We start from the raw sequence: 134872 nt of genomic DNA, 5'->3' as shown, positions 1-134872 counted from the left end.
CCAGCTGTTGACAAGGAACCCACGAGCAGGACATGTGTGCGACAGCACCCACCCATGGGAGGATTACCCTAGCAATTGAGGTAAATAGGCTCACTGCCTCTAGTACTAGAGGTAGCACATAGCCATCAGGACTAGTAGCCATTGATAGCCCTTTTCTTCGGGAATTTGTCCTACCCTTTTAAAGCCATCCAAATTGGCCATCACTATATCTTCTGTCAGCGAATTCCATAGTTTAACTATGCACTGTGTGAAGTACTTTTATCTGTCCTGAATCTCCCACCAATCAGCTTCGTAGGATGACCCCCAGGTTCCAGTATTTTGAAGGAGAAAAATGTCTCCCTATCCACATTCTCCACACCATGCATAGTTTTATAGACCTCTGTCATGTCTCCCCTTGCCCTCCCTTTCCCCCAAACTAAACAATCCCCACCGTTGTAACCTCTCATGGGGAGATGCTCCAGATCATTTTAGTTGCCCCTTTCTGCACTTTTTCCAGCTCTGCAGTATCTTTTTTTAGGTGTGATGACCAGAACTGTACACAGTATTCCAAGTGTGGTCATACCATAGATTTGTATAGGTGCAGTATGATATTGGCAGTTTTATTCTCAATTCCTTTTCTAATTATGCCTAACATGGAGTCTACCTTTTTTACAGCGGCCATACACTGGGTTGACACCTTCATTGAGCTGTCCATCACAACCCCAAGTTCTCTTTCTTGGTTGGTCACTGCTACCTATACATGAAGTTGGGATTTTTTTCCTCAACATGCATCACTTTCCACTTGCTTATATTGAACCACATTTGCCATTTAGATGCCCATTCTCCCAGTTCTGAGAGATCCTTTTGGAGTTCTTCACAATCCCTTTTTCTTTTAACCACCCTAAATAATTTGGTGTCATCCACAAACTTGGCCACTTCACTACTCACTCCTAATTCCAGATTATTTATGAACAGATTGAAAAGCATTGGTTCTAATACAGATTCCTGTGGGACCCCACTATATTCTCCAAACCATGCATGATTCCAAACCATCCATGCATGGATGATTCACAAAGGTGGTGGGAGACTGTTCTTATCAGTGGCATATAGTCCTCCTGTAGAACATTGGTGAGGAAGGAAGATTAGATCGCCATACCACATAACAGAAAGCTGTGGCCCCCTAGGATTGAGTATAGTGCTTGTGAAAAGAAACAAGGTATTCTGATTAGGGTATTTTGCTCCATCTGATTTTTGCACAACTTATTCCTGAAAGTAGCATGCAGAAAACTGGTTTCAGCCCATTTTCTGATGATTACTGTTCCATTTCCTGGGCAGGACTGGTGTTGCCATGAAACTGAAGATTCTAGATGATGTGTTCCCCAGCCACCTCTCCAACAATAACATTTAAATTCCATGGTAGATGGTGTTGCTTGGATTTTTCTTTTTTGTTGGCTTCAGGTATGAAAATGCCAAAGGCTGATGTTAATATCTCACAAAAGAGGGACTGAATTAGTTTGGACACATGTCTGTCATTACTAGCCATTGCCCCACCCACCTCATAGCCTTTTACTTAGCTGCATTTCTGCTCTGTATACCTCTATAATTGATTATGCTAATATGTTTATTAGCATGAACCTTTTTGCACACTATATCATAGTTATTACTAGGGTACATGTGGGTGTAGCTGCACCTACCCAGCAATAGTGTGTGTGTGGGAAGTGCGCAGAGATCAGCATTTGAACACAGACAAATTGAAAGAAATTCAGCAAAGAATGCTGGGGCAGACATATCCTCTACAATCTATTTCACCTGTTACTTAAGACTAATAAGGTACAATGTCCCAATACAAAACTGTTCCAATGTGTTCAGTAAATGAAGAATTGTTGCAATGATTCTTCTTAACCAGTAATCAAAAGCTAGACTGCTACCATATGTCATGCAGGAACTGCAATGTATGAAATTCTTAATATCAGCAAACCATCTTCAAACCCTTTGAGTATGTAGGACCTATTTTTGTTAAACTTGACCAAAGACATAAAACAGATCTCAGAACTGTTGCAACCCTCAGAACCAAGGTACAGTGAACATGGGCATATGTACAACTATTCCGTCTGATGTAGCTGCTCGCATAAGGTTTCAACTCTCTTGATGCGTAGTTCACCATTCCTCTTCCATGGCATTTTAAAGGTTATGATATAAATAAATGCCAAAGGAGTTGCATTAGTTTTCTTGTGCCTATTTTTTTTGCCAACCACCACTGTGAAATCAATATATTGATCAGTTATTTTAATGTGTGGCCTGCACTAGCCCTTTTTGATACCACAGTTAATGGTTCTTACTCTTACAAGTGAGCCAAATATGTTGAAATCTTTATTGGTAAAGACTTGAGGTACTTGAAAGGTAAGATTCTATGACAAACTGTTCTCAAAACAGGTTTGACAATTGGATGGATTATTTAGGATCACTTTAAAATGCTAATCTTCAAAGATTACACATTTATTATTTGAAACATGCTCTTACCCTGCTGTTGAGGCAAAAAAGTGCTCTATAACAATTTACAAATAGCAGACAGCTCGTGCCCTCACTCTTCCCATCTGAAAGACATGACACACAAGGGGAAAGGGTTGTGGGGAGTGAGGAAAAAGAAGCTCAAGCACCAGTTCTTAGTTATAGTACTTCTTGTGACCAGCTGGGATGGAAACCATTCCAGTAGCCTGATGGAATGGCTGCCAGCTTGGTGACAGTTGGGGAAAGAACCTAAGGCAGCTCGTTCCTCAGCAGAGTTGATGGAATAACTGCTTCTCCCTTGATCAGTGGAGGACATTCTAAACTTGAGAGGTGGCAAGCCTGCTGATCATCCCCCCCCACACACACCTTGGCCTCCCAAATCGGCTCTGCCCAGTTGCAGCAGCACAGAGAACAGGAATACATGGTAAGTAATTTCCATTAACTCCTCTCCCATCTTCTCTGCAGCCTGATGGAAGGGCTGCTGACTAGGTGACCAATTCTGTGCTGCTATATTGGCTGCTGTGCCAATGCTATGCTGTGGAGGCACACAAGAAGCTCTAGCAATTGCCTTTCAGTGGCTTTATTCTCCGCCACGGTGGCAGGGAATGATGGGAGTTGTAGACCAACATATCCGGGTTGGGGAAGGCTAGTCTAGGGTGCATATGGGAAAACATGAACAGGAAACACATGAGCAAGCTAAGGGCTTGTCAGATAATGAATGGTTGCTTCATTATCTCTATTCTCCGAATTTGTAAACTGTTTCTTCTACCTTATCTCCAATCTCTTCCACCCAGCCCACAGTGGTGAGCATCTAAAAATATGTTTGTGCAAATGCATCGATACGCATATATTTCCAAATTGGCCAATGTGGTTGGTGTGTATCAGACTAGGAGTGGGAAGTCTTGGATTCAAATGCCCATCCAGCCAGGAAGCTTACCGAGTAACATTTGAGTCAGTCTTCAGCCTACTGCATAGGCTTGTTGTGAGAATAAAATGGAAGGGAGGAGATGCCATTGATAATGGGAGATTTGGGATCTTGCTGGAGCATACCTTGTTTTCAACTGCTGGACTCTTAACACTCAGAACATTAAAATTACAGTGTCGCAGCCTGTGAAAAGTAGCTGCACTATGGTGCAATAATAATTTCGTGGAAGGTTGCTAGCTATAGCTGTAGTGATTTAGCAATAGTATCCTGTTTTGACAAGCTACATTAGGCAATGGTGGGAAAGCTGTACAATATCATCTGAGGGTCAAGGCTAAAACAGAAAATGAACTTCTGTTTTTCTTTTGTCAGGATACGGTGAGAAAGGAATTCTCTAAGATAGAGCAAAAGGCAAATGCTATTTTGGGCTGCATTAATAGAAGCATGGCTTCCAAATCCTGGGAACTACTAGTTCCCCTCTACTCAGCACTGCTTAGGCCTTATCTGGAGTAATGTGTCCAGTTCTGGGCACCACATTTTAAGAAGGATGAAAACAAACTGGAGAGGGTTCAGAGGAGGGCAACAAAGATGATCAGGGGACTGGAAACAAAGCCCTATGAAGAGAGACTGAAAGAACTGGGCATGTTTAGTCTTGAGAAGACTGAGGGGAAATATGATAGCGCTCTTCAAGTACTTGAAGGTTGTCACAGAGAGGAAGGCCAGGATCTCTTCTTGATCATCCCAGAGTGCCGGACATGGAATAATGGGCTCAAGTTACAGGAAGCCAGATTCCGGCTGAACATCAGGAAAAACTTCCTGACTGTTAGAGCAATATGGCAATGGAACCAATTACCTAGGGAGGTAGTGGGCTCTCCCACACTGGAGGCCTTCAAGACGAGGCTGGACAACCATCTGTCAGAGATGCTCTGCCTTGGATTCCTGCACTGAGCAGGGGGTTGGACTCGATGGCCTTGTAGGCCCCTTCCAACCCTACTGTTCTATGATTCTATGATAGTGACTTCTGACTGTGCCAGGACGCACCAGTATACTGTAAGAAAAATTAAGTTGCAATATTGACATTGTCCACTACTCATAGCAGGGATGCTCCGTTTAGAATGGGCCACCCACTCACTGGCTCATATCCAGGAAGTGACAGCCAAGCTTATGAACTGCTACAGACAGCTGATGAGCATGGGGGAACTGCCTGAAAAACATGATCCTATTCCTCAGCCTACCAATGGGGGGGGGCAGGGAAGGTGAGGGTGAGATGATGGGAGGCAATATTAACTGGGCTGTTCTGTAGTTGCAAGTAGGGGTGCATTGTTATTTATTTATTTTACTTACAACATTTGTATACTGCTCCATATCTAAAACAGATTATGAAGTGGTGAACATAAGTGGTAAAATGATGAAAAGATAAATAGAATTAAAACACCATATTAACACTGTTCTTTTAAAAACAATACGAATCAAAACTGTGGCTGGTCAGTTAAAGAATGCTTCTTGGAAAAGAGCTATATTCAAGAGGCACTGGAAGCAGCACAGCGTTGGTGCCTGCCTGACCTCCAGGGGCAGGGAGTTCCAAAGAAAGGGGGCTACCACACTGAAAGCTCTTCTCCTGGTGGACTCCAATTGGGCCAAAGGTCCATATGGAACCACCAGGTGAATTGGAGCAGCTTAGAAGATAATATGTATCAGCTTGAGCAGGGCTGGCCCTACAGTTAGGCAGAGTGAGTCAGCCACCTCAGGAAACAGATGCTGAAGGGATGGAATGTAGGGGTCTGTATGTGCCACAACTTGCTCTGTGCCCTCTAAGCTACACTGCTGCCCTTACGTACAGTGGAGGATGCTGTCCAGTCACTGGTATTAAAATAAGATTAAACTGGCAATCTGATCAGTTTTTATACATGGATGTAGAGATACCAAAGAATATTGACTGATAAATGCCCCCTTTCTGTCCACCTATTGAAGGTTAATAGGTCCTCTTCCGCTACAAGGCCGCTTCCTTCCTAGGCAGCATCCACCCCACAATAGAATACAGTTTCTGTAGCAAGACACTCCATTGTCTGTGGCGGATATAAATTATGTACATTATACAAATGTACATATTTAACATGATTTATTCTGATATTCATGGGATGACGCAAGAAGCTATGCAAGGCATTAGTCCTGCCCCCTGACAGCTTTTCTTCTGCCACCTCTGATTTCATTGTACACAAAAGATCAATATAGGTGCTGCCTTCAGAGATCGCTACAGGTGAAAATCATCTTGTTAAAGTACAGAGCTCAACTGAGTAAGCTTCCTATCCCTTGTTTATGTTACTGAAGGGTGTTTCCAGCCATACACCCCCACTCTTAAAGAAGTTTAACCAAGTAGCATAGAACAGGATGGGTTGTGTGAATCCTGCCACAGGACAGAGTTCAGGTATTCTTAAACAAGGAAAAGCCTTTAAGGAAGAATAGTGCACATACCAAATCAGCCATTTCCTAAAAATCCAGGACAGTAATTTTCCTCAGATAGTTTATAAAACCCCACTCACAAGGCTCTACTCTTCTATGGTTCCATGTGAAATATTTGCCATCTTAATGAGAAGATAAATTTACATGGTTGAAATCAGGGCTGTCTACTAGGATTGCCAAAGGATGACAAGCTTATGAACTATGAAGTATCTTGAGTGGGTGCAAAGAAACGCTTATTAAAAAAGACTTTCCTTTCGTGTTTGGTGATAGATCAACCCCCTCTATATTGTATGTAAAATAGCATTACGGCTGTGTATTTATGTCTATATATGCCCTCTGACAAAGTAGCACACCGTAAAACTATGGATAAGAATTTATACAAGATTCTGTAAGGGTGCAGTCCAATGCATGTTTAGACAGAAAAAATGTCCTCCAACTCCCAGCATTCCCCAGCCAGCATGGTTGGCTGGGTAATGCTGGAAGTTGGAGGACCTCTTTCTGCTTAAACATGCATAGGATTGTGCCCTTATATAAATTATGGGCTTATAAATTCCAGCATTTCAAGGTTATGATGGTGTTACAGAAGCATACTTGCATTTATTATATGCTTGCTTTGTGTTTTATAACCAAAAACTAATAAAATGTTAGGGCATCTTATTCATTAGGACAGTGAATTTGGGAGAATGTATTTGTATGTCCTTACATAGCTGAACATTCGCTTTATTGGAATTGCTGAGAAAGCTACTGACCTGGTTCACACTTAATGACTAACCATGGGTTAATTAGTGGTTAGCTGGGGCCATGTGTGGTAGCAAGCAAGCACATTGCCCCCCAACTGCTTGCTGCTTCTGCTGTTTCCACTTTAGCAAACAACCCAGGAACACACTCCCCCGTTCCTGGGTTGTTCCCTGCAGTGTCCGAACTCAGCACTCTGGGTTGTTGAGCAATAAACAAACCAGAGTTTTAACTCATGGTTTGTTGTTGGGCTAAAACTCTGGTTGTTTGCCCCTCAGCAACCCAGAATGCCTGGTTTGGAGGTTGAGGCAAACAACCCAAGAACAGAGCATTTCATAGAATCATAGAATAGTAGGGTTGGAAGGGGCCTATAAGGTCATCGAGTCCAACCCCTTGCTCAATGCATTTCTGGGTTTTTGTAATCGGCAAACAAAGCAGCAAGCAGACTGTAGAGAACCTAGGTCTTGGAGTGAGGGCTCTATACACTAGCACAAACCAACCAATCCACAAATGTAGAGGATCACCCCTCACCACTGTGTATTCCCTCCCTTCACTTCCGCTGTCACCATTAAACTACACCCCTTTTATTTAACATATGCCTTACGTATGAGACAAAACAGATCAGAGGTGCCAGAAAAGTAAACAAAGATATATAGCATTTTATTAAAAAGGAAATAAAACTTATTTTAAGAATATTGTCACTACTTTTAAAACAGGGTTTCTACACAGTTACTTTTACAACCAACCAGGTGTTAGAAGCCCCAGTTCCTAACCCTAACTAAATGTAAGCCAATTCCCCTATCAAACCCCACCCCAGTTAACAGGTGTGGCAGTCTTCTTTCTGGTCAGGTTTGACTTCCTCCTGGAACCTTAAATGCTGTTCCCCAGGCTTCTCCTGAAGTCTTCAGTCTGGTGCAGCTCCTGCTCAGTCTCCAGACCACAGCCACTAGCTGTCACTCAAGCTGCAGCTCTTTCCTCTGAAGAGCGCTCCAGGACTCTTCCTCTCCCCACTTGCAGATGACCTTCAGCTTTTGCCTCACATGCTCTCAGCTCAGTCTCCTGATCTCAGCTGCTCTTCCTCCTGGCTGATGTCTTCTCCAGGCTTCCCACCCCCTCACGAAGACACCTCCTCAGACAACTGTCCACTCAGACTCCTCCTGACACAGTCCTGTCAGACTCAGGGCATCTGTACACCAGCCTAAAATCCTGCATTTAAAATGGGGCTTTCTGCTTCCATTTTAAATGCAGGATCACAATGACTCCCTTTTTCACCCAATTCCTTTCCCTGCTCCCCTTTCCCCCATGCCTCCTCCTCGTATCTGAGTCTTCCATTATCTTTCATTGATCTCCCTCCTCTTCTGGATGCTTTTCCTCTTTTCACAGAGGAAACTCAAGCAGAATACAACAGGGTAATGTGATAGCTCATTATCTGTGATCTATTTAAAAACAGAACAAAGGGCATTTAGGGCAGGAGACGCCTTGGAGGTTCATGGCGTCATATAAAGAGCCCGCAAACTTCTGAGAGAGAGACATCTCAATCTCAGGATAAAAGCTCCATGTGAAGAAAGCCTCAGACTCCTTGTCAGATTCTCCGCAGCTCCTTATATTCGTTCTAGTCAGAACCCTCCAGACAATTAGCTTTGGGATGGCCAACATTCCATCACCCCATCTCTGTGTAAATGTCCAACCAATGGACCTCTTTAGAACATTCAGTTATTCCCCAGTCATATGATACCAATTTCAAGCCCATCTTTCCATACAAATAGAGAACATGGCTTCGTTTTCACCACCTAATGGTAACAGTAACTGCCAATTTGCCAGTTTGCCACACCATATGTACAATGCAACTTCCCTCAGGCACAAGCCTGGAGTAAAAAGCATATATTCTTTTATTGTTAACCTCTTCAGACCATCAGTGGTTGAAATAAACCATAACGGTTAAACTTTTACCTCAGGGTTTCTCTCAGTTTCTTCACACATGACAAGGTAGATTTCTGAGTGGTTTGCAGTAGAATGGCAAGGATTTCTGACCCCCAATTGTCTAACAATAGCAGTAACAAAATGACTCTCCTCCTGCCCTAATTTATACCGTTGAAATGAAGGAAGCTTGCAATAACCAGGAATGGATCTTTGTGTGGATGGTCTGCAAGCTCCATTCAGTTTTGGTGCCTGGCTCAGAACAAATTTCTGGCCTTGGAATTCATTAATTACTTTGTATGCCTTTTGCACCAGGCTCCAATTAGTGGGGCTCTAGTAAAAAGACAATGCTGATCCCATAAGCCAGAAGTCTGCCCACCCCTGAGTTATATCACTGATCAGTGCTTGGAGCCAGGGTGCACAAGGAAAGCAGCAGCAGATATTCTCTCTTAGCTCTCATCTTGGTGGCAAGTATATATGCACTGGGTTAGGAGAAGTGGACCGGAGTACAGAAGCCCTTAAGCCATAAGAAATTTGTTAGCCTTTATGGTGATACAAGACTCTTTGTTTTGGCTTTAACTAGTTTACATGTCTGATCTGCAATATTGCTAACTATAATAAAATTGTGTTCTATAATTGAGCCTATTAATTGTCTCGTGTACCAATTCTAAGGGTGGGGGGAGAGTCAATTTCTTTTCTGGTACTTGTCTCTGCTGAAGTCCCAGTTCTGCTTATGGGGAAGACTGGGGAAATGCCTTTTTGAAATTGTTAGTGTGCACAGAGATGTAATAAGAGTTCTTCAGGTTTCATTCCCTCACACAGGTCTCTAGAAGTCACATCTATGAAAATGAATGCATTTGGACACAAAATGAAAAAATGAATACAGCAAAGAGACAGGAGATGGAAAGGGGCCTCCAGCAATCTGTAAATGGAGAGGGGGGATCCAGGAAGTGATCTTTCATGAGAGAATGGGCATGTTACAAGTAAACAATGTCCCCTTATTTCCACCTGTGAAATATTGGTGGGTATCCATGGCTGCAGCCCTCACAGTTATGCTGCATCAAGTGCCACTCAACCCCCCCCCCCACCCCATATGTTCAGGAGTGGCTTTGTGGGAGACATTGGGAGCTGCAGTGGGAATGGGGTGGGGAAAAGAGAAAAATCCAGGTGTTCACATGGAACACTTTGGATCCCAGCCTTTATACTGAAGTTAAATATAAATTACAGTAGTGTGTGTTTTCAGACTGATTGTTCTTAATAGTTCTGCTGTATACCTGTGTACACCAGGTGCTAGGGGATATGGATGGGAAGGTGCTGTTGTACTCATGTCCTGTTTGTGGGTTTCCCATGGTCAGCTGATTGGCCACTGTGTAAACAGAATGCTGGACTAGATGGACTCTTGGTCCAATCCAGCATGGCTTTTCTTACGTGCCGACTACTGCTTCTTCTACTCAGTTTTATTTCATTTTCTTACAATATCAACCACCTCCCCTTTCCTCTACCCTTGTGATGGTGATCCTGTGTGTTTGGTCTTGGCTGGTCGGCACTTGTTCTGTTTGTGTATTTTATTCTATTGTATTCTGTTTATGTATATTATTTTATTGTGGGTGGATATTACTGTGGCCGCATGTTAAACAGTAAATTAATGTCTGTGGATTAGAGATACTTCTAATACCATAAGTGATGCCATATTCTTTTTGGGGTTAATGTTATTACAGCAAAAACACTTAGGCAACACATTAACCACTGAAGCATTTTTATGAGAACTAGAGAACCCAGGCCCAGCTTTTTTCCCCAATTCTATCTGCTCCAGCACACTTTATTGCTTACGCTTGCCCAGTTGCCTAATAAGAGCACCAGGAAGCAATTGTTAATTAATCTGATTGCAAATAGGCCAGGACAACAGTATTTGCTCTCTGTGCAAGGCACACAAAGGCAGCCCTCCATCAGGTTCCAGCTATTCTCATCTCAGCTGTTCAGCAGGCATCCAACTGACAACACAGCATATAAAAATAAATTTAAGTTGTATTGTGAATGGGTAATCTATATTCACTGAGCTCACTTCCATTTATTTAAGTTACTGAAGGATGGTTTTCATTATAACCCTCCCCCCTGAACACACACACCTGCTACTAAAGCCATTAAAGTCTTACTTTAATTATTTGGTGCCTTTAAATGTCAAGATTTATACCATGTGTTTTGTTGCTGTTTTTGCTTGAAAGACTGTAAGATTACGAGGAGTACAAGAAATAATTGGAGGGTTTTTTAAAGGAAATGTGATCACATATTCACAGAGTTGTGTGCTAAAGCAATCCCAAGACAGTCCCAGTTCCCAATGCACAGGATGTATGTAAAGGCAGGAGCTGCATACTGCAGTGTTCCCACATGAGGAAAAAACACTCCCTACATCTAGAAAACTAGCACCTCAGGGAGAAGACCAGGCTAAATCCTTCTCCATGATGTACTAGTTTGCTAAAGGCAGGCAGGTTGTTGGCTTCTTACCTGGGGGGCAGGGCAGCATGTACATATATACCCACTTGCTGCTGAAAGGAGTCAAATCAAGGAAAATTCTCTTGAATGTATAAATTGGCCATGAAGATATAGACAAAACAACTACATTACATCGTGGCAAGTAGAGATTTTTAAAAAATCAATATTGACTACAGAATGCTCTACTGAGATTGGGGGACTCTATTTACTGCAAAGTATAATGAAAGCAATGTGTATTATGGCACTAAAAGGAGCAACTAGAAAAGAGTGACTGAGAATATCCAGAGCTTGCTTTTTTGTGAGGAAGGAATACAAGATGACATGATTTTGAGCAGTGTGAGGAATTATTCCCTGGTTTGGAATCGGTTCTGATTAACTGTTTTTCTGCTTCATAATATGCTCTTATGTTGTTAAAGTAGCTTTTTTTTAACATGTCCTACTCTGTGTCTTTATCAGTTGATTGATATGCAGAAATGTAAGCAATGTCCCAAGTACTGATGATATTGACTGTGCATTCCTTTCTTTTCACTTCCATGTAGGTGAGCAAAATGTATGAAGTGGCCCTTTGTCTTTGCTGTGATGCTGCATACATTCTCTTAGCTCATTTCCAATATGAGGCAATTGACTCTTATAATTCCTTTCAGGGCAAGAGAAAAAGGCTTGGGGTAAAGAGTTTTTCAAATTAATGACTGCCGATTTTTTACCATCAGGACCAATTTCATGGCCATGGTTTTTGGCATGGTTTGTGCAGTGACAGTATGCTACTGCTGTTACTACATGCCAAGGCAATCATGTGAGAAGTGAAGGCATGCACAAAACTGTGCACATTGAGTTTCCGCATGCCCCTGCAAAAGACCCTGTCCACAGGGTTCTTAGCATGCTGTCACCCATCACATGACTGCCGCAACTTGTTGGTATATGAGTCATGCCTACTGTAACTGGGAACTGATCGTGACAATGGGAACTTAGTGGTGCTTTGAAAGGCTAAGACTTGATAACATGTTGCAACTGGTCATATAGTTTCTCTTTTTAAAATTCATACACATGGCCTAGTTGCATGAGCAGGGTAACTAACGTATGAGCAAAGAACTGGCCGAATGCTGTGTCAACCACTCCCATAAGAGGTGCTCACTTCCTGATAATGGATGTTGTAATATTTGCTGCTGCAATTTTTGTGAAATAAAGTGTGGAACAAACTTTACTTAACACTGTGCAGCTCCTACAAGTGATCTCAAAGCTAGTGTCTGTATCTAATTGGCATTCTTATCACTGTCACTCCAGATGTAATGAAAGAGAGTTGAAGGCCAATCTACGTATGATGCAGGAGATCTACACTCCCAACATTTCAGGGTTGTAGTCTTTTTCTTCTTTTTTACTTCAGGGACATCATCTCACCCCCCCACCCCACCCCACCCCACCCCACCCCCCATGCCCAGGGCTGCTTTTAATTAGACTGGAACAGTAACATGGGAGGGTTTATTTCTGTAATTTTATTTATTTATTTAAAATATTTCTTGGCCGCCTTTCAGAGCAGAAGCCCTCCCAAGGTGGCTTACAACAATAAAATAAATAAAATCAGTTAAAATATTAAAAGTGATAAAAACATAAAAACAATAAACTTTGTTTTACCCCTTTCAACCTGTGCTATTTTTTCCTGATCTAAATCAAACCCTTGTATCTGTTTGTCCTGCTAGGGGGGAAAATACAAGTAATTAAGTTTAAAAAGTTAGAGTGCTCTTATTCTTAATCAGCCTTTTCCAGACCTTCAACTGCATATCACATTTTTTTTTAAAGTGTGATTCACAGTCTAAACAAGAAAAATGGGTGGATTTACACAAATAATGACCTTATTATGTGAAGTCATATAGCAACTAGCAACCAAATTCACTATTTGGCAGCTAGCTGAAAATAAGCAACTAATCTTTATCAGTGTAGCCACTTGCGTGTTTCAAATGGAAGACTTTGGAAAGGATGATGTATGCAAAGATGATAGATGATATTCTGGGAAAGAATAACTCAGAACTGAAACCCCGAACAAACGTTAAAGCAAACACAAAATTACTTCTGAGCTGGGCTTAGTTATGAGATTAAATATAGTAGTTAACCATTAGTAATCATGAACAAGAACAATATATTTGTAGCTTCATGCGTTTTTTCAGGAATCTCCTATTTTCATAAGCAGATCAACTCACACAACATAGGACTATAAGGGGAAAGGCTTGCTATGAGAGGTGTGAATTCCCAGCATTTCTCAGCCCTAATGTCTCATTTTAGCACTCTGATGACTTGCTGGTTTAAGACCAATGTTAAGGCAATCTCACGTTGGCCGAAGAAGCTCCACAAACCCAGGAAACTGCAAGCTAAGGCTGGTGCCTTAACTGACGTGCTCTGTGATCAGCAATGATGTTTGTATTGCCACAATTCATGATTAAAGACTAATTATTCAGGCACGAAAGCTTTTGCCCAAATAAGTGTGTTAGTCTTTTAAGGTAACACTTGTACCTCTAACGTGTGGCAAACTGCGGCACCTTAAAGACAAATAACTTCATGGATACTGTTCGTGAAAGCTTATGCCAGAATAAATTTGCTAGTCTTTAAGGTGCCACAACGGCCCTTGTTGCCTTTAATTAATAAACGTGAGTAAGCCAACTGTCTGCGCTCAGCTATGCTCTCAGCTTCAATTTAAGCCAAGCGCAACAACACACCCCGAGGCAGAAGAGCCATCACGGGGAGGCGGGCGCGGGGGCCAAACCGGAGAAGCGGAGTTGTTGCAAGGACCTCTATCCTCATCCGCGCGATGGCGGAACGTAGAGTATGACATTACGCCGCGTCGCGGGCTAGGCAAGGTGAGCGCTTTGAGGGATGTCTGCCCAGGCGACCCCTCGAGTCGGCAAAAGAAGCTCGAGACAACGAACAGCTAGCTTAGAAGGCGGAGGACGACGGCGGCGCGGGTGAGCTAAAGGACGAGTCCCCCCGCCGCCCGGATAGCGGGAATGGCGGCCCGCGGGGAGGGACTGCTCACTCCGAGCCCACTGGGGGCGTGGAGAACGAGCGTGTCTTAACAGATCCTCGTGAGTCAGCCGGGCCCTTCCTGGACGGAGGCTTCCAGAGGCGCGAAGCGGCGCGGCAGGAGACAGCGCCATGAGCCCGGGGGGCGCCGGAGGGGCGCCGGCTCCCGCGCGGCAGCCCGGCCGCCGCCGGCCTCCCTCGCCATTTCCCTCGCCCCTGCTGCTTTTCCTGGGGCTGCTCGTCGTTTCCCGCTCTTCTTCAGCGGAAGAGAAGAAGCTGGGTAAGTACCGCCCTCGAGGGAGGCCGCCCGCGGGGTAGGGCTTGATTCGGCACGGCCGCGCTCCAGAAACGACTTTCCTCGCCAGAGGTTAGCCCTGGGGCAGGTGAGTACTAATAAAAGAAAGTGTCCCTGGCCATGTGGGGAATGCATGAGCACCCCCGGTCCGAGTAACCCCAGGTCAGAACACCCGCAGAACACGCTGTTACGTTGGAAGGGGAGCTTTTCTAGGTGGGGCGTAATCTCAACACGGAGCAGGGCCCCAGCGCCTTAAAAACGAATTCCTGTTTGGCCTCAGGATAACTAGCGTGTTTCCAGCTTATTCATTTTAACCTTGCGTGTACTACCTTTCAAGCAAGCATTTATGCTCAAGGATGGAAAAAACCCAACATTAAGGACATAAACATTTAAAACAGTTGAACGGTGCAGGTTTAACGATATGTTATCATTATCACCATTATTAATAGCTTGCTCCCTCTTGAGGAGGCTACCCTCTGTCATTTATTCTTCCTTATCCATTACATTTTTATCCTGCGCGTCCTCCAAGGGGCCCAGGGAAGCCTCCAGTTCATTTATCCTCACAACAAGCCTGCGTAGTAGGTTTCACAGAGTATGTGCGTGTGTGCGTGCACACGCCTGACCCCAAGTCAGCCAGGGAGCTTCACAGATGACGGGTTTGAACCCAGGTGTCCACTGCCCTAGTCTGACACACTATACACAACACAGTGCTGCACCACCACCTTCTTCTGCACAGTCATATAGTTCTTGTTAATTTAGCCAAAGTAATTCCCAATTCACACCAAAAATTGTTAACATGGGTTAGAACTAGAGTTGTGAGTGCCTGGGGAAGAACATTTTTAAAAAAGAGTAAATGCATTTCCCCCTAGCAATATTTTTTGAAAAATTTCAACGAAAAAAAACACCACACTTCCCCCCAAACATCCCCCCCCCGGGGGGGGGGTTTAGGCTCTTGGATCTCTAGCCAGAATCAGGGCTTCTCTACACAAGGCTAAAATCCTGCACCCTCACCAGGGCTTCCAGATACCTTGTGGGATTAAGATTGCCTGCTTTACATGTGCTTTTTTTGGGGGGGGGGAGTCTTTCTGGGCAAGTTCTATGTGTTTCATTATATTATATAGATGGCACTGTGACATAGCAGGATTCTGGCAATTTATCACACCTCAAAGCCAATACGATCTCTTATCACGTTTTCTGCATTGAGAATAATGCTGCTATAATGGCCAGAAAGCACAGGAAGAGCCCTGGAGGTTGACGACATTGTGTAACGGACTCACAAAAAACCACGAGTGAGTAATCACTACCGCGTACAATAAAAGCCTCATGTAGAAATGCCCTCAGCATTTGTAGCATATTTCTCACTGCTATTCTACAGACATTCTCAGTAAGTATCCAGGGATTCATACCTCAATATCCAGGCCCTCCTTGCTCATACTTCAGTTCACAGACATCCCTTTTCTATATCCCTTTGCTCTCTTCCCAGCTCCCTCACTGTCCTGTTTCCCTCACTGCTCAGGCAGGGCTGGTGAATCAGTGGCTGAAAATACAACACAGGGACAAGTAGAGCTAAAGCACACCAAGTCAGATCGTGTGTAACAATAGCAAGCTAGACAGTACAGATTATGCAAAAAGGCAATAGAGCAAGGTCTGCAGGCAAGATAACAGACTCATGCTAGAATCAAACATAAGTGTTTTTAGCAGCTTCTACTATCTTCTACTGGGCCTTTTATCATGGAGCTGACAGAGCCCCACCCAAGCCCCAGCTGTAGTTGTTCATGTGGATTGCAGAGAGTCCTCCTCATGAGGAGCCACTTTCCTCCCAAGTAGGCCTTTGCTGCAACCTGACACTTTATGGAAGTTCTCTGAGTTGGGCTTGCCTCCTCTGGCACTGGCACTCCCTGGGACTTGGGGGGCGCTCAGCTTTTTCTGCCCCTTCATGGATCACTGCCTTGTTGTGGCGAAGGGGCTTGCGTAACTCAATGAAGCCATAAGCTATGCCGTGAAGGGCCACCCAAGAGGGACAGGTCATGGCAGAGAGTTCTGACAAAATGTGGTCCACTGGAGAAGGAAATGGCAACCCACTCCAGTATTCTTGCCAAGAAAACCCCATGGAATGTATCACAAGGCTAAAAGAGATGACGCCGGAAGATGAGCCCCTCAGGTCGGAAGGTGTCCAATATGCTACTGGGGAAGAGCAGAGGGTATTTCCAAGTAGCGCCAGAAAGAGTGAATTGGCTGGGCCAAAGCCGAAAGGACACTCAGCTGTGGATGTGTCTGGTGGTGAAAAGAAAATCCGATGCTGTAAAGAACAATATTGTTTAGGAACCTGGAATGTCAGATCAATGAATCAAGCTAAGCTGGAGGTGGTCAAACATGAGATGGCAAGATTGAACATCGACATCTTGGGAATCAGCGAACTAAAATGGACAGGCATGGGCGAATTTAATTCAGGTGACCATCATATCTACTACTGTGGGCAAGAATCCCTTAGAAGAAATGGAGTAGCACTCATAGTCAACAAAAGGGTGGGAAAAGCAGTACTGGGGTACAATCTTAAAAATGATAGAATGATCTCAGTACGAATCCAAGGCAAACCATTCAACATCACAGTAATTCAAGTCTATGCCCCAACCACTGAGGCCGAAGAAGCTGAGGTTGATGGGTTCTATGAAGACCTACAACACCTTCTAGAACTAACACCAAAAAAAGATGTCCTCTTCATCATAGGGGATTGGAATGCTAAAGTAGGAAGTCAAGAAATCACCGGGATAACAGGCAGGCATGGCCTTGGTGTACAAAATGAAGCAGGACAAAAGCTAATAGAGTTTTGCCAAGAGAACACGCTGATCATAGCAAACACTCTTTTCCAACAGCACAAGAGGCGACTCTACACATGGACATCACCAGATGGTCAATATCGAAATCAGATTGATTATGTCCTTTGCAGCCAAAGATGGAGAAGCTCCATACAGTCAGTAAAAACAAGACCTGGAGCTGACTGTGGCTCAGATCATGAGCTGCTTCTTGCAAAATTTCGGCTTAAATTGAAGGACGTCGGGAAAACCACTAAACCGTTCAGGTATGACCTAAATCATATCCCTGATGAATATACAGTGGAGGTGAGGAATAGATTTCAGGGATTAGACCTGATAGACAGAGTGCCTGAGGAACTATGGACGGAGGTCCGTAACATTGTTCAGGAGGCAGCAATGAAATCCATCCCGAAGAAAAAGAAATGCAAGAAAGCCAAGTGGCTGTCTGATGAGGCTTTACAAGTAGCTGAGGAAAGAAGGGAAGCGAAAAGCAAGGGAGAAAGGGGAAGATATACCCAACTGAATGCAGAGTTCCAGAGAATAGCAAGGAGAGACAAGAAGGCCTTCTTCAATGAACAATGCAAAGAAATCGAGGAAAACAACAGAATGGGAAAGACTAGAGATCTCTTCAAGAAAATTGGAGATCTCAAGGGAACGTTTTATGCAAAGACGGGCATGATAAAGGACAAAGAAGGCAGGGACCTAACAGAAGCAGATGAGATTAAGAAGAGGTGGCAAGAATACACAGAAGAACTATACAGGAAAGATCTGAATGTCCCTGATAGCCATGATAGTGCGGTCACTGAACTTGAGCCGGACATCCTAGAGAGTGAAGTCAAGTGGGCCTTAGGAAGCATTAGTAACAACAAAGCTAGCGGAGATGACAGTATTCCAGCCGAGCTATTTAAAATCCTAAAAGATGATGCTGTTAAAGTGCTGCATTCAATATGCCAACAAATCTGGAACACTCAACAGTGGCCACAAGACTGGAAAAGGTCAGTTTACATTCCAATTCCAAAGAAGGGCAACGCCAAAGAGTGTTCAAACTACCGCACAATTGCGCTCATTTCACATGCCAGCGAGGTGATGCTCAAAATCCTACAAGCTAGGCTTCAGCAGTATGCGAACCGAGAACTACCGGAAGTACAAGCTGGGTTTAGAAGAGGCAGAGGAACTAGAGATCAAATCGCCAACATTCGCTGGATCATGGAGAAAGCAAGAGAATTCCAGAAAAACGTCTATTTCTGCTTCATTGACTAGGCTAAAGCCTTTGATTGTGTGGATCACAACAAACTGTGGCAAATTCTTAAAGTGATGGGAGTACCAGACCACCTTACCTGTCTCCTGAGAAACCTGTACGAGGGTCAAGAAGCAACAGTCAGAACCAGACATGGAACAAGCGATTGGTTCAAAATTGGGAAAGGAGTACGACAAGGCTGCATATTGTCACCCTGCTTATTTAACTTATATGCAGAGTACATCATGAGAAATGCCGGGTTGGATGAATCACAGGTCGGAATGAAGATTGCCGGGAGAATTATCAACAACCTCCGATATGCAGACGATACCACCCTAATGGCAGAAAGCGAAGAGGATCTCAAGAGCCTCTTGTTGAGGGTGAAAGAGGAGAGTGCAAAAGCTGGTTTGAAACTCAACATTAAAAAAACTAAGATCATGGCATCTGGCCCCATCACTTCCTGGCATATAGAAGGGGAAGAAATGGAAGCAGTGACAGATTTTACTTTCTTGGGTTCCAAGATCACCGCAGACGGTGACTGTCGCCATGAAATTAAAAGACGCCTGCTCCTTGGGAGGAAAGCTATGGCCAACCTAGACAGCATAGTAAGAAGCAGAGACATCACCTTGCCGACAAAGGTCCGTCTAATCAAAGCTATGGTTTTCCCAGTAGTAATGTATGGCTGTGAGAGCTGGACTATAAGGAAGGCTGAGCACCGAAGAATTGATGCTTTCGAACTGTGGTGCTGGAGAAGACTCTTACGAGTCCCCTGGACTGCAAGGAGGTCAAATCAGTCCACCCTAAAGGAAATCAACCCTGACTGCTCATTGGAAGGACAGATAATGAAGCTGAAGCTCCAATATTTTGGCCACCTAATGCGAAGAGAAAACTCCCTGGAAAAGACCCTGATGCTGGGAAAGACTGAAGGCAAAAGGAGAAGGGGACGGGAGAGGATGAGATGGCTAGATAGCATCACGGATGCAATGAATATGAACTTGAGCACGCTCCGGGAGAGAGCGCAGGACAGGAAGGCCTGGCGTGCTATGGTCCATGGGGTCATGAAGAGTCGGACACGACTGAACGACTGAACAACAACAACAGCTTTTTCTGAGGCAGACCCTCCCTCTTTCTGGGCAGCTGGGACCTCAGCAGGCTCTTCCCTGGGCTCAGGTCCCTGTCCCAGGGTCTGGGCATCATCCTCCATTGGGGCCCTAACTCTTCCTTCTTGGAGGAGTCTACTGATGGGGGCATGACACTGACAGGAAGCTTAATGGATTTCACTATGTATTGGTAGACCAGATCTGACACTCCTTAATGTACTGAAGCACTGTTCTTAAGCCAAGCACTCCATACTCCTATTTTATACTAAACTCACTGAACTCTTGGGACCTTGCTCAGTATTAATGCTCACTCTTCGTGCTGTTCTGTTAGGGTCAGCACATCTTAAAATATCTGACAGAAGTTGTGCACCATTAACAGCTTTGTAACAGGCAGAAATACAGTAGATTTTCTGGCACAGAAATGTGGTGATGGAAGCTGCACCTTTTGAATTTCTGCCTGTTTAAGGTCCAGGGCTCCTGGGAATGTAAAGTGGCACTGTTGTGTTCCTGGGTTTTGAAAATGTATCCCTTGGTGCTCTTTTGCTGTCTTACTGTACTATAATTGTGCATTACAGTAGGTATTTATTTCATGCAGGTATTTATTTATTTATTTAATATATGTTAATAGCAAATAAATAATGCATCTTTTCAATTTACCTTTTAAATTATGTAGTTATTTTAATGTTTTACTGTTTTAAATGTTCTTTTTTATTGTGTTAAGTTTTTATTGTCTTAAATTGGTGTATACCATCTTGATGGCTTTTTAGCAAATAAGGTGGTACACAAATGTTAATAATAAATAAGGGAGCAATCCTATGGCCCCTAGACAATGTATGGGGGGGCCTTAGGATGTTTGGAGTCCCCCCTCCGAGGCTGGAAAACTGTGCTGTGACCTCAGAAGGGGGAGGTCGGAGATTCGACCCACTGACCCCTTGCAGCTGGCATGGAAAGAACTGTGTTGACTGCTCTCAAGTTGGAAACTCAACTTCAGAGAGGGGAAAAGGGGGCATTTTGGTGGGTAGGGAGGGGAGGCGAGGGGAGGGGAGGAGACCAGAGAGGCCTGGATATGAGCTATCCAGCCTCCTCCTCCTCTCCCCCTCCAAAGCCCCACAGCTAGATGGGCAAAAAAGCTTGTCTAGCGAAAAATGCAGGGTGGGAGGACACGGAGGCCTCTGCTGCTCCTCCTGCCCTGCATAGGATGATCATAAGCCTCCGGGTTCGGGGGTGTACGATCATCAAGGGCACAGGCGATAGGATAGATAAAATTCACTTCAGATCAAAAAATTATATCCAGTGTTTTCTTTTAAAAGTATCTGAATATTATTCTCCTTCGAATTTGATTCTCTCTTTCCCATGCCACCTCTTCCTATCCTATGCTTCAAAATCCAGCCTGGTTCCCCCCCTCCCGCCCAGTTATTGCTGTTCATCATTATTACCAGCTAAAAGTTTATCAGGGTTGATGGTCAGGGCAGTGATGAAGAGTTCCAGTCCTTTCCCCATCCCACCATACACTCCTCAAGTACAACACTTTCCTATTTCCCATAGGGATGAATGATAGCAACTTATTTATATGGGAGAAAGTAAAGGACTGAATACGCTCAAAGACACCAGAGGCTAAACTTGTCAAATATTCCTCATAATCTCAGTATCTGGAGCGAGAAGGAAGTTCTTGACCCCTTCCTAATTGCGCCCCAAATTGCAGCATTTTTACTTTATCCCATAGAACTCAGTGGGAGTTATTAGGAACTAAGGGCACAATCCGATCGGAACAGCCGGCTGCCTTCGAACTCGGAGGCGACTGCCTATCCAATGCAGGGCAGGAGAAGTGTGGAGGAGATCGCCCCTCCGTGCTTCAGCTGCCCTGTATTCACGGCTAGATAGCGGATTTCGGCCATTTAGCTGTGGGAAGGCAGAGCGGGGGGAGGGACGCTGCTGGCCAACACATAGGAAGCGTCAGAACGGCACTTCTGCCACCCCCAGCACGCCCCCAGAAACGCCCCGTTTTCGCTGCTCCGTGCTCTTCTTCAGAGCACGGGGCCATTCTGTGCTGTCTATGAGGCAACGTGGGAGGGGGTGGAGGTCAGTTCTCAGGGAACCGCCCTATCCTCTGGCCATCTAGCCACTGACCAGTGGCCATAGGATTGTGCCCTAAGCCGTGTAACTCTGCAGGGTTGTGCTTATTGGGTCATGCCAGAATACAGTGTTGAGATAGTGGGATGGCATATTGGAAACTGGCATTTATAATATACTTTATTATTATTTATTATTAGTAATATATACTTTATTATTATTTATTCAGCTTATTAGTAATTGTTCTATAGAAATCCTATACTCCAAGCAACTTACAAAAATACAAAACAAACCAGGGCAGCAATAAGAATAAAAAAAAATCCTCTAAAACAGGGGTCCCCAACCCCCGGGCCGTGGACCGGTACCAGGCCGTGGCCTGTTAGGGACCAGGCTGCAGCAAGGGTGTGGGAACCCCCCTTTCCTTGGGTCCGTGGGGGGGAGGCAATCCCCCCCCCCTGAATCCTTGCCAGCCCTGGCCGGCTCCGCTGCAAGTCCACGGAGCAGCCAGCCGGCTCTGGTCGCTGGCAGACTTCTGGCCGCTGGGATGGAAATGGCATCCGCGCGGACGCCATTTGTGTCCCAGCGGCCGGAAGTCCGCCAGCGGCCGGAGCCGGCCAGCAGCTCTGCGGACTCGGAGCAGAGCCAGCCGGGTGTGTGTGGACCGCCTCCCCCCCCACAGACCCAAGGTATGGGCGTTCCCACACCCCTGCTGCAGCCCGGTCCCATCCCGCCCCAGTCCGTGGGAAAAATTTTTTCCACGGGACCGGTCCCTGGGCCCAAAAAGGTTGGGAACCGCTGCTCTAAAACCTTAAAACATGAGAACAGTTTTAAAAGAAGATGCTACTTGCTTTTCTGTGAGAAAACGTGGGTTGTGATAAAAATAGGAGGAACCAAAAGATTAATAATCTGATGTAGAAAATTCATATCTCATTTTTTTTATTGCGATGGTGAAAAACACTGGTAAACTGAATAAATATAGGGCACAATCCTAAGCATGTTTAGGCAGAAGAAAGTCCTACCATTCCTACCATGTTGTAGGATGTATTTATTTTTGTCTAAACATGCATAGGCTTGCGCCCTTAGATGTAAAAAGAGCCAGTTCTTGCGTTTTATGACTGCACACCCCAGAACAATCTACGTTGCTTGTTGGCAAACCTGGGGCAGGGCCTGTTGTGGGGTTTCTTCTCTGCAAGCCTTATAGCGACAAGTGGGACTGGTGCTCTTCTTGTCAGATGCCATTCAGGAGGGCTATCGCAGGTTTGTGTCCAGACAGTATCAACTATTGTCACTTACGACACTGTCAGGGCCAAACTAGATGTCTTTGCATTTGATATACATGTGTTTTTTTTTAAAAGACAAATAGCAGCCATGTGGGGGAGAAAATTATCAGGATTATCTCTTGATGGTGTGGAGGGGGAATTTAAGCCTTTCCTCCCCTGCTGTAGCTCTGAGGAAAATTGCTCCTCTGAAGCAGCTATTTTATTGGGCAGTAAACTCTAACTGGCACCAAGGCATTCTGAAAGTTAACGAAATAATTCTAGGATAACTCAGATGACTGAATTGGGTGCTTTTGTCTCTAGCTTACTCAGCCGGAAAGCTGGCAACAGCAGAGTGCCAGAGGAGCAGGTAGGAGTGTAGGACTGAGTGCAACAACCAAGCTGCAGGCCCTCCTGCTCCTGAACAGGTATGCCACAACCGCTCATTGATATTGGCACAGGCCGGCCGGCCATCCATGCTCTATTTCAGGCCTCCCTGTCTATTTCTGGCTTCCTGAGGGAATTCCTACGGCTATTGTTTGTACCCTTTCCCCAGTGCATTGTGGAAACGGGCCCATCTAGGCATGCCAGCTCGGGTTGGAGATGAGAGAATGCTTGTGTCAGTAAATCTGCCTTGGTCCTAAGCTCCCTGTATTCAGAACTCACAATAGCCCTATTCAGTTCTGTTTCAGACACTAAATGTCTGAGATGGAGCATGTTAACTCACCCCCTCCCATCACCCTGTATATGTGCCAGGGTGACTTTCTGAAAGGTGACTTTCCCTATCCCTGGAAAATCAGAGCTCCAAATCATGTGGAGAGCCCCCACCAGACAGAGGAAGCTCTTTCCTTCAGTAAGTCTCCTTCCATGTGTAGAGGGCGATGGAGGTGGGAAAGGCTAATGTGTTCCTCCTCATGTGTTTAGTGCTCCCAGAAACAAAATGCCTGAATAGGACTGCTGTGTCTACTAGTCCTTGCTATGCTCCATGGACTCTCTTGAGTGTGATTCATTGGGAGAGTGAAAACTTCCTGAATGCTAGCTGTCAGGTGCATTGCAACCCTAATTTATAGTGCTTTATTTTTATAGATGCCACAAGCAACTTACTTTCTGATGTGTGTGCCTCTTGCCATGCTAATGCCACTTGCCAGAAACGAGACGGCAAAGATACCTGTATCTGTAATTATGGATTTGTGGGTAATGGGAGGACTTTCTGTCAAGGTAAGTGAACTTTTACAAACCAATATGCGATTTGTGGTAACTTGACAAAAGTATGCCTTGAATAATACTGTAACGTGTAGTCTCTGCCCCAAATGCTATTAGTTGTTTATTATCATAATGCATAGGCCTAGCGGTCCAGATGTCATGTCTCCAGTTTTCTTAACCTTAAGTAAAATAAAACAGGAGTAGGCCACAGACTTGTGGGCTTGCACATTTCAGTCATCACCAGGCATGCTGTTGCTCACGAGGAACTACTCAGACATGCTTCAAACATTAGGGCTGAGTCCTTGCTTACTAGGGGCTGCTCTCTGTCCTCATCGCTTGAAGGGAGCAAAAGGATCTTCCCCCCTTGCATGGCCAGCTGTGTACTAATTGATTGCACCACAATCCAGGCCCCACTCTGAGAGCCAATTGGCTGCACTGGATGCTTTCTGTGGTGTAGCCTTGGATGAGACCCGAGAGGGAACCATTTCCTCTGGTCTGCTCCTAGGCTATAAATAAGAGGCCTGGCCCAGGGCTTCATCATTGCCATTGTAGACAGTTGCTCGTGAAAAACTGCTCAGGCATGCTTCAAATATAACTTTATTGAACAAACTGCAAAGTAATAAGTCCAAGCTTACAAAGTTCATTTCCTTTCCCTTGTAGTGCTAATGTCCTCTGCAAGGATTTATTTCTCTTAAAGCAGGGGTGTCAAACCTCTTTCAGCCTGGGGGTCAAATTCAATTCTGGAGAAGCGCTGGAATTCCAGTGGTGGGTGGGGCCAAAGGCAAAAGAGGGTGGGGCCAAAAATACCAGCATATTTTAGGTTAAAGCTCTTACTGCCAGTAACTAAGCCTTAGAAGAGACATTTCAACCTTTTAGAATAGAGAAAACACTGCAAAAGCTGGGAAACCACAAAACAATTGGTGGTTGGGGGAAAGGGGTGGGGCCAGGGGAAGGTGATGTGGCCCTCTAGGAACCCCTGAGGGCAGCATTGGGACCCCAGATGGGCTATATTTGGCCTGAGAGTCAGTGCTCTAGTCTTAAAGTAAAAGGCACACTTACTCAAACATACATCTATACCTAGGATATTATAATATGATGGGGCAGGTTTTGTGGTGTGCAAAAGCTTTCTCCACAGCCCTGACACTCTAGGTGGTCTCATCTTCACAGATAGGGACCCTATGATTTCTCTGTGAACTTAATGAATTTTCTATATAATATTTTAAAATGTTATTTATTACAGTTTTATTGCATCCTTCTTCCTGGGAACTCACAGTGGGGCTGCATGGTATCCCTCCCCAACGTATTTATCATAGCAACTGTGAGAAATAGATTAGGCCCAGGGGTCACCAACTTTTTTAGGTCACTGAGCACATTTGGAATTTTGAGAGCGTTTGTAGGTTGTTGCTACAAACCAGAAGTGGCTTGCGTACGCTGCACACAGCTGGAAATCATGGGTTAGTTAACCCATGGTTTTACAGTGTGATGTGTGAACTCTTGGATAGAGTTAAAAACAACAGCTTCTGGCAATTAAAATCTCCTTTTAATTATTTTTTTAAACGGTAGAAAATAATATTGGTGGAGAATAATATTGATACTTTTTATTGAGTTGTGTTTGTTTAACCATTGTCATATGTTTTGAATATATTTTTAGATAAAGACGAATGCATGTTTGGGACAAGCAAAATTTGTGGAGAGCATACTTCATGCCATAATACACATGGAAGCTTTTATTGCGTTTGCCTTGAAGGCTTCCAGGCTTCCAGTAGAAACAAGATATTTATTCCCAATGATGGCACAAATTGTAGAGGTAAGTACAGCAAATGTAAGGCATTAGCATTTTTTGGCTGGTTTCTTTAACATTCTTTTTAAAAAGCATATGATACAGTCACTTTTGGTTTTCAGCTATGGGCTGTTCCTCATTTTAATGCACATACTTTGTGCTATTTGAGCATGGTGCGTCCATGGCTAAATCATTGCTTTTCATAGCAAGAAACCAGGAAGCAGAAATTGAGAAGGAAAACTGCAAAAGCACTGCAATGTGGACACGTGCAGTGGTGAGTGATTATGATGTACCCATGGCCAAACAGCATGTGCATGGCAGATGTAGAAGTTTTGCCCAGTCCTTTCTGGTCTAAATCTGATGCTGTATATAATGCCCTTCCTCAAATCCCTTTGCTGGCTTACTTTAACTCTCCCCTATGAGTTTGCCCCATCCACATCTCTTGACATGTTTCTGCCCATGACTTTTCCTTCTTCAACTCTTCTACCTTCAGCCATCCAAAAGTCTCCTGCTCCCTTATATAGCCCCTCCTGTTCTCCCTTGCTGCCTCCTTTTGCTTGGAACATCCTCCTCAAACACTGTCGTGGTGCCACCTCTCGCTTTTTAAATTTCACTTCTTCCATTGTCTTAGTCCTCATTTCCAGCTGAAACGAAGTAGATACTCATCCTCACTTTCACTTGCCTCTCCCTTCCCTTCCTTGTTGTCTCCCCCACTATTGTAAGCTCCCTGAGGGAGAGGCCTTTCTTTTTCATGTACATTACTCTGCGAAGTGCTGTGTACATTGATGGTAGCAGGGGGGATTGATTTTAATCAAGGCAATTTAAATCAAGAAAAAAAGGTAATTTAAAATCACTGATTTAAATCAAGTTTCCCTTTGAAACTTTTTCTTATATTTCCTGAACAATAGTGAAAATCTGACCACTAAGCCATATTTATTTACGCTGTTTCATTCTTACAAGCAGGTTTTGCTTGTATATATTTGGCATGCTCTCCTTTTTTACCTGTAGAGGAAGTATCTTTAAAATATTCCCACATAGGGTCACTCTTATGACCAGCACCCATGACACTTTGAGGTTAATGGTACAATTCTATACATATCTCTTCAGAAATAAGTTCCATTTCTTTAAGTGGGGTAAATAGGTATAGGACTGCAGTCTTAGTGTTAGTATGAGAATATTAGAAAATGCACACTGGACAATTTGTCTTCTCTTTTTCTTTCCATTGTTCATCTGCTTCACTCTATCTTGGCCCAGCCTTGGCCTCCGTAAAACAAAGTAGTAAACAAAAATGAAATGCCCATGACTGATAGGTCAAAGCAAGGTTTGTTAGTTACTGGGCAGGAAAAAAAATCCAATTTAAATGTTAAAAAATCATTTTTTTAAAAAAAAGTGTCAATTTTTATCCCCCCTGCTATATTGTCTTTCTGTCTCAACTAACTCCTCTGCCTTGCTTGGCTCAACCCCACAACCACAGAACTAATCCTATGTCTATCCTGTGTCTTTGCACATGTGACTTTAGTCAGGGAAACTGAAAGCCCAAGTTTCAAAAAGAAATTGCTGGTAGTTTCATGAGATGAAAACCTGAAGTGAATGCCTTTGTTTGACTGGTAGGCAACTTCATTTTTATGAAACTCTCAGTGTAGGTTTAGCATGTTTATGATGTGACTTAATTGTAACTGTTATTTTTTAAGTGAGAGAAATTTCATACTTTATGATTTTAAAAAAAGATTTAAGTGAACAAAGTCCAATTTTAAATTTCCAAAATCTGTTTGGGGGTTTGGGGATTTAAAAAATCATCTATTTTTATCTACCCTGGGTGGCATTATATAAGTTATAGGTAATAATAACAACCACTGTGGCGTGCTTGCTCTATCCCACCATCATCTTCATAATATTTCTATGAGTCCTCATAAAATAATTTCATGAATGTATTGTGCTTTCTAGATATTAATGAGTGTGAAGTCTCAGACATCTGTGGCCTTGGAGGACGATGTGTGAATACTGCTGGAAGCTATGAATGCTACTGCGTCGAAGGATACCGACTAGAAAATGGAACTGAGCCATTTCATTCAGTTACAGAGAAGATTTCATGCAAAGGTGAGAGCTTGTAGTTTAAGGAGAAAAAAGAGTAAGAGAGCAATCCTCTGGCCCCTAGACAGGGTCTTTGGGGAGATAGGATTTTTCGGATTCCTGGATCAAAGGCCAAAAACAGTGCTCCGACCTCAGACCCAGGAGTCTGAGCTCCCCTCCCCCTTGCAGCTGGCGTGGAGAGAACCGTGCTGGCTGCCTCTACGAGTTCGCAACTATGAGCTCGGAGAGGAAGGAAAGGGGGAAGTTCTGTGGGTGGGGACAGGAAGCAAGTGGGGTGGCTGGCTTATGGAGAATTCTCCAGCCACCCCAGCTTCCTTCTCTCCCGCTCTGCAGAGCCCCAGCTAGATGAGCAAAATTGCCCATCTAGCAAAAATGTAGGACAAGAGGTGTGCAGAGGTGACAATTGCCTCTGTGCTCCTCCCGCCCTGCATAGGATGCCCATCAACCTCCAAGTTCAGAGGCTGATGGGCATCTGGATAGCACTGAGCCCTCAGTCTTCAGCACTTTAATGTATAAGGAATACCGTGCAGGGGTATTTTACTGAGTTGTTCATTAAGTAGTGAACTTGGGTTCCATTGTTCTAAAATGGCATTGGGATGATTGACAGGCATTTGGGCATTTGGCACCTATTTTAAACATTTTATTCCCAGGTTGAATCCCTGGTATCTGCACTTTAAAGGATGTCAGGCAGCAAGACTTGGGCATGAGACCCTGAAGAGCAGCTACCAGTGAAAGTAGATAACATTGGGCTAGATAGGTTATGTAATGGTGATAGCATGCTTTCATGTGGAGCAGGAGGTATACAGGTTTTGTTGTGGGAGGAAGGCAGGATGGGAGCACATGATTTGCATGCAGTATAACACTCCATATATCAGGAAGGCATACTTTGTCTTCCAATGATGTCTCTGATTTGAAGCTCCAATTTTGGGTTCTGTTCCGAGAAAATCAGTATCTTTTCTGTTCCTCATGGTGTGTTGGCAGGAACATTGGTGTCTAATGAGGAACATTGTCCTTGGAGTGTTGCCACTTGAGATGGCAAGTGGTTACAATTGCATGCATTTTCAAGCAGATCTGATCATAAGTAGCCCATCCTGCCAGTTTAAGCAGCAGGATGGAGACGTTCACAAGCTGATCCACTGGTGCAGAAAGAGATTGTTATGCTGCCTTTTGTTGCTTGCTGTGCCTCTTGTCATTTTATTCCTGTACTGATATTTGTGCATGCGTACGCTCAACATGCAAACAACACCACTGGACTACAGCAAGACTTATGAGGGACAGGGAAAAATAAAACCAAAATAAAATGAGATCGGGTGCAACTACAGCTTAGCTGTAGTATCATTATCCACCATGGCTTCGAATGCAGCAGGGGCTCAGATCTCTACTCAGAAATGAGACATTTCACAGTTTCACCCGCTTCACATGGCTGCTTCAGATTATTTTATTGTTTCTTCGTATTATATCCAGTTCTTTTTCCAAAGAGCCCAAAGTGGCTTACATATAGTCCCCAGGTAGTTTCTGATCCAGACATCTTACAGAACCAGACTTGTTTTATCTTCATCAGTAGAAATGTTTCTTGTATTTTCTGGCTATGTTACAGGAAGAGTAAAATAAATGCCTAAGAATAACACCTGACACTTTATATATAGTGCAGTTCAAGCACTTGATATACTTTTATCTTGATCCTTACAATAGTACTGTAATGTAGGCCTCCAGTATTAGTTTCCTTATAACCGTGAACATTTTAAACTGAAAAGTGCAATAGGAATTATTACCAATAACAACAACAACGCTCTGTGTGTTCAGAATGTTACCCATGTCTAGCTTAAAGGGTGTTCAAAATCTGAGATATTTTAAACATATATATTGGAAATCTATTTTTATTTGTAAATGTTAGTTATATTAGAACTTTCTGCTATTAGTCTCCTTGGAAAATCGAAGAGACTGTGAGCACAATCCTACACATGCTTATTCAGAAGTAAATCCCACCGTGTTCAGTGCAGCTTCCTCTCAGGTAGGCATGAATAAGATTTCAACTTACATGATTAGTGCCTTCCCTTGGGATGGAACTAAGCTGATGGTAAAACCTGATTACATGGTGTTATCAGTTTTGACCAGGTCATTAATATTTGTATTTAATACGCTACTGAAAATACTGCATTTTACTCTCTCAGGACACAATCCTATCTAGATAGGTGGCCGCCTTGGTCACAGCTCCCTCTTGAGTACTTGCAGGAAACCTGGGGTTTTCCTCTATATAACATGAGAAATTGGCCCTTAGGTTTTTTCCTCTAGGAATATTTCTTTGTCACTATAGTCACAGATTTTGCAGGGCTTTGCTTTTACATTTCCCCCACTCCCTCTTCTTTCCACTTTGCTGCAGTTGTGGATTGTGGGCCTCCACCTTCTCTTCCAAATGCATATTCAGCTCCTGGCAGCAAAACAGCTTATGGAACCAAAGTTGTTTATACTTGTCAGCCTAATTATGTCATTGAAAGTGGAAATTGGACTGCAGTCTGTAATTCCAGAGGGCAATGGGAAGGAGCTGATGTGGTGTGCAAAGGTAACAACTACAACAACATCAGCCTTTAAAAGCTGTACTGGTTACAGCATTTATTTCAGTGATAATGGTCACTTGTAGATGTTACATTAATTGCGGGCATATATGAAAGAGAATTAGCCTAATTTGGCCCTCCTGGGCATCCCAGACAGCTGTGCCCCCTTCCCCAGGTCCCACCCCTTTCCCCCAATCACAATTGTTTAGTGGTTTCTGGGCTTTGGTGCAGTTTTTTCCCCATTCTAAAAGGTTGAAATGCCTCTGTTAAGACTTTATTACTGGCAATAGGAGCTTTAAGCTACAATATGCCGGTGTTCTTGGCCTTGCCCTTCTCTCTTTGGCCCTGCCCACCTCTAGAATGCAACTCCCAAGAGCTTCTATGAAATGGAATTCAGCCCTAGGACAGTTAGAGGTTCAACACCCCTGGTGCAGGACTACTCAGTTCATTTCTGAATGAGTGTGTGGCAAACTCATAACCAACTCAGGAATTTGTGCCAGTGCAATACTGGCAGTAGATGATGTGTGACTGAGGATTTACTCAGTCAGTTGCCAGTATTTAAAGTTGCCAGTATTGAAAGGAAAAACAAAACATCCAAAAACATAGGGTATGTGTCTGATTAAAACACACAAAAATGTTATCAGTGAATTACTTGAAGAATCTTTGCTGTGGCTCGTGTCTTTAATTCTACTAATTAACTAGCTCAGCCTTCCCCAAACTGGTGCTCTCCAGATGTTTTGGATGACAACTCCCAATGTTCTTGACTTTTGGACTTGCTAACTGAGACTGATGGGTGTTGAAGTCCAAAACATCTGGAGGACACCAGGTTGGGAAAGGCTGAACTATCTAGTCTCAAAACTGGCAGAAAGGTGCAAGCCAGTTCATAACAGAAATGCTGTTTCATATTTCAAAGAGGACAGTTGTGCTTCTCTTTGTTTTCATATGCACATGAATCTGCTTAATCATAGCTTCACCCTACCTGGCTCAATATTGCTTCATATTTTTTTTCATCTGAAATCTTATCACTTTTTTCAGAAAGATGAAGGTGTTTGAAAAAGAGATTGCTACTTGTGATGTGTATACACTTATCCCACTTTCATGTCCAGTATAGAGGTTTTGTACTGATTTATTATTTTAAAAAGCACAGTCTGTTGACCAGAGGTGATAGTGCAACAAAAGCAATGAGTGTGAACACCATGTGAAGCAATGTCACTCTCAAACCATCTTCAGCCCTCCTTAAAAAAAGCCATGCTTTTAATTCAAAGATCCTTTGAATGCTCACCATGCAAAATCAGGAAATATTTTTTTAAAAGCTTTTATATACTGTCAGTCAGGGGGTTTGGTGATCTAGAAGTAGGTATACAATCTGTTTTGGATGGGGTTGTTCCCCACCTCCCAATATTCTTGGATAAGTGGGTGACAATAGTGTCCTTTTCCCATTTTTGGTTCACCTGCCAGCTGTACTCTTTCTGAAGCCAGACCTAGCCTCAGACATTTATGCCCTTGTCACTTCATTATTGTAATGCACTCTCAGAAGTATTTTCAAAGACAACCCCATGTAAATTTGTATCTGTCCAATATGCAGGTACCAGGGCTTTAACCAGATTTGGTGGATAGGATTGTTGTTGTTGTTCAGTCGTTCAGTCATGTCCGACTCTTCGTGACCCCATGGACCATAGCACGCCAGGCCTTCCTGTCCTGCGCTCTCTCCCGGAGTGTGCTCAAGTTCATACTCATTGCATCGGTGATGCTATCTAGCCATCTCATCCTCTCCCGTCCCCTTCTCCTTTTGCCTTCAGTCTTTCCCAGCATCAGGGTCTTTTCCAGAGAGTTTTCTCTTCGCATTAGGTGGCCAAAATATTTCAGCTTCAGCTTCAGTATCTGTCCTTCCAATGAGCAGTCAGGGTTGATTTCCTTTAGGATGGACTGATTTGACCTCCTTGCAGTCCAGGGGACTCGTAAGGGTCTTCTCCAGCACCACAGTTCGAAAGCATCAATTCTTCGGCGCTCAGCCTTCCTTATAGTCCAGCTCTCACAGCCATACATTACTACTGGGAAAACCATAGCTTTGATTAGACGGACCTTTGTCGGCAAAGTGATGTCTCTGCTTCTTACTATGCTGTCTAGGTTGGCCATAGCTTTCCTCCCAAGGAGCAAGCGTCTTTTAATTTCATGGCTACAGTCACCGTCTGCGGTGATCTTGGAGCCCAAGAAAGTAAAATCTGTCACTGCTTCCATTTCTTCCCCTTCTATATGCCAGGAAGTGATGGGGCCAGATGCCATGATCTTAGTTTTTTTAATGTTGAGTTTCAAACCAGCTTTTGCGCTCTCCACTTTCACCCTTAACAAGAGGCTCTTGAGATCCTCTTCGCTTTCTGCCATTAGGGTGGTATCGTCTGCATATCGGAGGTTGTTGATAATTCTCCCGGCAATCTTAATTCCGACCTGTGATTCATCCAACCCGGCGTTTCTCATGATGTACTCTGCATATAAGTTAAATAAGCAGGGTGACAATATGCAGCCTTGTCGTACTCCTTTCCCAATTTTGAACCACTCGGTTGTTCCATGTCTGGTTCTTACTGTTGCTTCTTGACCCTCGTACAGGTTTCTCAGGAGACAGGTAAGGTGGTCTGGTACTCCCATCACTTTAAGAATTTGCCACAGTTTGTTGTGATCCATACAATCAAAGGCTTTAGCATAGTCAATGAAGCAGAAAGAGACGTTTTTCTGGAATTCTCTTGCTTTCTCCATGATCCAGCGAACGTTGGCGATTTGATCTCTAGTTCCTCTGCCTCTTCGAAACCCAGCTTGTACTTCCAGTAGTTCTCGGTTTGCATACTGCTGAAGCCTAGCTTGTATGATTTTGAGCATCACCTTGCTGGCATGTGAAATGAGCGCAATTGTGCGGTAGTTTGAACACTCTTTGGCGTTGCCCTTCCTTGGAATTGGAATGTAAACTTGTGGCCACTGTTGAGTGTTCCAGATTTGTTGGCATATTGAGTGCAGCACTTTAACAGCATCATCTTTTAGGATTTTAAATAGCTCAACTGGAATGCTGTCATCTCCGCTAGCTTTGTTGTTACTAATGCTTCCTAAGGCCCACTTGACTTCACTCTCGAGGATGTCCGGCTCAAGTTCAGTGACTGCACTATCATGGCTATCAGGGACATTCAGATCTTTCCTGTATAGTTCTTCTGTGTACTCTTGCCACCTCTTCTTAATCTCCTCTGCTTCTGTTAGGTCCCTGCCTTCTTTGTCCTTGATCATGCCCGTCTTTGCACAAAACGTTCCCTTGAGATCTCCAATTTTCTTGAAGAGATCTCTAGTCTTTCCCATTCTGTTGTTTTCCTCGATTTCTTTACATTGTTCATTTAAGAAGGCCTTCTTGTCTCTCCTTGCTATTCTCTGGAACTCTGCATTTAGTTGAATATATCTTCCCCTTTCTCCCTTGCTTTTCGCTTCCCTTCTTTCTTCAGCTACTTGTAAAGCCTCATCAGACAGCCACTTGGCTTTCTTGCATTTTTTTCTTTGGGATGGATTTCGTTGCTGCCTCCTGAACAATGTTACGGACCTCCGTCCATAGTTCCTCAGGCACTCTGTCTATCAGGTCTAATCCCTGAAATCTATTCGTCCCCTCCACTGTATATTCATCAGGGATATGATTTAGGTCATACCGAAATGGTTTAGTGGTTTTCCCTACGTTCTTCAAGTTAAGCAGAAATTTTGCAACAAGAAGCTCATGATTTGAGCCACAGTCAGCTCCAGGTCTTGTTTTTACTGACTGTATAGAGCTTCTCCATCTTTGACTGCAAAGGACATAATCAGTCTGATTTCGATATTGACCATCTGGTGATGTCCATGTGTAGAGTCGTCTCTTGTGCTGTTGGAAAAGAGTGTTTGCTATGATCAGCGTGTTCTCTTGGCAAAACTCTATTAGCTTTTGTCCTGCTTCGTTTTGTACACCCAGGCCATGCCTCCCTGTTATCCCGGTGATTTCTTGATTTCCTACTTTAGCATTCCAATCCCCTATGATGAAGAGGATATCTTTTTTTGGTGTTAGTTCTAGAAGGTGTTGTAGGTCTTCATAGAACCCATCAACCTCAGCTTCTTCGGCCTCAGTGGTTGGGGCATAGACTTGAATTACTGTGATGTTGAATGGTTTGCCTTGGATTCGTACTGAGATCATTCTATCATTTTTAAGATTGTACCCCAGTACTGCTTTTCCCAACCTTTTGTTGACTTTGAGTGCTACTCCATTTCTTCTAAGGGATTCTTGCCCACAGTAGTAGATATGATGGTCACCTGAATTAAATTCGCCCATGCCTGTCCATTTTAGTTCGCTGATTCCCAAGATGTCGATGTTCAATCTTGCCATCTCATGTTTGACCACCTCCAGCTTAGCTTGATTCATTGATCTGACATTCCAGGTTCCTAAACAATATTGTTCTTTACAGCATCGGATTTTCTTTTCACCACCAGACACATCCACAGCTGAGTGTCCTTTCGGCTTTGGCCCAGCTGCTTCACTCTTTCTGGCGCTACTTGGAAATTCCCTCTGCTCTTCCCCAGTAGTATATTGGACACCTTCTGACCTGAGGGGCTCATCTTCCAGTGTCATATCTTTTAGCCTTGTGATACGTTCCATGGGGTTTTCTTGGCAAGAATACTGGAGTGGGTTGCCATTTCCTTCTCCAGTGGACCACATTTTGTCAGAACTCTCTGCCATGACCTGTCCGTCTTGGGTGGCCCTGCACGGCATAGCTTATGGCTTCACTGAGTTACGCAAGCCCCTTCGCCACAACAAGGCAGTGATCCATGAAGGGGGGATAGGATTATATCACTCTAATTTTAAACCATCAACATTGGTTACCAACTTGTGTCTGTTTCTCAATTCAAGGTACTAGTCTTGACTTTTAAAGACTTAAATGGCATCTCTGCCTCCTATATGAACCTGTACAAGTGCTGAGACACACCCCTGAGAACCTGAATGCAGTCAATGCTTAATTGCTTCCAGAGTCTCAAGAGTATCCCATGCTGCTTTCTCTGTCATCCCAGTGTGAAACCTTTTATACTCTTTTTACTGTAGTAATGGCACAGTTAGGGGATCTGAACAAATGTTACCCTCATCAGTTGGAAAGCAGCTGCTGCCTTTAAAAGTAGGAATTGAACAAATGACCAAATCCAGTGGTGTGCATCTGCCAGCCAAACAGACATCGCTAGTGGAACAGATTGCCCCTCTGCCCTGCACCCTCTTGCATGCTCCCCAAATCTGCCCTGGAGGATTGGGAGACATTCCGGAGCAGATTTGAGGGGAGACATGGGGATGCAGGGGGGAAAAGAGGAAGGGGAAGTTCCATTGCGCAAGCAGAAGTCTGTTTGCATGATGTTGGAGGTAGTCCAATATAACATGCAGCTTCTTATCAAACTGGAGGATGTCTGTTTCACTTGTTAACACTCATTTTTCTTTCTCTTTTCTTTTAGAAATAGACTGTGGAAAACCACTGTGGTTTCCAAACACAGACGTTATTTGGGATAATACTACAACTTTAGGGAGCATGATATATTATAAATGTAAAGATGGATTTCAGTATTTTGGAGAACGCAATTTTTCACAGTGTACAATATATCAGAAGTGGGAAAGCATCACGTTTGAATGCAAAGGTAAATATTTTTTTTCTGTAACCTTCCATTAAAATGTTCCTTACTTATGAAGGAAAATAACCATAACATAAATTATGTTCTCTTTCTGAAGCAAAAAAGAACTGTCTTGAAAATACTCAAATTGTTACTTCCTGTTAACAGTGGCAAAACACGTAAAATTATCTTCTGTGGTAGTACACATTCAGGGTCAGAGTAATTAAAAAGTTAAAAGTACATCCCTGGGAGAGATTTCCCATCTCATACGTTCTAATGGCTGATTCTCAGTTTACATTTTGTATTTGATTATGGAAATCAGAGAATACAATACAGGAGGCATTAAGGTCACATATCTATAAATTTCAGCATGTTCCTTTAAAATCCTTGAGGGCAAGGACCCAGTTGTTTTCCCTGTCACTGCATCAGAGCACTTTAAAGGGACCGATGCATGGCTTTCACGCTTGTCAAAAGGTCTGTTATACTTTGTAGCTGGGTATCTATATCTGAGTACAAACCTAAAATAAGGTCTTGAGAATGGATGGATACCTTTGACTTACCAGGTACAATATGGGCCCCCTTCACACACCTGCCGAGTTGTATGGGAGCCATTTGCCTTGTGACTGAAATAAGCATTTTTGAAATGTACCATTTGGAGGGCACCAAGTTGGGAAATGCCCTATACTGACTGATGAGCATCATCAGGTTCGTAGACAGGAGTCTTTCCCAACCCTACCTGCAAAAGCAGGGCATTATTTGGGGGACAAAGCATGTGCTGTACCACTGAGCTTCAGCCCTTCCAGGGCTTTTTGAAATGGCACATTTTGAAAGACTGAAAAGGAACAGCACAAGCTTTGTATGTATAATGTCCCAAAATTAATGCCCTGCTTTTCCAGGTAGGGTTGGGAAAGACTCCTGTCTAAAAGCCTGCAGAGTTGCCTGTCAGTCAGTATAGGGCTTCTGCTGTACACCAGCTTTATCCAACTTTGTACCCTCCTTGGACTACTACTCCTATAACATTAGGCGTGCTGGCTGGGGCTGATGAGCATTGTAGTCCAAAACTTCTGGAGAGCACCAGTCTGGGAAAAGCTGCTTATCATAGGGAATAATAAGTTAGAAGTACCAATGGTCTGACGCGGTATAAGGCATCTTCGTATGTGTACTACAGCACCAAACTGGAAGCATCAGTGAGTGTGCCATAATTTCAGTTCAGTACCCTTAATTGTTTATGGACACATTTGTTTGAGAAAGTGGAATGAATAAAAGGCTAGATTACAGCTACCGTTATGGGTGGCCAGCAGTTGACTGTTTGGAATCATAAGGGGACCTTACGGCAGCAGTCTAGAGCACCTCCATTGCCCTGCCCCACCCTGTCACCCAGATGGGACATGAGGACTAACCATGGTCCACAGTAGAACAATTGCACTCCTATAGAATCCATTTAAAATAAAGACACAAGTAATTAGCCTAACCAGCCTGCCCAGTCAGTGAGGTCATCAGGTGGGGCACTCCTGATGGTTCTCTGTGGACCTGCAGTCTGCCTGAAGTCTTCTCAGAGTAAAGCCCTTAGTGTATTAGCTCCCTCTTTATGGAACTCCTTGCTTAATGAAGTCAGGTAGGCATCAACATTGTTTCATTTTCGGTGCCTGCTGAAGATATTTTTATTTAAGCAAGCCTTCCCTGACTAACCAGCCATCGTTTTATTGGCACAATCTGATTTTAAGGCTTAATTCAGTATTTCGATGATGATGATGATTTTCCTCTCCTTTTCCTCCACTCAGATGTTGGATGCAGAGGGGCATATAAATCTTGTAAATGAATAAATATTTGCAAATATGTTTCTAAATTTAAACTACAAAATCCATATTAGGGCAATACCTTTATTAGGCGAACTCAAAGGTCACAAAAAACCTGTGCATTTTGTGTGAATTAAAGTTGGTTTTTATTCCATTTAGAAATAAGCTGTGGCCAACCTCCTTTAATATCTCACTCGGACATAAACTGGAATGGGACATCTTGGCTGGGGAGTGTTGTGGAATACAAATGCAAAAACAATACCTACCCCACAAGCATGAAACACCATTCATTCTGTACCAAAAATGGATCATGGGAAATCTTGGAACTAAGATGTGAAAGTAAGTGCACAGTGAAATCCTCAACACAGTCATAGTGGGCAAGTTATAATGATTTTTTTTTTTTTTTGCATTTACAGTCTGGCCCTGGGGTTATCACTCTGGTGCTAGATTGAGGACAGGGTCTCTTTGACAGGTGTCTGTACCAGAAGAGGCTATTTCTTTAATCACCCTAGTGAGGAGGAGTGATTAGGATGCTCCAATGTGAGAAGTGGAAGATGGGTTATCAGCTGCTGAGAGCAGCTGGTAATTTTGTTAGTTGCTGTTGGAAAAGTGCTGCAACTTTTTTCAGTGCACATGTTGCAGGCGTGCTGGAAGGGTTTCCCCACTTTTCTCTGTAGTATTATTCCCTTTACAGGGGAAGGGCCATAGCTCAGGAGTAGAGCTCAGGCTTTGTATGCAGAAGGTCCTAGACTCAATTCCCAGGTAAGAAATGGTTACGATAAAATATTGGGAACTGATAAAAACAACTGACATTAAACACCCCATCATATGCCATCAAATGCCTGGGAATAGAGGACAGTTAGGAACATAGGAAGCTACCTTATACTGTGTCAGACTATTGGTCCATGTAGCTGAGAAGATGACAATGTTGGTGCCAGGCAGACCTCAGTGGGGAGATTATTCCACAGTCGGGGGGGGGGGGGGCTACCATTGAGAAGGCCCTCTCCATTGTTGTTGTCCTCTGAGGCTCCCATGGAGGACGCACTTGGAGGAGGGCCTCATATGTCAATTGTAGCGTCTGGTAGGTTTAGGTAGTGTTGTCCTGAGCCATGTAAGTCTTTATAGCACCTTGTATTTGACTTGGAAATGTACAGGCAGCCAGTGCAAGTGAGCAGAATTAGTGTTATATGTTCAGACCTTCAGACATTTAGAGATCAATCCTATGGCCTCAGATAGCGTCTGGGAGGCCATAGGAATGTTCAGTTTCCTGGCTACAAGGTTGGAGCCCTGGCTCTGACCTTGTAGCCAAGAAATCATGCTCCCCTCCCCCTTGTAGCCAGCGTGGAGAGAACTGCACCAGCTACCTCTCTGCGCTCAGTAAATGGAACACGGAGACGGGGGAAAGGGGACTTTGCAGGGAGGGAAGGAGACCTGGGTGGCTGCCTTATGCTGAATCCTATGGCTTCCCTCCCCCTCCAAAGCGCCGCTGCTAGATGGGCAAAATCACCGGTCTAGCAGAAATGGAGGGTGGCTGGAGCACGGAGGCAAAGATTGCCTCCATGCTCCAGCTGCTCTGCATTGGATACTTGGCAGCCTCCAAGTCCAGAGGCTGCTAACTATTGACATAAGATTGCACCCTTAATGGAATGAACATCTTTAGATACAAGGAAAGGCTATAGTCTATAGTGTTCATTCTGTTAAAGCTACCTTTGATTGTGGAAATGCGCCAGTATAGAAAGTTGTTTTAAGGGTGAAAACATCAGTCTTCCCAGACAGTTCTTGTAACTGGAGAGGCATTTAAAAAGAAAGCGTTCAACATCATCATGATTTACCGCTACATTTTGCAACATTTGTTAATGGCCACAGGGGACTTTAATGTTAAACAAAATGTCCATTTCTGTTTTAAGATTGATCTAATCTTAAGGAATTGTGCATTTAACTTCTAAAAACCCAAAGATTACTTCTACAAAGTATCAAAAAACCTTTCCTCTTTTTCTCCTGACTTCATAAATGGGGCTCTGCAGAAATAAGCTAATCTAATGAGAATGGAGGGGAAATGTGCATAAATCAAAGTGCTCCATGGATTGTTCCATGTGTGCCTGGGGGCCTTTCAGCTTCCCAGTTCCAGCAGTAGCCCCCCCCCTCCCCAAAAGCCCTCTGTTCAGAAGACCTTCCCACATGGTACTAAAAAGTGCAAGGGGCTGCTGCCAGAAGGGAAAATTGGCAAGTTCCTCCCATCCCCCCCTGGTGCATGTGTGAACATAAGAAGAGCCCTGCTGGATTAGACCAAAGGCCTATTTAGTCAGACATCCTGTTTCCCATAGTAGCCAACCTGATGCCTATGTGAAGCCCACAAACAGGACATGAGGGCAATAGCCCTCTGCTGCTGCTGTTTCCCAGCGACTGGTATTCAGAGGCATGTTGTTTGCCTCTGATTCTGAAGGTAGCATATAGGCATTGCGACCAATACCCACTGATAACATTATCCTCCAGAAATGCGTCGAATACCTTTTTAAAGCCGCCCAAGTTGGCAGCCTTCACTACATCTTCTTGTGATTAATTCTATAGTTTAACTAGGCATTGTGTGAGGAAATTGTTGTTCAGTCGTTCAGTTGTGTCCGACTCTTCGTGACCCCATGGACCATAATGTGAGGAAATACCTCCTTTTATCTATCCTGGGTCTTTTATCATTAAAACTCATTGGATAACCCCAGGTTCTAGTAATATGAAGGAGACAGAGAGAGAGAGACTTCTCCCTATCAACTTTCTCCACACCATGTATAATTTTATGCACTTCTGTTGAAACATGTCCTCACTGGAGAGTTGCCTTGATCATTTTGGTTGCCATTTTCTGCACCTTTCTACATCATCCTTTTGAGATGCAGTGACCAGAGCTGTACACAGTATTCCAAGTATGGTTACACCATAGATTTGTATAAAGGCATTATGATATTGGCAGTTTTATTTTCAATTCCTTTCCTAATGAACTCCAGTAAGAAATTTGCCATTTTCACAGCAGCTGCACATTGGGTTGATGTTTTCATTGAGCTGTCTACTATGACCCAAGATCCCTTTCCTGATCAGTCCCTGCCAGCTCAGACCCCATATAAGTGAAACTAGGATCAAAAATGTGCCCCAGTGTGCATTACTTTACTCTTATTTGCTCAGTTTGGAGAGATCCTTTTGGAGTTCTTCACAATCTGCTTTGGGATTTTTTTTAAACCATTCTGAATAATTTAGTGTTGTCAGCAAACCTGGCCATCTCACTTCTCACCCCTATCTTGAAGTAACCTTTAAACAAAAAGCACCAGTCCTAGTACAGAGACACTTCTTACATCCCTTCATTACAAGAACTGCCCATTTATTCCTGCACTCTGCTTTCTGCTCTTTAACCAGTTACTGATTCATAAGAGGACCTCTCCTCTTGGAAGTGAGAGTACTTTGTATGCATCCATCAGCTTGAGTGGTTTTAAAAATGGGATACACATATTCATGGAGGAGAGGTCTGTCAATGGCTATTGGCCATGGTAATTAATGGACCCGTCATGTTAAAAAGCAGCATGCTTTAGAATAGCAGTTGCTGGGTGACAAACTGTGTGGGACAGCTGTTTCCTTCAAGCCTGAAGGGCTTTCTTAACGCATCTGGCTGACGTCTGTCAGAAACACAAAGTTAGACTAGATGGAACCTTGGTCTGATACAGCAGGACTCTTCTTATATTCTTAGTCTGTGTTCTATGACACAGTAATTCCCCTACTTTGCTTGTCGCTATTGCTCTGAAAGTCTCTTTATCATGCTACTTAGCTGAGACAAACTATTTTTTCCCCAATATAATTACGTTTAGAAACCATTTTTTAAAAGTAATGATCTGAGCCTTTAACTTTCTGTGCATCTTTTAATTTCTTTATTTTTTGACATTTTTAACCCTGCCTTTCTATATTAAAATCAAACTCAATGTGGCTTGAAAATAGTGCATGTAAAATAGGCAGAACAGGGGAAGACTTTAAACAAAGAATGAAACAGACACAACAATTGAAAAATCTTGGGCAGAAATGAAACTCGCTAAACTACCTTTACAGTCTGAACAATCATCATAATATATGCTGCTTTATAGAATTTTTGAGACTGAAGACTAGTGATGCCACTAAAATTTGTAATTAGTCAGCTTGAAATATTATTTTGACCAGTTCGTAACACGGTCAGTTTTATCACGGTCAATGATAATTTACCATCAAAACTGGACTACAATTTCCAAGTTGCAGTATTCATACATGTATTGATTGCTGACGCCATCGGAGGGAGTAAAAGCAGCAAGCAGGCACCCTCCATTGGTCCTGGATGGAGGTACAGCTGTGAACCCCATTCCCCCTGGCCACCAACTGCCACTGCTTAGACCATCAAGAGGGAGAGAAAGCAGTAGCCTTCCCATTGTGCCTAGATCTAGCTCCATGACCCACTCAGTCATAGTGCCACATACAGGCTAGGGGAGGAGGAGCATGACCTCCGCAGTAACCCCACCTCTCCCCTTCTGACCTGTCTTACTCCTCGCTCTTCTTGTTGCAAGCACAGCATTTGCCTCAGCTCCGCTGCTAATTTCAACAAGCCACCATGGCTTAAATAAGTAATGGTTACTTGTTTTGATCATGCGAACTGGGTCACTGTGAACAAAGCCCTATGAGGAGAGACTGAAAGAACTGGGCATGTTTAGCCTTGAGAAGAGAAGACTGAGGGGAGATATGATAGCGCTCTTCAAGTACTTGAAAGGTTGTCACAGAGAGGAAGGCCAGGATCTCTTCTCAGTCATCCCAGAGTGCAGGACACGGAATAATGGGCTCAAGTTACAGGAAGCCAGATTCCGGCTGAACATCAGGAAAAACCGCCTGACTTTTGGAGCAGTATGATAATGGAACCAATTACCTTGGGGAAGTAGTGGGCTCTCCCACACTGGAGGCATTCAAGATGAGGCTGGACAGCCACCTGTCAGGGATGCTTTGACTTGGATACCTGCATTGAGCCTGGGGTTGGACTCGATGGTCTTGTAGGCCCCTTCCAACCCTACTATTCTATTATTCTATTATTTCATCATCAAGTGAGGTTATTTTTCTCTCCTATCTGTCCCTCCACCCCATCTGCTTTTTGTAACACCTTGCCTGATGAAGAGACCCGGAGAGCTTGAAAGCTTCCACATTTTTTGTGATCTTTTGGTTGGCCTAATAAAGGTATTGCACTAATGTGAAATTTAGAATGATGCTGCTGATGTTGATAACGTCAACCACTGTAAGACAGTGGGTACTTTTTCTCTCTCCTTTTAAACTTATTCCACAGTACCTGGCTTTTGAGGTGTTTCATCGATAATAGTAATAATAATTCATTACTAAAAAGAAATAGACACAAAAGGAAAGGCAAAGCAATAGGAAAGGCAGATATTAGTGGTCAAAGGCTTGGGAGAGAGGATATATTTTCAGTGAAGTTACAGTAGCTAGGAGGGGGAGGTGTGCATGAAGCCTCGTGTTTCAGATGCAGACTGTCTTGCCTAATAGGTCTACCCAGGAAACCTTCACATAAGAATGATTATCTGGATTACTCTAGCCCTTTGAAACTGGGATACATTCCTGGGTAATTAATGTTATCAGGGAACAAAACATGAGGAATGCCAAGTGCAGTAAAAATCCTCACAACATCATAGCATGTGGCAAAACATACACTTTTTGTTTTGCTATGTTGGTAACTAATAGTAGTATTCTGCTGCATGTGTACACAGCAAAATAGTCATATGTGCATTTGTCACATGCTGTGGTGTACAGTCTGAGCATCTTTTGACCACATTGAGAGAAGAACTTATTATGAATCTGTCTTTATTTCTGCAATGCATTAAGTTATGTCTTTAAAAACTCTTATGCTGCATGGATTGCCAACTTTTATTCCTTTAAGAGCTCCTCTGCCTTTTTCTGTGTTGCACCTTGTTATTTCTTAAGAAATTCCTGTGCTGCATGGATGGCCAACTTCTGTGCCTTGAAAAGCTCCTCTGCCTTTGTTTCTCCAGCAAAATATTGACCCTTTGGCTCCGCCTCTGGTGACCCTCTGGCTCCGCCTCTGGCCAACAATAGTGGCCATCAGGTGCCATTTGACCGCTGAACTTTGTAACTAAGAATCTAGTGCCTGAGTTTGCTTTTTTCCTCCTCCCACCCAATCCCTTCCCCCACTTTTGTGTCATGTCTTTTAGATTTTAAGCCCGTACACAAAAACTACCTTATTTCTGATCTGTAAACCACTCTCTGGGAGTCTTTGTGGCTGAAGAGTGATTACAAATGGTTTTAAATCAATAAATCAGTAATAATAAATAACATGACACACTGTTGATGTGCATGAGCGAAGATTATAAGCCAGGATAAAACTCTCATAAAGAACTTTCTAGCTCAGAAGGAACAATCCAGTCATGAATAAAGACACGAGGAGCTCACTTCTCACTATTCAGAACCTTTCTATTTATATTGGAAATAGTGTGCATGCAATAGGAACGTAAGACTGACTTATACCAAGTCAGACCATTGGTTCATCTAGCTCTGCATTGTCTACATCAGCCTTCCCCAATCTGGTGCCCTCCAGATTTTTTAGACTACAACTCCCAGCATTCCTGACCATTGGCCGTGTCGGCGGGGGCTGCTGGGAGTTGAAGTCCAAAACATCTGGAGGGCCTTCCAGGCTTTCAGACACAGTCCTTTCCTGTCCTTACCCGAAAATGCTAAAGATCGAACCTGGGACCTTTTGCACGCAAAGCACTAAGCTATTGCACAATGTTTGCTCAGAGTTAAGTCTCAATTTCTTTGAGACTTGTTGCCTAGTAAACATCGATAGGATTGGGCTCTATGTCGCGTTCCAGTTTGCTACCTGCAATTGCAGATGTGTTGATGAGATTAGCAGAGAACAGAGAGAACAGTTATGTTCTATCAAAAGTAGAGAGATTCACAGTGGTCTGAATTCTTGTAAATTAACTCTTTCAAACTCCAGGCAGCTGATCACTTAATAACACTTTTAACTGCTTGGAGAAAAACAGAGGTGGATGCCGAGAGAGCAAGCGCCAACCACTGATCCGCAGATCAAACACATTTGGCTCAAGTATGATAAGACTGTTTTATTCAGCTTGCTTATTCAGCATTTTTATTTACAATATAAATTAATAATTGTAAGATTTCTGACCAAAAATATTAAACTTTCACAGAGTCAAGGTCCCCTGCCCCCCACAATGGGAGGAAGCTATACATTTTGAGGTCATTTTGAACTGGCTTTACACGCACACTCTGGTCTCTATGTTCTGAGGAGGAGGACTTGCTGACCATACCGCAGCCTACTGAGGTTTGTTTGGTCAAGGTGTGGAAGAGGGCCTTCTCAGCTGTGGCATCTACCATGTGGAATGATCTTCCCATTGAGATCAGGTGATGCGGAGTGCTTCCTAGTGTGGAGTGCTTCCTCCCACAACTGAAGTCACACTTGTTTCCCCAGGCACGTCCCTGACTGCCAGAATTGTCAGCCAGCCCTGGTTATTCTAATGAGCTTTTATTGCTTTTATCATTGTTTTATTGTTTTAATCATTGGTTTTATTGTATTTTATCACAATTTTGTCTTGTAAACTGCTTTGGGATTATTTTTTTAAAAAAATGAACAGTGGTATAGAAATTATCTGAAACTAATAAAGAGAGAGAGTGTGTGCGCATGTGTATAACTTTTCTTTCTTTTGAATACTTGCACTACTGCCTTTGGCAGTCAATTTTAGCACTTCAGTTATTTTGCCCCAGTAGCTTCCTGGTTTGTTGGTTTGTTTTAGATTAAAAAAATAGTAAATCATTAGCTTAGTCTTTGTTTTCTCACACAAGCCTGTCTGAACTTTTAAATTGAACTGTTCTTTGATAGACTTTGTAGTTCATTTAGTGAGAATTGCCTGGTAGATATAAGCTCTTACCTGTGGTTTCCAGACTGATCCAGGACTGGGGTCCTGTGACTTTTTAATAGCTGCATAGAAGGAATAAAACCAGCAGATGCCACTCCTTCTGTCATAGTGCTTCAGTGAAAGGATCAGCATCATGTGCTGAAATTCAACCTCCTATGCAACCACTTTTCCCCTTTGTGCACACTCTCCACTCCCAGCCTCTAGCCTCACTATTTCTTCCCCCCAGCCCCTTTCCTCGCTATTTGTCTTCTTTCCCCCCCCTAGCCACCTTTTTTTTTCTTTCCCTTCTTAGCCCCTAGCCTTGCTCTTTCTCTCCTCTCTACCCCTTTACCTTGCTTTCTCTTCCTGCTTGCTGAACAGTTGATCAGCAGCAGGTTCAGGAACAGGAAGGAGAACTTGGCACTTTGACATCTTTCAGATGTGTGTGCCAGAATACTGCTCGTTACTAATAAGCCAGAAATCTCAACAAGGCAAATGCAGCTACTGATTTAAATCAAGTTTCACATTGATACTTAATTTATTTCCTAAACGTTGGAGCAAACCTGACCAGTAAACCATGTTAATTTACAACTAAATAGAGTTTTACATTGTTGTTTCATGCTTGCAACCAAGCCTTATATCTGTTTGTCACACTGTATACATTTTGCTTGCTTTCCAATTTTTTTACCTATAAAGGGAATCTCTCTAAAATATTACATATAGGTCCTTTCTTATAACCAGCACCATGACAGTTTGTGAGGTTAAGGCTGCAATCCTATACATGCTTTCCTATTGACTTCAGTGGGGTTTACATCTGAGTAGCTGCACATGACACAATTTTGTCTTCCCTTGCTCCTTTCTGCTTCATTCTGCCATGGCCCAGACCCAACCTCACAAAAGCAAAGTAGGAAACACAAGCTTGTGGATTTGTCGATTGAGGCCCAGGTGATCTCAGCAGCTAGGAATGCCTTTTACCATCTTTGCTGATATGCCAGCTACAGCCATTCCTGGATAGGGATAACCTTGCCACAGCGGTCCATGCATTGGTAACCTCAAGATTGGCTATTGTAACACTCTATGTGGGGTGCCCCTGAGGTTGGTCCGGAAGCTGCAGCTGGTACAAAATGCAGCTGCTTGGTTGCTGAGTGGAGCAACCTATTACCAATGTATAGCACCTCTGTTGCAAGAGTTGCACTGGCTGCCTGTATGCTACCACACCAAGTTTAAGGTACTAGTGCTCTTGTACAAGACCCTAACCAGCTTAGGAGCAGGTTATTTGAGAGACCGCCTCATCCCTTACACGCCTGCCTGTTCCCTTCAGTCATTGGAGGAGGCCCTTTTGGTGGTTCTGCATGCTGTCTGGATTCATCTGGCAGCTACTCAAAGAAAGACATTTTGTATAGTTGCCCTTGTTCTCGGGAATATCCTGCCTCTTGAAATAAGGCATGCACCAATGATTGGGAGTTTTAGGCAGATGCTAAAAACATTCCTCTTCATCCAAACTTTCCTAGCATATTTTTTTCTTCCTCAAATATGTTGCTGGTTACTCTTTTATGTATGTATATGTTAAATTTATGTTTTCTTTTTTCTGTGTTTTATGTTGTGTATTGTACACCGCTTTGATCAATTCTTTTGTTAAGTGGTATGTATGTATTAATAAAGCACAAGTGAAATGTTTATGATGGATAGGTATAAATACTGTCTGATAGTTACTGGACAGACCAGATAAGTTTATTTTCATCAGGTGAAAATAAAATGCCTGTATTTAGTAGGTAGAATGTAAATATTCACGTGAGAAATATCAAATGGGTTTTTCATCCACATAGAAAAGCCTTCTTTAACTCGGTTGGTAGATGGCATGGATTCAGTCTAGAAAAGAGTAACTCTAGGTCTAATATGCTTTCATATTAACCCAAGTGAGTCTTTAAAAGGAACTCAAAATTTACTTGTTTTTTATTATTTTTAAAGCCTATTTTTTTAAAAAAGAGCCATTTTTATCTATCTTGCCTAGTATGCCATAGTGTCACAACATGTGCCCCCTCTGCCAAGAGGAACAGGTCCCTCCGTCCTCCTTCCATCCCCAAATAAGGATGGGGATCACAAAAATGCAGGAATTATAGACTTTATTAATTCCTGTTACAGCACAGGATCAGTCAAATCAGTAGCTGCAGGATCTCCTTTCAGTACCTCTAGTAAGTAGTTCCAGGATACAGCATGGAGTCTCTCAATCAATAATAAGTATCTGTAGGGTCCTGGAAACCAGGTCACAGCAGGAGGTACGTAGTTGCAGGACTGGGGTGGGCACTCTCAGGGCAACACTGGTAAGTATCTACAGGATCAGGCTGACGGTTTACAATGCAGGTAGCTGTGGGTTGAAGTGCATAACCCCAGAGCAGTAGAATCTGAGGGACTGCTTACACACTGCTCCCTGAGGTTGATGAGTAGTTTCAAAGTCAGGAGGACCTGTTCCTGAGCTTGCTGGGGAATTAAGCCAGTCTTTTCTCATCCACCAGTTCCTGTAGGCTTCTGACTCCTGCTGACTGAACAGGTAGGTCTCTTTTGGGTTTGTTAACAGACCCTCCTCTGCTATAGGTCCCTGTCCTTCAAGGAAGCCCAGCTGCTCTGCTCCCCTTCTTTACCTTCCAGTCTTTGTTACTTGTAGGGGCTCCATTAGCCACTGTTCCTTCTTCCCTCCTCCATTGAGCTTGTAGCATTCAGGCTTTTATCCTGTGCTTTTGCCTCACCTCTTCCTCCTCCCTCAGAGTCCTGGACCCATTTAAAGAGCCCCTGTCCTGATTCCCTTTTCTTCTGTTTAGCCAGTCCTAACTTTGGTTGGCTACTGCTCCTAGGCAACCAGGCATACCTAGAGGACTGTACAGTGACCCCTGATGCCTCCTCACACATGGTTAAACATTTCTTCCAAAATCTATTTCAGTAAATTTCTGTTGTCCCCTTTTCCATTCTAAGTGGCTTCCAGTGTCTCTCATGTTTTCCCTTTTTCCTCCCCTCCTCCCTGTTCTTTCTTTTTCTGTATGTTGTGCCTGCCACAACTACTCCTCTTTTGCTCATACAATCCTCTGTGTTGCTTCCTATTCTCCTCCAGGTCTGTTGCCTCCTTTGTTCTAATATTCCTTTCTCCATCCAGCTGCCTCAGTTTATAGTACTTTACCATCTTAAGCTTTTGCTTTTGTCTCAACCACCCGCCTTCCCACCCTAATTGGGCTTTCAGGACTGCCTGGAAGAGATACCTTTTGTCATTTTTTACAGTACCCTTTTGAGCTCTGTATTGAACAACAGTGGCATCCAGTGGTCTTCTTCATTAACAACATGCATGTGGCAAATACAGTAATGATGACTGAAACCAAGTTGGACAAATAGATGTGGTGTGAATGTAGGGACTATGAATCCTCTGTCTGCTGGTTGAAGCAGTGATGTGCCCCATATACACTCTAGTAAGTGTATGGACACGACTTAACAACTGAACAACAACAACAAAGTGTATGGAGCTCCACATGCAATATTTCCTGCTTCAGTGAATACACAGAGGAAACCCTTTTGGTTCACAGAAATGAGGAAGCCCTAGGAGGTGGAGAGTGGGGAGAGGCTCTATTTGTACATCTGAGCCTCTTTTTGGCCCAAAAGAAATTGGGGAATGTGGGGAGAGATAGCACCCATGAAGGTTGTATTTGTTTGAGAATAGTATGTGCTTTACAGTTACATGTTTTATTGTGTTTGTATAGCAAATTAGTATTAAAAACCCACCTTCACTGAATTCTTTTGTGTGGTTTACTTTGACTTTTGATCCATACTAAAATACCCTTGAACTTGATGACCCTAGTAGGTGAGCAGTAGTTGAAGGTGGCTTTCAAGTCCCTCCAGCATCCAAAAATGAATCCTCTTAAACTTGTTCTTATTTAAATGAGCCTGCTGTCTGAATGCAATGATGGTGCTTCCAGAGTGGCCTCAGTGCTCTAAAAACGCTATGTGTGACATAGTACACTATACCCCGACATAGTAGCGGCATGACAGTCACTACAGCCACATGTACTTGCCTCGGCTCAGGGAAAACATGGTGGGTGTGGCGGCTGTTCTTGCTGCAGCGGCAGTTTCACATCAATCTAGCAGTTTTCAGCTGTGTGGCAGCCGCATGGCGGTTCATCTCAGCCTTTTCTTTCTGGGGCGGTAGGCTGTTATGGCCTGCTTGCTCTCTGCGGGTAGGATATTAGCCTGGTAGCCAGGCCTGTGGCCACAGCCTTCAGCACTGAAACACACCCTCTCTGTTTGAAAGGATGGGCTAGGACCAGGATCTCTGCCTCCCCCCGCACCTTTTTGTCTAGGCCTCCTGCAGGAGCGTCACTGGAGTGACACTCCAGTGTCTATTTGCCTACCGGTCCTTGTTAGGCCTTAAGCCTGTCTTCTTTTGGTTGCGGGGTAGGCACCGCACCACCACCCCCGTTTAGTTTTACTGGTTTGAAGGGGAGGAAGTTTTCCTACCAATATTTAACAGCTGGCTGCACATTATGCCACCAAAGACAGGGCAAGGGAAGGAGAAGGCCCCTGGGCCTCCCGACAAGCACCTATTTCAGGTTGATGCCTTATCTTCAGAGGAGGAGGTGGGCCCAGATGCTTCCTTAATATTGGCACGTTTAGAGGCAGTAGAAAAAGGCAAAGGGATCTCTGCCTCATATTCATCTGATCAATAGAGGTGGGGGGAGTTAGCCTCCACACAGGGAAATAAAGAAGGCTCAGAATAGGCTATGGCTTTCTATTGCAGCCCGCCTGGATGCCATCAATGCAAGTGCGAGCTCCGTGCCTGCCCAGCCAGCAGTGCCCGTTCTGGGCCCAGTTGCCATGGAATCCTTGCCTGCAACTACTTCATCTACAGTGTTGCACCAGACCCAGGCCACCAGTACCTCAGCAATGGCTCTGCAGAATCCAGGTGAGAGTGCGGGTCAGAGGGCCTCCTTCCCTTGGCAAGGTTGGGGTACAATGGGGCTGGTTGGAATGGATTGGCTGTTCTCACCACCACGGGCGAGCTTTCATCTGTCCAGCCTGCTAGGGTCGGGACTCCTGGGGAAGTGCATCTGCTAGTGTTGCATGATATGGCTGGTGGGACGGAGGTGGCAGAACAACCAGGGATGGCAGTATCTCTACTGTTTCACCAGTGGTGGAGGAATGGTCTACCCCCCGGTTGCTGCCTCTGCTCAGAGGACAGATACGTCCCAGGAGGTATCCACCCCACCTCAGCGTCTGCACATCTTTCAACTGGGCCTCCTCCTTCCTCTGTTGAGGTGGGACCGCAGCACATATCCTCTGCGGCAGTGGCATATGCTGCGGTCTGGCAAAGCCATGCAAGAGGTGGCCTGCCAGTGCAGGGAGAACCGGCTTCTGCGGCAGGCGACCCCTATGCCAAGGCAGATAAGGATGCAATTCTGGCTGGTGGTACCTTGATACAGCTGGGTTATCATTTATTGCCGGCAACCAGAGAGAAGTAGTTAAGGGGGGAGTTTGTGGATGTCTTGAGCTGAAGAATCAGGGTAAGTACAGGGATAAGGAACAGGACAGAGTTAGGCGGAAGAAGGTAGCAAGAACTTGGGCTAATTGGTTGCCAGGATTCCATACTTATGTGGGAGTTATTCTAGAAAAAGGGTCTGTTCTTACAGAATATTTGGACATCATTTATAGGGTCTGTTCTGAATATGAGGGTGGAGCTTGGCTGGGCTATGACAAGGCTTTTCATATGAGAGCCCCTTTGACCCCTCTCTCAGATGGGTTAATATGGATCAGGACCTCTGTTTACAGTTTATGACGCCAGCTAGGCCAGGTTTCAGGGACAGGTCTGATAGTGGCCACATGCAGGTCAAACAGCAACCCGCCTCTTCTCCACGAGCAAGCAGGGCAGTCAGTTCAGCACCGATTGCTGTGTTGGGAATTTAGTTCCCAGGGCTCTTGCTCCCAGACACCATGCAAATTCCAGCATAAGTATTCAATCTGTGGCGGCCAGCATGCCTGCCCTAAGATCAGAGGGTTTGGGGGTTTCCAGAGGGATGGACTGGGTAATAGAAAAGCTGGGGCTGGGCAGTAACCTCCTCCCAAAGGGGCCCAGCCCAGTTAAGGTGGAGGCTCTGCGGCATCTCATGTGGCGCTACTCTTAAGCATGAGGATGCAATCTACTTAGAGCAAGGTTTTTTTAGAGGGATTTAGAATACTTTTTCAGGGTCCCTGCAGTTCTTGTTTTTCAGAGAACAAGAGGTCAATCAATGGTATGGGACAATTGGTTCAAAATAAACAAGGAGGTTATATCAGGTAGGGTACTGGGCCCATATATCTCACCACCTATTCCAAATCTTAGGGTATCCCTCCATGGGCATTGTTCCCAAGAAGGCACCAGGGGAATTCAGGTTGATCCATAACCTCTGTTTTCACAAAGGTGACTGTAAACCATGCCATTCCAGATTACCTATGTTCTGTGCACTATACTTCCTTGGTTTCTGCCGTCCCTATGGTGAGGGGTTGCGGCATGAAGCGTTAATGGGAAAATGTGATATATAGTCTGCATTTTGTATCTTGCCAATCAATCCTGCGGATTTTGCTCTATTGGGGTTCTGCTTTCAATAGGGATGTGCGAACACACCCCAGCTTGGGTTCTCCGGGCACCCGCTAAAGTGCCTCGCCCGCCCCCACTGAAGCTCTCACAAGTCGCTCATACTCACCCTAGGCCCATCCAGTGAGCATCCGCCATTTTGCCACCTTTTTTTTTTTTTTTAACGGGAAAAAATGAGTTTTTAAAAATGTGCATATTTAAATATGTGCAGTTTGGGGCCGGGAAAGCTTAATATGCACAATATTAGAGGTATTATGCCTCTAGTATTTATTGTGCATATTAAGCTTTCCCAGCCCCAAACTGCATATATTTAAATATGCACATTTTTTAAAACTCCCTTTTTTCCATTACAAAAAGGCAGCAACATGGCAGGCGCTTACTGGACAGGTTGCAGTGAGTCTGGGAGGGCAGGGGTTCAGCAGGGGCAATCCAAGGGTTGCAGGTGGGGGTGGGTCCAATGGACTCCTGGCCCAGTCGGGCATCCATGACATCCCTAGCCAATTCTATGTGGATATTGCTCTCCCTATGGGATGTTCAATTTTTCTTGCAGTGTTTGAGTGGTATAGTTCCTTTTTGGAGTGGGCCTTGAGAGACAGAACAGGGACACAGAATTAGATGTAAAATTTCTGGAAATTTTGAGGCAGACTTTCTGTTCCTAAATTTATAGCTTAGTTTGCTCATAAAAGTATCGTTATATTTTAAAACTTTTAAAAGTAAACTCAGTAAATTTGTCATTATTATCTGAATAGGTTAGAAACTACATTAAAAAAGACTGCTACAGCATCAGAAACACAGGACTGTATAGAACAAAACCCAAACTGTCAAGAATGTACATTTACTGTCAAGAATGCACAATGATAACTCTACTCACATGTTGGGAAACTGAGCATAAATGTCTATCAGTAAACTATACTTTAGATCAATAATTTTAATAAGGAATGAAAAAAATAACTACCCTGGGAATCTTACAGAGACGATTAAAAACATTTTTCCCCATAGCTTCATTATTTCCAGACATTTTGCTTCTCTGATCTTTCTATAAAAGCATTGTTATTACATAGTTTTTAGAAATCATTTGGTGGGTGTAAAGACTGGTATTTAAATATATAAATACTTTTTCTTAAATTCTAAAAGAAAATATTTCATAATCCAAAACTGTTCAATTTTTCAGAAAAAAACAAAAACGGTCCTCAGAAGAAAAAAATCCAAATTGTTCCTGATTTTTCTGGGCCTTCACATCTCTACACAGAATACAGTCCATTATTTGGACAATTTTCTGTTTGCAGGTCCTGGGTATGCTGATCAGTGTGCCTATTTGATGCAGGAATTTCAGGCCTTGTCTAATGAATTGGGTGTTCCCTTGGCGCAGGAGAAAACAGAGGGCCCCCTCCCTGTCATGGTATTTTTGGGGATTGAAATGGATTCCATTCATAATCGCAGCTGTCTCCCAAGGGATAAGCTTTCACAGTGAGGGCCAGGATTTAGCTGACGATGCAATCTCATAAAGTCATCTAGCATTCCCTGCAGGAATTGGTGGGCCACCTCAATTTTGCCTGAAGGACTGTTGCCCTGGAGTGGGCCTTTCTAAGGTGGCTATGTATTGCCACGCAGGGCCTAAAGTTGCCACACCATCATGTTCGAGTTTCTGCAGCAATGCGGGATGATCTTGCTGTTTGGCTGTTTTTTGCAGGAGTTTAGTGGTGTCTCTTTTTGGAGACGTTAGTTACCCTTGGAAGCCAAACTGCAGTTACATTCTGATGGGTCTGGCGAACTGGGTTTGGGGATTATTCTTTGCGATCGTTGGTGTGCTGAACGGTGACTTTTGATCCATGGTAAAATACCCTTGAACCTGATGTCACTAGTTGGGAAGCAGTAGTTGAAGGTGGCTTTCAAGTTCCCCCAGTATCCAAAACTGAATACTGTTAAACATCTTCATATTTAAATGAGCCTGCTCACGGAATACAATTACGGTGCTTCCAGAGTGGCCTCCGTGGTCTAAAAATGCTTTGTGTGTCATAGTACACTATACTCTGTCATAGTAGCAGAATGACAGTCACTACAACTACACCCCCACTGCCACTTACTTTAAACTTGGGCCTCCTGGGTCCAAGCAAAGCAGCAGCAAAATTGGTCAACTGCTTGACCTGAATCCTTCTCTGCCTTGTGAATTAGAGCTGTGCTTCACCTTTGCTTTTTCCAGGTTGCGGTGATGTGCATGTATTGGTGATGGAATCTGGGGAGCAAGTGACCAAGGCAGAAAGTTGGCGCCCCTCCTTTCTCTGTCAATAATTAGTTGAAAGAACTTGATAGTATTGAGAACCCTGGATTTGAGTATGCAGCTGACCAGCAACAGATCCTATAATAGAAAAAAGAATAAGAAATCAGGTTTTAAATAGCATTGACTTGCAAGTCCAGCGGGGAAATTATGTATGCGTGTATGTTTATCTTTTGCAGAAGTGCAAGAGTTTGTTGAGCCTGCAATGAATAACTCCTGTTTGACATGGAGGAGGCGTTATGGAAACACTGGAGCAAATGGAACCTATCGAGTACGTGAGATATTTTAAGTCTTTAAAATGCTAGAAACATAAGAGCTTCTTATCTTTCTAGTAGGGGCATGCAAGTTGCTTTATGTATGAGAGAAAGTGTATATATCTATTAAAATCCTACAAAAGATAAGCTGCAAGTATCTTTTTTTAAAAAACAGCAGCATGGCTTGAATGGCCAAGATTTCTCCTGGATGGGACAATGTAGGAGTCATGCAATAAACAAAGAACGGATCTGGACTCATTTTGAACTTTCTAGAGACACTTGCATCTTGATAGATATGTAGCTGCTTATGATTGGCCAAAGGTGCTTCTGTGGAAACTAGTTTGTCAGTCCATCTTTAATGGAGATATATTATCTTGGCCCGTTTTCTTGCCATCTTAGTGTATTCCGAATATACAAATCTATATAGGTTTTATACCACTTTAATAGTCATGACTTCTCCCCCAAAGAATCCTTGGAACCCATGTGGTGAGGGCACTGACAATTATCTATTAGGGATCTCCTTTCCTGCCTTGCAGAATTACAGTCTCCAGAATTCTCTGGGGAGTTGCAGTTGATCATTAAACCCATTTATATTGTAGATAAGCCCTGAAGTCTTGTTTTTAGAATTGATTTCTTTTTTGTTTCCTTTACAGCTCACTACGATGAGAATGCTAGGGAATGAATCGATAAAAATTACAGATGTATTGATTAACCCTCCCACAACCAAGGAGGCTGTAAATGTGTGTTTGTCACTAGATCAGGATACAAATTACACTGTGGAAATCATTGCAGAATCCATAAATTTGGTTTTACGAGTCAAAATAACACACCCAGTAGTTGGTAGGTTCTACACTTGCACAAAATTTTGATATTAGTGATCAAGAATGGTGCTTAGAATTCTCTTAGGGATCTTTTCCTCCCACTCATGGGATTGCAATTCCCAGATTTCTCTGGGGAGTGACTTAAATCAGTTTAAATCTATAGTGTTAATGTGCCATATAAATAATTCCCATGGTAACAACTTTAGATAGCATACAAAAGACTCACCAATGACTTAAAATTGTAATAAGGGATGTGACAGCAGTCACTGTCCTGAGATATTTAGCATGCAGTCCTATGGATCGCACCCTGGGTACTTGTAAGTGGCCAAACTCGGAGGCTTTCAAGTATCCTAAGCAGAGAGAGAAGTGCCTTGTGCTCTCCTCTTTGCATTTTAGTTAGACAGGCAATTTCACCTGTCTAGCAGAGGCTTTGGGGAGGGGGAGGAAAGGAGGCTGGAGTAACCATAGGATAGATCATAGGAATGTCACCCCAGTCTCCTCCCCGGGAACGCCCACTTCTCCCCATCTCCACACTCCATTTTACTAGTGTGGAGAAGCAGCCAGTGCAGTTCTCTCCATGCCAGCTATGAGGGGGAAGGGGCAGAGAGCATAGTTTCCTGGCTCTGAGCTCTGACTCTGAGCTTCGATTCAGGAACTGAAAAATCCTATGTCCCCCAGACACTGTCGAGGAGACATAGGATTGTTCCCTTAATATCTTTCCTAACTTGAAACCAAACACCACAATCTCTGTTTAGGCAAAATGCACAGTGCAGTGCTAATTTTTGTTAATGAATAAAAACTACAGGGTTTTAATGGATAAAAATCACGTTGCATAACGTGCAAAGCATAATCTATATTGTAATGTGATGGTGAAGCCTTCGACACTGATTAGTTGAGTTGATGTGATAGCTCAGAAGGATGAATTGCTGAGGGAACTAAATTTGCAGTCCAGCTTCTATGAGGGAAGGGAAAATTGTCAGATTGGCTATGATTAAAACCTCACCCAGGGGATGGCTGAAGAATGAGAAAAATTCTAGGAGGTAAGGAACCTAAAGGACAACAGGAACAGAAGTAACGAGACTGAAAGAAGCCTACAGAATAGTCAGTGGTCTGAGGAAATAGGAAAATGAGACAAGAAGAGGATCCCACAACACTGAAGGTCAGGAAGGGCTAAATGCGGGGGCAGAGTGAAGGAGACAAGAGTTCTTCAAAAGCTGGTTGAGATAACATTGCTAAAAGAAGTGGAACAAAGTAGGCGATGGCATATAAAGCAAGCGCGTGAAGAAACAGTGGGTGGTGGAATCATGGAGTTCAAGAAAGCTGGGCAGCAAAGAGTAAGTAGGACAAGAGGAGAACTGTATATGGGGCCTAGTGAGAGGAAAGGCTGTGTACTTTGGGACAGGAAGGAAGTGGGCAGTCAAGGGAAGGGGCCAAAGAGGAAAGAGGTTGCTACAATCTAAACCCCTATGGGAATTATGTCAGCTGTGTCTTTTATTGACATTATAGTGTCAGTTGTTATCTGGCAGCCTCTATAGAGCTATAACAGTCACTAAGCAGGAGAGTGGGCCTGAATTTCACATACGGATTTCATCTGACCAGCCAGTTCTTGGGCTAGAGGCTTCTGCTTTATAATTTTCAGTGCTGTACGTTTTATTTTTATTAACAAAATGTCATCGTAGTATAGAGTTGATTAAAAGAGAGCTTTGGCTATTGGGCGGTATAGAAATGAATGAATGAATGAATGAATGAATGAATGAATGAATGTTTGTGAATATTTAGCCCTTAGTCTCTCCCCACATCCCCTTATTTTCCAGAAAACAAAGTTGTATTCAACAACATCTCCATATTTAATGACACCTGTATTAAATGGCAGAGAGAATCCGGAAGAGCACAGTCTGAGGAAACCTACGTTGTAAGTGAGGCACAGCTTCTGAGTGCAGTGGGGGAAGTACTGGCAGCCCAGAAATATACTCTTTTTCAGAGTGTTTCAGCAGGACAAGAAAGGCGTTATTGCCTGAGATGTATACATTCATCCTGTTATCGCTTCTAATACACAGGTTTTCCAGATTTTGATAGCCGCTAAAAACCTGTTTGATCAGACACGACAGGGAACAAAAGAAATGGTGTATGTTTATACAAGAAGAGTCTGTCATATCACTTTCTTCTAATATACTATCAATAATTACCAAGCTTAGGTAGGCAACTGAACCTCTTTGTTGAGAAACATAGCTGTTTTAGGCAACAAAGATATTTTGCAGAGTTTTATCATGTAGCATGTGTACTTGCAAGCAAACTTTGTATTCCTTGGTGAGGACATTGTGCCTACACTGCATAGATTGTTCTGTGTTACACATTCTGAGGTAGATTGTGTAGCTCATGTAGACATGAGACTTGCATAGATTCGCATTCAATGCCAGGGCTGAAGCTATAGAGCAGGAGTGGGCAACACACAACCCATGGGCCGCAGGCAGCTGCCCCCCGCCCCCCATGGAGCTGCCGAATTTGGCAGTGGCAGGGGGAATTGGCCGTTTTAGCACTGGGGAGTGCTAAAAAGGTCCAATTTAGTTTGGTCTCAAGCTAAATATGACCCCTTCGGGTACTGTGGTGATTTGCTGCCAAACTTTTGACAGCAAACCGCCAAAAAAACTTTGCAGCAGCCCGCCCGGGGAGTGTGGCCCAGGGAGAGGGGCTGTCCAGAGGGGTGGAAAAGGCCGTCAGGCCCATGAAGTTGCTCATCCTTGCTACAGAGGTTACCTGGTCCCCTCAGGAATATTCCAGCCCCTTGACTGGATTTCCAGGTTTAATTCCCCCCTCCCCCCAAAAAAGAGCCAGGTGGTCTACCTCCTAGTATAGAAGAGTTTGAGGTGAGATATGCCTCCTTGGTCTGATAAGCAGCTCATTGATCTAGCATTCAACTTGCTGGCATATATGTGACTTTGTTTATTTATTTGATTTGTACCATGTCTTTCTACCAAAAAAGGGGCTCAAAGTTGTGAAGCTGGATTTTTACGGGAGGCGAGGAACCTGCTATGACAGCACATAGAATGCTAGCTTTGTCTTCAGGGTGGCAGCTGACCCCTTCCCTCAGGACTCAAAGTGTGAATCCTGGAGATCTAGCTGTGTTGGATGGAGCACTGCTCTAACTCGGCACAAGCTGGTCCCTGAGGTCTGCTCTACACAAGCAGCAGAAGGAGATGGTAGAGTAGATCGTTGTAGCACTTCCGATTGCAGCTGGGGACTTGAAGCTTTGAATGCTTTCCTACCTAAAAGACACCCTCTGCCAGTACAAAGCTAGTACAGCAGGGAGCAGGCTTGGCTAAAACCTTCTTCCCTGCTGTGTCAGTTCCAGGGAACGTTTTACAATGGGGCAGCATTCCAAAGTGGTAAACCTCATAAGAACACAAGGGTAATGCTGAATCAGACCAAGGGTCCATCTAATCCAGCATTATGTTCCCTTGGTGGTCAAACAGCAGCCTGTGGGAAGCCTACAAGTTGGGCATGAATGCAAAAGCACCCCCCACCCTGCTTGTGTTCCCCAGCAACTGATATACATAGACATACCTCCCCACCCCTCAGTCTATTCCAAGGTTGGGGAACTTTTTTTGATCAACAGATTACTCCTGGGAGAATGCCAGGGGTAATCTGTTGGGGGAAATGTGCTGGTGGTGAGCAGAGCCAAAAGAGAGCAGGGGCACCCCCTTTTCTTTTTCTCCTTTCTGCCACCCCTTTTCTGTCTCTCCTTTTTCCTCCCTGCCCAGTGGGCTGCCGAGCAAGGGACAGATCGTTCTTGCCTGAGGTCTGAAGAGATCGCTTGTGGGGGGATTTTGAAATTGGGCTCAGGGCCACAAGTTGCCCACCCTAGTCTGTCCTGTCACTCCCTTTCCCCTTCATTCTGCTGCACAGGTAGAGCTAGCCAGTTCGGGAGGGGGGGGGATTTTCCCCTCCATCATGGTTTTTCAGTATGCTTACATTTAGGAGGTCCTACTAGTGTCATATAACTAGTGAATATGAGTTAAATGCCAAGTGTTTAATTGTGCACGCTTCATTAAAGTTCCACATACAGGGTCTACGCTGGTATCAGAAGGAATTCCGTCATACGATGACTCGTAATTTCACCACAGACTCTCAGACTCCAGAAGTGTGCTTTAACTTACCTCCAGGCACCAATTACACTCTTAACATCTCCACAGCAAATTTGGATCACAGTGTCCTAGTCTACATGACAACCCCAATCACCGGTAAGGCTTTGTTTTATATTTTTCCTGTTCTTATAATCAGGCTATACCTTTAGAGTGAGAGTTCAGAAGTAGTTATTTACCTTCTTTTTTCATTCTTGCGATCAGTCATCAGGAAGCACCTACCTTGTTGGTTCAAGTAACTTTCTGTGCCACTTACCCTACCTCTGCTAGTGTGTAAACTTGCATATAGTATCTGAAGGGTACTGTTTAGTGCTTATGTTAAATACAGTTTTATTACAGCAGAACCACTGGTTCGTGCCATGGTAGAATGAGAGCTAACTTTGGACTTGAGATACCTTGATTCTAATACTGTTCCGTCATTGATTTATTGAGGGCCAAACTAGCCATGATGACAGCATGTGCATTTCATACATCTGTTCCATTCATGTCTGAGTTGTGGATGGACGATGTTACTTTAACAGTAAAATAAACATTGGAGATAGTCACTGACGCATTCCTCCTCCAATGCCTTAGTCTCCCCTCCTTCTGTTGCTCCAGCCACTTTTCCCTGTTCCTGGCTCATTTCTGGTATTAGAGCCAGGAAGGGTGGAAAGTGGTTGGAGCCACCAGTTGCAAGGGAGATGAGATTCAGGAGGGAGAGAGTGCAGGTCTCCTCTCCTGTGTGCACCTTCTATCCGTTAGTCTCTTACTTTAGATGTGAACGGGGTACATATGTGAGTGATGGCCCCATTGTGTCTCGTTTGGGTCAAGTTATTGGCCGCAATTCAGTGGCTTCCCTGTCTGCGTGGAACACCACTAGTGCAGAAGCTTCCCTGTTCTCTGGCCAGAGCTGGATCTATATTTCATTTATTCAGTTTATGAGTTCCCCTCTAGCCAAAGCTCTCATGGTGATGTACATAATAAAAGCAAAATTAAAAACAGTGATAAAGCCACATAATAAAGCACATTAAAAAGTATTGTTTTTAAGAGTGACAACAAAAATTCAGCACTTAATACATATCTGAACAGCCAAAAACATGAATAGGATTATTTTAAAACACAGCATTAAGCTAACTAAAAAGCAAGCAGCAGTTAAAATACTTCTAAAAGGCCTGGGAGAATAAAAAGGTCTTTGCCCGGCACCAAAAAATCAACAAATTAGGTACCAGGCAGATCGCTTTAGGGAGGGCAGTGCACTATTTGGGGGCCACCACAGAAAAGGTCTGCTCACAAGTAGCCACCTACCGACATGCTGGTAGAATGAAATGTACTGCTTCAGACTCTACGTGGAGATCACATTTTTGAATACCCCTCTCACCTAATTAAAAAAAAAAGTCCTGCAAGTACAAAACTAGAACAGCCAAAGCAGCTGGGGGTGGGGGCAACAGGCAAGAACCTTTCAACCTGATGATATGTTAGTTTACTTGTACAAATTTTTTGTGTGGGGAAATCATATCTGCCAACCAGACTCTGCATGGTACAGTCACCTCTACTAGTTCAGGATTCTGCTACCTGATTCTTCTGTATGTATGGAGTGGATCCAGGATAACTGTTTGAGGAAATAGTGAAAAGTTTTGCTGCTCTGCCCACTGTGCGGTGCAGACCATTGTCCTGCATTGACTGTAACAAACTCTTAACTGCAGCAAAGTCAGCAAACCTTCAAGCCTGCAGTTGGTTATCCAGTGGAGTTCAGGCTACAACAAAGGTAGTCTAAATCCAGGCAGAAGTCAGAACATAGGCAGTCGATCAGAGGATCAGGCAAAGAGGATCAGGCAACAGCAGGAGTAGTCATAATAACAAGCAAGAAGTCAAACACAGTAAATCAGGTACATTATGCAGTCCAGAAGTAGGAGTGTTAGGCAATCCAAAAAGTCAGGAAACCCAGCATCAATTACAGGACACAGTCCAGGAGAAAAAGTACATTGTAGAGGCAGGATAGACAAAGTTGTTCCAATGCTGGCTGGGTTTTCAGTGAAGGCTTTTAAGCCCAAAGTCTGCTGGACCCTATCCAGAGTTCAGCTGCAGTAATCAAGCCTCCCTTTCCAGAGCCTTACTCTTGAGGAGTCACTTTCTCCCAAGGAGACCTTTTCTGGAGGTAAGGACTCCTTCACACAGGAGCCCTACTAGTCTGCCACTTGAGGCGATGATGCTCCCGGGGGTCAGGGGTTGCTCAGCCCCTGCCTCAGAGGCAGACTCGCATTCCCCTGATAGGGATGGCCCTGCAACCATCTCCCCGACAGACTCAGGCTCCTATGAGTCTGGTTGCAGTCCTTGGTCTGGGGTGCCCTGGGCTTCTAGGGCCTCTACCTCTTCCTCTGAGGAGGACTCCTCCAGTGGGGGCATGACAGCCATGATGCACTGTTGCTTCCCTCCCTAAGCTCAACAGCCTGTTTTCTCCACAGTGTCTTTGCTGCTGCATGTTGCACTCCTGTGCACACTTAAGTGGGAGTTATCGTCCCATTTGAATGTGATAGAATTATGCCTGGGTAAATTTGCGTAAAGTTAGGCTGCTAAACAGTAATCCTATTCCTGTTTACCTGGAATTGAATCCTACTAAAAAAGGGCAAGAACATGTTTGCATAGTGCCCAGTGAGTGACATCACCCACTCCACTGAAGAATGCTGGAAATCCTTTAATTTAAAAAGATATATTATTATCTGATAGAAGGAAAAGGTGCATCTTCCTTCGCCTGCCTCCCTCTCCAGAGATAGTTATAATATTGTTCTTATTTATCAGAGGACCGCAACCTGAGCAGTCAAAACTTTAGTTGTGATTAATCTACTGATTGTGGGTTCTAGGCAAAGGGCCCCTAGTGCTCGTTCTCAAAATGATTCACAACTATTCTGTCTTTTCTTCCTTAGGGTGCAATCCTATGCAGGTTTAGACAGAAAAAAGTCCTACAACTCATAGGATTACACCCTTAATGGATTTTTTTTCGAGTAAGAAAAAAGGCAGAAAAAATGGGAAAGGTTGGGAGGGTTTAAAATTGACACGCCCCTATAAAATTCCGTGAGTGAGGCAGTGCAATTATACAATAAAAGCCACATCTGGAAGCACCTTCTAACTAATGAAAGCTTGCAGCCCTAGAAAAAAGGGAATAATAAATTACCTTTAGCATGAAGGTGTTCCAGCTAGGTAACAACAACAACATAAAGCATTATAAAGGACTACATACATTAAAAGTGCAACGTAAATGACTAATGATCATGATGGTAGTGAGGAGTTATTACAAATATGCATGATCTGAAATGGGAAAAGGGAACAGTAGCTCTAAGAAAAGATATAAAACATTGTACGTTAACGTCATTAGGTCCTTGTAATTGTAGGATAAGTACTATTCCCTAATTATGAATAACCTTTCTTATTTCTCCTGCACTGTGAAAAGAGTGTTATCTGCTTAACCAGCTGGCTTTCAACAAAGAAGAGGGCAGCCTTTGCACGTTCTTTTCATCCCACCCCCTCCTGTCTGTAATCATCCAGTAGGTGAAGCTGTTTATCTTCAGTAAATTTGTTTCAGCATCTTCAGAGTTGTTGTTGCGGGTTTCTTATGAAGAAGCAGAGAATTCATCTTTGTGATATCCTTAAAAACCTGAGCTGCTACGATACTTCCTCTTTCTGTCTGTGCAGTGTAGCTGAGTTTCAAACATAAAATAATCTCAACTTTTTGTTCTGATCAGTAGTCTTGTATTGTATTTGCCAGATGTTGTGGCTAATGCTGCATTTTAAAATAGCTCCCTGAGGAGCCTGCTGCTGTTCTTGACCACTAACTTCTAACCAGATATAATAGTCTGCTAAATGATTCATCTATCTGTACTCCAGGCTTGCATAAAATGTGACTCACCAAGTCAAATTCATCCTCATCAACCCTGTATTGTGTCCTGGCAGCTGCTTTATGCTTTTCCTCCCTCCCCCTTGCCCCCACCCCATTTTTCCAGTCCCAGAAAGGCAGCAAAAGAAGTTACTGAGTTACTGGTGGACTGCTTTCCATTTCTGACGGACTGAGGAGCATTCAGCTTAGTGGGCCACAAGTTGCACAGTCAGTTCTATTCCTTTTGCATTCCATGAGCAGATAACCTCCTTATGCCTCCTGTCTGCACTCCTGTACTTAAATTATGGATGGTCTCAGTAGCTTTGTAGCCAAGACAGGACTAAGACAGGACTGATGGGCAAATGCATGTAACAAAACCCTGACGGCCAGTTTTTCTAAACAAACGCATCCTTTGGAAGGGGGCAGTTTTGCATGGAGAAGCAACAGGACCTGAGGGGGGTACTTAATCTTTTCTCCACCAGCTCTTTTTCTGCTGCAGCTTCCACTGCTCCCACACTGTTTTCCCCCTCCCTGCAAAATTCTAGTTGCATGTTGTTTACCACTGCAAGCAAGGTGGATTAGCTATTTCATAAGATAAAAAGGAATCAACCTAGTTGTGCTTACGGAGAATAAATATTCATAATTTTAGATCTGAACAAACTGCACAAATTGAGTGGATAAAATAATAGCAATAAAATAGTGGGCAACAACATTTAATCAGTGAATCAGTTAGAATAATCAGTTAAAACAATCTGCTCCTAATTAATCAGGATACCATTTTAGGCCAGCAGAGGATTTTTTAAAATCATAATTACCTTTTCATAGAAATGCTTATAAAAATCGCAGATGGAAAGCACCATCTTAAAAGAGGCTTTCCATCTTCTCTCACACAATGTCCTTGATGACAGTGCCTCCTACCGCACATGTGCATCACTTAAAAAGAATGCCTATTGCTTCAGAACTATTGGGTTGGATTCAGACAGAAGCTTCACCTGATTTGAAGTGATCCCCCTTTCTCCCTTAGCCCCCCATGCCACAGCCCACCCCATTCAGCAGTGTTTCCTAACACACAGGGAAGCCTTTGCAAGGGGCGAAGGGGCTACTAGGGAGAGGCAGAGAAGTCAGCCTCCGCTAGTCCCATTTCATATGTTTTATGTTGGATCCTATTGTTTTTACTGTGATGCAACTTTATGCAAATTTAATCAGTGAATCAATGATGACTCATATGATGAATCAGCTAAAAGTTTTGTTTTTTTTTACTGAGTGACAGCATAAAAAGCAGGAGTGTACAAGATGATCCTTTCCCAGTAGTAATATATGGCTGTGAGAGCTGGACTATAAGGAAGGCTGAGCACCAAAGAATTGATGCTTTCGAACTGTGGTGCTGAAGAAGACTCTTACAAGTCTCCTGGACTGCAAAGAGGTCAAATCAGTCCATCCTAAAGGAAATCAACCCTGACTGCTCATTGGAAGGACAGAGACTGAAGCTGAAGCTCAAATATTTTGGCCACCTAATGCGAAGAGAAAAGTCACTGGAAAAGGCCCTGATGCTGGGAAAGATTGAAGGCAAAAGGAGAAGGGGACGGTAGAGGATGAGATGGCTAGACAGCATCACCGATGCAATGAATATGAACTTGAGTACGCTCCGGGAGAGAGCGGAGGACAGGAAGGCCTGTCGTGCTATGGTCCATGGGGTCACGAAGAGTCGGATATGACTTAACGACTGAACAACAACAACAAGATGATCCAGGCAGACAAAGCGGATGACCCTCCTTGTGATGTACAGAGGCTGGATCCTTTGACAACTTGCCAGCATTCCTTGATGGCTCCCAAGATCAAGGCCATATATCAATATAGTATATGACCTACTGTGCTGTATTTTATCATAGTTGCCCTCATAAATATATTTTTCCCATGTCTTTTTATTTACATGGAAAAGTAGCCTTTAACTCAATGCATTTTATAGAGGGCTATTGACTTTAACTTTAGTCAGGCTGTTTTTAAAACAAGAAATTTGTAATATTTAATTTTTAAAAATAAAAAATACTTTAAAAAATGAAGAGCAACCATTTTTATCCACATCCACAGCAACTAGATGTGGAGAGAGTTGCAATGAAAAAACAGTAAGGAGGGGAAGCATTATGTGCATGCTCTGTCTCTCTCTCTCTCTCTCTCTCTCTCTCTCTCTCTCATACACACACACACACACACACACACAGAGCCAATTCTCTTTGCACATATGCCTCATTTCAAAGCTCTTTTGGTTTACCAAAACAGGATGTCAGGGCTTCATTACACGTACTTGCATGTCATTTGCCTCTGAGTGGTTATGTGCATGTAGTTTGCACCTCTAGCCTTAAATCTATGAGCCTTTCTACACAAGGCATTTATTGTGCGCTCATGATTCACAATAGTTTGCAGGTGCTTCAGACAACGTCATTATCCTCCAGGGGCGCTCCTGTATTTTGCAACCATTATAGTGTATGTGTGTTTTCTAACAAGGAAAGTCTGGGATTTCTGTAAATGGTGGCATGAAACCCTGGTTTATTTGTGCAATTCTGCTATACCACAGTGCCACCTAGTTGGTTGTGTAATGGAACATATAGAAAGGCAAAGAAAGAAACCGCCCGGGGAAAAAAAATCTATGTAAAGGAGCCAACGTTACTCCCACAAAGAATCCAGAAGCAGAAGCCTTAGTAAAGTGGCGGGCTAAAAGCCTCATGTAGAAAAGCACTATGAGAACATGATTGCTAGTAAAGAACAAAAACATGTTATGACTATATTATAGATGTTAAGTTAAATGTGGCTCATTTAGTGATTCTGTCGTTTCCAAATATCCCATTCCTTTCTGTAACTAACCTCTGAAGAACATCAGGCAGATAGAATGCTACGTTATAGTACATAACTTGTACATGCCTCCTCTACTGGTTGACTGTGGCATGTTAGAGTTGCCAGCAGGAAAGCTCTTCTGTTTTAGAAGAGAGCTTTGGTGGGGGTCCCCCTCTTTTGGGTCCCCAGTGTGCCAAAAATGATTGACAGAGGCAAGTGTGGGCAGCAGGCTGGTAAAACCTTTTGCAGACTAAGACCTTTTCACAACTGATTTAAAAAGCATTTAGGTACATCCCCAATGAGCAGGTATTGCATTCATTTTCAGCCAAAATGAAGTTGCCTTCTGCATATGTTTGTTAGCTAGGGGCTACAATGTGCTCACCAGCCATGTGCGCAGGGTTTATTTGCCCCTTGTTCTCTTGCCCTTCTCCCACACTTGTAGAATCAAAGGTATCTCCTTGCATGAAATTAAAGGAGTGTTGAAAGCTGAAAGATGTCTTAGTGGTTTCCAAAGTCAGTGCAGGATCTGGGAGATTCTCCACCCTTCTGCAGATTTCAGAGAAGGGCAAAAAAATTATCTCTGTGACTTTGTGCTAAGGATCAGAAGGCAGTGAGGCATCTCTCTGCATCCCAAGCCTCTCTGAGGCTCAGCACGACAGGAACAGGCCCTCAGAGAACCCCCAGACTGCAGTGTAATATCACAATTTAGACTGCCCCTTGAGGGAGGGCCAGTGGCAAGCATGTGTTTGTCAGCACCATTGCACACTAATATTCTGAAAGCATTGCTTTTCAGCTCTAAATTTCAATTTTTAATGTTTACTTTAGCATTAGATATTCAGTTCTCTTTGAACCAAGGGGATACCACACTTGCCTTGAGATGGAGTCTTCATGGAGGCCAGCCTAAAGTTATTATATACATAGACAAATATGCAAAACAGTGTGAATACACATACACAGTAATTTGCATGCTAAAAAGGTTTGTTTAATACATACCTAAAGGACTACTTTACTCCATGGCTTCCTCCATGAGCACCTCTTTCAACATTTGGAATTCTACTCTGGATTCCCCCACCAGCTGAAATGTGACCAGTGTCCATGAGGAGTAGGGCCACTTTGGTTGTAGCACCAACTTTAAGGAACACCCTCCTTAAGTGTTCCCGACTTAACCTGAATACTGAACACTTTTCGATGCCAGGTTAAAATGTGGCTGTTTGAAGAGAAGCCTTTAGTGTGGGCTGTGGGCTGGTTTTATTTGCTTTTATTATGCTTCTGATGCTGTGCTGTGTTGGGACTATGTTTAGAGGGTTGTTTTTTTACAATCTGTATGCAGTTTTTGTTGTTTAAATAAATCTGTGTTTTTATTTGGTTGTTTTTATCCTGCTACTATTTTTGTTGTATTGTTGCTGTAGATTTTACTGTGGATTTGCTGTTTGTAAATTGCTCTGGTTTCTTTATGAAGAAGAACCGATAGATATAGATATATAAATCTGTATGGCAGTAATAAAAACAATATATGTTTTTCTTTTTTTAGATCCGCAATCCCCAGAAGTAGAATTCATAACAGTACATGGTCCTGTACCAGTGTTCACCCTGAGGAAGGCAGAAGAAAGAAATGGACCAATAAGGTCTCTAGGCTTTATGCTACTTATTTCAGACACCCAAGAACATTTAATATTTAGACTTGATTGTTTTGTTTTTGAACAAAGCAATCTGATTAGATTATTTTGTTCCAAGTCCTTTCAAATTTCATTGTAATTCAAGAGATTTAATTTATTCCATATGTGGGTTTAGTTCCTATCTTGTATGGATTGCTACTTATTGACCCAAAGATCCAGTGATGCTCAAAGCACAGAATCTTCTGCCACATATACAAGATCATACCCTTGCATTCTTCATGAATTAACTCAGACAAATGTAACACTCCTCACTTTTATACTTGTGGTCAGTAACAGATTTGAATCTCTGTTTTGCCATAAACAAGCATTCATTCTGTGAGTTCATTAGGATGAGTAAAAGATAGCAAGGGTCATTTAATCTGTATTAAGTGATCTCAAGACTGCATTTTTGGACATTTTTGTCACCTCATCCACAAATGCCCTGGGTGACCTTGGGCATGGTGTTGCCTTTTTCCCCTTCCTTTTGGAGGGTGAACAAGATGAGATTAAAGCCAGAAAATATGGATTTTCTGGTCAGTAGAGGTGCTATTGGTCAGTAGAAAGCCTGGCTTGGGGATTGGGATTCGGTCTGTTTGGGATAAGGTCACAGTTCCCCTGAAAGATCAGAGTTTGGGAGTTCTCTTGGATCCTACACTGTCCTTCGGGTCTCAGGTGGCAGTGGTGTTGAGAGCTTTTCCACAACTACATCTAGTGTGCCAACTGTGACCATTCCTGAGTTAGTCTGATCTGGCAACAGATGCCTTGGTTACAACATGGTTAAACTATTGCAATGTGCTCTACATGGGGCTACCCTTGACGACCATCTAGAAGCTTCAGTTGGTACAAAATGTGGCAGCTAGGCTGTTAACCAGTGCGTGGTATCATGATCATATCACGCCAATACTGAAAGATCTGTATTCGTTGCCAATCATTTTCTGGGTTAAATTCAAAGTGTTGGTTTTAGCCTTTAAAGCTGCAAGCAGCTTAGGGCCTGGCTCTCTGAGGAACCGCCTATTTCAATATGAGCCTATTCTGTTACTAAGATCAGCAGAAAAGGCCCTTTTGAAGACAACCTCGCTTTCAGAGGCCAGTTTGTTGTGAATACAGGAAAGGCCTTTCTCTTGCATTGCTCCCAAATTCTGGAACGCACTCTCACTGGACTTGTGGCAGGCCCCCATTCTCTCTGCATTCAGGAAGGGGGTCAATCTTTTTTACTTGACTTTTAAAATCGTTATGGTTTTTAATGTTTTTAGTGTTTTACTATGTTTTTATGTAAAGATGTTTATGTTTCAAAGTTTTTCTAAACAACCTTGGGTGGCCTCAGAAAGGCAGTATAGAAATACAGTAAATAAATAATAAAATGGTGAAGGTGGAGACCATCTTCACAGAGCAGTTGAATCAAGGACTAAAGTAGAAATAGGGCCGTGCAGTAGAGCCCAGGTGGGGGTAATGTAGGTGAAGAGGGAGGATTCATTTCCATGGTTTCCATTACATTGTACAGAGAAAAGTAAAAAGGTTGCATTCTACAAGAGTATTGGGTTAGGGGCATGTCTGCTCCCCCCCCCAGAAAAAACTGGATTTATCAAAATTAGGGGGCAAGCTTAATCATCTCTCTAATAGTTCCCCAGAGTGCTTTCTTCCATATAAGTAAGAAGCTGCCAATTAATCCTGTGAGTGAGACACTGAATGTAGGGTCACTTGACCCTGATACTGGTTGCTCCAGCTGAGAGGGACCCTTAGATTCTATATATTGCAGGGACCCCTGAAAAGAGAAATGCATATCTATGCACACCATACAGAGCTGCATTGCATTTACCTTCTAAGCCTTCAGAGGTAGATGCAATGAAACTCTTCGTGGTGTGCATAAATATGCATTAGACTCTCCAACGGTCCCTGCAACATACAGACCCTCTCCCTCTCCCCATGCCCATCATTAGTAAGTAATAAAGTCAGTGATAGTCATCAATGTGGATGGCTTCAAAGGGGGATTGGAGAATTCGTGGAGGATAAGGCTATAAGTGGCTACTAGTCACGATGGTTCCATATTACCTCCAGTATTAGAAGGTAGTATGCCTGTCAGTATTAGTTGCTGGGATACACAAGTGGGATGGTGTAGGGCCCCGGGCCTGTAAGGCAGCTAACAGTAGCTTTACAGATGCTTAGAGATCCATAATGCTCTCTGCTTTGGTTCATTATTAGTTGCAATTCCTTGCAGTTGGGCCTGCTGGCTTGTAAGATGAGTCAAAGGCCAGTGTAGTGCCTCCTCAGCACATTCCATGCTAACGAGCTCTGATACCGTCTGTCTTATCAGAGACTAGGATGTGCCTGAGAAGTGAAGCTCTGTTTATCTTAAATCTACAGGTGTCTGTGCTGGGAAAATTAGGATAGTCTTGCTTCTGCCAAATATGTTACTAAGCACTGCTAGGCTATGCTGGGAAAGTTGTAGATGAACTCTAATTAATGCTTGCACCTGTCATAAAACCTCACTGCTATGCCTGAATAACATGTATGATCATAGAATCATAGAATAGTAGGGTTGGAAGGGGCCTACAAGGCCATTGAGTCCAACCTCCACTGATGTAAAAGTTATCTGCAGCACAGCTCTTTGTTCAGAGCTTTTGCCTGATCCAACCACTGGGTATGTCTGTGCGCTGTAAGTACTCAATAAATGTCTCTTTGTAAGTAAACCTGGATCTGACTTAACACTTTTGCAGCACCTCTAAATGGTACCAGCGCACTCATGTCCTGCTTACGGGGTTTTCATAGGCATCTGGTTGGCCACTGTGAGACTAGATAGGCTTTTAGTCCAAAGCAGCATGATTCTTCTCATGTTCTTATTTTCTACAGTGACTTGCTTGTTCTGCAAATCCAGTGGTCTGAATAGTACAACTCCAGGTTTACACTTGTGTTACTGAATCTTTTAGGATTGCAGGTTATTTTATATGATATAACAAACCATTTAGTGATGGCCAGTGATTGAGAACTTATAAACGAAGCAGCACTTTGAAGGGAATTAATGCAGACATCAAAAACCAATTGAATATAAATAACTTCTGACACTACTTAATGCTTTTCTGTCTCTTTCTAGTTCTTACCAAGTGATTGCCATTCCCTGGAGACCACTGTGCAACTTTAATTGTTATTCCTTGACTAGCCTAGCCTACTTCAGCAAAAGCACTGACTCAGATGGCTATGTGGCAGCTGAATTCCCAGCCCAGGTCATTGCTGATAACATGCTGAACTTCACCCTTGGAGACAGACATTACTATGGGAAATTTTACAATGCTCCCTTGAAAAAAGGAAAAGATTATTGCATCATACTGAAGACTATCAGTGAATGGAATGGGGTAAGGGTGCTGCTCAATTCTTTTCTGATATAGTTATTTGATTTATTCCCTGTGTTTCAACAGGTTCCCAGGGTGGCTTACAACAAGTTAAAATTACAGTAAAATAAATTTAAAACATTAAAGCGTAAGAGTATAAAAGAGCAGCATAAAAGTAGTCTGCGGATTTAAAAGTAAACACAAAGCAGCATAAAAACAATGTGCAGAGGATTTAAAAGCCTGGAGAGCATAAAAAACTATTCACCTGGCAAGGGCTGAATTCCATTTTAGAGAAGCTCTCAGGGGCCACATTCCATTGGTGGGTGGGGCTGGAGACAAAAGGGGCGGGGCCAAAAGATCAGCATATGATCGTTACAGCTCTTACTGCCGGTAACTAAGCCTTAGGAGAGGCATTTCAACCTTTAGAATGGGGGGAAAGCCGCGCAAAAGCCAGGAAGCCTTTTGATTTGTGGTTAAAGGAAAGTGGGCGGGGCCTGGGAAAGGGGGCGTTTCCATCTGAGGAACCCTGGAGTGCCAGATTATGACCGTAGGCAGGCCAGATTTGGCCCCTGGACCTGAGGTTCTGCACCCCTGCACTACAACACCATGAAAAAGAGCAAGTACTGTACTGTCCTAAGCTCTGATTCATTCTTTTTAAAGTTCCACTATGATTATGGAAGTTCAGCAATTGCCTGGTTCACACCTTTGTGTTTAGGGATGAACTGAATCCCTCCATTCTGTTCTATTGTTGTTCAGTTTGCTCTGTGTTCCGCTCCACCTGCTTTCTGGTTTAACTTGAAGTATTTCTGAAAGAACTGGCCTGTGTACAGTTTGCTACAGCTTTAATTTGTATCTTTGTTTTCCTTGCGGGTTAGTGATTCACACCACGCATATATGGATTGATTTAAATCATAAAGCAAAAAAGAATGTTGATGTGATTGAGCAATCGCATCAAGATTTGTTTTTGCTCTGCTATTTAGTTAATGCACATACGCACTGGTGTGTGTGCTTCAATAACCTGTAACAACAGAAAGAGACAACTAAAAAGTGCAGCAAACTGTGCCTGCCCGGGAGTATGAAACAAGTCCAAAAATGGGAAAATGGCAGATCACTAATCCATTGTTGCTGCTCTGGGAGCCAGATCAAGTAATTTGGAACCCCCAATTTTGGGGAGAATTGTATGAGCATCCCTAATTATGTTTGTTAAAGTGTGCATGTTCCTGGAGCCAATTTGGGCTTCATGTCTCTTCAAAAATGTATTGCGTGAACTGCCCCTTTCTGTCCTACATCAGGCTGCGTTCAGTCATTAATTTAGCGCCAGAGTCTCCATTCTTCTACTTAACCATCCGTGTTGCTTGTTTGATGAGTCTCGAGACAGAAGAACTGCGCAGCTAGTTCTGTGTTCCCACGGAAGCTTTGGAGCTTAATGCCAGCCAGCCATGCCACATGACAAATCTGTCATGGAATGCAGGGAAGTTCCAAAAGCAGTTTATGATATGGCATTAGGTGGCTGGGGGGTGGTCTCGCTTTCCAAGGGAAAACAAATCAAAAATACCACTGGGCATGCCCAAGTGTGTGGATCCACCTAAAATAGCTTGTTCAGTCCCACCTGTATTCTGATCTAGTATCACCAGCAACCACCTTTGCATTTTATTTTTATCACGCTGATTAATGTACAGTCACCGAAATTCATTTATGTTTAGTCTTTGAGGAGCAGAGCATGGCCACTCACTTCCTTCCATCTCAAGGCAAACCTTTAAAGACCTCTACTATTATAAAAACAAAAAACAGTTTTCACAAAGAGCATGTTACATGTGCAGTAGGCACATTGATGCTTTAGCAAGCTTATGAAAGCATGTTCCACATTAAAAAAAATAGGTTACATGACAGCAGAAAGAATGGCTTTGTATCAAGACAAGAGTTTTTCTTCAGTCAAGCCAGGTATGGTTGCTCTAGACCAGTGATAGGCAACCTGGTGCCCTCCAGATGTTTTGGACTACAACTCCCATCAGGTACAACCAGCATGGGCAATAGTGATTATGGGAGTTGTAGTCAAAACCTTCTGGAGGGTTCCAGGTTGCCTACCTCTGATCTAAACTAAACTACTTGTTTTTCAGGCCGTTTTATGTGATGAAATGCTTTCTGCAAATCACATTAATGATGCATATGGTTTTTTCATCCTGTAGTGGTGATTTCTTAGACGTGTGGTCGAAACAAAACAGGTGAACACAACTGTTATTAATCAGAACAAAAATGTAGGCAAATTTCAGCATTTGGGGGGAATTAGAAGTTTACATTGGTCCAGCTTGCACAGCACAATAACCCAGTTTTTTGTTTAAAAAAAAAATCCGGATTATTGTGAATGTGGCAGTGTGCTGGTGCATGCTGCCAAATCACTCCCACTGCCAGCAAGAATGGCTAGACAACCTAGGGACACTCCATTTACCATGAAGTACAAGCGAAAAACTCTGGCTTTCTCTTCCCCAGCAAGCCAGAATTGGAACCCGTGGTTTAATGTGTGAATCATGCCATTGTTTATTTATGCGTTGTCATAAGAAGCTTTAGGCTGCAGTTCAGTGCTATATCCAGGTAGCTGAGAGTAAGCCCCATTGAATTTAATGGGACTTACTTCCAAAGAGACATGTGTAGGATTGTTCTGTCAAACACTTCCAAACAATACTAGCCAATGTAACTAACTTGCTCAACTGTTCTAGTTCATGTCACAGCTTGCTTTATTCAGCCTAAAAGCATTTTGTCTTTTGTGATAGCCGCGTGCGCGCGTAAAATATAAAATATGTCGGCTCAACAGCAATTACTTTTAGCACTTCCAAGGCTGCTGTTTTCTATCCATTTACCTGGGAATAAGACCTATTGAACTTATTTGGACTTACCTTTGAGTAGATATGCATAGGATTGCACTGAAAGTCAAGTCCCTTGAAATTTTATCTGCAAAATAACAACAGGTGGATGTTTGCTATGGCCTAGATCCAAGAAACGGCATGATTAGTTTCACATGCCCAAAGGAGCTTTTGGATGTGATTCATGAGCAGCATACCTCTGAGGGGAGTTTCAAAAAGTAGCTTGTGATATGGTTCGAGGGTGTATCCAAGCCACACCCTCAAGCCCAGCCACGTAGCATACCTAATAATCTCTGCCATTAACAAATGTAGCATATGATCATCAAACTCCTGAGATAAATAGGCTGTACCCCAGCCAACTGAAGTCAAGGGGACAAGCAGCCACTGATAGTGTGCTGGACTACAACCAAAGATAGATGTCCCTGTAAAGTATTGTGTGAAGATGTTTTAGGCCTTTTTTCACTAAGCTGGTAAACGTGTATCTAGCTATATTGCTTCAGACTACAGGTGGGGGCTCATATCACAAAATGTTCCTCTATACCAAAATAAATAACACCCTGATGATATAAAGCTAGGCTAGAACCCTCCTCCTTGACATGGTAGTTTTCTATGTTCAGGGATTTTTAAATTTTTGTATGAAAGACATTTCTATCTTCTCTCTCTCTCTTTCTCTCTCTTTCTCACACACACACGCATGGACGCATGCACACACACATGCACACACACCTGGTTCACATGTAACCACAGCCCATGGTTTAAACAACCCATGGGCTATCGTTCATGAGTGAGACAAAGCGAGCCAACTGCCTCCTGCACTCACACCGCTTCCACTTCCACTGAACAGCCTACGATTGGCCCATTTGTAGGCTGTTGAGCATGATATGCAAACCCAGTGCACTGGGTTGTTTAAGGGCTAAACAACCCAACGCTTAACTTATGGTTTGTGGTTGGGTTAACCACTAGGTTGTTTAGCCCCTAAACAATTCACATGTCATGCTCAACAACCTATGAGTGGACTGATCGTAGGTTTTTAATTAAAAGCGGAAGTGGCAGGCATGCAGGAAGCAATACGCCCACTCTCTGCCACTTGTCCCCAACAGCCCATGGCTTGGTTAACCCATGGGCTGTTGTTACATGTGAACTGGCCCACAATTTGCAGTTGCAGCTTTGCCAACTGAGTGACCTGGTTTGCACATAACAGTAACCTATGGTTTATTTAACCTGTGGGTTGTTGAATTTTGGGTTGTTGTGATGCGTGAACCTAGCCATGCTAACAAACTATGGTTTGTTAACCACAAACAATCCAGGAAGAGAACCCATGGCTGGGTTGTGAACTCTGAGGAGGCAAACAAACATCCCAGGGACTGAGAAAACAAACCAGGTCAGTGAGAACTAGACCTTTCTCCCGTTGGAAAACAGTCATGCAGACGTGTGTTTTCTTTCCTAGATGAGAACGCAATCCTGTGTAGTCTGGGCCCACATTAAAGGTAAGTTATCAGTCAATTGAGAAAGCTACAACTGTTTGCTACTTCTATTTTTAAAAATAGCAACTTATGTGACTATTTCATAGATTCATAGAATAGTAGGGTTGGAAGAGGCCTACAAGGCCATCGAGTCCAACCCCCTGCTCAAGGCAGGAATCCAAGTCAGAGCATCCCTGACAAATGGCTGTCCAGCCTCGTCTTGAAGGCCTCCAGTGTGGGAGAGCCCACCACCTCCCCAGGTAATTGGTTCCATTGTCGTATTGCTCTAACAGTCAGGACGTTTTTCCTGATGTTCAGCCGGAATCTGGCTTCCTGTAACTTGAGCCCATTATTCCGTGTCCTGCACTCTGGGATGATCAAGAAGAGATCCTGGCCTTCTTCTCTGTGACAACCTTTCAAGTACTTGAAGAGTGCTATCATATCTCCCCTCAGTCTTCTCAAGGCTAAACATGCCCAGTTCTTTCAGTCTCTCTTCATAGGGCTTTGTTTCCAGTCCCCTGATCATCTTTGTTGCCCTCCTCTGAACCCTCTCCAGTTTCTCTGCATCCTTCTTAAAGTGTGGTGCCCAGAACTGGACACAGTACTCCAGATGAGGCCTAACCAGTGCTGAGTAGAGGAGAACTAGTACTTCCTGGGATTTGGAAGCTATGCTTCTATTAATGCAGCCCAAAAGAGCATTTGCCTTTTTTGCAGCCATATCACGTTGTTGGCTCATATTCAGCTCGACAACAATTCCAAGATCCTTCTCGCTTGTAGTGTGGTTGAGCCATGTATCCCCCATCTTGTAACTGTGCATTTGGTTTCTTTTTCCTAGGTGCGGAACTTGGCATTTTTCCCTATTAAATGTCATTCTGTTGTTTTCTGCCCAGCGCTCCAGTCTATCCAGATCACTTTGAATTTTGTTTCTGTCTTCCAAAGTATTAGCTATCCCTCCCAATTTTGTGTCATCTGCAAATTTGATCAGCATTCCCTGCACCTCCTCCTCCAAGTCATTAAGAAAAATGTTGAAGAGCACTGGGCCCAGGACTGAGACCTGCGGTACCCCACTCGTTACCTCTCCTCAGTTTGAGAAGGTCCCATTGATAAGCACTCTTTGAGTCCGATTCTGTAGCCAGCTGTGGATCCACCGGACCGTTGTTTCATCTAGCCCACTTCGAGCTAGTTTGCTCATCAGGATATCATGGGGCACTTTGTCGAAAGCTTTGCTGAAGTCGAGGTATATGATGTCTACAGCATTCCCACGGTCTACAAGGGAGGTTACTTGATCAAAAAATGAGACCAGATTTGTCTGGCAGGACTTGTTTTTGACAAATCCATGTTGGCTTCTAGTAATCATGGCATTGTTGTCAAGGTGTTTCCAGATGGATTGCTTTATGATCTGCTCCAGAATTTTCCCAGGGATTGATGTCAGGCTGACTGGTCTGTAGTTCCCAGGTTCCTCCTTTTTACCCTTTTTGAAGATAGGGACAATGTTAGCCCTCCTCCAGTCATCTGGCACTTCCCCCGTCCTCCATGATTTCTCAAAGAGAATAGACAGCGGTTCTGAGAGTTCTTCTGCCAGTTCCTTTATGACTCTAGGGTGCAGTTCATCTGGCCCTGGAGATTTGAAATCATTCAAAGTAATGAGGTGTTCCTTGACCATATGCCTGTCGATCTCAAGCTGCAATCCTGCCCCTTCAGCCTGTACTTCGCATAGACCCTCTTTTGGGAGAAGACTGAGCCAAAGTAGGAATTGAGCACCTTTGCCTTTTCTTTGTCATCTGTTATCGTTTTGCCATCCTTATTTAATAGCTGAACCACCATTTCTTTCCTCTGCCTTTTACTATGCACGTAGCTGAAGAAAGCCTTTTTGTTGTTTTTAACATCCCTTGCTAACCTCAGTTCATTCTCAGCTTTAGCCTTCCTGACGCCATCCCTGCAATTCTGTGCTATCTGCCTGTACTCTTCCTTTGTTACTTGGCCTTCTTTCCACTTCCTATATGTGTCCTTTTTTGTTTTCAGGTCATCCCTAAGCTTTTTGTGAAGCCACATTGGCTTCTTCTGTTGTCTTCCACCTTTTCTTCTTGTTGGAATTGCTTGTGATTGTGCCTTGAGAATTTCCTTTTTTAAAAGCTCCCACCCATCTTGGACTCCTTTTCTCGTTAGCGTCGCTTGCCATGGGACCTTACTGATCATTGTTTATGAAAATCAGCTTTCCTAAAATCCAGGGTACGCATTTGACTACACTCGGCTTTTGCTTCCCTTAGAACCAAGAACTGAAGTACAACATGGTCGCTTTCCCCCAGAGTTCCTGTAACTGCTACTTTATCCACTAAGTCATCTCTGTTGGTTAGGATCAAGTCAAGGATAGCCGATCCTCTAGTTCCTTCCTCTGCTTTCTGTAGGAGGAAGTTATCCGCCACACAAGTCAGGAATTTCCTGTAGGGGCCATGTTTTGCAGAATTTGTCTCCCAACAAATATCGGGGAAATTGAAGTCCCCCATTACTACTACATCATGCTTCCTTAAAACATTGGCTATTTGCTTTTCAAAAGTTTCATCCTTGTCTTATCCTTGATTGGGTGGCCGGTAGTAGACTCCGACCACCAGGTTCCTTTTATTCTTTGCTCCATTTATTTCAACCCAGATGCTCTCGATGGGGCTACCAAGCTCATCCTCTTGTATTTCTGTGCAGAGATATGTATTTTTCACATACAGTGCAACCCCACCTCCCTTTCTGTTCCTCCTGTTCTTTTTGAACAAGTTATATCCTTCCATTGCTGTATTCCAGTCATGAGAGTCATCCCACCAAGTCTCAGTTATACCTATCAGGTCATAATTTCCCTCTTGTATTAAGAGTTCAAGTTGGTTCTGTTTGTTTCCCATACTCTGGGCATTAGTATATAGACATCGAAGACCATGTGCTTCATAGTCTGGCTTTCTTCCTACATGTGTCTGAAGATTTAATTATTTAAATCTTAAATAATTCTTAATTATTTAAATTGTATTATTAATCTTAATTATTTAAATTTTATTATTTAAATAATTATTTAATTATTTAAAATTTAATTATTTTGTATGTTGCACTACAAAATAGGAAGAACTAAATATATGCTATCTTCTTTTCATCAAATAAAATAAACTTCCAAATGTTTCAAAATGTGCATGCTCAACCAAGGACAACTTTATATTCTAAAGTGCAACCCTATTAATCTCTACTCAGAAGTAAGACCCATTAATTTCAGTGGATATTACTTCCAGAGAAGTGTGTATAGCAGGGGTGGGCAGCTCATGGCCCTCCAGATGTTTTGCCTACAACTCCCATCAGCCCTAGCCAGTGTAGCCAGTGGTGAAGGCTGATGGGAGTTGTAGAACAAAATCTGGACAGTCACACGTTCCCCACTCCGGTGTATAGGATTGCAGCCTACGTTATGCAAAATATATTTCATGTTCTTAGAGCAATGAAGTAAGTTTAGATTTAGTAAGAAAGTAAATATTGTGTTTAGTTCTGTGTTCCCAAATTTTCAGCACCCTCAAGTGCTATGGCAAATTTTCCAGAAATTTTGCATCTCTAGGCAGATCATAGAATCATAGAATAGTAGGGTTGGAAGGGGCCTACAAGGCCATCGAGTCCAACCCCAGGCTCAATGCAGGAATCCAAGGCAGAGCATCCCCGACAAGATGGCTGTCCAGCCTCGTCTTGAACGCCTCCAGTGTAGGAGAGCCCACTACCTCCCTAGGTCATTGGTTCCATTGTCGTATTGCTCTAACAGTCAGGAAGTCTTTCCTGATGTTCAGATGGAATCTGGCTTCCTGTAACTTGAGCCCATTATTCCATGTCCTGCACTCTGGGATGATCGAGAAGAGATCCTGGCCTTCCTCTCTGTGACAACCTTTCAAGTACTCGAAGAGCGCTATCCTGTCTCCCCTCAGTCTTCTCTTCTCAAGACTAAACATGCCCAGGTCTTTCAGTCTCTCCTCATAGGGCTTTGTTTCCAGTCCCCTGATCATCTTTGTTGCCCTCCTCTGAACCCTCTCCAGTTTCTCTGCATCCTTCTTAAAAGTGTGGTGCCCAGAACTGGACACAGTATTCCAGATGAGGCCTAACCAGTGCTGAGTAGAGGGGAACAAGTACTTCCCGGGATTTGGAAGCTATGCTTCTGTTAATGCAGCCCAAAAGAGCATTGGCCTTTTTTGCAGCCACGTCACATTGTTGGCTCATATTCAGCTTGTGATCGACAACAATTCCAAGATCCTTCTTGCTTGTAGTGTTGTTGAGCCACATATCCCCCATCTTGTAATTGTGCATTTGGTTTCTTTTTCCTAGGTGCAGAACTTGGCATTTATCCCTATTAAATGTCATTATGTTGTTTTCTGCCCAGTGCTCTAGTCTATCAAGATCACTTTGAATTTTGTTTCTGTCTTCCAGGGTATTAGCTATCCCTCCCAATTTTGTGTCATCTGCAAATTTGATCAGCATTCCCTGCACCTCCTCCTCCAAGTCATTAATACAAATGTTGAAGAGCACTGGGCCCAGGACTGAGCCCTGCGGTACCCCACTCGTTACCTCTCCCCAGTTTGAGAAAGTCCCATTGATAAGCACTCTTTGAGTCCGATTCTGTAGCCAACTGTGGATCCACCGGACCGTTGTTTCATCTAGCCCACTTTGAGCTAGTTTGCTCATCAGGATATCATGGGGCACTCTGTCGAAAGCTTTGCTGAAGTCGAGGTATATGATGTCTACAGCATTCCCACAGTCCACAAGGGAGATGAGGTTCATCTGGCAGGATTTGTTCCTGACAAATCTATGTTGGCTTCGAGTAATCACTGCATTGTTTTCAAGGTGCTTACAGATGGATTGCTTTATCATCTGCTCCAGAATTTTCCCAGGGATTGATGTCAGACTGACTGGTCTGTAGTTCCCAGGTTCCTCCTTTTTGCAGATAGGGACAACATTAGCCCTCCTCCAGTCACCTGGCACTTCACCCGTCCTCCATGATTTCTCAAAGAGAATAGACAGCGGTTCTGAGAGTTCTTCTGCCAGTTCCTTTATTACCCTAGCAGTTCATCTGGCCCTGGAGATTTGAACTCATTCAAAGTAATGAGGTGTTCCTTGACCATATGCCTTCAATCTCAAGCTGCAATCCTGCCCCTTCAGCCTGTACTTCGCCTTTGCCAGGGGGGTCATAGACCCTCTTTTGGGAGAAGACTGAGCCAAAGTAGGAATTGAGCACCTCTGCCTTTTCTTTGTCATCTGTTATCATTTTGCCATCCTTATTTAATAGCTGAACAACTATTTCTTTCCTCTGCCTTTTACTATGCACATATCTGAAGAAAGACTTTTTGTTGTTTTTAGCATCCCTCGCTAACCTCAGCTTGTTCTCAGCTTTAGCCTTCCTGACACCATCCCTGCAATTCTGTGCTACCTGCCTGTACTCTTCCTTTGTTACTTGGTCTTCTTTCCACTTCCTATATGTGTCCTTTTTTGTTTTCAGGTCATCCCTAAGCTTTTTGTGAAGCCACATTGGCTTCTTCTGTTGTCTTCCACCTTTTCTTCTTGTTGGAATTGTTTGTAATGGTGCCTTGAGAATTTCCTTTTTTAAAAGCTCCCACCCATCTTGGACTCCTTTTCTCATTAGCATCGCTTGCCATGGGACCTTACTGATCATTGTTCTGAGTTTATTAAAATCAGCTTTCCTAAAATCCAGGGTACGCATTTGACTCCACTCGGCTTTTGCTTCCCTTACTACTAAGAACTGAAGTACAACATGGTCGCTTTCCCCCAGAGTTCCTGTAACTGCTACTTTATCCACTAAGTCATCTCTGTTGGTTAGGATCAAGTCAAGGATAGCCGATCCTCTAGTTTCTTCCTCTACTTTCTGTAGGAGGAAGTTATCCGCCACACAAGTCAGGAATTTCCTGGAGGGACCGTGTTTTGTAGAATTTGTCTCCCAACAAATATCGAGGAAATTGAAATTGCCCATTACTACTACATCATGCTTCCTTAAAACATTGGCTATTTGCTTTTCAAAAGCTTCGTCTTCTCCTTGACTGGGTGGCCGGTAGTAGACTCCGACCACCAGGTTCCTTTTATTCTTTGCTCCATTTATTTTGATCCAGATGCTCTTGATGGGGCTACCAAGCTCATCCTCCTGTATTTCTGTGCAGAGATATGTATTTTTCACATACAGTGCAACCCCACCTCCCTTTCTGTTCCTCCTGTTCTTTTTGAACAAGTTATATCCTTCTATTGCTGTATTCCAGTCATGAGAGTCATCCCACCAAGTCTCAGTTATACCTATCAAGTCATAATTTCCCCCTTGTATTAAGAGTTCAAGTTTGTTCTGTTTGTTTCCCATACTCTGGGCATTAGTATATAGACATCGAAGACCATGTGCTTCGTAGTCTGGCTTTCTTCCTACATGTGTCTGAAGACTGTTATTGGGTGCTATTAGAGCTGTTCTCTCTGTTGCAGTGCATGAGCCTATGTCCATTGTTACCCCCAACTTTACATCTCCCTTCCCCGTAGGATTCAGTTTAAAGCCCTCCTGATGAAGTTCTTCATGCTGTGGCCAAACACATTCTTCCCAGCCTTTGTGAGGGGCAAACCGTCCCTTGCCAACAGCCCATCTTCCAGGAAGTATAGCCCGTGGTCCCAGAATCCAAATCTCTCTCGTCGGCACCACCTTCGTAGCCAGTCATTCACCTGGAGTATTTTTCGTTCCCTTTCTGTCCCTCTTCTAACTACTGGAAGTATGGATGAGAAAACTATCTGGGCCCCAAAGTTCTTGAGTTTCCTTCCCAAAGCTTCAAAGTCTGACATGATCTCTTCGTAGCTCCGCTTGGCGGTATCATTTGTTCCCACATGGATGAGAAGAAAGGGATACCTGTCAGTGGGCTTTATGAGTGCAGGCAACCTTTCAGTCACGTCTCTAATCCATCCTCCCTGGAGACAATATACCTGGCGAGTCCACGGGTCTTCACGACATACTTGGGTCTCGATCCCACGCAGCAAGGAGTCTCCCACTACTACCACTCTTCTTGTCTTCTTGTTGTAGGCCTGGGTTACATTGCCTCTGCTTGACTGACCTTCAGCCTCTTGCTCACTCTCATGTAGGTTCCCCTGTGATTCTTCCTCTGCAGGCTGTCCTCCAGTCTCATCCTCAAGTACCTGGAATCGGTTCCACAGCTCCACTGCTTCCACTGGTGCAGAGTGGCGTCTAGTTCTTCTTCTCCTAACTGTCACCCTTTTCCAAGGAGTATCCTCTACTCCATTTTTCCTCACCTCAGCATTTCCCACTTCTGCCTCATCTTGCTGTTTCTCTTCAAGCTTCTGGTCTTCACTTTGCTGCTGTAGTTCCCCCATTCTGTCCAAGAACTCTTCGTGTTCTCTTATTCCCCGAAGGGTCGACAGTCGCCGCTCCAGTCCATTTACTTTTTCTTCCAGCAGCATGATCAACTTGCACTTGTTGCAGGTGTAGGCCATGTTGATCTCAGGCAAGAAAACAGACATTGCAGACACCTTGCAGGTCACCACCACTGGAGAGTCTTGTCCTTCCATAACCTCTTTTCCCTTTTTGTGTCTAGCTTTGTGATCTAGACTAGCCTGTGCCTGCTCCTGTACTCACTAGAGGTTAAAAGCAGAGTCCCACTGGTGTGGAAGTGTGTGTTACAAGACAAATAAATGAGAGAAAAAAGAAAAAAAAAGAAATTTGTTAAAAAAGGAAAAGAAAAAAAAGAGGAAAAAATGTTAGGGGCCTCCCCCTTGACCTCCCCTGCTGAACTCCCCTGGCCAACTCCTGTTTGCTCCCCCTGTCCGCTCGCTCTGGTCGCTCACTCTCTGGGAGCTTGCTCACTTCTGTAGTCCCTGGACCAGCTAGAGCAGCTTGCTCTGCTCTGCTCAGCTGGGAGGCGGGAAACAGACTGAAGCTTCTTGCCCACTCAGCTGCTGGGAGTACTCAGGCCACACACCCCCAATTCAGTTGGAGCTCTCAGAAGCACCTGGTGAGCTCACAGCCACTCAGAAGGATAAAGGGCAGCCCCCTGGGCTTCCTGCAGCCCACTTACCGCTTAGCCGCTGTCTCCTTTGTCTCCTGTACCACTGCAACCCCCCTGGCCAACTCCTGTTTGCTCCCCCTGTTTGCTTGCTCAGGTCACTCGCGGTGGTCTGGTCGCTCTGGTCGCTCCCCCTGTTCACTCGCTCTGGTCGCTCGCTGTCTGGGTGGTCAGGTCGCTCTGGTCGCTCTCACTTGCATGGTGCTGTAATTTCATACTCATCTGGTTGGTGTGGCAGCAGCAAAGGTTACATCAGTTGGCTACAGTTGCTCTTTTGTAGCTGTATTTATCTCTACTTTTTGAACATGAGGGCGATACTGAATTTCTAGGCATCTTTTCTCTCTCTCTCTCTTTATTGTCTTTTATCCCCCATCACTGCCAACAGCCAAACATGATGCCTAGCGAGCATAACCCCACAAGTAAGCACCAGTATTCCGTTCTAATGTTACGTTCCTGTTTTTCTCCAGATGACATATAGATTATATTGATTGATTTATTGGCTTATAAATATTTTGCCTCAGGAGAAAGGTGCATTTATTTATCCAAAAGTATTCATGAAGAGCCGGACACGACTGAATGACTGAACAACAACAATATGGCACATCATTGTGTCCTTATTAGCCCTTGTTCAAATTTAGATTGGGTTGTCTTATTGCTAGTTTGTTTGTCTAATCCGAACTGTAGTTAGAAGACTCCATCTAGTCTAATGCTTTATTCAGGGCAGGATCTCTCATCCACAGGTGACAGCGCTTCAGTTAATTCACTGAGTACAGGCCATCATTTGCCATGGTCAATGAGCAGGTGCTCTTCAGACAAGTTCTGGGATTGTCTTCCTTTTACCAGGCAAACCCTGTATAGAGTTTGGTTTGGGGCTTGCAGATCCTGAACCTCAGTTAATCTCACCTACTCCTGACCCAAACCCACCCTCTCCACACTGTGCTTTCAGGTTCTTTGGCCAGCTAGGTTACAATCCTTTTTTTCCTTCTCTTTTTTTGGTAGTTGTAGTTGACCATTCTATTTAAGAGCAGAGCTACACATTAATCAACATGTATCTGCTGCTTAACATTGCGGGGTGGGTGGGTGTGGATTTACAGATGAAGATAGGTGGGGGAGTGTCCTTCACCTGCTGATTTGTCTGTGTAAATGTCTTGCCCCACTCATTTTCCCCTGTGGCCTAGCTTCTGGTCTTGCAGACCAGTAGAAGTAATAACCAAGGAAGCAATTTGCAGGGGAGAATCGGTAGAGAGAAGTGTTAAGCAACCCCCCTCCCCCCGATCCTCCTTAGCACATGTCCACTCAGGCACCCTAGGACTGCGAGGGAAATGGAGTTGTCTCTCTCGACCTTCTAAATCACACGAGTCACCATCACCCTGTTCTTGGGGTGGAGGGGCCATATGTGTGGATATCTCACGTCAATGTAACTCCACCCCCACACTCTGCCTACATTTTAGCTGATCATTGAAGACTGACACGCAGCAGCACTGATCTCCTTTTGCTTGTACTAAATTTGCATACAGTTGACTTTGCTCAGTATTCTGGGCCTTCCTATAATCTTGGGGTAAATGCGGGGGGGGGGGTTCTGGGGTGATCTCACAGAAAAAGGGAATGGAGTCAAGAAAGGAGTAGGTACAGCATACAATTGCTTTTGAGAAACAACGTGTTAATGGAACTTCTTCAGTTGGCTACTGGCTGTGGTCTGGTTAGATCAGCTGCTGCCTGACACAGCAGTAAATCCAGTATATGAGTTTTGCTGCAATGCTTAAACTTCATTCCCTTCTGACAACGAATCATAAGACTGAGCTGCATCATTTGGTAGGTGCCTCCTTGAATTTTTCTTTCCTTTTTTCTTTCAGATTCACCATCCTCCCCTCAGCACTTGACTTTTGTCTTATTAGGGTCAGGTGCTGCTTTCTGCTCCATCCTGTTACTTTTGCTCTGTGTAGCATGGTATGTAATTAATACTCAGTATTCACTTCTGTAACTTTCATCTGTCTGCTAGAATTGTACAAAAGAATGAGCAACATTGGGAATTTCTGGGAAACAAAGGTAAAGAAATTAATTCCCATGCTAAGACGTTGTGCCAGTCCTCAGTCCAGCCCCATCCATTATGTATCAGGCAAACTGTCTGCCTTTTAAAAAAAAGAAAAGAAAAAAAGAAGAGATATATGCATTTATCACAAAACAGATATCTTCATCCTTCACTTTGCAAAAATGCCCTGGCAACTGGGGGGACTAGGAGGTCTGTTGGTAATGGCACTGACACTTTTCATTAGGCCCCATCACCATCAGTTCTAAAAAATGTGGGCTGAAAATATGTAGAATTTTGTATTGCTGTTTTATTGCTTTTATCAGCTTGCCCTAGAACAAAAAAGTATATGTATGAAAGGTAGCAATAACACTATGAAACTACAGCTGTCTTCTCCCTTACTGAGGCAGTTGTTTTAGATAGGGAAAAGAAATACTCTTTTTTCATAGATAAGAACATTTGGAACATATTTCAAGACTAAACAATATGAGTCAGTTCAGATGTGGCAGGAAACCATGGTTTCCCACTACACGAACAAGCCTCAGGCTCATTTGCTTCCCCTTCCAACCCCTCCTTTTGCATGTCCTCAGGGAGGTTATTGAAAGCTTTTGCTTCTCCTTTTAAACAACCCATAGTTCCCTATTATATCAGAACTCTGGAATTGTGGTTTGTTTAAATTGTGATTTATTAGAAAAAGCCAGAACCTGAAACCATAGTTTGTTCTTGGCTTGTTCTAACAAAACACAATTTAAGCAAACCACAGTTTCCTGAGTTTCAACTTAATGAAGAACTGTGGGAGGTTTAAAGAAGAAGCAAGAGCTTCCAATATTCTCCTCCTGGCCAAGCAGAAGGAAATGAGGTGAAGTGGGGAGTATGCAAGCCTGACACTTGTGCAGGCTTTTCACATAGCAGGGAATGCATCGTTTCCCATTATGTCTGAAATGGCCCTTTGTCTTCACATAACTCTGCTCTCACATATGTGAGTATGCAAGACCCAATTTGCCCATCAGCTCTGCCTGTTTGATAGCTTTTCAACCAAGAAATGTGTCTGTAGAGGCTTGATTGCTGTTCTCCTTTTTCTCACTAACAGGCAATTGACCTGTGTTTACTTTGCATAGGAATTACAGAGGTCAGATCAATTTAAGCTTGTTTGGCATTCAGAAATAGAATTGCAGAAGAGAGATCTTTGAAGTGAAAGGGACCAAAGAAGAAAGATTTTTTGTGCCTCCCCCCTTTTTTTAATTGATTCTCATGATCCAAATCCCAAAGCAAAGTTTCCAAAAGTGCTTTTGTGCTCATAATGGTAATTGACCAGGAAAATGATACCAAATCCCTGCTGGCTGTAGAATATATGATAAATGTATTCTACAGTGAAACTTCCAAGTAGGTTTTTATTTAGATCTAGACTTTTTAGGATTTATTATTTTTGTTTACTGTTGAAGGTGTTTAACAATAAACTTAATGGTAAATTAAGATAGGAACATGTCTTTATTAAATATGTAAGAGAATTGACCTAGCATGTCAAGGATGAGGGGAATGTGAGGGAATTAGTGTGGGGAGAGGGTGGTTGCAAAATTTTGCAGTTATGTCCACTTCTCAAATCATACTAATCAGCAGTAGAAGTTATACTCAATTTAGCTAGACAGTGTGTGCCTTTTATCATGGAGTTTTATCTAAGTAAACCCTTCAGTGCTGGTCCATAGCAGGGTTGAGTAATTATGCTCGTTAGCTAGTTGTGAGGACAAAATAGATGGCAGGGAACTAACCATGTATGCTGCTTTGGGAAGAAGTATGGGATATAAATGTAATAAATGAATAAAATAACAAAGTTCAAACTATTTATTTAGTTACTGTACTTTTAAATCACCCAGTAACTGAAGTTCTCTGGATGGTGTACAACAAAAGTGAGATACAATATAATGTGAGAATAATAATATTTATTTATTAAGTGCCCAAAGGAAAGCAAGGTGCGATACCAGTTGTGGGCTACTTTGGGAGGTCCAGGGGCCATTTTCTCCCCCTGGACCTCCCTATCGCCTTGCAGGTGCCAAGAAAAAAATTGTAAACTTGTTAAACATAAATAAATGGCATCCAGAGCAGCTACGGAGCTCCAAACGAGTCAACATTTGCTTGACTGCAAGCTAATTTTGATCCTTTTGGTGCTCTGGAGCTGTTACAGATGCCATTTCCCCCACCTAAAATTTTTCCCCCAAATTATTTTTCACTGAATTAGGGTCAATTCAGGGGGCAGTGCAGAGCGCATGCGGCTCATAGATGCATGATGCCCATGGTTATACTATACAATCTAAACAGAACTAAAAAGAACAGAATCCTGGCTGCAGGTTTAGGGCTTTTCTAGATGAGGCTTTTAACCCACCACTTTACCACAGCTTCTGCTTGTGGATTCTCTTGAAGAATTATGATTGGCTCCTCTACACACATTTTTCAGGGGTTTTCCTTCTTTGCCTCCTGTATGTTCTACTACATAACCTTGAGGTGGCACTGTGGCATAGTGGAATTGCACAATTACGCTAGCATTTCAATCTACCATTCCCCAAAATGCTGGACTTTTGCTGGTCAAACCCCCACCCCACCCCAACCCCTGCACGAAAATGCATGAAAGCATGGGAGAAGCCCTGGAGGATGACGACATGAGTGAGGAAAGACAAGCACACAAGCTACCATGAGTGAAGAATGGTGAGCACACAATAAAAGCCTCACCTAGAAAAACTCTTACTATCTAAATAAACAGACATATGAAGAAAGGGGAAAGATGAAGGAAGACACTAAATTAAATTTAATGAAAAAGCAGCACTAAGCTCCAAGTGAACATGTGAACAGCCTCCACTGGAGGGCATTATGTGCAAGGCATATGTTGAGCAATACAAATGCTCGATATCTGGTGTTTGATCACCAATGATAGTTTCACACTTGAGGTTGTAGTCACGGAGAGGCATGCATGAGCCTATATGCAATGGATGCATCCACCTCAGGGTAGATAAAAGTACGCACCAATTGTATAAATGTAGGTGAGCAATAACAGCTAAGCCTTCCATACACTTCTCGTATTTGGTAGAGTTTATGCATTATGCAGCTGTTTCACACTTTATTCCTCTGCCAGTCATTGCTACTGACAGAGCCAGTGCACATGTCTATGTTTGTAGGTAATTTCAAACCATTATAAAAACCTTCACTTCTGTTTACCTTCTAAACAAGCACAATTGTGACCAGCCCTTGTGTCCCACAAGGAAAAAGCAGAAGGGCTGCCTTTGCAGAAGCAGGAAATGGAAGAAGAAAACAAAAGCCACAGGAATTACCAGCTGCTCACTGCCTTACAGATTTCAAGCTGGTGCTCTTCTCCACCTTTTCAGCAAAACTATAATACAGTACAAACAATCCTTATAACTGATTTGTGCAAACAGACTCCATTAAAATCATAATTGGGAGTGGCGGAAATCATATATGTAGGCCTCCAAGATATAGAAAGAAATGTATATGTGGATTGCTAGGCTTTTCTTGCACTGTAGCAGATTTGCTACAAGCATTTCCTTTGTTTTGGGACGGAAGGCTCCCCTCCCCGCTCCCCACCCCTCAGCTTTTGTAAGTAACACAATGGAAAATTTACATACACTGTTTCCTAAATCTAGAAAGCTACCTGTTTCTTAATCTTTATTATCTTGACCATTTTATGGATATGACACAGATATAATAATCTGATGATGATCTGGATGGGGCTGCGCTCCCCCTAAAGCACATTTGGGCAACCTGTGAGTGGCTTGCAGCCCTTGGCTGATTTCTGTGTCCGCAGGCCCACTCCCTACTCCTCAGTAGATTGTTGGAAACTGAGGGTCAGCTCTCTCCTGAGGTTCCCAGTGCCAATCTGCGGGGCAGTGGGAGCTGTCCTTCTGGCCAGCTCAGCTGAAGGCATGTGTACATGATGGGATCACTGTGATCCCATGGTATGCCTCCCTCTGGCCGCTTTTCAGCAACAGTCAGCTGGCAATGAGAGAGGAAGGGTGCCCAGAAACTGCAGGTTGCAGCTGCTAGGATACTACCTGGGGCAAGATGTTGAGATTGTATCTTGCTTGTGCTTAAAGAGCTTCCAGTTCATTTCCATGTGCAAATCAAAGTGCTGCTGTTGGCCTTTAAAATCCTACGTGGCTTAGGACCTGCGTACCTGAAAGAACACTTTCTTCCATGTCTACTTGCCTGCACATTGAAATTATCTTTAGGGGCCCTTCTCTAGATATCCCGCCAACTGAGATGAGGTAGGTGATGACCAGGGAGAAGGCCTTCTTCCTGTTTCACCCTGTCTGTCGAACTTTGTCCCCCTAAAGGTTTGCTTGGTGCATGCTCTTATGTTTTTTCATCATCAGGCAAAATACCTTGATATTTTCCCAGGCTTTTAACATTTTTAGGAGTTTTTACCATGGATTTTCACAGCTGCTTTTATCCTTCTGTGTGTGTGTTTTTAATTTGAAGTTTTGTTTTTCTACTTTAGCTATTGTGAACTGCACTGAAAATTCTATTTTATTACCACTTGTAACCACTTAGAGTTTTTAGTATATCAAGTGGTAGATGAATATTAGTAAATAATAAAATACATTGAAGGGCAGTATAAAAATCTGTTAACTTTGTAGAACATTTATTTATGCTTATTATCACTTTCTGTTGTGTTTACAATTATGATGCAATTTTGAAAGTTGATATACACACATGGAACACTTGAGAGAGTAGCTGTGAGAGCTTGTTTTTTTATGGGATGCTCTGCATATATGATCTGCTCTTTTTAATTTGAATAGTGTTTTATTGTTCTACTGTCTTGTGTGAATCCCTTATAAAATAGTTTGTACAGTGAATATGATATTTCTATTAATGTAGCACCCCATCAATAAAGAAGTATCACATTGTACTATTTTATAAGATATTCACACAAACAACATAACTATCAACAAATACTATTAAAATTTTCTAAATTCTGCCTGAACTCAAAACATGCAAGTCACCTAATTCTCCAATAACTAGTGAGAGTATTTGTGGCTTTTGTTATTTTCTGTAGCTCTGTGCTTCAACCATTCAAGTATTTTACCTTTAACTGGATTATTTTCTCTCCCCGACCCATTCCTCGGCTCTTATCTGCATAGTGCAGCAGTACACGTACCACTACCTTCAGCTGAACTGGTCAAAAGAACAGCGGAACTCTTATCTGCAACCATCAATATTGCCAAGAGAGCATTGCATCATCTTCTCTAGTGACTCAGACTGCCTCTCTTCTCTAATGCAGACATCTACCAATCATCTTGAATAGAGAAGAAAATAAGAAATGGGACTCCTGTTCACTTGGGATGCTCAGAGCAAGCAAATCAACCCACAGAATGTCAGCACCTTCCTTCACATTTGGGAGTCAAGTGATATTTTCCATTTTGATTTCTCATTTCCTTCATTTGCTTTCCATCCTAAACTGTATCGGGTGAACATTGTTCTGTATACACACATGTAAATGTGAAATCCTTAGCAAATGTGAATACCAACTGTTCAGCCCATCTCTGAAATGTTTAGGAACTCCCTATCCAAACATAAAGTGGAATATTGCTTTTACATCCCCAGGTAAAAGGCAGAAATGTAAGTTATGATTAGAGTTGCTGAGAGTCAGGTAATATTGGTTGGGATCCAGAGTGATGAGTTAGTTGAACCTAGTTCCCATTGAGATCAATGGGGTCTAAGTTAGCCCATGGTCACAACAGCCTACCATGGATTATTTTACCTGCGGGGGCTGTCATGTCATGGGTGGGTGCCCATGGGCAACATTTTTGCATAGTGTTCATGGGCACCTGCTTTGCCATGGCTTGTCCTGTCGTGCAAAGCGTTAGACAACCCCCAAATAGCCTTAAACAAGCCATGGATTCTTTGAGGGTTGTCTCACCCTCAAACAACTCCTGCTGCCTGGATTCTCATGACTCATGACACAACAAGCCATGGCAAATAGAGCTTGCAGGTGCCAGGCATGACACAGCAGTCCCCGTGGGTAAATTAAGCCATGGTGGTCTGTCATGTCATGCAAACCAGACCACCACCTTATGTTTCAATTGAGATGGTCTGTAACTTCAGAAGGCTGCAATCACAAATGCAGTAAGCCCTCTAGTTCAGATGCACTTGTGATTAGATGCTTGTCACTGGAAGTCCATTGCGGGCAAAATGTTTCCAAAATTACGCTGTGCTTGTCAGTGAAAGAAGATCCTTTATTTTTTACTGTGTTGTCTTTTTTCCCACTTTCAAATATATTTTGGTTCCAGCATTAGCACTCTACACTTTTCCTTAGGGCCCAACTATATGTTACACACAACAAACACATACAACCATAGTCTGGAGTCCTCCTTTTCAAGGTGAAAAGCTGCTTTGGAAGGGAACAATTTAAGAACGGAGAAGCGGGGGGGGGGGGGGGGTCACAACCATTTCCCTGCCTGGGACATCATACAGGCAGGTGAGCCCCATCTCTCAGCCCCTGCCCAACACAGCTTTTTGGGGCTGTTTGTTGCTGTTTTCTGCTGTGGGGGAGACCACCACTGTTAGCAGAGCTGATCAAAGAAGAAAATCTCTCCCATGCCGATTGCCAACCTGAGCCAGCTGCATCTGTCTCCTGGGATGGCTCTTATCGCCAGGACCCAATGCAGGGGGGTGGGGGACCCTGGCAGCAGTGATGCCAAAGAGGGAGATGCGAAAGAGGTGTACAGGGGCAAGGGCCACAAACGGGTCCTTTGGGGGAGCTGCTTTGGGCAGCACACGAGGGCAAGGGCCACCCATCTAACAGTGGGACAATGGGCTTTTGTATATTTTTTGTATGGGGGTTGGTTTTCTTCTCTTAGAATCTGGTCATGTGTCTGGGAGAGAGGATACAGGGCCAAGTGAGGAACCTGAGGGGGTAGAGAGAGATACAGCATTGGGAAGAAGGCTGGCTGGGTTAGGAGAACATGGCCCAGACAGTTAACAGCTGTGCCATGTTCTGGCCCTCTGCCCACCCACAGGTTTGGTTGGTTGTTGCCCTATCGGCCTGCTCTCGGGTCTCCAGATGCTGTTTTTAAATGACATAATGGTTGAAAATAAGACCTCCGTCATTCATGACATAATAGCGGACAAGGTGGCCAATCTGGCATGCATCACCAAATTCTTGGCAGGTGAGCAGGGAGGAGCTAGTCTCTCCCAGCTGGGCCACCGAGGTATTTGGTTCAGCATCAGGGTAGACCAGAGGGCCAGGGAGGGGTGTTGCTGTGGTCTATAGGAGTTCCATCCCCCTCTGCAGTCTCCCTGCCCATCTGACTGCTGATCTGGAGTGTTTGCACCTCGTGTTGGGACAGCAGGACAGATTGGGTATTCTGTTGGTGTACTGCCCAGCCTGCTGCTCAACAGTCTCCCTATCTGAGCTGATGGAGGTGGTGTCGGGTGTGCTATGGAGGTCCCCTGGACTATTGGTTTGGGGGGATGTCAGCATCCATGCTGAGGGCAACATCCTTGTCTGGGGCAGCTCAGGATTTCATGCTCTCCATGACAACCATGGGACTGCCCCAACATGTCATTGGCCCAATGCATGTAGCAGGGCATATTCTAGACTTGGTTTTCTCAACTGGACATGGAGATGGTGGTCTGAAGGTGGGGGACTTTGAATCAGTCCCTTTGTCATGGTCAGATCATCGCCTGCTGAGGTTTAGACATACGGCAGCTTTTCCCATCTGCAAGAGTGGGGGACCTATTAAGATGGTCTGCCCCCAGAGACTAATGGATCTGGATGGTTTCCAGACAGTTCTGGGGAGGCTTCCAGCTGATATGGCTGGCTGTCCTGTTGAAATCCTGGTTGATCTGTGGAATGCAGAAATGACCCTAGTGGTTGACACGATTGTTCCTGAGCACCCTCTCTATAGTAGAGCTCACACTGCTCCGTGGTATGCTCCACAGCTGAGAGCAATGAAACAAAATAGGAGACAGCTTGAGTGCAGATGGAGAAGAACTCCTAGTGGATGCAGTCGAACACTGGTGTGTGCCTATGGTCATATATATTCGGGGCAATGAAGGCAGCAAAAAAAAACACCACCCATCTTGCTGCCACTATTAAATCTTCTAACTGCCGCCCAGTGGAGCTTTTTCAGGGTTGTCCAGGGTCTATTACATGCTGGTCCTAAGGACATTGTAAATCCATCTGAGGCCCACTGTAATACATTTGCTAGGCATTTCCAGGATAAAATCTCTTGCATCTGCTGGGACTTAGACTCCAGAGTTACAGCAGGTGAGTCAGGTGAGGTATCCAGAGCACAGCTTTGTCCAGTTTCCTGGATGAGTTTCCGTTAGTACAGCTTGAGGATATTGACATGGTGCCTGGACATGTTCATGTAATTACTTCTGTATTGGATCCTTGCCTCTCTTGGCTTATAAAAACTGCCAGGGAGAGAACAGCTGGCTGGACCAGGGAGTTGATTAATGCCTCCTTGTGAGAAGGAGTGGACCCAGGCTGCCTGAAATAAATAGGTGGTGGTGAGACCAGTCCCCAAGAAATCCTCCCTAGACCCAGAAAATCTTAATTCTGGGCTGCTGGCAAATGTTCCTTGCCTGGGCAAAGTCCTTGGGCAGGTGGTCAAAAACCAGCTCCAGACACTCTTATAGGAGAATGATTAGCGGGATCCATTTCAGTCAGGGATCAGGCCAGTTTGGGCACAGGAACAGCATTGGTCACCCAGCATGTTGATGTATGTCAGGAGAGAGACAAGTGTGACCTTGTTGATTCTCCAGGATCTCTTTGTGGCTTTCAGTACTATTGACCATGGTGTCCTTCTGGGATGACTGTCTTGAGTTGGGAGTGGGAGGTACTACATTGCAGTGGTTTTGCTCCTACTTGGAGCGTTGACTCCAGAAGGTGGTGCTTGGGGAATATTGCTTGGCCCTGTGGATTCTCCAGTATGAGGCTCCACAGAGGTCAGTTTTGTTCCCTGTGAAAAACTGTGTAACATCTACATGAACCACTGAGTGTGGTCATCCTGAGTTTTAGAGAGCATTGCCATCGGTATGCTTTTTATCATCAGGTGAGTCAGTGGATGTGCTAGATCGGTACCTGGCTGCAACAATGGACTGGATGAGGGCTAATAAACTGAAACTCAATCCAGATGAGACTGAGATGCTGCTAGTGGAGGGTGCTCAACCTGTTTTGGATGGGGTTGCACTCCCCCTGAAGGAGCAGGCTCATACCTTGGGGGTTCTCCTGGAGCCATCTTTGTCACTTGAGGCTCAGGTGGCTTCAGTGGCATGGAGTGCCTTCTACCAGCTTTGATTGGTGGCCCAGTTACACCCCTATCTGGACAGGGATAACCTGGCTTCATTTGTCTGTGCTCTGGGAACCTCCAAGTTAGATTACTGCAATGTGCTCTGTGTGGGGCTGCCTTTGAAGACAGTTCAGGAGCGACATCTTATGTAAATGTGGCAGCCAGAATAGACTTCCTAGTGCCTGTTATCAAACATACAACACTGATTCTGGCCCGCTTGCACTGGCCGCCTGTATGTTTCTGAGCCTGGTTTAAGGTGTTGGTTTTGACCTATAAAGCCTTATGTGGCTCAAGACCGCAGTGCGTCACGGAGCACCTCTCCTGCCCGAACCCACCTGTACACTACGTTCATCCAGGTGCCTCCCCCAAGGGAGGCTCAGAAGGCAGCAACAAGAGAGAGGGCCTTCTCAGTGGTGCCCTCCCCCAATTATAGAATGATCTCCATGACAAGGCCTGCCTGGTGCCAACATCGTTATCTTTTCGGCCCCAGGTTAAGCCCTTCCTCTTCTCTCAGGCATTTGGCAGCATAGGACGAGTTTTTAATCAGGTCCTGCATTTTTTTATTGATCATTTAAAAATTGTTTAGATATATGTATGTCTGTGTATGTGTTGTCTATTTTTGTATGTTCGCATATAAATGGGTTTTTATACTATGTATAATGTATTTTTATGGTTTTCAATCTTTGTAAACCTATCAGAGAGCTTTGGCTATTGGGCAGTATAGAAATGTAATAAATGAAATGCCATCACCCTGCTCCAAATCTCAAACATAGCTTGTCAATCCAGCAGGGGTGGGTGTGATTTTGAGCTGGGGACAGTTTAAATGTCCCTTCCCCCTGCCACTTCTCTGCGCTCAATTAAGCAAATAACCTTTAAAAAGGGCTGTCAGATATCAGTTATATGCAGTAATATGAGGTTGGACCTCCTGCATCTTGATCCTAGGAGGCTGTATCAGCTACTGCTTTGTGCCATTGAAACTTGGGGCAAAATTCTGTTCTAAGCAAGTCAGCCAGAGTGACTGAGCTGTGTTCCATTTGCCGTTCCACCTGTTCCAAATCTCACGTGTCATTCCCCCCCCCGCTCCTTTCTCGTTACAGATTGCTGATATGGCATTGCGCCTAAGGAAGCAATATCAGGGGCGGGCTGGCAAATCTCTTTGTCCTCAAATGGTATTGCCACCCTACTTGCACTGGAAAAAGTCCCTTAGGTAGGGCTTCAGGAGTGTCGACAAAGGAATGGTGAGGGAGAGCAGTGCCACGGAGGTCAAGATGCCCGTAGATGCCCTGAGTCATACGTAACAGTCTCCATGTAAATGCATATGTTGTGGGTGCTGGGGGTGGAGTAAAGTGCGGAGGGCAGTACAGGCTGATAATAAACGTGGTGAAGGGTGGTGCTTATTGCACCACAGCCATGCTCACCATGTTGACATACGTTCACCCATCAGAAAAACAGCCTGAATGAGGGCCAAGCTCGACATGCTGTTAAAAGCGTCCCTGCATGTAATGTGCAGTTTTTTAAAATGCACGTTAAGTGCAGGAATGCGCGTACTTGTAAGTACAGAGATGCATGACATCGAGTTTGGCCCTTCGTCACAACCTTTTAATCCAGTAGGCGAAGCATGCAAAGTGCACGTGCACTATACTACATTAGGCTCTCCTTTTGTGAGCCTTGGTCGGCAACTAAACTTACCGGAGAGCTGCTCTTTCGAAGAGCAGATAGGAGGGTGGTGAGCTGGAGGTTCCTTATACCCCCAAGTTGATTGGTCTTGCTGGCAATATCTACATGAGGAATAGGGAACTTCAGGCCCAGGGGCCAACTCTCTGGGGTTCCTCAAGAGGCCACGCACCTTTCCCCCAACCACCAATCATTTTGTGGTGTCCTGGCTTTTGTCCAGTTTTTCCCCCATTCCGAAAGGTTGAAATGCCTCTCTGAAGGCTTAGTTGCTGGTTGTAAGAGCTTTAAGCTGCAATATGCTGCCTTTTTTTCTTTGGTATTTTTGGACCTGCCTCTTTTGCCCTTGGTTCCACCCACCAGTGGACTGCGGCACCCGAGAGCACCTCTGAAACGGAATTCAGCCCTTGGACTAAAAGAGGTTCCTTAGCCCTGATCTACAGTCACCACTCTCTGTGTCTCTTGCATTGGACAACGAGGGCAGCTCATACACTTCAGAGGACTGGATTTGGCCCTGGGCTCCCCAGTTGCTGATCCCTAATAAAGGAGATGTATTGTGCCATAGGACAGCACAATTAAGTCAAAAGATTGGATGGTTTTACATTTTCTCATATACAGGCAGCTTGGAGACCTAGAAAATACTTAGTTGAAAATACAATCAGAGATGAAGGTAGAGGGTAGTGCGGAAGCCCATGTGAACTGTCTATCAGGCTGTATACAGCTACCACGAATGGAGCCTCTTATGTACCTGCCATGAGTGGGGGAATATAGATTGCTACATAGCCAGCTGTCTCTTATAAAATGTTTACACACCAGAAGCACAGATGTTGAATTTGGTTGCTGATTGGTATGGTATTAAATTTCAGTGACAGTTGGCTGCTAGTGAGCCCTAGTGCCAAATAATTGTAAACCGGCCTTTAATAGTAAATATGAAATTTGCCTTTTCTGTTGCTGCTGCAGTACAAATGTACAGCTTCTGGATCAGTGCATACTTGTGATGCACATGAAAGACTGTTGGGGGGGGACACAAAACTGCCTGTGTGGAGCAAAACAATGTTCCCTCGATCCATATTATGGTTCTGGAGCATTTGAAAGCTTGCACACTATTTTGTGGCCTTTCAGTTGGCCTAAAAAAGGTAATACCCTAATATGGATTTTGGCATTTCTCATATGGCCAACATGGCTATCTTTGAGTTTAACGTTTCCTTGGTGTCTTGGTGCTTCACCCCAAATGCTGGATGGCCCAGAGATGCGTCAGCCATTATAATGTGCTATCAGAACGAAGGAAAAGTACCTATGCCCTGATGGTGCCATGCAGGACATCTTTGAGCACATTATACCGTATGGGTTAGAGGGAGATACATGGCCACCTGCATTTCCCATATCTCTCTAACATTTAGTTAAGACATGTTCAGAGGCAGTATGCAAAATCCTTTCCATTTGTTTCTGAACTATTTGTAAAACAGAGGACAGATGCTCAGCATTGGTCATACTGTAGAAATCAGTTGAAATGCTGACTTGCATACAGCTGAGAAGCTGCCCTTGTTTTTTTAAAGGTGCAGCAAATGAACTATGTGTGATATGCTAAACACTTGCAGTAGGGGAAAGGAAAGGAAAACAATTGAGATAAGATTGTCAGGATTCTAAAGCATTTCCTGATTATCAACACAGTATGTACTCGTGTATGATTGCAGGCATTATCTTATTCAGTTCAGTTCAACGTTGGACCCGTCATTCTTTGGCTAAATTGTGAAGTAAGTTCCAGAATGGGTGGTCAGCAGCTATCTATGGCAATGGTAGATACTGAGAGATTAGGCCTTTTAGACAACAAGGATGTTAAGCTGATACAAGTGTCACTCTGACTTATGTAGGAAACAGAGATGGTTAGTCTCTTCACAATCCCTTTATCTTGCTTCTCTTGAAATTGGAATGTTTAAAGGGAAGAGCCTTTACCTTTTAATTAAAACCAGTGGAGGCTGATGGCTCTGATTTTAGTGGGGCTGTAAATCCATTCTGCGTTTCAGTCAAAACCAGCCAGAACTCTAAAGGAGCTATCCAAGGTGCTGAACCCTATCTCCAAAATAGGTCCAGTACACTGGATAGCTCCTTTAGAGTTTTGGCTGGTTCTGACTGAAATCCAGAGTAGATTTACAGCCCCACTAAAATCAGAGCCACCAGCCTCTACTAATCAAAGCATTTTCTTACTTCACAATAAAACTATACAGGGAATTACGGGATGATGCCAATGTTGTATTGGTGGCTTATTTTCCCTCCCGGTGGATGCTGGTCATGAGCCGCCTAATTAGCATGATTACCCTCGCTGAGTGTGAGTGGCTGTCGTGAAGTCCGAACCTGGGGAGGGTGGGTGACTGGGGAAGTTTATGATCCACCCTGAAACAACCCTTGGTTTGTTCTAGGTTATTTTGTAAAGCTAATGGGTCTTAACTGCCCATTCAAGACCAAGTCACCCTAAAATACTTTGCATCACAAAAGGGCTGTTATTCCCCAGGGACTGGTATTCAGAAGCATGTTGCCTCTGATCCCAAAGCTAGTATATAGCCATCATGACTAGCGCCTGTTGATTAAGGAGCCCTTTGCTCACATCTTGATTTGGCTGTGGTAGCAAGGGGGCGGAGCCAATGTTGCTATCCCTTCCGCCTTTGCTTAGTTGGAAATATGGCTTTTTGTTTGTTCATTTGTTACTTTACATTTGCCAATCAGGTTCTTAGACCATCCAGCTAGAGCACTATAAAATTGTTACTACTGAAGAAAGCTTTTGGGAACAAAGATGCTTTCACCTTACTTTGGATGTCCTTCAAGGAAATTATGTGGTGGATCACTCCAGGGAAGGAATTCTGAAGAATAGGTGCCACCACCAAGAAAACCCTGCTCTACATCCCTTACAATCTTATCTGCAAAAGGGCTGTGGATCTGTAACAGAGCACATGTTTTGCTTGGAGAAGATCCCAGCTTCAGTGCCTGAGCAAATACCCTAGCATAGGGCAGCTTCTTTAGCCTCTCTCTAAATCAGGGGATACAGAGCAACACTGAATTTGAGAGCCAGTGGGAATATACATAGGCTCAGGAATTGCCCATGATACATTGGCCCTTTAGAGCTTTAAAGGTAAACCATAGAGGGAGCCAGTGTATGGACCATTATGAAAGAAGTTCACCATTGTAATGAGTTGGGGGAACCTTTGCTTGGCATACAATACTTGTTAATTTAATCAGTGTCCCCTAGGTTTGCTTTGGTTTTTCATCTTTTACATTTTTGCCCCACCTGTCATCATCCAAGGAGCCCCAAAGCAGCTAACAATGAACAGCTTTAATACATTTGATTGAAAAACAAACACCTTTTAAAACACATTAACACTTAATTGGACACAATCTTGCAAAACTTTATTACATTTAAGAGCAGCTTTTAAGCACATGCCTAACTTGACCTTTGAAAATCAATTTGTTCTAAAAAGTGCTTACCTTTAGATGGGTTCGTGTTTTGTTTGTTTTATCAACAGTTTGATGAACTGTGATGCAGGTCAGTGGTAGAGCACCAGCTTTGCATGCAGACGGTCCCAGATTTAATCCCTGGCATTTCCAGGTAGGGCTGGAAAAACTCCTGCCTGAAACCCCGGAGAGCCACTGCCGGTCAGTGTCAGCAATATCGGGCTAGATGGACCGATGATCTGACTTGGTGTAAGGCAGCTTCATATGTTCCTGTTTACTTCTAAAAATCCACTCATAATGTTCTGTCCTTCAGTCACACCCCCACCTAATGATCTCTTTGTTCAAGCCAAAGAGTCCTAATCTTTTCAGCCTTTTATTTTATCCATGTCTTTTCATAGCTCTGATAGTTTGGATTTCTTCTTGCTCTTCTCTCCAATTTTGTTTGATTCCCTTGTCAGAGGAAGTAACATGAACTGTATTTAATGCACAGATGGCTCATGTCTCTTTGCACGATGATCTTTTTCTGCATTCATTTCTGTCCATTTGCCAGTTATGCCAAATATTCTGTTACAAATCTAGGAGGCTGTATGTTAATATATTTTAAGCTAGCTAAACATGGAAGGCAGTAGTAGAACCCCCTTCTCCCTCCATCCGGACACGTGCTATGAGCCATGGGGGCGGGGGGGGGGATGTGTCAGGATGCAATGGACTCTTCAGGCCAATGTTGATTTAAGTGGGTGAGGTCATTGCTGTGCTTTATCTCCATCCAGGTTGGAGACAGCACTGCCTTTATGTTTCATTTTGCCAGCAGGGCTGCCAGTTCCATACTTGGCAACTTTGGAAGTGTGGTTGGGTTGCTGTGCTCTAGCGTTTTGCCCAGTACTAATTCAGAGTGCTCAGAGTATTCACCTGCTCCACCACACTGACAGCAATAGGAATAAAATGAACTGATTGTGCCTTAAAAGGTGCATTTTTAAATGTTTAAAATGTTCTGGGTATGAACCAGGAAGTGACTTATCCAGGCAGCAAGATCACTCTGACTTCTTAAAGATCTTTGTGTCTCTTCCTCTCCATCCTTTTCTTCTCTTCCTTTCTCCTCCCACCTTCCAAGAAAGTTCCACTGAATTCAGTGGCGTTTTAATAAATGGAAACAAATTGACCCCCTCCCTTGTCAATGTTCACCAACTAGGCAGGGAATGAGTGCCAGTGAACTTCGCAGGACTTGTAAGCATACATGTCTTGGCACTATCACTCCTCCAGCCACACTCCACCACACCAACCAGGGGTGTTAGCAGGCACTTAAAAGATTTGGGGCTCAGGACAATAAGACACAAAGCTGCAAAACAATTTACTTATTTTTGAATTATTTATTATTAACATTTATATACCACCGTATCTGCTAAAAAAAAAATGCCCATCAAAGCAACTTTGTTGTTGTTCAGTCGTTCAGTCGTGCCCAACTCTTCGTGACCCCATGGACCATAGCACGCCAGGCCTTCCTGTCCTGCGCTCTCTTCCGCAGCATGCTCAAGTCCATATTCATTGCATCGGTGATGCTATCTAGCCATCTCATCCTCTGCCGTCCCCTTCTCTTTTTGCCTTCAGTCTTTCCCAGCATCAGGGTCTTTTCCAGAGAGTTTCCTCTTCGCATTAGGTGGCCAAAATATTTGAGCTTCAGCTTCAGTATCTGTCCCTTACAACAATTTAAAACAATAAAACCCTGCAACAAAAAACCCAGGAATATTAAAAACAATAAAATCACGAAAACATTAAAAACCACATATTTCAAAAGATGCGTCTCTACACCCTTTCTAAAGGCCAAGAGAGTGGGGTCCAACTGTAGTTCTTGAGGGGGTACATTCCGTAGTTTGGGGGCAAAACAGGAGAAGTAAAAGTAAAAAGTAGAGAGCCAGTGTGGTGTAGTGGCTAGAGTGTTGGACTGGGAGTCAGGAGATCCGGGCTCTAGTCCCCACTCGGCCATGGAAGCTCACTGGGTGACTTTGGGCCAGTCACAGACTCTCAGCCCAACCCACCTCACAGAGTTGTTGTTGTGAGGATAAAATGGAGGAGGAGGATTGTGTAAGCTGCCTTGGGTTCCTTAAGGAGGAAAAAAGGCAGGATATAAATGTAATAAATAAATAAATAAATAAATTTTTGAAAACCCTTTCACACGTGCCTGACAAATGGGCCTCTGTTGGTAATGGCACCCTCAAAAGGGCCTCTCCTGCAGATCTTAATACCTGGACAGGTTCATAGTGAGACAGCCTGTATCTGTCCACAACTACCCTACCCTGGCCTGTCAGCAGTCTACTCCATGGTGTTTTGAAGCAGCCCAGCCTGCTACAGTTGCACCCTGTTCTTCCTAGCAATCTCCCCGTGAGACCCCACAGGTACCTGGGGAGATTGTTGGCTTCCCGTCAGCCATGGATGACCTCAGCAAGTGGGCACTGAGAACCAGACCAGCCTTGCATCATCCCCACACCTCCTGGAAGGAGGAGCCTTCTTGCCAAGCCCCCATGCCTCCTCACAGGGTCACTGCCAGAAGCAACTGGCAGATCAGGAGCTGGCGTTGGGGTCAGCAGTAGGCCCTCCTGAGGGCATGGGCCATTGTCAACTGCCCGACGGTGCCAACCCCTGGCGTAGACCCTGTGGTGAAGGATGGTATATAAACATTTTAAATACACAAACACTCCAATAACATTACACAAAGGACTGTGGTCCTGCCAACACATTAGCTTTCTCAGCAGAGCCTCTGGGATGTCTTGCCAGTGTAATGAACGACAAGATGTTGCAAAATGAGAACTTTGGCCAGACTGAAATGATATTACTATTAACCCGATCAGGTGTGTAATATATTCTTTCACACTGTTGCCAAAGGAAAATCCTACATAGTGTGTGATGCAAAGCACACTATGGACTGACAAGGCAATGTTCAGTACTTTACACTGTAATCAGCCAATTGTTCTCAGTTCCAAGTTCCGACATTTCCCCCACCGTCTTAAGGCAAATTCCTCTGGTCCACGGCTGCTTTAATAAATACAAGAGCCTTCTTTCTGCTCCTTGGAATGTGATGTTTATCTTCAAAGATTTTGAAGCAAAGCTTCTTCTTTCTTGGCTGGGTTTGTGTTCATTTCCCAAGCCACTTGAAATGGCTCCTAACAATAATTTATTACAGGGAGTGAGTTTTTCTGGGGCTAATTAGCATGTGACACACATTCCTAGGTCTTAAAAACATTGCTCTGACAGATTTGAGAGTCACACTGGGATATTTGAGAGAGTCACACTGTTAAAAGGTGGCCTGAATGTACTTAAAAGCATTGCGGTCAGAAAGAAATGCAGAGTTTAAAAAGAAATGTGGCCTAAGAAAAAACACACACCATGGGCTTAAACAGATTGGTAAAAGAAAATATCTTCATTTTTGGCTAATATTTGTGAACAAATTCACAAATGCTTTATTTATTTAGTCTATTTATAAGCTGCAATACAGTAAAAGTACTCTACAGGTGGCATACCATTTAAAAACCAATATAATTGAACCAGAAAAATGAAACAATAAAACCATAGCTGATTATCAGTCTGGGGTGGGGCTGCTACAGAGCTTCAATAGCTGAAGCTTCTGTCATCACTGTAGCTCCATCTTGGGAAAAGTTTCATTGAGTTTCTGCCAGTGATGACCCTGTTAAAGCTGTAGGGGTTGGATCCAGATTTAGGTGTGTGCAACTGGGCTGGCAGAAATGGACTTCCTTGCCCTTTCCTTCCCATGGCAGCCCCTACAGCCCCCTGAAAATGCTACACTGAGGGTCGGGTAACCCTCCTGAATGGGATGAGCTATGATATGGAGAGTGGCGGAGGGATTCCTGGAAATTGGGCAGAGGCACTATCTGTGAATGGAGCCCTTCCATCCACAGAAGGCAGATTCTGGATCCAACTTTGTATTTGTTATTAGAAGGGCGGGGGGAGCTAGCAGTCTTACACTGGGTAGAGGTATATATGTCCATACTTCCTCAGGCAGAACCTGTACTGTGGGGAGACTGCAAAGGCATCACGGACCTATTTGTCAGAGCTGCAAATGGAGATGACTCGATGGTCTTATAGGCCTCTTCCAACCCTACTGTTCTATGATTCTATGTGTTAAGACTCCTTCTTATGTTACAAAGGCAGTGCAGGAGCTGCTGATTAACATGGGCCAGAACCAAAACATGGCCTGGATCAATTGAAAAGCACTCTAGTGCAGCCTTTCCCAAGCTGGTGCCCTCCAGATGTTTTGGACTACAACTCCCAGCCTTCCTGACCATTGGTCATGCTCCAGTCAGCATAGACACACACACACAGTTCATATTTATATTTTGTATTTAACTGCTTCGATTTGTAGCATGAATATGTTTACCTTGAAAAAGTCCATAATAAAGATTTGAAAATCTAGAATACCGTACTTATATTTATCCCATGCTTTCAAGGGTGTCCATGTGTCCTATTTTACAGTCCTCTGTTTCAAGAGTTGGCAGAAGACGGTCCTGTAATTGAAGGTATCTTCTGTTTGAAGGGCTGTCCAGTCCAAGTCTGGTTTAAAAAGAACGAACCATTACAAGGTAAAACATCAGCCTCAACAGTAGCAGGCTGAGCAGCTGGAGCACAGGTCCCCTGGTCACAGTCTTCCCCACTATGGTGAGATGCGCTGCATTTCTATTTAAATTATGATCACTGTTTCTCCATCGGCATCTATACATGTAAATCTTCTATCAGAACTGTTCTGAATTATTGCTGGCACCAAGTTAGATGCCTGTAAAACGTATTCATGTGATTCCATCAGTTCATAGGAGGTCTTTGTTAATTCCTAGCATAGTATGAATGTCCTGCAGAGCTCATAGTCATCACTAGCAACTGGTGACACAGTCGAGTCATAAGAAGCATTCCAAGCAGATGCCTCAAGCTAATATCTGGAACCAAAATAAAATATTTGATGCTAAGACCATGTCTACCCTTAGCACCAAAAGCCTAATGGAAGTAGAAATCCTTTAAATGAATTTCCCTTTGAGCCTCCAGTGTGACTTATTTTCTTGGGTTATCTCTGGGGTGGAAGAGAAGCTGTGTTCTGTCCTATATTCTGGATAAAGAGAAAGAGAATCAGAGCACATCTATACTACAGATTTACAATGGTAATTCCTTCTCCCCAGGGAATGCTGGGAACTGTCGGCAGGGAGGCCCAAGTCCTTTTTCTATTTCTGTCAAAGGACAAGATGGTGCCCCACCCAGTACACATACACACGCACACACAGTTCCATGTACGGAAGCTGACTGAACTGCAGGAACACAGACGCAATGGTAAAGCATGGAGTGGCAGTTGGGGGTGAAAAGAAAGGTTAGCTGTGTGCTTTACATATGGCTGTTTAAAGCCATATGTGATGCACACCTGCTCCTTGTTAGCTGTTGGATTGAGGTCTAGGGCTCTCTATTTTATACTGTTATTTTAGCATGTGCCTGGGAAATTCATTGGATGATCTATGGGGGAAGGGGGTGCCCCTATTAGTGTGGTCATGGGTAGGGGGAGGTATGGCATTGGGGGATTAACAAGCCAGTTGAGCAGAAGCGGGGCTAGATACCTTACACCTATCCCCTCTTCTGGTTCTTCCTCCAACAAGATGGTTCCTGGCTGCCTTACCAGCTTGCCCTCAGGTCTGGTGCTGCTGCTGCTGCTGCTGAATGCCAGGTTGGTCCAAAATAAAATCTGCCTCATCCATGATTTCATTGTGGATGAGACAGGTGGCCTGGTGTGCAATACTGAGATCTGGGGGTGGGGGGACTGGGAGCAGTTAGTCTCTCCCAGCTGTGCCCTCCTGGGTACTCAGTGCAGCACCAACACTGACTTGAGGGCAGGGAGGGTGTGGGGGGGGGGGGTTGCTGTGGTCTATAGGGATGCTATCTCCCTCTTTAGGCTTCCTGTTCATTCAAGTCTTGATCCTGAGTGTCTGTACCTTGTGTTGGGTGCCTGGAACACATTAGGGATACTTCTGGCCTACCCTACAACCCTTCAGTCTCTCTGCCAGAGCTGATGGAGTTGGTCCTGAACTTGGTGTTGAGGTCCCCTAGGATGATGGTTCTGGGGGACCTCAACTTCCATGCTAAGAGTGCCAGTTCTGGGGCAGCCCAGGACTTCATGGCCACCATGACAACCATGCAGCTGTCTCAACATGTCATCAGCCCAACACATGTTAGAGGACACACACTGAATTTGGTTTTCTCAACTGGGCAGGAGGATGGTGATCTGAAAGTGGGGGAATTAACATATATCCCATTGTCATGGTCAGATCACTTCCTATTGCAGTTTATACTCTCAGTGGCCTTTCCCCTCTGCAAGGGTGGAGACCCTATTAAAATGATCCCCTCCACAGAGGCTAATGGATTTCAATGGATTCCAGAGGGCTCTGGGGGATTTTCCTGCTGGTTTGGCTGGTGCTCCTGTTGAAGCCCAGGTCATGCTGTAGAATGCAGAGATGACTTGGGCAGTTGACAAGATTGCACCCAAGTGCTCTCTCTCTCTCTGAGCAGAACCCAACCAGCTCCTTGGTATACACCTGAGTGGAGGACAATGAAGCAAGAGGGAAGATAGCTAGAACACAGGTGGTGAAAAACCTGTGCCAAGTCTGAAACACAGGTTAAAGCTCATTCTTGAGCCTACTCTGTGGTGCTGATGGTGGCAAAAAGGGAGTTCTTTTCCACCACCATTGCATCTTCTCAGTGTCATCCAGCAGAGCTTTTCTGAGTGGTTCATAGCCTACTACAGTCTAGGCCAGGGAGTGAAACAGCGGAACCCATGGTAGCATGCTGGGATGAGTTTGCACAACATTTTGAAGATAATGTCACTAAAATCCATCATGAATTGGACACTAATTGGACACCACCATCTGGTTCAGTTTTACTGAATGAGTTTCAGTTGTTGAGGCCCAAGGATGTGGACAAGGTGCTTGGCCAAGTCCTGTCGATCACCTGTTTGCTTGAACCTTGCCTTCCATTGCTTATTACATCTAAAAGGGAGGGGTTATTAGGCTGGTGTCCAGGAGGCTGTAAACTCTCTCTTTGAGAGAGGGAGTGGTGCCAGCCTCTTTAAAGGAGATGGCAATTAGGCTACTCCTGAAAAAGCCTAACCTGGACCCAGATGATGTTAACAACTATAGGCCAGTAGCCAACATCCCCTTCCTTGGCAAGGTGTTTGAGTGGGTGGTTGCCAGTCAACTCCAGGCACTCTTGAATGAAACTGATTATCTAGATCCATTTCAGTTGGGCTTCAGGCCTGGTTTTGGAACAAAAACTGCCTTGGTCGCCCTGTGGGATGACTCTGCTGGGAGAGGGACAGGGGGAGTGTGACCCTGTTCATTCTCTTGGACCTCTCAGAGGCTTTCGATACCATCGCTCATGGTATCCTTCTAGACAGGTTGTTTGGGTTGGCAGTTGGAGGCACTGCACTGCAGTGGTTCCTCTCCTATGTGGATAGCCGATTCCAGATGGTGGTGCTGGAGGGATTATTGCTTTGTACCTTAGTATCTATGCTATGGGGTTCCACAGGGCTCCATTCTATCCCCCATGCTATTTAACATGTACAATATGTGGATTATACCCAGCTCTATCTCTCCTTTTCATCCAGTCCGGGTGAGGCAGTGGCTGTTCTGAATCAGTGCCTGGGCGCGGTAATGGACTGGATGACGGCCAATAAACTGAGACTTAATACAGACAACATGGGGGTACTGTTACAGGGTGATTCATCTGCCTAGCTAAATGATGCTCAACCTGCTCTGGAGTGGTTTGCACTCCCACTAAAGGATTGGGTTAATCATTTGGTGCTGCTCTTGGATCCAGAATTGTCACTTGAGGCACAGGTGGACTCGGTGGCATGGAGCACCTTGTATCATCTTAGGCTGATGACACAAGGAAACTAAATCCTTACCTGGACAGAGATAGCCTAGCTACAGTTATCCATGCTATGGTAACCTCTCATCTGGTTTACTGCAATGCATTGTACATGGGGCTGCCTTGAAAATGGTCCTGAAACTTCAGCTGGTCCAAAACAGGGTAGTGAGAATGTTAATGGGGACTGGCCGACGTGATCCTTTTATGCCAGCACTTTTCCATCTGCACTGGCTGCCAGTCCATGTCCAGGCCGGATTCAAAGCGTGGCATTAACATTCAAAGCCTTAAATGGCTTGGGGCCAGGTTACCTGAAGGATCGCCTCGTCACATATACACCTGCCAAGACCCTAAGATCAGCTTCAGCAGTCCTTCTCTGGGAGCCCCTGCCAAAGGAAGTGAGGCTACTAAGAAGAGAGCCTTTTCTGCTGTGGCAGCCCAGTGGTGGAATGGGCTTCCCAGAGAGGCTGTACTGGCACCTACATCGGACTCTTTCAGATGAAGACCTTATTTTCCCAGGCATTTTAGTCTTTCCGTTTCTGTTTTAAATCTGTTACTGCATTTTAAATCTTTGTATTGCTGCTCAGTTTTATTTTGGCTTTTGCCTCGATTGTATACTGTGGTTTTAAACTTTTATAGTGCCTCTTATGTTGTATTTTATGGTTTTAATTGTTGTGAGAGAGCTTCGGCTATTGGGCAGTATAGAAATGTGATAAACAAACAAGCAAACAAATAAAGCAGGCCCACATCAGACCATTAAGTCCAAGGCCTAAAATTACCTAGCTGCACCACTGCCTGAAGGCAGCAGGCTAACTCAGAGCATACAGGAAAGGCTGTGTCTCTCTCTCTCTCTCTCTCACACACACACACACACACACACACACACACAGAGTTCTGTCCACTCCCCCTGGCACATGCCTCCTGGGCTGGCTGCCTTACTCACTCTGCCTAATAAGTAGCGCTGGCCCTGTGCTCAGGGCACTAAGGTTCTCTAACAAACAGTGGAGGCTAGTGGCTCTGATTTCGGTGGGGATGTGATTCCATTCTGGGTTTCAATCAGAACCAACCAAGACTCTAAAGGAGCTACACAGGGTGCTGAACGTATTTTGGGGAAACCCAGAATAAATTTATGGCCCCGCCAAAATTGGAGCCACCAGCCTCCACACCTAATAAATGGATGTGCATTTTAGTGATGAAACACCAGATGTATGTTGGCATTTTACATGTGCAAACAAATGCACGATTTCTACACTCACAATGCAGAGTGGGGAGTGGTGTCAAGAACTCTCAGTAACCCCTGAGCCAAAAATTTGGAGAGTTTCAAATAGTTTAAAAGGGATGGTAGCCTTAAAAATCCAAATGCTCCACATTTCAGAGGAAAGGTGTATAAAGGGTGATATTTTAAGGGAACATTTCTTACCTAACATATTAAAACAGCAGAAAAGAGACAAGGGGGATTCATTTGCAGAAAAATGGACATGCTTTATTAATTTTTTGCAGAAGGAAAACAATACATCCAAATACTCAATTTTGTTTTTCATTTACCTGATTTAATTATTATAGAATGTATGTATATATAGGAAAGAATTTTTACTGGTAAGTATGTTTTTGGATTGTGTATATGAAACATATAATATGTGTGTGTGTGTGTGTGTGTGTGTGTATATGTAAGTGAAAATGCATATACCTTATTCTAAAAACCCAGATAAGGGATACCTTATTGAGCTTTTCTACAATGTGTTTACAGGTTCTTTATGACATCATAACCCTCCAGTTTCGGTTCTGTTTTCAAACAGCACTTTCGGTGAGGGTTTTTTTTTAGAGCAGGGAAAATGTTGTATTATTTGTAAAAGTGAAAGAAAAGGCTTTTCCCACTTGTGTCATTGTAGCATTCTGCTATACCGCAGTGGCACCTAAAAGTTATGTAGCGGAACAGCAGGAAAGGAAATACTCTTTGTGTAGTGCTCGAATCTCGATTCTGCAATGAAACCAAAAGTATATACAGCGCATTAACAGCCTTGTGTAGAAAAGCTCAATGGTTGTTGCACATAATGTCGCATTGCTCTTATTGTAATTTATACTTTGAAACAATTAAGATTTTAAAAAAGTAATTTGGGGGGGAAATCTTACTTTGTTTCACAATTGGCCACGAGGCAGGAAAGTTCTCAGTGACGTCTGCACATTTGTGGCACTCTCTTCCCTGACAGGTCCAGCAAAGACTCAGCTCTCGTGCTAACCTAGAAGTGACAGTCACAGCTGGAAAATGGCTTCTCGATGGTCCAAAAGTGCAGCAGCAACATCTCAAAGGGCCATTCAGTTAGGTGGGAATAATACCTCATACCAAGACTGTGCCTCCCTGGGGACTGCAGCCAAGGATGTTCTAAATGAACTTCAGGAACAAGATTTGGCCTCACCATGCTGAAGCACGGTTGTTTATTTCCATGGAAGTCATGCCAGCAACATTGCAATGAAATTCAACATCTGACTGTCTCCCAGAACCACTGTTAGACATTAGCTTAAAATTATCCTGGGCTAGGGCCAGGAAGGCCACAATCCATGAGGAATGGAAAGAAATAGGAAATGTAGAAGTATACAGTTGTCCAGGTATACAGTAGGCTGGGAGCCCTACAAACACCAACAAGGTTTCTGCCTTTGACTCTTGCTCTCAGTGTATGGCAGTTCACTGAAAATAGCAGTAAAATGAATGAAAAGGCAGAAGAAGGGGAAGTCAGAAGAATGACTGCATTGAGCACATGATGAGCTATGAGTCACTGTAGTTCCTCAGCTGCCTTGAGACACTGATGTGGCTCTGGATATAATCCACTGCTAGCCATTCCTCTTTCTCAGGCTTTGGAAAGCACCACCCTTAAAACAAATCTTCCCATGCCCTGTTGTGGCTAAGGCCATTCATACCCTATATATATTTTTATATGCTTCTATCTACAAGGCTTCCCATGGAGGGGCTAAGTACTGATGTATCAATGTTATGCACACAGCCAACCATCAGGTTTACCATTGCAAACCAGCGCAAGCATTCGGACTCAGTGGAAATTTGCTGGCATTTCCACAGAGAGGTGTCTATGGCTGCGATCCTAAACACATTGATTAGGAAGTAATCCCCACTGAACTCAGTGGGATTTGCATCTGAGTATGTGCCTATACTGCACATATTCATATGTATGTCCTATGTTGTCCTGCACTAGCCAAATCTGTTTCTGGTGGTGAAAAATAGTTTGTGTGGGACACAATTTTATCATGTGTGCATGTTTTGGAAATTCCTGGGAGAAAAGAAAGCAATAATAATAATAATAATAATAATAATAATAATAATAATACTGCTGCTGCTGCTGCTGCTAACTTCTTTTAAACTTGTACACAATCAATGGGAGTTCCATGGGCATGGAATGCTGACTAGGGTGGCCAAAAAAGAGGAAATACATCACCCCCCCCAAAAAAGGGGACACAGATTTACATAAAATTTGCATGTGCTGATTTATTAAGATGCAAATTTAGAAATCACCATAATTGAAATAGGAATCTTACACATCTCACCACAGTGGGGAAGACTGTAAGCAGGTGACCACATGCCTGCTCAGCCCACTGCCCAGGTGCTAACTGTGGATGGGCAGCTTCACAGCCCCTGCTGCTCTCCTTCCTTAGGGTTCTTTATCTTCAAACAGGACTTGGGCTGGACAGGTCATGTTCAAAACAGAGGACTGTCCTCAGAGAGCCCTTCAGATAGAGCTATCCTCTGTAAAATAGGACACATGGCCACCCTATTACTGACTGTTCAGGGGACAGGAACCCGGGTGGGAGAAAGAATGGAATGGAGTAGTATTGGGGGGAAGGGCATGGCTGATGGGAACAGTAAACTGGAGCACTCATTATACTGATTATCTTTAAAGAGAAGTGGTTTCAACTGAAGTGGAAGCTCTACCTGTTGCTCTTCAACAGCACATTTATGGTCTCTGGACTGAAAGTGCCTGTCCCACCATGCTTCAGGTGGGTTCACAGGGCTGGCCCTACCATAAGGCAGAGTGAGGTGCCTGCCTCAGGCAGCCCATCCTGGCAGGTGGGGGTGTAGGCTGGTCACTAACACATCACCAAAAAAGAGGAAATGCATCACCAAGAAGAGGACAAAAGAAGATGCAGATTTGTAGGATAGTTGAATATGCTAAGGTATGGGCAGTATCCAATACTGCCGCTGCGCTATTGCTCAGTCTGTTGTGCAAGCGGGCCCCACCACTTGCGCAACAGGAAGTAGCCGTTCAAAAGTGACCCCAGAAACAAGCATTTCTGCTCATTTCCAGCGGGTCCTGGAACTGCTAGCTTCCCGTTGCACTATCAGTGGGTGCCACTAGGGGACAGTTTGGATACTGCCCTATATGAGAATCAAACTGAAATAATTACTATAATGTAAATAGAAATGCAATACATCTCACCAGAGCAGGGAAGACTGTGACCAGCTGACCTATGTGCCTGATGTCCAGTTATTCACTGCTGATGGGCAGCTTCAAGGCCCCTGCTGCTCTCCCTTCTTAGAATTCTTTATCTTTAAATTGGACTTGGAATGGACACCCCTTCAAATAGAGGGCTCTCCCTGTAAAGTAGAACACATGGCTACCCTAGAACAGCAGGATGTTGGAGGACAGAACTGTGTGTGTACCATACAGCCTGTCCCTAAAATAGCATTCAGGTGCAGTGGAAAATGTGTCCCCTCAACAGTTTTGAAGTAACTCAGCTCTACCTTGAATGGAGGGGTGTCATCTCACCCTTTGCCTCAGGCAGCAAAATGTCTTGAGCCAGCCTTGCTGCTTTCTGCTTTCCTTTCGTTTCTTTGGCATTTTAAAAGCTTATTTTCCACTGTTTATGTAAACTTCGAAATCTGTCTGACAGGGGAGGCAAGGTAGCTTCATGGCTGGCAGAAGAGGACTGCCAATGCTGTGCATAGCTTGGCTCTGAGGTGAATGTGTGGGGATTTGCTTCATAATTAACACACAGACCAGCCAATCTGCACTGTGCAAATCCAGTTTCTTCCCAGAACTTGAAGAGCAGGTTCCCCTGAGTTCTCTCCTCAGAAGTCAGCTGTGCATGTATCAGATATGAGATGAGTGTACTTCTACAATAGGCTCACAGCTGAACTGATATACATCGGCCCACCCAGCCATGCTCAGCTTGTATGTATGTGTAAATAAACCAAATACTAATCAGTCTCCAGTGACCTTATTCAAAGGAAACAGAACCCTGGGTAAACATTTCCACCCTGGAGTTCTCCATCATGTAATCTTACTCTTAAAACAAGATAAAAGTAAACGTTTTTCGGTGTAAGAGTGAAGTGTGCCCCTTAATTCAGAAACTAACTGTGCATCAACTGTCAGGAGTTTGGGAAATGCTGGTCTACTGGATTGCACTGGCTCCTTTCAAAGAAAGACATTTAGAGCAGCTTCTTTTGAATATCTATAATCTTGACTGAATTTTGAGACAGCAACTTCTCTCTCTTCAGGAAGTTTGCTGATGGTTGGGCAGCATTTCTCATCACATGGGCAGATGTGGAGAAGTGTGATCTCTGATCAGAATAAGAACAATAAATCTTTTTCTCTCCATTTACAGTGCCAGGGGGACTTTTGGAGGGGCTGAGTGGGTGGGGCATTCACAGGATGTTAGTCTGCAAATGCCACTTTTGAAATCAGACACATCAGTCCTTTTTACAGTGCTAAGAAATCTGCTCCTGTCAGCTGAACAAGCAGTGTTGCCAACTTCAGGGTTTTGTGTGCTTTTTTAAACCTTGGCACCTTAGTGTGAATGTCTCCAATATTCCTTTCTGAAAGCAACCATCTTCTGTAAAAATGAGCCCAAGGAACATTCTGAAAGGAAGGCTAACCAAAAAAGGGAAATGCTCTCAACTAGGGATGTTGGAGAAAATCCACAACAGATTCAAATACGTTTGGATTTCTATGAATCCAACCTGCGAATTCCACAGTGGATTGGCTTTTCCTCTCGAATCACTTGGGTTCTGTGGACTTGTGGACCAGTTCTTCACTTTGGGGTGGGGGTGGGGGGGTGGGATCTGGGCTAATTTCTATTAGCGCAAGTTAAACAAAATTCTGGTTAAAAAAAACAATAGAACAAACCGCAGAAGAAGTTATCTTATTCATATTCATGCCATATTTGTTGCTGGCAGAGGGAAGAAGGGGTTGTCTTGTATGTTATAGTACCCTTCTTGTCCTCAGCATGAAAGATAGGGAGATTTGAACCCTCAGTCCCAAGGCCATACATGTACATGTGAGCCAAGGTGGTATAGTGGTTAATAGGGTTGTCCTGAATCAGGTAGACCTGGGTTTGAATCCATATTCAGCTAAGAAGAGTGCTGGGTGTCCTTGGATTAGTCACTTGCTCTCAGTCACTAACCGATCTTACAGGTTTAGTGTCAGGATAAAAAGGGGGTGTATGATCCCATGTACCTACTGACATTGGAGAAAGGATGGCATACAAATAATAAAATAGTCATGAAAGCACCACAAGGCCCAAAGATATAAGCCATGGTTTCTGAGGCCTTAGTGGCTTTCAATTAAGCATACTTAAGTCTGATTTGTTTCAGTGGTAGTTAAGCATACACTTAACCTCTCCCCTTGAAATCATTGGCAAAGAATGTCATCCTATACATGTCTATTCAGATCGGAGTCTCAAGTTCAATAGAGCTTATTCTCAGGTAAGTGGGTATACCAGGGGTGCAGACTCCAGCCTACCTAAGGTCCCAATTTGGCCATTTGGGGTTCCCCAGAAGGCCATGCCCCTTTCCCCTCAACCACTCATTGGTTGGTTGTTTCCTGGCTTTTGTGTGGTTTTTCCCCATTCTAAAAGGTTGAAAGTTCTGAAGGCAGAACTGTGGAGAAAGGCCAAATAATAAAATGCCTGGATCTCTCCCAGCTCTCACCTTTTACTTCCACCTTTCTGGGTTGTTGAAAGGTGCCAACAGCCTGTCTCCCTAGGTGCTCCTTGGCCTACATGTTGGAAATGTTATGTCTGAGGTGTCAAGTGTCTGTTCATAGAGGTGTATATAGGTCCACATAGCTATAGCTAATTGGAGGATCCTCTAAACATACACCGTCAACTCCTTCTGTGATTCCACAGAGTTAAAAACGGGGATTATTCCCTATGGAAATGTGTCATCTACTGAATAATATGGGTGATGCTTGCTCTTTGCAAGTGTGAGATTTCTCTTTAAGATTGTCAACTGCAGGAGTAGCCAACTTGGTGTCCTCCAGATGTCTTAGACTACAATTCCCATCATCTCTCACAATTGGCCATGATAGCTAGGACTAGAGGGAGCTGTGGTCCAGAACATGAGAAGGCACCAGTTTCACTACCCTGTTCTAGTGTACGCAATACTGATTTGTTACTGAATCATTATTTTTCTATTGGTGTACTCTTTATATTTTATGAATAAATTAATTTTTCAAAAAATGATAATCTTTTGTAGGTTATTTTAGAATATAAAATGTATGGTTTCCTTTTATACTGTATACTTTTGACAACCCACAGATCCAGACTGCACTTTCATGCTAAACGCTGTGGCCAAGAGGAAGGGGAAAACAGGCTGAACTTGTTCAGCAGTAATAGGGCAGCTTGATTTTAGCTTCCCCCTCTCAGGTACAAAATTAACCTGCAACTCATGGAGTTCCTCTCACTGACAGCAGACTTAAATTGGGATGTTACAGGCTGGCCTTGCCTTCAAGGCACTGGGCATCTCCACAACTCTTATTTCCATGTAAATACTCACAGCATTGATCTGCTACTCACTTGGTTATTTATATACTTTCTCACTTTGTACAATTGGAAATGTTTAGTTTTTGACAAAAAGCAGTGTGGCGCCAAAGAGAATTTGACACCAGTGATGTGTAATAGGCATGCAGAAAATGTGACTGAGGTTTGTGAAGGAACTTCAGCTACACTGAAGCCGTTTGTAAGTCTGTTTTTATTTTCTCACATGTGTCTTTGTGACAATGAAGGCTAGACACTTGTGTTGTTGGTTCAAGATGATGATGAAAGATCCTGAGGGCTCAAATTTTTCCAGGTGCAGAAATTCAAGCTGATCTCTGGCTGAGGCCATTTAGAATTATTGCCAGTTCAGGAGCTGAAATAATATTGCTCTCTTACAAGTGTGCAAAATGTATTAGATTTATATATGGCCTAGGAGTATTTTTGTTTATGATCTTTTGGGAGCAGGGCAGGATTGCTTTAGACATTGTCAATATTTGCATCTCATCTTTTGTGGAGAGGAAAGTTACAATGTTTAGTCTGAATGTCTGTGTTCAGTAGCTCTTTCACCTTATTTCCTCACAGAAAAATGTGAGCTATAAGAGGTTAAGACGCCATCGCTTGAAATTGGCTTCTTTCCGCACACATCCTGTTATTGTAGGCACAGTCCTCCAGGATGCTCCCCCACAGAAGTGCCCCCTTTCACCTCCAGATTATTTATTTAAGGCATTTGACAGGATTCCTCTGCTAAAGCTAAGCAGAGTTTGTAAACTGCCTGGGTGAGAGGCGAGTTGGTCAGCCACTGTGGGAAACAGGATGGATAAGATCAGGGATCACCACCAGGGCAGCCATGGGCACCATGACCCCTGCAGGCACCTCCAGCAGAGCCCATAAATGGGTCCCAATGTAGTGCCTGCAGGCACCTGCAAACCCTTATTCTTTCCCCAGTTTTTTAGTATACGTACATGTGTTTGTATATATCTATAGGAATGAGGACATATGAAACGTATGCAACTTTCCAGTGATTATACATAGCCGTCAACAAAAGCAGACCAAATATCCATATAAGTATCTATCTGAAGGTGGCGTCTATATGCCACCTGTTCAAATATTGAAAGCATTGCAAGGTCCTCATTCCAAAGCATTATAGGAGGTGAGTATTTATCCTTCCAATGTTGTAATATCAGTGTTTTAGCTGTGAAAAGGGTGCAGAGAATCCATTTATGCTGACCAGTTGTTAATTTCCATGAAGCAGGTAAATCATTTAAATGTGCGTGGACATCAGTGAATGTGAAAGACTGTCCCAGTATGAAATTTATCTGTGTAACAACCTCCTCTCAAAAATAATCAATTAGAGAGCATTGCCAAAACATGTTTAAAATCAGCATTAGCTATACTGCACTGCCAGCAATTAGCTGAATTAGGCAATCCCTTATTAAAGAGATGTTGTAGTGTCCAGTAGATATGAAACAAATGTTTTTGCTGAATAAGACGTAGCCTGAGTTCCGTAGATGTGACAGGTGGTGGCACCCACAGCAGTTTCTAAAATTCCCAAATGTCCCCTGGGGTCCAGAAAGGTTGGGGACTCCTGAACTAGATGGACCTTTAGTCTGATCCAGCAGGGCTCATTTTATGGTGGGGGTAACAAACCTCTTTCAGCCCAAGGGCCAAATTCAATTTTGGAGAAGCTCTTGGAGGCCACATTCTAGTGATGGGCAGGACCAAATGCAAAAAGGGGCAGGGCCAAAATATTCCAAATACTGGCATATTTTAGCTTAAAGCTTTTACTGCCAGTAACTAAAAGCCTAACTCCACATTACGCTACATGTTATGTAGCATATCGCTGAAACCTATCTCTTTTTTTACTCTAGTGTAACCACACGCTGTCCCAATACAGACTGGGACCACTGTGCTCTGGGAGAGGAGGCTTAAACGTTGCCCCCCCACACACACACACACTGTTTGATTCCTGAAATCCTCGGGGGGGGGGGGTTAAAAGGAAAGAAAGGCTGAATCTACACATAGCAGTTTTGCCGTTACCATACTGCAGTGATAACTATTGGTGCACATAACACCAGTGAGCACCAATAGTTATTCCTGCAGTATGATAATGGTAAAACTGCTATGTGTAGATTCAGCCAAAGTCTCCAATGGTGTTAATGACACTTTCCTTTTGTTAACCACTCCTCCACACACACAGGGGAGGGGAAATTTGGGAAACCAAATAGCCATGTGAAGGTTTAATCCTCCTCTTCTGGAGCATGGTGGTCCCAATCCAAATCAGGACTACATGTGCTTGCACTGGAGTAAAAGAAAAAGATAAAAGATCGTGTAGCGGCTATACAATTAATGTAATGTGTAGACTGGCTCTAAGGACAGGCATTCCAACCTTTTAGAGTAGGGTGGGGATGAACAAAACCTTGGAAATGGGGGTGGAGCCAGGGGAAAGGGTGTGGAGCCAGAGGAAAGGAGCATGGCCATCTGGGGAATCCAAGGCAACTGGATTTGGCCTAAGTGGGCCAAATTTGGATCTGACATCCCTGTCTTCAGGTCTTATGTGGATTTGCCCAGTCATGTAGCAAGTCTCCATCACGGCTGCAGCTGGAAAGAAGCAAGGCCAGGGCCTTGCCGAGGCCTAGAGGATGGCAAGGGCCCACAGAGCTGGGAGCAGTGCCATTCTCATTTCTTGTGAAGGCTGGAAACAGAGGATGTGGATAGCACACCAGCATAGGAGGAGGTGTGTGCCAGTGGCAGGGGTGGGCCTCGTGGGATGTGAGGGTGCCCTCTCCCCTCAAGATGTCTAGGCTAGTATCTGCATGCCCTATTCCGTCACCTGCCTCCACTAGTTGGAGAGGGCACCGACAGCCTTTTTGTCTGGAGACTCCTAAAACTCTGGAGACCACCCTGATCTCCACCCAGTGACTGATCTTCAGTAATGCTGTTGACTAGGGCTTGGATCCTACCTCTTTGCACCATTCACTGAGGCAACTTCCATTTATGGAAGTAGAGTTGCACGCATGGAAAGGGGCTTACAACTCCCATAATCTCTTAACATTGGCCATGATGGCTGGGGCTGATGGGAGTTATAGTCCAAAACATCTGGAGGGACTTATGTTAAAGAAGACTGACATAGGGACTTACCACATGATCAGGCAAATCCATTTGCATAGGTTATGTCATTATATGATCAGGGGACATCACGGGTTTTATTATGTTAGTTTATTATTAATATTGTTAGTATCCTAAAAAAGAGAGAGAAAAGAATGTACATCCTCGAGCTGGAGGGCACTAAGATTTGGGCTATCATATGACCTTCAAATCTCTTCCAGTGCCATGACACTGAATGCACACTGTGATTAGAGAAGGTGCCAGCAGATGGTGCTCAAGAATATCCAGCACAATTTCAAAGCAACAAACATACTTTTCACTGCAAGCATGGTGCAGATAATAATGCCAGCCAAGGAGACATGCTGGGAATGCAGCCAGTTTATCAAGGCAAAGAAAGTTCAATATCGTTGCTAATATGCAAATAGGAATTCTTTAAACATTGCAAAGTTATTCAGATGGTTTCTGTAAAATGGCAGATGACAGAAACTAAAAAAGTTACAGCTGAAATCCTATCCACCAGGGACGAGGAACCTCTTTCTGCTCGAGGGCCAAGGTTGATTTCAGAGAAGCTCCCAAGGTCTGTATTCCAGTGGTGGTGGTGGGACCAATGGCAGAGGGGACCAAAAATGCAAAAAATACCCGGAGCATCTCTACACCAGCCTAAAATCCTACATTTAAAAGGGGGCATTCTGCTTCCATTTTAAATGCAGGATCACAACAGACTCCCATTACACACGCTTCCTTTCCCCCTCCTTCTCCCCCTTATCTGAGTCTTCCATATCTTTCATTGATCTAGCTCCTCTTCTTGCAGCTTTTCCTTTTTCATGAAGGGAACTCAAGGGGAACACAAATGGGGTAATTTGATAGTTAAGTATCCCCAATCTATTTAAAAATGGAATAAAGGTCATTTAGTGCGGGAGGTTGACGATGTCCATCTTCTAAAGGGCCCACAAACTTCCGTGAGCGAGAAATCTCAATAGCAGGATAAAAGCTCCATGTGCAGAAGCCCCTGGATTTTTTAGCCTAAAGCTTGCTGCCAATAAACATGCTTTACGAGAGGCATCCCAACCTTTTAGAACAGGGAGAAAAACTGCATGAAAGCTGGGAAACCAGCAAACAACTGGTGGTTGGGGAAAAGGGAGTGAGGCCAGTGGAAGGGTGCATGGCTGTCTGGGGAAGTCCAGAGGGCTGGATTTGGCCCCTAAGAGGGCTGGATTTGGCTCTCGGGAGGGCTGGAATTCGCCCCCGGGCCTGAGGTTCCCCAACCTTGCTATGCACACTTACCCGGGGGTAAATCCCATTAAAGTTAGTCTGGCAGGGGACTCCTAGGCTGGCAGTCTTATCATGCAATCCATGCATAGGATTGCACACTAAAGAGACCTTGGCCTATGCACATCTGCTTTGCAGCACGCCCTATTAGGACTGGGTGGTGTGGGGCAAGGTGCTGTTTCTTTGCAAAAGAAGCCAATTTTCTTATTGTGCTTAGAGAAACAGAATAAATAACACCTTTATTACACTGCTCTTAATTGCCCTAGGGCAGGGATGGGGAACCTGTGGCCCTCTAGATATCCAACTCCTATCAGCCCCAGCCAGCATGGCTAGTGGTCAGGGATGACTAGAGTTGTGCTCCCACAGCATCTGGAGGGCTGCCCTGCGTTGGCTGTAGCAGTCTCCGTGAAAGGGCTGAGCACAAGGCAAAGTGATCGACCAGATTAATGTTCCAGCAGACAGGTTTCAGCTCAAGGGAGTTCAAGCAAAGGCAGAAGTGGTCAAGATAACAGGTCAAGACAATAGGCAATCGGACAGATATATCAAGTCTGACAAAACCAGGAGTGATCAAAATAACGGGCAGCAGTCAAACACAGTTAGACAGTCAGATACATACACAATCAAGCAGGAGTCCAAGATCTGTAGCATGGAGGTTCAATCGCACGGCAGGGTCAGGAAAGCAGGAGACAAGGCAGTAGGAGCTGGTAAGGCCTCATTTCCAGCACTACCCATGCAGATACTGCAGGCTTTTAACCACAGAGGCTGGGGAGCCCCACCCAGGCTCAGCTTCTGTTGGCCAGAGCCCAACTCAAGAGGAGGGGGAGGCCTTCTTTGTGAGCGAACACTGCTGTTGGAGATGGCCATGCTCCTGGGGGGCAGGGGCTTGCTCAGTATCTGCTTCAGAGGCAGCGTCCCCAGCCCCTGGCAGGGAAGGCCCTGCAGCCATCTCCCCAGAAGGCCCAGGCTCCTCCAGGCCTGGTGCCAGCAACTGATCTAGTGTGCCCTCGGTTCCTGGAGGCTCTCGTTCTTCCTCTGAGGAGGATTCCTCTAGTAGGAGCATGACACGGGCACAGGTTGCCCAACCCTGAACCTAGTGGATTTCAGAGCCCCGAAAGGTGGGAGGAAGGAAGAGCAAGCTCTGCCAGATGCTTGAGTTTACTAGTCTTTCCAGTAAATTCCACTAGCCACAGCAGATACACAGGAGACCATGCAAGAGGGTTATTTAGGAGTAGTGGTTACTACTAGGAAGCGTAATCCTACAGTTATGTGTTTACTGCTCTTTCTCTTCTTGAAAAGCACAGTATCTTTTTTTGTACCACACAACAGAAAAATGTAAGAAAGCAGATAGTGTCAAACAGGTAATCGTCCACCAATAAACACTCTGTAGATAGAATCCATTCAGTATCAAGCCTGTGTTAAACAACTATAGCGCTGGAAGAATATGAAGCTGAGACTGTTATATGGTCCCCAGATGTTATTGGACTACAGTTCCCATTATCCATGGGGATAATGGTCAGGGATGATGGGAGTTGTAGCCTAACATCTGGGAACCCAAGGTTGGAAACCACTGTCTGTTCTTCTCTGTATGTGCAGGACTTGTGCAGGGTCCAACTAGACGTGGTGATTAAATCTTTGCCTTTAACCTGCAGGTTTTTAAAAATGCAAATAGTATCAGCTGTGGTGGGCTGATTATGGTAGCTAATCATGGGATCAAAGCAAGGCTCTGAAGCTAGGAGTTGCATTGGGGGGAAAGAAAATCCCCCATTGGTACCAATGGCCTCTAGTTTGGCCCTTAGATGACACTCTTCCTTTTTTCTGGGATCCTCCTTCTACATGTGGATCTTCACTCCCGTGCGCTGTGCGCCCATTACTCCCTGCTTGACTTTACACAATCAGGATTCATCCCTATGAGGAAGAGGTGTTCTTGTGATTGTTTTCTGAATAGCAAATTATACAGGGAGAACAGGTGGGCCGCAAACAGGAATCTAGGCACGGCCATTCCTAAAGCAACCTTGGTCCTTCAAACCAGCAGCTTGTGGTTTGGTAGGTGAGCCTTTAAGTGGGTTTGTACCACAGCACTTAGGCTAAAACTAGACAGGATGGAAACAGATCTGTTGTTTAAACTCAGATGTGCATATAAAACAAGAGGTAGTGCAGTTTTCAGAGCAAAAGGGACGTGTACGTGAAGGATGATGAACTCTCCTCCCTTGTGTAATTTACCTCTCCACAGCCCTGTTGCACAAATTATGCTTAAGTTCGTTCCCTCTAGGAGGGGTATGCCAATATCCCCTTAGAGACACACACAACTCTGAGATTCAGTCCAACGCAGTTTTATTTGGCAGGAGACAAACGGCGCTGCCCGGGTGGATTCTTGCAGCTAACGCCACAAAGGAGAACCACACCCTAGATGTTTCTGGTACAGCTTATATACATTCAGTATAATGACCTCATTAGCTATGTGGGGTGGGCCACATAATATTCATGAACTTCATTAAGCATGCGTAGTTGACAAGTCTCTACGGCTGACCTGTTCTTGCAAGCTGGGCAGGAAGCCATCTAGCTGGAACTGGTTCTAACCAGCTGCAGAAGTGGTGGCTACTGGGGGGGGGGGGGGCTCCTCTGGCTGTACCTGATATGAAACAGACCATTACTGTTGGTGCCAACAAGGCAGTTGATAGGGCTATTTTCCTCTGGGACTTTCCACTGTAGGAGCCTGCCTCAGATGGCTGCCAATACTTTAAGATGGTACCTCTTTGGTTCTATCAGCCCAACATTCAAATACTTCCTCTCCCTGCCAGTAATGGACATCATCTCAGATTGGGCAGGGGGGATATCTGGGTCCAGAGGCTGGGGAGGTAAATTTTAGCTTGCCTGAACGGCACAAACGTTTTATTCTTCAAATCAGGCCCCATCTCCAGTGCTGGCTTCAGGTTTTGGAGGGCCCTTGGCAAGACCCTCTTGTTTTTTGTGACATAAATAGTAGCCTCATGGGGAAGTTTGAGCAGCCTTGGGACCGTGGGGGTGGCAGAGAAGGGAAGCTTAATTCTCTATTTGCCTGCCATGGTCCTGACAAAAATTACCTCCCTGAAATGGCGCTTTGCATTTCAGTGGAAGCTCTTATTGTTACCAATGGAGGCTTCCTGAGTTGAAATGCAAATAGCAGCTTTGACGTGGCAGGGAGAGAAATAACTACACTCGACAGCATCCACAGTCCCTATGGCAGCCTTCCCCAACTTGGCACCATCCCGATGGACTACAACTCCTGTCATCCACCAGCAAGCATATGCTTGGAGTTGTAGTCCAACACATCTAGAGGGCACCAGGTTGGGGAAGGCTGCTGAAGGCTGTTTAGCCTTCCCCATGGCTGCTATGTCCATAACAAAAAAATAGACCAGACACTCAGTACAATTCATGTCAGGTCTAGTTGAGTCTTGATGGAATTGCTTCATTGCAGCCCTCCCGGCAGGGCCCAAATTCTCTGCCACTGTGTGCTGGAAATTAGAGAACACATGGAAATGCATCTAAAAAGCTACAAGATGACTGAAAGTACCCTCCCCCTCAATGTTAGGGTATGCTCCAATGTACTGAAAGTACAATATGGGAAACAATCCTTTGTTTGCCTAGTAGCAGCTCTTTCCCTATTATGTGGAGGGTGACCACATGACCTCGTTGACAGCGAGACCTTTTCTATTGAGCAGGCACAAAGTATTGTATATATTTTTTAATATAGTAGCTATTTCTAAATTTGCCTCTATATATGTACGTTAGCAAATTTTATGCGAATCTGCACCTTCTCTTGTCCTCTTGTTTTGGCAATGCATTTCCCCTCTAGGGGGGCAGTACTGAAGTGGCTGCCCCATGGCTATCCTGTGCTTCTGGTGGATCAATAGGCAATGCTCTGGGAATCAGTGGGCGAGGTATCTGTTTTCTCTTTAGACAAGTGAAATATTTAAAGGTGTTTCAGTTAGTTCACTGGGGTGGGTGGCTAGTTAGGAAAAAATATGGTTCACTGAATCTGTTTCAGCACAAGAAGCATGAATATTTTCAAGAACAAAAGCAGAAAGAGCTCTCTCTAGTGCCAGTAAACCACCTGAGTGATGGGTCCTTTGTAAAAGCAAGATGTGTTACCAGGCTCCCTTGTTTTCAGCAGTTTGGGAGATTTCCTGTGGGACTGCCATGTCTTCAAAGGCTTCACTGTTCATCTGCCTCTTCTCAACTCTTCTCTTGAATTACTTTGGCAGCAATGTAGCCCCTCTTTCTCTGCTTGTCTGATCAGAACTGTTATCATTTCTCCTCTGTGAAATTCTGTGATCCAGGCCTCAGTATAGTCTTTTATTATTATGGCTTGCTTGAGCATAACATGCTGTTTTTGGAGTTTTCTTCCAATCTTTGTTTTATTTTTAAAACAAAAAGGTGACATTATATATAGGTTTCAGTACTTTGCATAAAGTATTATAATAGAATTGTTCTGCAAATTGAAAGTCCCTGACCCAAAATTCCTTCTCTGTCCTCGATCACCCTTTAAGGTCGCAATCCTATGCATGTTTAGACAGAAGAAAGCCCTACAACTCCTAGCATTCCCCAGCCAGCTAGGCTTTTTGGACAGAAGACTTTCTTCTGTCTAAACATGCATAGGATTGCACCCTAAACCTATCTGAATTGACAGAAAAAGAAATTATTCTGTTGCAGATGTTGTGTGTCCCCCGCCTACACCCCAATTTTTTTTATTCTTTTACAATTTTATAACATATATGTGAATTTATATGGTTCCAGCATCCCCACTGACTCATACTTTTAACATGCACAAACCTCTCTTATGATTTCTTATCATCTGTAACCTTTTGTCTTTCTTAATGGTGTGTGTGTGTTGCTTTATTGTCCCTAATTCAAGCACATGTGATATTCTGCCTCCAGACCTACTATTAGACAGAGAGAGACAACTGCCTCTGAATGGGGCAGTGGTGGCAGCTCCCCAACCATTCCTTCTGAGCCCCCTGGCCCAAGGCCAGCCCTACCATTAGGCAGAGTGAAGCAGCTGCTTCAGATGGCAGAGCCTGGGAGGCTGGGAGCTATGGTGAAGTGTTTTTTTTAATATTTTTAAATATTGTATTTGCATTTTCCAACAATAACAAGTGCATCAATCCCTCCCTCACCAATCCCCCAAACTAATAAATACTCATAACAATATATCAAATACAGTCAAACACATACATTGTCAATACACCTGTAAATAATACAAGTAAAATATCGTATCTATTGTTAATTGGTCTGTTTCTATGTCAGATTAGAATCTACTACACCAAAATCCAGTTGATGAGTTGGAGGTCCATCTTGAACATTCAGCTTTAGGAAAAACATTAAGAATGGGTACCAAGTTGCTACAAAGTTATCTTCCTTTATTTCTCCTCTAGCCACAGGAAAACAGCTGGTTAATTTCTCCACCAGCACAACTGACCATATTCTACCAATGTATCTCCGGAATGAAAGTCCTTGGGCATTTTCCCAAGTTTTAGCAATCTCGGTTCTTCCAGCTCCTACGAGCATCACCAACAATTCTTTATAACACAGTCCCTCATTGTGAAGGGTTGGAGAACATGGCTGTGTGCGCTGTGAGGCTGGCCTTGCACACCCTATGCTAGCCTGCTGTCCTGTTGCCACTGTTCAACTACTGGTCCAATAGGCTTTAGAATGGAGGGGGGTGCCGTTTTGTCCTTCACCTCAGGCACCAAACTATTTTGGGCCTGCCATCTCCTAGCCTTTACCTCTGCTGAAGGACAAGGTTGTGTTTGCCACACAGCCTGCCCTGTGCCCTCTAGCCTAGCCTGCTGCCCTCCAGTTGGCTTCTGCACATGGAATGGCGGAGGGCGCTGCATCTTGTCCTCACCTCAATCTGCAAACTGTCTTGGGCCGACCCTGCTTCTTTGATTATTTGTTGTCATTGTTTGGGGGGGGGGGGGGGTTAGAATACTTTGTATTTATTTTTGCCTTTATAAATGAAATAAACAATACCAACAACCTGATCAATAACTACAATTTCCTAACAGTACAATATTCTTAGGAGGACACAACAATACCAAAAAGAAGAAAGGGGGGGGGGGAGAGAAAAAAGGAAAGAAAGAAATCCCCCCCCCTTTTTTTAAATGGTTAAATTAAAACTCCAATACACACAGGCTTCAGATCCCATTCTAATTTAGAAACTATACCTATAACATTAGCAATATTACAATTTAATAATCAACCTTACATTTCAGTATCATATCATTAGTCTTATAGCAAGGAAGCAGGCCTACAATTCATTGCCAGCAACCATATATTGCCCTTAAGTTAGAATATAATAGTAATAATAAAGCTTAACAGTTTAACCAACCAAAAATCTTACTTAGTAGTCTTATAATAATGATAATAATAGTAATAATAATAATAATAACAGCAGCAGCAGCAAAAAAAAAGATAAGAAATTATGTTATATAATAATAAAGCTTGAGAGCAACCTTACAACAGTCAGTAATATATTTTATACTAGATAGAGGAGTGTGCACAATACACCCTCAAACAATATATTTAAATACACCAAATCATAACGAGAATTTAAAGAAAAATAAAAAAGAATGAAAGAGAGCAAACGAATGTATGTATAATCAGTTATCTCTGACCTAGCCTGAATCATGCAGACTAAACATAAACAATTAACAAAACTTGTTTAAAGATTCCAGTTCATGGGGCTGGAACAGAAGTCTCACGCACTTTTACTTCAGCCATGCCTCTGCCATTTCATGATTTAGGAGCTTCTTCATCTCACCTTCAGAAACAGTGCAAAATGTAGCAGGATATTTTAAGTGATATTGTAAGTTCATTTGTTTTGCCATATTTTTCACCTTGATGAATTGCCTTCTTTAATCAGCCACCTCTTTGATGTGATCTGGAAATAACATAACTTTATCTTGTTTCCAAAAAAGATTTCCACCCTCTCTTGCCAAATGCAGACTGTGCAGGCAGATAGGTCACCTGGTCACAGTCTCCCACACCAGGGTGAGATATACTGTATTTCTATTTAAATTATAATAATTATTTATACATTTGCATCTATATCTATAAATTAACATATGCAACTTTCATGCAAATCAGTACAATTTTTTGTCCTCTTTTGTGGCGATTCATAAGTGGCCACCCAAATTCGTGCGTGGCCACCCAAAAATAAATTTATTGTGGCATCGCAGCCTTTAAGGTGCCACCAGACCATTTGTTGCTTTGGCTGTAAGATGCCAACAAAGCCAGCCCTCTGGAATGTGGCGAGAGAAGCCGCTGAAGCAAAAATATATGAAGAACATTCAAGGTGTGTGCTTTCCAGTCTCACAGACCTTCACTGTGGGATTGCAGCCACAATGTAAAATCTCTGGATGAGCATTGCTTTTATCATAGGAGGAGCTAATTTGGGCTTATTCCTTTACACCTTTAAATCCACCTTCCCCAAACCTCATGCCTTCCAGATACAACTCCCAGAATTCCTGTCCATTGGGCATATTGGCTGGCCCTGAAGAGAGTTGAAGTCCAAAACATCTGGATGGCACCAGGTTGGGGGATGCTGTTTTAAACCATGAGGTCACCTTCTTAATTGAACACTTCAAAAAAAAAAAAATTGCTCCTAGCAGAAATAGTATTCTCAAAATGATGCCATCTTTCTCCCTTAGCGCCCTATGTAATATAGGACCCTTAATGAATTATTTTGGGCTCCTAAACAGTTCTACATTTCATTATTTCCTTCTTTTGGACAGGCACCTACTTCAGGCTTCATTAACAAAGATTACATTGTGAACTATGTCTAATTCCCCCTGAAGTACTTCCTTCTATCATGATTTTTAAAAAATGTTAAAAATAAATTGCATTTCCCGACTTTACTGGGGATTACGCTAGGCACAATGGGAAACTTGGGTGACTACCAAGCTAGTCACATGCTGATATGCATCATGCAGTAAAGACAGATGTCACATTTTAACATCAGTGGGGCTAGCCAGAAGGAAGCCTCAGTAACTGTGTTTGGTGCAAACGTATCTTTTCCATTATAGGATGACATCTGAAAAACTGGTTCTGCAAGCTTTCCATGCAGGTCAGTGTGAACCAGGGAAAAGCCAGCAAGCACCCTCTAGCTAGCACCTGTGACATCAACAACCCCCTCCTGCCATTCCTTGGAGCTGTTTTACAACTGCTTTTGCATCAAAAAGGGTAAAGGATGAACATGTATACATCTAAATATATACAGAATGCTGGGGGGGGGGGTGGGAATTAAAGGGAGACAGCCTGGCTGAAGAATGAAGGGAGGGCAATGCTGACAGCAGTATAAGCATTCAGCGTATTGGAATGTATATGTATAGCACACAGATGAGGAACCTTTCTGATGGGCATGGCCAGAGCCAATAGTGGGCAAGGCTGCTGCTTCCCCTCCCCCCCCGCTTTCTGTGCCACCCCTTTTCTCTCCTCTTCCTCTGCTCCCTGGCTGGCTGCCAGAAGAAGGACAGATCACTCTCACCAGAGGACTGAACAGATCGCTTGCAGAGGGCAGGTTTTCAAATTGGCCCCCACATGAAATTAGACTGAGGAATGCATGCAGCATTGCAGCCCTAGGGCCTCAAGTTGCTCACCCCTGGACTGTAAGACAAGTTGTGATGCTGAGATGACACCACAGGACTCATTACAATTTCTGTTCAAATGTTATGTTGGTCTTCCCCCTCGGATTCCCAAAGAAATTTTTAGAAGAAGGTTTTAAATCGGCAGAGATTTATGCGGAAGGAAAACAGAGACCATCCCGTCATGCACCTACATACTGAATTGCTTATGGGAACCATCTGTGCCTCACAGAAAGACCAAAGAGATAAACAATTATTAACTCAATTTGAGTGTGGCATGGAAAACTAAACCTTACAAAGAGGTTTTTGTTTGTGTGGTTCATTCTGGATGGCATATTGCTGCCAGCCTAACATAAACCAGTCTAAAGATAGACCAGAATCAAAGATTCCTTCCCCCCATCCTCCCTTGCCACCTTCAAAAACATATGCTATTCTCAGTTCAAATGGAAGACTGTTATTTTTAAATACTGCCTGCATGCATCTGCCCATGATATAATCCATGGCAGACCTGCTTGTGTCTTTTTCAGTTTGTTTTGATGGCAAATAAATAAGGTATATTCGTGATTCTGTGTGTACACAAGTTGGTGGGAGCACAGAAAAGTCACTTAAGTGCAATCCTAGGCATGTCTACTCAGAAGTAAGTTAAGCTGCAATCTTATACACACCTACCTGGGAGTAAGTCTCTTTGAACTCTTCTGCACAGAGCAGCCTCCCCCAACCTGGTGCCTTCCAGATGTGTTGGAACACAACTCCCATCATCCCCAGCCAGATAGGGCCATATGCACTCAGACACTAGTGCCAATATAAATTATGTTGTGCTACTGCAAAGGACCTCAACTAGTGCAACATCAATAGTGCTAGATGGGATGGCGGGTGTTCCGGGAAATCCTGTTGTGCCAGCTATTGAGGTCTTGCGCTAGAGGTCACTTATGCTAGTGCAGCATAATGTAGATTAGCACTAGTGCCCAATTGGATACTGCCTTCAGCTTCTAACAGCACGATCCTAGGTAGAAGTAAGCCACTGAGTTCAATAGGATATACTCCAAGGTAAGTGTGTATATTGCAGCCTATGTTTCTTAAATTGCATTTTTAAAAAGCGAGTTACTAGCATGTGTGAAGAATCCAGCCTCCGGAGTCCGTAGTGGAATGGCACGCTTACCTCCGCCTCCCTCAGGAATCCGTCCAAGCTGGCTCTGCTCCATGGTGATCCCGCGGAGCCGGCTGCCGGCTCCGCATCGCTGGCAGTACGGCCGGCCACCATTGCCATGCCGTAACGCTGGCTGACTGAGGGCTAACTCCGGACGCAAGTGGCATAGTGGACACCATTTGCAGCCATAAAGCTGTTAGATTAACCTAAATGCAGCCATTTACGGCTGCATTTAGGTTAATCTAACAGTTTTACGGCTGCAAATGGCGTCCACTACGCCACTTGTGTCCGGAGTTAGCCCTCAGTCAGCCAGCGATATGGCATGGCAATGGCGGCCGGCTGTATTGCCAGCGATGCAGAGCCGGCTCGGACGGATTCCGGGGGGAGGGACGGATCGCCTTCCCCCGCAGGTGGATTCCCACCCAGACCAGCAGGAGGGAATCCACCCATCCCTAGTGTGGTTGCAAAGATAGGCTTGAACGTGTATGGGCAATGCCTGGTGAGATCTCAGACCCTGGAGGATTTCCTAATTAAGGTTTCCAGGGTCAGGGGGCAAGTCTTCAGTACAAAGTGTGCAAGTATAAAATATGCAAACTTGTAAAAAAAAATGCAGGATACATTTTGCAAAATAAGACAAACCATGGGCACAGTCCAGATTGCAGAGTTCAGGTTTCCTTGTTGCAGAATTTGGACTTCTTTGGTTTTCAAAAATTGAGTTCTTTTTTTTCCCCTCCAGCACAGATTACATAGCTCTGGATATATCTGTAAAGGGTCTACTTGCAGCTTAATTTTTATTCTGGCGTTTAAATAGAGATGCAACAAAAAATTCTTCAAGGGGTTGTGTGTTAGATTTTGCAGTCTGTAAATTCCTCTTTGTAGATGTGAGAAATTATACTGTGGGGGTTTCATGAAGTTGGACAAAGCACATATCACTCCCACAGGGTGCTTTTATAACGTCAGCCCTGCCTCATTCACGGAATTTTCCAGCAGGAGGGGTGGTGTTTCCCAGACGACAACATCTCCCACTCATAACCCTCTTGTGTTTTCCCACCACTTCTGTCTTTTTTCCACAGCAAATCCATCAAGGAAAAACCCAGAAAGATTGAATTACTGCAGTACAATGAATGTGTATTGAGGTGTGTGCAGTATTTTGGTGGCAGGCTCCGCTCCAACCTATGCACATGTATTGTCAGGTCCAGTAGAGGCTTTTCCCCCTTTTTTTTCATCCTCCCTGGGTGTATGTGTGCAGAATTTCAGGCAGGAAACAGGTGGGGGAAAAGTTTAACCCACCTTCTTGGCGCACCATGTTCCTGATCGAATTCAGTTTTGTGTGTGTAGGAGTAAGTAAAACTATCATGCACTAGGAGTAAGTAAAACTATCATGCATAACTACACTATGCATGATTAGGAGAACATTTAGTTTGCCCCTTAGCCACAAACTTAGGGTTGCTCCATGTAATGTGTGAAATAGTCCTCCTGAGGCAGCAGAAGGAAAGACTTGAATAAAAACAAAGCAATTAAAAGGGGAAAATAAACTAGATGTGTAAAGTTAACCTAGCTGAAAGACATTTCTCCCTACATTTCTCTATGGAGAAAATTCTTACTTACCTGAGCTGACCAGGGCTATTCGCTGATTTTGAGCAAGGCTGGCTCTGCCATTAGGCGGAGTGAAGCAGTTGTCTCAGGCGACAGATACTGCGAGATGGCAGCAAGGTGTTGGAGGAGAGACCTGTGTGCCATGGGATCTGCTTTGAGCCTCCTAAGTTAGCCTGCTGCCTTCAGTGGACGATGCTGTCTTTTCATCAGTGATAAGACAAAATCATCTGCCAATCCAGTCAGCTTTTGTACATGGAATGGGAGGGGGCATCGTCTTGTCCTTTGCCTCAGGCAGCAAAATGTCTTGGGCTGCCCCTAATGTTGATTGCTTAAGAAAGGCAGTATTAGAGGCAAATCTCAAACGCTAATTGTCTTTTGCAGCATCCCTGGTCTGCTGGATCACTAGAACTGTATTATAATCCCTTATTACTATGCCAGCTCTTAAAACCATTCTATTAAATCACAACCCTGTTGTTCATGATGTAACCTCAGAGGTCTCTGCCAAGCATTGGCAATTGCTTCTCCTCAAACCGTTTCCTTGAAACAAGTGTGTTGGACAGATACAAGGTATTTTTGACATGAAATACCCAGTGCAAGTACTACTCAACGGAATCACTTCAATACCCAAACTCACAGCTTTTTCTTTGTCAAAATGTCTAGCTTTTTGAGAGAAACCAATAGGTGTAGCCTGCTGATTTAGTGCTATTTTCTTTGGTCTACTTCATTTATTTGGGGGATGCCAACTGTGCAGTCTTTTTGAAAGAAGACAGACCTGCTTTTTAATTCAAATCATGAGCTCTCTAGCCTGTATGTAGTTACCCTGACAGAGGTGATCAAAAACCCTGCTGTCATTCTTTCTTTTTACTACATTTCCTTCCAAAGAGAGACATTTTGAGTCCTATCCAATGATGATCATTCAAGAGTCACTGCCCAGCAACACAGCATTCAGTGAAGAGAATCAGAATTTCATGATATGCTCCAATGAACTGAAAACAGAAGTAATTCTTTGAAAACTAAACCCTTAGTAGGAAGCACAGCACATCTCTCCACAATCTTTCCTCATCTGGTATAGCCCCCCGTCGAATTACAGCCTAAGCTTAGGTTTGATTCATACGTCCCCTTGAATATTTGGGTAGGTGTCCTCCCTTCCCCATATTTGGAACAGTCAGTCAGTACAAAAGAGGCCGATTTAGGATTTGGGGTGTGCTCTTCCAAATACATGTGTGTTATCCTTAGAAACATAGGACATTTCCTTATAACAGGTCAGACTATTGTCCATCTAGCCCAGAGATGCGGAACCTCTGGCACTCAGACCCAATCCAGCGCAACGAAGTTCTGCATCTGGCCCACAGAGCCCCTTGGAGGAATCCTTGTGGTTATCTCCAATCTCAGGTTGGAGATAACAGTGGGGATGTGGGTGGCATGGGATTCGGCTGGCACTGAGAAGAGCAACTGAATAGCTTTGCATGGCACCCACTGCCCCAAGCCAGGGACTCAGACAGCTCTGGGAGAAGTGGCTGCTTCTTCCAGTGTAGAGTGAGTCCCTTTCGCTGAGCTGAGAAGGCACAGATCTCCATGAACCTTTCCACACAAGGCTTTCATTGTACACTCATGATTGCTCACTCATGGTCGTCTGTGGGGCCTTTATTCAATGTTGTCATCCTCTCCTGGGCCTCTCCTGTGCTTTGCGACCATTATTGCGGGGGTGGTGGTGGTGTCTTAATGAAGAAAGCGTGGTATTTTTTCTGAATGGCCTCTATAACGCCATAGAAATCTTGTGTAATTGTACAATTCCACTATACCACACCACCACCTAGTGGTTGTATAATGGAACTTATAGAAAGGCAGAGAAAGAAAAACCCCAGGGAAAAATGTGTTAAGGAGCCGATCTTAGTCCTGCAAAGAATCTGGAAGCAGAAGACCCAGTAAAGGTGCAGGTTAAAAGCTTCATGCAGAAAAGCTCCATGTCTCCCTTCGCACAGAGAAAGGCAAAGTATGTGTGTGTGTGTAGGGGGGTGATGAGGACTTGGTGAGGGGAAATCCCCCCCCCCAGTTCTGCACCCCTGATCTAGTCCAATATTGTCTTCTCTAAGCAGCTGTGGCTTTCTGGAGGGGAGGGCCCTCCAGATGTTTTGGCCTATAACTCCCATCATCTCTCACAATTGGCTATGCTGGTGAGGGCTGATGGGAGTTGTAGGCCAACATTTCTGGAAGGGGTCGAATTGCCCAGCCCTGCTCTTAGGTTTCTGGCAAAGGTATTTCATGTCACCTGCTACCCGAGTATTTTAACTAAAGATGTCGGGGATTGAACCTGGGACCTTCCAGACACAAAGCCTGTGTTCTGCCACTGAGCTATGGTCCTATCCCTGGAGCCACTTCACTGAAATGCCATTCTTAGGTGTGCAGCTATGGTGTCTTAAGGGCGGAACAAATTATAAGAGTATACATGGAGCGGTTGCTGAGTAGATCAGCCCCATGTTGAGTTCCCTCCTCCCCACCCATAATATTTAGTACAACTTAGCCTGCATCCTGTGTGTTTCTTCACCCCTGCCAGCAGCAACCAATTATGTACAGCCCAGGGAAGGAAATACAGTGTCCTATTGTTAGGCTGCAGGGAAAGTTGTACTAAGTATTACTGAGAGGGAGAAGGAACAGGAAAGAGGGCTGCTGTTTTTGGCAGTAGCCCGATCTTTCCTGTAATGCAGCCTCCCCCACACCTGGTGCCTTCTAGATGTGTTGGACTACAATCCCCATCATTTTCAGCCAGCATGGCCTGGGGATGATGTGTGTTGTAGTCTGGAGGGCACCAGGTTGGGGAAGGCTGGTGTATGTCTTATGCAACCCCCCTCTAGATGTGTTGCACTACAACTTCCATCATCCTTAGTCAGCATGGCCAGAGTGAAGGCTGCTCCCATGTCTAGTTCCTTCCCAAAGCATACACCTACACAGGTGAATGCATCTTTACAAACACGTGCGCCATACAGGTACAATGATCAGGGAACAATGACTGTCCATAAGCCCATGTTCAGTATGTGAAAAGGCCCATATATCCTGAGGACGCTGCACGTGTTTTCATGAGAACGGCTGCACCACTTTTCCTTATGTTGTAGAAGAAGGCAGGAATAGACAGCTTGCAAGGG

General features: G+C 43.9%; 1 protein-coding gene across 22 annotated transcripts; it reads left to right on the top strand.

The window, feature by feature from the left end:
* The first annotated feature begins 14084 nt into the window (after nucleotides 1-14084).
* Nucleotides 14085-95971, top strand: SUSD1 (sushi domain containing 1). Of its 22 annotated transcripts, none has more exons than XR_014787819.1 (18): nucleotides 14085-14300; nucleotides 23878-24009; nucleotides 25646-25801; nucleotides 27719-27871; nucleotides 30246-30425; nucleotides 35899-36078; nucleotides 38007-38186; nucleotides 50544-50708; nucleotides 54828-54919; nucleotides 55556-55742; nucleotides 57538-57635; nucleotides 59775-59961; nucleotides 63287-63380; nucleotides 68070-68163; nucleotides 71282-71540; nucleotides 75822-75861; nucleotides 85745-85838; nucleotides 91067-95971. XR_014787819.1 is itself a non-coding variant. In XM_084834688.1 (17 exons), exons 1-17 carry the CDS (start codon nucleotides 14153-14155, stop codon nucleotides 91092-91094), a joined length of 2373 nt encoding a protein of 790 aa, XP_084690814.1. In that variant the 5' UTR covers nucleotides 14085-14152; the 3' UTR covers nucleotides 91095-95971. The 22 variants fall into 22 exon arrangements, 20 of the variants coding, with proteins under 20 accessions (XP_084690814.1, XP_084690813.1, XP_084690820.1 ...); XR_014787820.1 differs by having other exon boundaries at nucleotides 91062-92211; XM_084834688.1 differs by lacking the exon at nucleotides 63287-63380.
* Nucleotides 95972-134872: the final 38901 nt, after the last annotated feature.

The sequence above is a fragment of the Heloderma suspectum genome, chromosome 2 (assembly GCF_057233095.1).
Source record: "Heloderma suspectum isolate Gila_16-S chromosome 2, 16-S_ref, whole genome shotgun sequence".
In the NCBI taxonomy this organism is placed as follows: Eukaryota; Metazoa; Chordata; class Lepidosauria; order Squamata; family Helodermatidae; genus Heloderma; species Heloderma suspectum.
The sequence above is the reverse complement of the archived record's forward strand: the minus strand, read 5'-3'. Positions and strand labels throughout refer to the sequence as shown.

Excerpts from the sequence above, each read along its gene's own strand:
- SUSD1 (XM_084834687.1), top strand. The coding sequence starts at position 14,153 with ATGAGCCCGGGGGGCGCCGGAGGGGCGCCGGCTCCCGCGCGGCAGCCC. Across the intron at positions 25,802-27,718 it reads TGATGGCACAAATTGTAGAG|ATATTAATGAGTGTGAAGTC; the intron begins GTAAGTACAGCA and ends TGTGCTTTCTAG. Across the intron at positions 59,962-68,069 it reads CATGACAACCCCAATCACCG|ATCCGCAATCCCCAGAAGTA; the intron begins GTAAGGCTTTGT and ends TTCTTTTTTTAG.